Here is a 115,311-nt window from a genome sequence, read left to right on the forward strand (position 1 = left end):
TTCTTCGTGCAACCTCCTCTCTGGTGTAGGAACGCTCCGCTCGTTTTCAGTAAGGCGGCCTTTTCCGTCCCCGACGCGCCCATGGGCGGCGGCCCGGGGGCGGGGCTCCAGGGCGGGACGGCTTTCCCCGCGGCGCAGACAGGACCCGGAGCTCCAGGGGCGGGCGGGCTCCGCCTCCTTCCTTCCACCTCCTGAGGGCGTTGCCGCGCAGGGCGGGGCTAGGGGCGGGGCGGGACCCGCCTCCTCCACGCCCGCTCCCGACGGCACGGCAGGGCGGGGCCCGCGGGGCGGGGCCGGGGCGGGGCCGGGGCGCGGGGCGGGGCCTCAGGGAGCCGGGCCGCCCGCGCACTCTGCAGGAGCTGTAGCTGCGGCAGTCCGCTCCTTCGAGGTCTCCCCGCTTCCTCCGCAGAGACCCGGGCTCGGCCGCCATGTCCGCCGCGGACGAGGTTGACGGACTGGGCGTGGCCCGGCCGCACTATGGCTGTGAGTGCGGGGGCTCTGCGGCACTGGGGCTCCGGGGCCGGGCTCTCTGCCTCCGGGGAGCCGGTTTCCCGGGGGCTCGGGCCGGCGGGAGGGCGCGGCAGGGCGGCTGCGGGCCGCGCGGACCCGGAAGAGCCGGCCGGGCCGGGCCGGGCGGCGGGAGGGAGGGGCGGCGGGCGGCGAGGCGCCCAGCCGGGTGTCCGAGGCGGTGGCGAGGACGCAGGCGGCCTCCTCGCCTGGGCCGGGGCGCCACGACCCGAGGGCCGCACCCAGCGCCTCCTGCCTTCTGGAGCCGCCGAGATTTCGGGGGGGACGGTTTCGGCTGAGGTGGCAGGAGGCCGGGGCAGGGCGTGTCCCGGAGGCCCGGGCTCCGCTCGCGCTTCTCGGGGGCGGCGCTGCCCCGACTGCCTCCTGCGAGCTGGACCCGGGGTGCGGACCTCCCCGGCCCCAGGCCAGCGGAGAGGGGCGGCCCCGGGCGGGCCGCTTCACCTTCCTCGGGCTTAGTTCCCTCGTCAGAGTTTCAAAAATTAAAACAAGAAAAAAAAAAAAAGCAAACGTATGACTTCCTCATTTTTCTGAACTTCATTTTCTGTAGCTGTCCATGGGACGTCACTGAACTGCAGGTGGCCGAAGGAGAGTCCTTTGGAATCCTTAGATTTCGTTTTTAGTTTATATTCTGGGAATAATGGCCCTTTTTTAGGATTATTTCACTCGACAGTTATGTCTGCGGTGCTGTGTCGCTTTGTGAAATTAAAGATGAGTAAGACCAGGCCCTGCCTTCCAAGAACGTTTTAATCAGAGAGGGACAGGTGGACACCCTAATGGATAGTAAGGTGTAATAAAGATAAAAGGTGCTGAACCAGCCGGGCAAAAGCAGTAGGGTGGGTACGGAGGAGGGGCTTGGGTGAAAGCAGTGAGAACCCAGGTAGCCACATTTCAACAGCCTTGAAGGATGTAAAGCTGGACAGGGCAGGGTGGGGTCAGAGAGGAAACTTGAGGATCAAGAGCATGAATCAAGGTCTTGAAGGGTAGAAGGGCACAGTGGTGGGAGGAGGAGGGGCAGGGAGAGGGAGACGAGTTTCCAAAATAGTTGGGGCCAAATTGGGAAAGGCCTTGAGTGCCATCCCAAGAAATTTGGAGTTCATGCCATACCCTGGGTGCCCATGAAGGAGGCAGATTGAGACGGACTGCCTGGGTTTGAGTCCGGATCCAAGCGCTTATTAGCGGTGGAGCTAAGATCACCCAGCCTGTTTCCTCATCTGTAAAACGGGAGTGATAATCACAGCAGGATTGTTGTGGGCTTCAGTGAGAGGATGCATGTAAAATGCTTCGCACAATTACTGCCACTTAGTTCTCAATGACTGCTGGCTTTGGTTATTAATAAAAAAGGGAAAACAACATGATCAGCTCTGTATTTAGAGAGAGTCTGGCAGATAGAACAAATTTGGGCCAAAATCTCAACTCAGTATTTTTCAAGTTACAATAGAATTTATTGTTTATGTTGTAAATAATGTTTATATTATCGTACTTTTAAAAGGGGTAAGATGAATGTAGTTGAAACCCTATAGTTCCTGTTTTAGGAGAGTCATTCTAGTACATCTGGCTGTCCACAGGTCCACAGGTTACCCTGCCTTTCTAGGTGATTAACAGGAGTTTGATGCTCTGGCATTCTTTTGTCACTCAGAAAGGTTATGGATTCTTGTGTTTACATTCTTTCTTTCATGTTTTAGCTGTCCTGGATAATGAGAGACTCACTGCAGAGGAGATGGATGAGAGGAGACGTCAGAATGTGGCTTATGAGTACCTTTGTCATTTGGAAGAAGCAAAGAGGTAAAGATTGGCCGGCTGGAGAGAAGGGAGCTGTTAAGGTGTGAACACAGATAAAGATCTCTTTGAATGTGTTGTAGGTGTGGAGGTAGGAGGCCGGTAGTTTGAAGGAATAAGTATGGGTAGGGTATTTACTCATGGGAGCAAGTAGCCTTGATGGCAGTTTATTGTGAAACTCTCTGATGGGCACTTACGTATTCTGAAAAACGTCCAGATTTGTGTTGTTTATTTTTGTGCTTATGATGCATGTTTTGGGCAGTACCAGCTATAGGGGAGAAAGAGCAGTTTTGGTTTGCAAACTTTTTCTTTTTTTTTTAACATAGGCTCCATTCCCAACATGGGGCTCAAACTCAGCACCCTGAGATCAGAAGTCACATGCTTTATAACTGAACCAGCCAGATGCCCCAGAAATAGCATGTTTGAAGTTCTTGGCCTTAATGTTTCACTGGTTCTTCACTGTTTTTGATTTATATATGAATTGGATTCATTTTCTGCTCGGTAGTGCCCTGGGAATAGGCCCATCCATTTGGCAGCATTCAAAGTTTACCAAAGTCAGCATCCTCTGCATTCTTCGTGAAGTGAACGTCTAAGGGCAGTTTTCCTTTTTTCAGATGCTCCAAGACCTTGTGGTCTTATTCTTAGAGTGTGGATTTGCTATCAGGGGTTCATTTCTTTTCTTTTGTTGCTTGTGTTCCTTTACAAGGTCCCCGGGCAGATAGATGTAATTACAGATCGTGTTTCCTATATGTGAGCTTTGGTGGAAAAGGCCAGCACAGGATAATGAAACGTATTTGTGATCAAAGTCTAATGAAAGTCAGGGATGTTTCAAATGGTGCTAAAAAACAGGAGTATTGGGGCACCTGGGTGGCTCAGTTGGTTAAGCAACTGCCTTCGGCTCAGGTCATGATCTTGGAGTCCCGGGATCGAGTCCCGTATCAGGCTCCCCGCTCAGCAAGGAGTCTGCTTCTCCCTCTGACCCTCCCCCCTCTCGTGCTCTCTATCTCATTCTCTCTCTCTCAGATAAATAAATAAAATCTTTAAAAAAAAAAACAAAAAACAGGAGTATTTTTGTTTTAGTTTGGTTAATTCTGAAAATCTTAAAACACTATAGGAAAGTCCAGAGAACAGTACAACAAACATCCTGTATTCCTGAAGTTACAAGTGTTAGCCCTTTTCCTTTTCCTCTCAAAAGACAAAGTTGGGAGTCCCTTTTGTGCCCCTCCCTGGTCCCATTTTCCTTTTTCTGTCCCTGGTGTTACCTCTAACATGCTTTAGAAAGTTTTTTTTAAAAGATTTTATTTATTTATTTGACAGAGAGCTAGAGAGCACAAGTAGGGGAAGCAGCAGAAGGAGAGGGAGAAGGAGAAGCAGGCTCCCTACTGAGCACAAGCGGTGGGGAGGGGCAGAGGGAGAGGGAGTAGCAAACTCCCCGCTGAGCAGGGAGCCCGATGGAGGGCTTGATTCCAGGACCCTGGGATCATGACCTGAGCCAAAGGCAGACGCTTAACCACTGAGCCACTCAGCGCTCCTAACATGCTTTAGGTGTTTTGAATCCAGGCTTCTTTTTTGAGCTTTAAAACTTTTCCTTTAGACTGTGGGGAGGGGATTAGTGGTGATTTAGGTGGGGCGAATGATAATGACACTTTCTATAAACAGAAGGTTAGACAGCAGGAAGTGAATATGTAATTAGAAAAGGGGGATGTTTCTCATACAAAGTTTGTAAGGGCCCCGTGGGGGGAAAAATATTAGGTCCTCTGTTACTTAAAACCGTGGACTAGCTCTAGTTTTTGGAAGGTCAAAGAATCTGAAAGCTGCAGCTGGTATCTGAGAGACCATCTTGTGCTCTGTGAAGCCTTAGGTGTCTCTGTTGAGGTGACCTGGGAATGAGAGGGAAGAACCCCAACTCCCTTCTCCATCTGAAGCAGTTCTGCTTTTGTTTTAATCTTGGGTTTCCACAGTAAAATTCCCTTTTAACAGAGGGTGTCTTGGCTGCCATTCCCTTGCTACCACTAATGTGGTTCAACTACTCCTCTGCTTTAACTGTTTCATTTCAGAGGCACCTGGGTGGCTCAGTGGTTGAGCGGCTGCCTTAGGCTGGGGTCATGATCCCAGGGTCCTCAGATTGAGTCCTGTGTTGGGCTCCCTGCTCGGCGGGGAGTCTGCTGCTCCCCTGCTTGCCCTTCCCCTGCTTGTGCTTGCTCTCTCTCTCTCTTGCTCTCTCTGTGTCAAATAAAGTAATAAAATCTTTAACTAACTAAATAGATGTTTTATTTCAGCGAGGACACCAGAGCCTGAGTTTGCATTGGTCTTCTTGACTGAGCAATAGTTTTTTGTTTTAAATCAATTCAGGGGCGCCTGGTGGCTCAGTCAGTTAAGTGTCTGCCTTCCGCTCAGGTCATGATCCCAGAGTCCTGGGATTGAGCCTTGCCTCGGGCTCCCTGCTCAGCTGGGTGTCTGCTTCTCCCTCTCCCTCTGCCCCACCCCACCGCTCGTGCTATCTCTCAAAAAAAAAAAAAAAAAAATCAATTCATACTGTGGTTCTTAACCAAGTGTGTACGTTAGATCACCTGGAAAACTTAAAAATACAGATATTTGGGCCTTACCACAGAGATTCTGGTTCAGTAGATCTGGGCTGGAAGATCCAGACACCTGTATGTTTTAAATGCTTCTAGTGGTTCTGATGGGCTCCCATAGTTGAGAAGCAAGATTTAAAAGGCTTTTAGAACTCAGCCTCACACTGGGTTATGATAGCCTGATGAGAATGGTGCTTTCTGTCCGTCACATTTCCTTCTCCGAGTGCTGTAGTAGCAAGGTACATTTCCATCTACTCTGGGGTGCATTCTTTTCTGTCAGATGTTTTTCCCAGGATAGAAAAGTAGCCTATTTCCTTCAACATTCATGGTCACCTGGGGGATTTTTTAGTTGGACGATTTTGCAAACTTAGGAAGTGACCAAGGCAGTGAGGCATTTGTGATAGTCTTTATTTTTCATGCTTTGGGTTGTAAGGAAGGGTATAATAATGGCATATTTCCCTCTTGGCCTGGCGTTGTGGAAATGTGCCTGGCTTTTTTTATGGAGGCAATCACAGGATGTGGTGGTGGTGGTGGTTGTTTAAAGCTTTGATTAGAAAATCAACTTTGGAAGCGTGTATTTAGATTTTACTACCAGAGAGGGCTAGGAAGAAGCCTGGGGATGTCCTGCAGAGAAAAGAAGACTAGGATCCCTATTGGCCATCTGAAGTGGCAGCTGCCACCCCCAAAAAGTGTCTGAGGTAAACCACAGACAAATCACCTGCCCTTCCGTATTAGCTGGGCCTTCAGCTCCCGTTGGGTGCTGCTAGGGCCCCACTTTCCCCTCTAGCGAGAGCCCAGTTTGCCTTTTTGGATTGGCCCCCGTCCTGTTTCCCTCACAACCTCCACGCCTCCCAAGTTGGAGGAGCCCCAGGGTCTGGAATTTACACCCCTTCCAAGTCCAGGAAGAAAGATCAGAGAGAGCCAAGGGAAAAAAGTTTCCCCTCTTTAGTTCTGTTTATAATACTGATGCTCCTCCCACTAAAAGCTCCCCCTTCGAGTACAGTGGCTGCATTGTGTATCCTAGGGCACTCCGTTTTCTCCCGTACCTGAAATAGAGCTCTTTCGTGAGAAGAGAGGAGATTGTGTAGAGAGCATGAACATGAGTGCGTGGAGATAGTGAGTGTAAGGGTGTTTGTAGAGAAATGACAGTTTTGTGTGGGTGTGGGTTTGTGTTTCCCTGAAAGGTTAAGTGCGAAAATTTAGGAGTGGTTCCGTAAAAGTGTGCCCTGGGTGTGGTTGGAAAAAAGAGAATATAGAGATTCTGCTTTTTCCTGTTTTTTTGGAGAGTAGCTTTAATATTGAAATTAATAAAATAGCATAAAACATCATCTGAGGATTCAGGGCTTCTTGCTAAGGGCTGCAGAGCAGACGAAGGACTTTAAATGTGGGTTTATTTTTTATCTTTTTGCCTGTTCTGATTGTGCTTTACATTTGTTTTGGCTAAGGAGCAGTTGTATGGTAGAGGTGTGTAACATTTCACTTAGTCGAGAGAGGTGAAATTTAAATATATGAGGTACGGTAGGGGCTCGAGTCTTAGTTGGGAGGAAGTATTGAAAGGGAAAGGTCAGAATGTCCACGTGAGCAGGCCCAAGAAGAGAACACATCAGGGCGGGCAGAACAGGCAATGTGCAGGTGTGGAGAACGTCTGAGCGGAGCCAGGAGAAAATTCAGTTCGGTTAAAGGTCACAGTAAGAAGGGTAACCCCAGCAGTCTTTGACGATGAAGCATGTGTTCTTTCAGAGGCTTGCTGTCATGGGGCACCTTCCTCTTGCTGTGTCCATATCCCACCTGAAGGGGCAGGGTGTCCCTGCCCCCTTATAGGAGGGGCTCTGGCTGGTTGGAGACTGTCAGAGACGACATGGTGTTAACAAGAGCACAGCACTAGACAGAGACACTCCTTCTTCTGTAATTTGGGGGAATTGAGAAAGTATCTTGGAAAGAAATCTGTTCTTGAGAACAGATTCTCTTTTGTGCATATGTCTTTGTTGTTGGCATTGAACAGGATGGGCTCTTTAGATCTCTTCTCTTCCTGGGATCAGAATTCCAGTAACATCTGGATATATCCAGGCTGGCACACTGTGATCATGAAAACAAGTTAAAGACATTTAATTAGGCAAGAAAATAAAAAATGGATAGGTGAGGTGGCTCGGAAGAACAGCTTGCCCACTAGCTTCTAGAATTCTCAAATGGAGGAATATCACTTCATTTTTAGGAGGTTGACCCATGCTCTCCTTTTACAGATGAGAAAACTAATTTAATTGCCTCATGAGACCCTGTGTGAGTAAGGAGGCCACATAAATGTAGCTACTTAATGGCACGTTTGATTGCAAGCTGGGTGCATTCATGTATTCATAATTACTAAATTGAAGTATGGCGTAGTATTTAGTCTTAACTCTTTTTTAAAGATTTTATTTATTTGTTAGAGAGAGAGAGAGAGAAGTGGGCACAGAGCAGGGGGAGTGGCAGGCAGCAGGAGAGGGAGAAGCAGACTCCCGGCTGAGCAGGGAGTCCGATGATGCGGGGCTCGATCCCAGGACCCCGGGATCATGACCTGAACTGAAGGCAAACGCTTAACTGACTGACCCATCCATGCACCCCTATTCTTAACTCTTAAAATGATGACACAGATGGAAAACCTATGTTCTCTTTTCTGAAACTTACCTTGGTGCACCTGCCTTGGGTAGACTCACTGGTAAGAAGTTGGTTGCATTTAAAGTGTATTTGTTAAAGTTGTTCAAACTAAGAGTGCTTTTGCACACGGTAACAATGTTACAAATGGGAGGATTCGCTCCTAGTGTGGCCAGAAAAATGTTTTACTGCTGTTTACCCTGTAGTATAGCTGAGACACTTCGCAAAAGTTACAATTAAAAAATGTGGAGAGTAGGGACGTCTGGTGGCTCAGTCAGTTAAGCGTCTGCCTTTGGCTCAGGTCATGATCCCAGGGTCCTAGGATCGAGCCCCGCATTGGGCTCCCTGCTTGGTGGGGAGCCTGCTTCTCCCTCTGCCTGCTGCTCCCCCTGCTTGTGCGCGCTTTTTCTCTCTCACTCTGACAAATAAAATGTTTTTTAAAAAATGTGGAGAGTAATCTGTATAGATTGGGCAGTCAGCTGTCGTTAGTGCTGAGTACTGAGCAAAGTCCTATGACTATGGTCTCGTAATAAAAGTCTGAACAAGGGGCGCCTGGGTGGCTCCGTCGTTAAGCGTCTGCCTTCGGCTCAGGTCATGGTCCCAGGGTCCTGGGATCGAGCCCCGCATCGGGCTCCCTGCTCTGCGGGAAGTCTGCTTCTCCCTCTCCCATTCCCCCTGCTTATGTTCCCTCTCTGGCTGTGTCTCTCTGTCAAATAAATAAAATCTTTAAAAAAAAAAAAAAAGTCTGAACAAAATGTTTTTAAAATCTTGACCGTTGAGATACGTGAAGTGAAAAGAATGAGGCCTTCAGTTTTGGCAGGTGTGAGTTCTGATTCTGGTTTTGCAAGTTGTTTAACCTGAGGGAGTGAGCCTAAATTTGTACTTTGCAGAATGGAGATACCCTGCGTCTTACGGAGGGGCTGCGAGGGTTACGTGCCTGGCCTAGTGTCTGAGCTATGGTAGGCACTCAGTAGATGTATTGTTTATCCTGGTCCCTGGGGCAAAAGCAGATTTAATACGAAGATGATGAGGCATTAATAAACGTTTCTGGAGAATTATCTGGGCACTTTCAGGGTCCTAAAGGTTGGTAGCCCTAGTTTTTCACTTCATACTTAAGCTTTTGTTTGGAAGGAAACGCTGGAAATAGAGGATACCGCTAGGGAGTAGAGTGGGCGTGGAGGGTGTGAGAAGACTTTTCCTTTTTATTTCAGTACGCTTTGGTATATTTAAAACGCTTTTTACAATGATCATGGATTTTATAATAAAGAAAAAAGGAAGGGCTTAAGTAAAAGGAAGAACCATCTACATAATTTTTAGATAGTTGCATTCACAAAGTTAGATTTTTAAATTGCTATATTATTGTCTTAATTACTATTTTCAGTGGTTATATAACATCCATGATTTATTTAGGCTAATTCCAGTTTAAAATCGTATTGCTTTGATTGCTGGACAGTTTAAACATTTTCCCCATGTACTTGTTTATCAGTTTTATTATGCAAATTGTTGATGATGTTTGTCTGATAGGGTCATGAGCTGTCTTGTAATACGGATGTCACAGCCTTCTGTTGTATTTACTGCCAACATTTTCTCTTGATTTTTCCATTTGATTTGTTTTTTCACTCTACAGAAGTTTATTTTAATTTTTTTTGAAGATTTTATTTTTAGGTAATCTCTATGTGGAGCTCCAACCTACAACCCCTGGCTGACTGAGCCAGCCAGGCGCCCCTGTACAGAAGTTTTAAATTTTATGCAGTTTAGGTGTTAAATCTTTCTCTTTGTAATTTCTTCTATCAATTCAAAGCTTAGATAGTTTAATTTCTCTAAAACCTTGCTAAAATGTGAAGTTTTTTTTTTTTTTTTTAAAGATTTTACTTATTTATTTGACAGAGAGAGACACAGCAAGAGAGGGAACACAAGCAGGGGGAGTGGGAGAGGGAGGAGCAGGCTTCCCGCCGAGCAGGGAGCCCGATGTGGGGCTCAATCCCAGGACCCTGGGATCATGACCTGAGCCAAAGGCAGACGAAGGCAGACGCTTAACGACTGAGCCACCCAGGCGCCCCTAAAATGTGAATTTTATATTGTTGACTTTTCTTTGATTTAATGGTTTAATTTTTCTTAGAAATCTAGGTCTTTAAATCTCTTGGTGTTTCTAAATTACTCCGTCATTTAAAAGCAATCTTGGGGCGCCTGGGTGGCTTAAGCCTCTGCCTTTGGCTCAGGTCATGATCTCCTGGGATTGAGCCCCGCCCCCTCCTTGGGCTCCCTACTCAGCGGGGAGTCTGCTTCTCCCTCTCTCTCTGCCCCCTGCCCCCCACCTCATAAAAACAAAAAACAAAACAAAAACCCCACAATCTTTTTACTAGCTATTAGCAATTGATATCTACTTTGTCAAATATTAAATTATGTATAGTTCTGTTTCTAGACTCTATTCTTTTATGGCAAAATTAATTTTCCTTTTTGTTTTTTTTAAAGATTTTATTTATTTTGTGGGGAGTGGGGTAGAGGGAGAGAGAGAGAATCCCAAGCAGACTTCCCCCTGAGCACAGAGCCTGCCCTGGGGCTCAATCCCACTACCAGAGCGGAAACCAAAAGTCTGAGACTCAACCCACTGAACCACCTGGGTGCGCCTATATTTCTTTTTTCTTGAGAAAATGTGTAGGACTTCATTTTCTTGTACTTACTGAGAAACATCTAAATGAAGCTAACTTGATTTTAGCTCCGTGACAAGTAACTTGTTTTTTTTTGTTTTTTTTTTTTTCACAATTTTTCATGATTTGAAACTTGCAAAAAATTCTTGTTTCTCAAAGTTTCCTCGAGTTACGTATTAGAGTCGATGTTGGCTTAGTAATTTGCCTGTAATGTGGAGACTCTTGATTTACGTTATCTTTTTTTGTTTTAGCTCTAGGAAGTTGTTAAACCTTTAATAATTGGTTCTGATTTATTAGTTCTGTCTTAGGGTACCTGTTGGTAGGTTAGATCTATATAGTTTGTTTTATGGCTCTTCTTCATTTTGTCTGTTTATGTTAAATCAGCATTCTAGATAGGCGTCTCACATCTATGTTCTGATTTACTAATTTGATTTTCTAATGTCTTGATTTTTTTCCTGGTTCTGTTAATGATAGTTGCTTTGTCCTATTGCAGTTTTCATTTTGGACTGTTAACTCTTTTTCCCTCTCTGTTCTTGTTAATAGATGAAATGGTCTCTAATTAGTTCATGAAGAATATAGTGTGACACATACAGCATTCTTTTCACGGGGAAAAAAGGAGCTTGCAGCCAAGAGTTGGGTTAAATACTTTACCAGTTCCCCTTATTTTCAGTAAGTCTTGGAGTGGGTGTGACCACAGGAAACTAGTGTTAACTGGCCAGCTAAGTTTATGGATTGTCCACCAGTCAAGGTTGGGAAAGTCTAACTGGGCTAAGTGGGCCATTTGTTTGATCGAATTTGGCATATATTTCTTCTGGTCTTCAAGGTCAGAGTAACAATTGTGTTTATATATTTTAACGTTCCCAACGAAAAAATAGTAAAAATATATTTGAGGGCCTATGTTGGCATGTTCTAGGAATTTAATTTTCTGGCTTTGCATGGTGACCTGTCTCTGATTTCTGCATAATTTCTTCTGCTTCAAAGTTTAGCAATTTGGGGATCTGTTGGTGGTAGGACCTGTTTAGAACATTTTTAAGCCATGTGGTATTTGACGGACTCCTCGCTGTTTCCAATTGAGCTGCTAAATAAAACTCCTTCACAGGAAGTATTTGTGTAAGAAAGTGCTGGTAGGCAAAGTGAGACCATCCGGAAGTGATTCATCTGACTGGGCTGTTTGTTTAAAATTTGGGACTTGGTTGCGTAGAGACCATATCTTTGAGCAAACTGCGTGAAGTGCCACTTGAATGCAGAGGTTCTGTTCCCTACCTGATTGAATCAGGACTCTGCTGCTTGATTTTTCTTCTAGAGGAGCTCCTGGTATTCTGATTGATCCCTGTGCCTTGACAGTGTGTGAATCAAACATCTTAAACATATAATAAGCGAAAGATCTGGTTAATGTTTTACTTTGAAGAAAAAGTTTACTTGCTTAAGTTTGAATGTTGCTTTTAAAATTTTTTTCTTCTAATTCTGTCAGGAAGAATTACTTTGTTATTTTTTAATAAGGTATTTTATTACAGAAACCTCAATACTTCAGATACTTTTACAACAGCTAAAAGGAAACAAACTAAAACCCCAAAACCCCCAAACCCAACCCTGCAATTTGCAAGGACGTCATGCTAGAAGATCTTTTCTGTCTGCCCCAAGATCATTGTCCTCCTCTGCCTTGTCACTGTCATCCTAGGGACCGTTTATTGAGCACTTACCCACGAGGCACCGTGCTAAGCACTTTTATATATGCGTTGTCTGACCAGCTGTTCTTGAAGGCCCATGAGGTGCTTACTCTTCTCTACATTTAACAGAAAAGAAAGCAAAGTTCCGAGCATCTAGTAAGTGGTAGATCCGGATTTCAGGTCTGGCAAGTACTTACCAGGTCAGTCTGCCACTCAGTCCTCCTGCTTCTAAAAATACTGACAGCAACAGTCACTACCGGTAATGAAGCAGAATGATGATGAACTTGATAACAGCACGACTGCATATTTTTCTTTTCATTTTAAAGAGGAGAAAAAATGAATTAGTACCCCTTGTCTGCCGGTCTTGTACCTACCCGTGCAGTCCCGAGCCCCGCTCTGTGTGACACCATGATGGCTCTGTCAGCCTCTGTCCCATGGAAGGGGCAACAGTCAAGTCCACCATTTACGTCAGCTGGCTCCGGGAGATGTTAACCTCGGGGCTGTCTGACGGGCAGCTGCTCTCCGCGCCTGCCCGCTGCTTACTGCAGTCTCCGGCCTGCCACTCTGACTGTATCAGGACACTTCCCCGATGTGTCTCATGTCTTGTTTTGTTTTGATTTGTCTCATATCTTTGTGTCTAGTTGGAGTGTTGGACTCTTACACTCTTTTTATTCAGTGCAGAGCTAAAGATAGTGATGGGCATACAGAAGTAGCTGTTAAGTGTTTGTTGATTGGTAAAAGATTTATTCGTGCTTTGGAGAGAGAGAGTGAACACAGGGCCTCCTGGCTGGCTCAGTCAGTGGAGCGTGCAACTCTTGATCTCCGGGTTGTGGGTTTGAGCCCCATGTTGGGTATAGAGATGACTTAAAAAATAAAATCTAAAAAAAATAAATAGGATAAACATAAAATCTAAGTTAAGTGATTTTTATAGGTGTCTAGAAACATGATACTGGTCTGTGATAAATGTGTATGTTTAACTTTTCTGACCTAACTCCTGCTCACTAAGACTTTCCCTGGAAGTGGAAATGGATGCAGTAGGGATGATATAGTAAAATACGGGGACTCTGGGGAGGCCAGAGAGTTCCCAGTTGCTTTTCTTTTTCATAACCTGGTATCTGCTTTTGATTCAGCTCAGAAAGGCATTTCTTCTTCCTACTTGCTTATTTTTTAAATAATGACCTCATGCAGACAGGAGTGGCAAATTGGATTGGAAATTGCCTCGGATCGTTTGGCAAGAGCTGTATTTTTTGGTGTTGTGGGTGGAGGACAGTCCTGTCTAAAGGCCTCTATTTCTTCTTTACTCAGAATACCTTCCTGTTGACTCACTGGAAATCATAACGAAAAGCAGAAGGAACATTGGAGAGGCAGCTACCAGCCCAGGGCTTGGCTTCTGTTGGGGCAGAAGTTTGGTGACTGAGAGGATGCTGGCTTTAGGCAAAATTATGAGACTTTTTTAGTGGAAGGAAAATACTATTATTGTGATGGGTATTTCTCCATAAGGTAGAAAATAGCAACCTATTTCTAGGGATCATTAATCGGCCACATAAAAATCAAAATATTTTCCTGAATAGGATTAGTGTTCTTAAAAACTGAAGCAGAAGGAACCGAAGTATAAAAGGAGGGAATGAGGCAAAATTAGAAAAGGAAAAATTGAAAAGAAGGAGGAAAAACCTATGATCATAGTAGAAAAATGATATAAAAATAATTTAAATAGAAAAAGCCTCACAGTATAGCCAATTATTTCATTCGAATAACATATGCAGGGGTGTCTGGGTGGCTCAGTCGGTTGAGCGTCTGCCTTCAGCTCAGGTCATGGTCCCAGGGTCCTGGGATCGAGCCCCGCATCGGGCTCCCTGCTCCGCGGGGAGCCTGCTTCTCCCTCTCCCTCTTCCTGCTACTCCCCCTGCTTGTGGGTGCCCTCTCTCTCTCTCTCTCTGTCAAATAAAAACAAAAAACCCAAATAACATAGGCAGATCAGATGACCTTTAGAACAGCTAAAAGAAAACAAAATTTACTTACTACTTACAGGACTATTGTAACAAAATGTTTTTCTGCCTTGAAAACATACTGTTAGGTCATTAGTTTGGACAGTGTTTCTTTTTTTAAAGATTTTATTTATTTATTTGAGAGAGAGAGAATGAGAGAGAACACATGAGAGGGGATAGGGTCAGAGGGCAAAGCAGACTCCCTGCCGAGCAGGGAGCCTGATGCGGGACTTGATCCTGGGACTCCAGGATCATGACCTGAGCCGAAGGCAGTCGCCCAACCAACTGAGCCACCCAGGCGCCCTGGACAGTGTTTCTTAATCATTGATTGAATTGGTAGTGCTAAGCAATGGTTTGACTTTGAGGGTTTTCCTTTGAAAAAACTTGAGAATTCCCACAAAAATATTTTTTAGGCAGATTTTAGCTTTTTATTTTTATTTTTACTTTGTTTTTTTTTTTTAAGATTTTATTTATTTATTTGACAGAGAGAGAGAGACAGACGGAGCAGAAGCAGGGGGAGTGGGAGAGGGAGAAACAGGCCCCCCACTAAGCAGGGAGCCCGATGCGGGGCTCAATCCCAGGATCCTGGGATCATGACCTGAGCTGAAGACAGACATTTAACGACTGAGTCACCCAGGAGCCCCAGGTTTTAGTTTTTTAACTAAAACTTTTTTCTTAATCATTAAAAAAAAATAGATAATACATGAACCTGATACTTAGAGGCTATGCTAGGGTATACAGTGAAAAAAAAAAAGTCTGTGTCCCAGCCACCCAGTTTTTCCCCGGATGGAACCACTGTTTTGAATATGTGTACTTCAATATTCAGTACATAGAGATACCAGTTACTTTTATTTCCTTGTTTAGAAGTGATAGTGCACTATACATTCTGCTTTGCATCTTGTGGCTTATTCCACGAGAGTACATTAGAGTGCCTCATCTTTGTCTTCACAGTTGCACAGTTCTTCAGTGTATAGATTTAACCTACCAGTGCACATTTCCCCCCAGCTTTGCTATTATAAATAGTGTTGTAGTTAGCAACTTTGTATGTTTGCCGTCTTGCACTTGTGAGTATTCTTGTAGGATAAATTTCTAAAAGTGGAATTTCAGAGTCAAAGGGAATGTGTACATTTAGTTTTGATAAATATTGTCAACTTTCTCCGTGTGGGGGTTGTTCTATCCTCAGTAGAGGAGAGGGCTGCTTTACCCATAATTTTACCAACCTGGAGTATTAATAGTTTTATTGAATATTTGCGAATTTTGTAGGTGAAAATGGTATTTCATTGTAGTTTCATTTTCATATTATCTAACTTTGAGTGAAGCTGAGCATCTTTTTTTAAAATTATTATTATTATTATTTTTAGGTAGGCTCCACACCCACTGTGTTAAAACCGTGAGATAAAAGAGTCACGTGCTCTACCAACAGAGCCAGCCAGGCATCCCTGAGCATCTTTATATATGTTTAAAAACCATTTGTATTTCCTTTTCTGTCGGCTGTTTTAGTAAAATCCTTTGCTCATTTTTCTGTTGAGTCATTGGCTTTTCTTTTCTTTTTTTTTTAAAAGATTTTATTGAGAGTGCGAGAGAGTGAGCACAAGTGGGTTGAGGGGCAGAGGGAGAAGTAGACTCTCTGCTGAGCAGGGAGGCTATGTAGGCTCGATCCTGGGATTTAAGGATCATGACCTGAGCCGAAGGCAGATGCTTAACCGACTAAGCCACCCAGGTGCCCCGAGTTACTGGCTTTTCTTACTGATTTGTAAGAGCTCTTTATATATTGAGGGAATTGACTCTTTGGATGCCATATGTGTAGTAAGTAATCCAGTTTGCCCTTTAACTTTTGACTTTAAGGTTTTAAAAATAATTTAGACTTTTATTATTATTTTTAAAAATAATTTAGAATTTTAAAACATTTTTTATTTTATAAATGTTTTTTATTTTTAGCTTTTAGGCTTTATGTCATTTTTTAGAGTGCCCTTATTTATACTGATAATATACAATAACATTCCCCTGTGCTTGCTTCTAGTATTTTTACAATGTAAAGACTTTTAACATGTAACCCTTTGATTCATTTTGAATTTATTTTTGGTGTGAGGAGTGAGGTAGAGATCCTGCTTTATTTATTTATTTTTTCTAGATGATGTTTGGATAATAAATACTGATCATCAACTTGGCTCTCTCATGAAATATGCTCTGGGGTTTGCCATGCCTTCTAGTCTATGAATTGAGATCTTAACTTTTTTTTTTTTTTCTTCAGAACAAGGCAGGTTCAACTGTTGATTTCTGAAACATAAAAAGATCATTTTAGAGAAATTAGCTAGAATTTTCCAGAGTACTTTCAAGCAAGTTGTATTGTGCTGTTAAAAAAGATTAATAGTGTGTAATGAAGTTGGCATTGAGAAAACAGGTTTTAGATTAACAGCGTTGGCATACATACTGTGAAGAGATGAATCAACTTGCCAAACTACCATAATTTATTCTTTGTGTTAAAGGAGACTACAATTCAGAATTTGAAAACGGTGTGGCTGACTTTCTAGATCACTCTTTTTTGAGGTGTATTCTACTAATGAGTGCTGTGGCATTAAGAAAGAAAGGGTTTAGTGGTCAAATTTCAGAAATTATGGATTAAGCCAAGTTAAACAGATTATTTAACCTGTGGGTTAAATCTTTATCATGGACTGTAAGTTCTGACTCTCCAAGGGAGAAGATCGTGTAAGCAATACTTCTTAAACCTAGTTTACTATCAGACTCTTCTCGCAGACCATCTTTCTTAGGACTGGTGTTCCAGAGTTGTGCTTTTTTTTTGGTTTTGTTTTTTAATTTTTATTTATTTATTTTTTAAGATTTTTTTGTTTTTGTTTTTTTAAAGATTTTTTTTTTTTATTATTCATTTTAGAAAGAGGGAGAGAGGGAGAGTGTAAGTGGGGCAAGGGGCAGAGGGAGAGCAAGAATCTCAAGCAGATTCCCTGGCTGGATCTCACGATGCAGAGGTCATGACCTGAGCCCAAACCAAGAGTCCGATGCTTAACTGACTGAGCCACCCAGGGACCCCTGTTCCAGAATATATTGGTTTGGGAAATGCTGTTCTTTGCCAGAATAATGGATTTGAGGGACCATTTCAATTAAGAATTTGGGGCATGTTCATGGTCAGTTCTCAACTGTTTCACGTTTTACCTGTAGTTGCTATTCTTCGAGTTCTCATGTTCTTGGCTTAGCTTAAATTAAAGCCATTATTATAGGTATAATTGCTGAACTGTCATCAGTGATCTTTAAGGCATTAGGCAGAACAGAAGTGTGGTTTTTTTTGTATTTTGTTTTTTTAGGAATGTGGTTTTTAAAAGTGGAGGAGGGCAAATGTACTAATTATTAAAAAGGAAAAGGAGGTACCACAAATTCTAGTCTAGCAAATTAGTCTTGGGCAGAATTCCTAGCATAGTGTCAAATAGATGGCTTATGAGCACTTCGTGAGGAAAGAAGTGATGCTTAGGAGTCAACCAGGACTTCCCGAGACAAGCCCTTTCACATTAACATCATTTTCTCTTGGACAGGGTCACCAGGTTGGTGAATCAGAGAAACACAGTAATGTCTAGGTTTTAGCAAGGCATTTGCAAGTATGTCTCATGAAACCTTAGTGACAGGCTGGATAAATGTGGACTAGCTTGTAAGGTAGTTAAGATTTATAGCCATTTGAATAAACCATATTCAAAAAGAGCTGCTAGATGAGGAGTGACTGCTTAATGGATGTGGGCTTTCTAGTGGTGAAAATTTTCTGGAATTAAATAGTCATGGTGGTTGCACAACATTGTGAATATACTAAAAAAACATTGAATTGCATACTTTAAAATTCAACATAAATGGTGAATTTATGTTATATCAATTTTATCTCAAGAAAGGAGCTGTTAGGTTTTTAAATTCAAAGAAAGCTCTCTAGGGCGTGTTACAGGTAAAACATTTTTATTGGGACTTATCAGTGATGTGTATTGATTGAGTTTGACTTAATTGCTGGAGGGGTGGTTAATACACTGCATGAAAGTTCTGCTTTCAAAATACCTTGGATCTAATGATGAGATTTAATAGTGATAAAATGTGACATCCTACACTGGGGTGTAGTTGCAAATGGAGTGTCTAGGTACAGGATAGAGTAGTTGCATTTACGGGAATAGCATTAGTGGGAAAATTGAACAAAATGAAACAAATCTGTGTTGTTTATCAACTCATTAATAGAAATGTGGTATATGCAAAAGGAAAAGGTGGTTCCATTGTCCTCTGCATTGATTAGAGGCTACCTGAAGTTGGCCATAATTTAAGAGGGACCTTGACAATAGTCTAGAGCAGGGATGATAGATACTTGGTGGGATTCTTTCACACCCACAGCAGGCACGGCTGATAGACCAGAATCCTTTTCAACAAAGGACCTGAGGAGCCCCTCCCAATCAGTGGATGTTGGCCCACTGGTTGAGACATGGTTATTGCTCAAGGACTAGGGCATGTTGAATGAGCCTGACCACGATGATAAAAGGTCTATAAATTATGATGTATGATGAATCATTGAAATGACCAAGATTATTTAATATGGAGACAAGGTTTCCCTAGAAATGTAGAATCTCAGAAGTGCGATAGTCATCCAGTATAGGAATTCATTCAACTGTTAACATTTTGCCTACATTATTTTTTTTAAGATTTATTTATTTGAGAGAGAGAGAGTGTGCACATGTGTGCAGAGAGGAGGGGCAGAGGGAGAGGGAGAGAGTCTTTTTTTTTTTTTTTAATTTATTTATTCATGAGAGTCAGAGAGAGAGATAGAGGCAGCGGCAGAGGGAGAAGCAGGCTCCCCGCCCAGCAGGGAGCCCGATGCAGGACTCGATCCCAGCACCCTGGGATCGTGACCTGAGCCGAAGGCAGATGCTCAACCATCTGAGCCACCCAGGCGTCCCGAGGGAGAGAGTTTTAAGCAGACTGCACTGAGTGCAGAGCCTGAAGCAGAGCTCAGTCTCATGACCCTGAGATCACATGACCTGAGCCAAAACCAAGAGTTGGATGCTTAACTGATGGTGCTACCCAGGCACCCCAACATTTTACATACATCATTTAAAAAATCCCTGAAAAATGGAAGAGGGGTTCGATTTATCACGTGTGGTACCAGAGGAACAGAACCAGGCAATGGAAATCTGTTTAATATGAGGAACTTTTTTTAAAAAAGATTTTATTTATTTATTTGAGAGAGCGAGAACAAGCAGAGGGAGTGGCAGGGAGAGGGAGTAGTAGGGTCCCCACTGAGCCGGGAGCCCGATGCGGGGCTCTATCCCAGGACCCTGGGGTCATGACCCGAGCCCTAAGGCAGATGCTCAACCAACTGAGCCACCCAGGTGCCCCTAAACGACTTGATAACATTCTATTGCTCTCTCTCTCTTTTTTTTTTTTTTTTTTCTGACGGCTAAAACAGTGGGGAAAAGCACTTCGTATAAAATAAAACAGGTAGAAAGCATTTCTGGGTTCTGTTCAGGACCCTCTAATAGAACTGTAGAGAAGATGGTGAAAGCTTAACGCAATCCTGTCCTTAGGGGATTTACAGATTAATTGGACAGATAGGGCATCACCATTTCAGAAGTTACTCAGCATCAAAGGCTGAAAGGTTTAACTAATGTCACAAGACAATCTAAGGCTGCCAATGAAATGATGCAGTTAAATGTGTGAGAGTTTAGATGAGGGAAAGATTATTTTATGGCAGAGTTTTGCACAATAAGCTGAAATTAGAAGGGAGAGAAGGCAAAGCATAAATGTACATATTTTTGTGTTCCTTTAGAGTTGAGACTGTCTTTTTCTGCTTCTTGGTATCCAGGAGTACCCCTTCCACAGTGCTTTTCCACAAAGTAGATGCTCAGGAATATTCATTTGAATTGGTGCAAAGCTGTGTGGAGTGTGGGGGTTGGGGTGGTTAAGAGAATTTTAGTATTGTGGGGATAAGAGCTTAGGATAATTTGGTGTGCCTGGGTGGCTCAGTCATTAAGTGTCTGCCTTCGGCTCAGGTCATGGTCCCAGGGTCCTGGGATTGAGCCCCTCATCGGGCTCCCTGCTTGGCGGGAAGCCTGCTTCTCCTTTTCCCACTCCCCCTTCTTGTGTTCCCTCTCTCGCTGTGTTTCTCTGTCAAATAAATAAATAAAATCTTAAAAACAAAGAGCTTAGGATAATTTTATTATTATTATTATTATTATTATTATTATTATTATTATTATTTGGTTATGATTGAGACCTCAGTACTATAGTCCTCTGAAGCATGAGGAAAAGAACAGTTTGTGTCATTCAGCAGTTACTTATTGAGCACCATGCTTCAAAGATAAATCAGAAAAGGATCCCACCCTTATATACTTAAATAACTATATTAAGAGGTAAAGAGATATATTAAGAGGTAAAGTTTAGAGGAAGTTTGGAGGAAGGAGAGCTTATTTCTAAGGGTAGAGCATAGAAGAGTGCATGGAGGAGGTGACTTTTGAAAGTAACATTTGACTTGTCAGGTGGGTGAGGCCAATCAAAAATTTTACCAACTCTTTATTCTTAGTAGTCCTCTCCATCCCTAGCTTCCCATATTATGGCTTGATGACCTTTACTCTCTCTACAAACTCTCAATTTCTCTGACCCTAGGGGTGGCTGGATGGCTCAGTCGTTGAGTGTCTGCCTTCGACTCCGGTCATGATCCCAGGGTCCTGGGATCAAGCCCCGCATCAGGCTCCCTGCTCGGCGGGAAGTCTGCTTCTCCCTCTCCTGCTCCCCCTGCTTGTGTTCCCTCTCTTGCTGTCTCTCTCTCTCTGTCAAATAAATAAATCTTTAAAAAAAAAAGAAATTCTCTAACCCCAACAAATTTATCCCGTCTCATTTAGCATGCCAGCTTTACCATAGCAATGGAAGTATCTTTCTTCCTAAGACTCTCTCTTTTTTTTAAGATTTTATTTATTTGAGGAAGCGAGCAGAAGAGCATGAGCAGGGGGAGGGGCAGAGGCAGAGGGAGAAGCCGACTCCTCGCTGAGCAGAGAGCCTGATGCGGGACTTGATCCCAAGATCCTGGGATCATGACCTGATTTGAAGGCAGATGCTTAACTGACGAGCCACCAGGCGCCCCAAGACTCTATCTTCTATGTGTGGTTTGGATCCTGTCCCCTCTTGTCTTCTAGGGTCCTTATTCCAGTATTGTTTTCTTAACTATAACTTTTTTTCCTGCTGATTCTTTTTTCTGTGGTACATAAACATCCTCATCCATTCAAGATCTACTCCCTTACTACTAGGCCCTACTCTGATTATTGTCCCATCTTTTTTTTCCTTCAGGAAAAACTTGTCTGTATTCTCTGTGTCCACTTCTTTATCTTAACTCCTGTGGGTGTGATTTGTGTGCCCTCCTTTCCCCCACTGAAATTTCTCTTGCTTGAGTCACTGATGACCTAATTGTTACGTCTGTTGGAAAATTTTCAGTACTTTTTTTTTTTTATGAGAGACACACACACACACACACGAGGGGCGGATGGGGAGGGAGAGAAAGCATTGTAAGCTGGCCCCAGTGAGAAGGCCAAAGCAGTCTCCTGACCCTGAGATCATGGACCTGAGCTGAAATCAAGAGTCAGATGCTTAACCGACTGAGCCATCCAGGGGCCCTAGTATGTATCTTTCTTAATCTCGGTGGCATATGACACTCTAGTCTGTTCACTTCATGAAATTTTCTTCCTTTTAACTGGGTAGTTTTTATACTTTTTTAAAAAATTGTATTTATTTGTCAGAGAGAGAGAAAGAGCACAAGCAGGGGGAGCGGCAGGCAGAGGGAGAAGCAGACTCCTCGTGGAGCAGGGAGCCCGATGCGGGCCTCAATCCCAGGACCCTGGGATCGTGACCTGAGCCGAAGGCAAGACGCTTCACCAGCTGAGCCACCCAGGCGTCCCAGCTTTTTATACTTTTTGAATTTTGACCTTTGTATATATATTGCCGATCTAAGAAAGTAAATTCAGGTAGCACCTCCTCGAGGGAGCACCTACCCTTACTCCAGGTCTGAGTTAGATGCTCGTCTCTTGTGTTTCCACCCCTCCTCACCACCGTATCTTTTTAAATAGCTTTTCACAATATATTATAAATTCCTTATACTTTTCTCTTCCCTAATACACTGTGAGCCTCAGAGGGCAAGGAGTTTGTCCTTAATGAGTATGACAGTTAACCCCTCCACCTGATCTATTCTCACTAAATACTAGATCTGAAAATTAAATTTTTGACCTATGACTTGTTCTATAGGCTCTCCTTGTTCCTGGGGCTCTAGCAGCTGCAGCAGTAGGCTGTGAAGAGTTAGACTTGCTTTTGCAAAGAAATATGTACCTGTCTTCTGCCTTGTAGAGGACTCTCACCTGTTTCTTTTCTCACATGCTGCTCACAGCCAGCAGTAACTGGGCTGCAGCTGCTGAGATTTAATATCACCTAAGTTTAACTCAGTTTGAGGATTTTTTTTTTTCTTCATTTAAGGTTAAAAGGTCTTTCACGCTTTGTGATAGATGGTAAAGTAGAGATGGAGGGCTTGATGGATCAAGCGTCGTAATGTTTCCCTAGGCTCTGCATCGGAAGACTCTGGGAGTGAGCAATTAATCCTTTTAGCCCAAGGACTTAAAAAAAAAACAAAAAACAAAACTTCGTTGAAGTAATAATTTACATGCCATAAAGTTCTCCTATTTTTTAATGTACAACTTAATGATTTTTAGTAAATTTACCAAAATAGTACAATTGTCACCATAGTGTAGTTTCCATCACCCCAGTAAGAACGGGGACTCTTGAAATATGATAACCATTAGACATTTAATTTTGACACATAGACTTGACACAACTTATCCAGTTCAGCAAAGAGTAAAATTATTTGCTCAGAGATGGGTCTGTGTTAGGTATCAAGAAACACAGAGGTAAAATAAGTTACTTAAGAAGAAGAACAAAGTTTCCCTTCTGTTTCTCACTCATTCTTTTTCTTTTTATTTTTTTAAAGATTTTATTTATTTATTTGACAGAGGAAGACACAGCGAGAGAGGGAACACAAATGAGAGAGGGAACACAAACGGGGAGTGGGAGAGGGAGAAGCAGACTCCCTGCCGAACAGGGAGCCCGATGCGGGACTCGATCCCGGGACTCCAGGATCCTGACCTGAGCCGAAGGCAGTCGCTTAACCAACTGAGCCACCCAGGCGCCCCTCTCACTCATTCTTATAGCTGTTCAGATTGGCTTAATTTATACTCAAGTTTCTTTTTTTTTTTAATTTTATTTATTTATTTGACAGAGACACAGCGAGAGAGGGAACACAAGCAGGGCGAGTGGGAGAGGGAGAAGCAGGCTTCCTGCTGAGCAGGGAGCCCGATGTGGGGCTCGAACCCAGGACCCTGGGATCATGACCTGAGCCGAAGGCAGCCGCTTAACGACTGAGCCACCCAGGTGCCCCAAGTTTCTTTTAAAGCAGATACTATCAAGGTTTCTCATGTGCTTGCATGGCTTGGAAAACAAGCCTTTATCATTTCTTGCCTGGATTACTGCTGTCACTTCCCAAGATCTTCCTCGCCCCTGTACCGATCCCTCCTCCTCATCCATACTGCTTGGAGTGATCTCTCAAGTTATATCCGATCATTTCATCTCCCCCCCCCTTTTTTAAAGTAGGCTCCATGCCCAGTGTGGAGCCCAGTGCAGGGCTTGAACTCACAACCTTGAGCTCAAGACCTGAGCTGAGCTCGAGTCAGACGCTCAACTGACTGAGCCACCCAGCTGCCCCTGATCATTTCATTCCTATTTGAAATCCTTCAGAGGGTCTGTACATTCTCTTCCCTTGGCCTGACATGTTTGCCCCCTGAACATCCCCCCGACCCCCCTCACCCCACACAGAGTCCTTCAAGACCTAAAAGCCATTTTCTCTGAGAAACTATCCCTAATTCCCTTCCTTCTTTAGGTGGTGAGTTCTTTATTGAATACTCTGCATTCATTTCTCTCTTTTTTTTTTAACCAACTGGATTGAAATTACTAGGCTATTTCCAGTGCCTGGATGGTGCTTAGATGTGTTAGTGTCTTAGTAGAATCCTAATTGCCAGGAAAGACTGCCCAGCTTGCGAGGTTTTCGGCAGCGAGTAACCCTGGCATGTGGGGGCATTTGCTGTGCAAGCTGGGTGTGGTAACCGGAGGAGCAGCTCCTGGAGGAACCGAATCTCGATGGTTTGGAGTAGTCAGTTCCGGCATTGGTATGTTCCCCTCTGTATTGCACTGAGCTGGGAAACCACTGAAGTCACGTGCTCGGCAGAACTCGTTCAACTCGTTTCCTCCTCACAGATCCCTAATTCACATTCCCACCCTGATTCTTTTCTCCCAATGCATGCTCGAGGTCTGGGCTTGTTTCAGCGCTTACCGTGCTAAGAGTTCTCTGAATACTGATTTCTTTGTCTTGCTGTCTAGTGGAATGGGTAGGGCCAAGCGTATAGTCCCTTTGACAAATGCTATTGGTAAGACAAGGTAGGCAGGTATTAGACAGGCTCCTGGGTGTCAGGCTCTACAAGGAGGTTTATTCCTGGGATCCAGCTCTTTGATGCACGTACTCCTGTATATGTAACGCGGGTACACAGTGCCCATTATTTAGAGCCTGTTGGTGTATGTTTGCATACAGTATCTCATTTGATCCTCCTAACAGTCTTACTGTGTTTGAGGACAGGAAACTGAAGTTCAGAGAGGTTAGTTAGATAAGTTGTCATTCTTATTTCCTTCCCTCATTACTCAGGGAAGAAGTGGGTCTGTTCCTTTCCATAGCTAGTGCCCCCTGTGTTCTTTAGAATGTTGCCTTCTTCCTTGGCTCTTTATTTCTTGTCTCTTCAGTCCCCTCAGCACTTGTTGCTTTCTTGCAGCCTGCAATTAAGTGCCTCTTCCTGAGTCATAAAAAGAGAGAGGTGCCGGGGCGCCTGGGTGGCTCAGTCGTTGAGCGTCTGCCTTCGGCTCAGGTCGTGATCCCAGGGTCCTGGGATCGAGCCCCGCATTGGGCTCCCTGCTCGGCCAGGAGCCTGCTTCTCCCTCTCCCACTCCCCCTGCTTGTGTTCCCTCTCTAGCTGTCTCTCTCTCTCTCTGTCAAATAAATAAAATAAAATCTTTAAAAAAAAAAAAAAAGAGAGGTGCCTTCCCAGGACATGCCACCACCTCACACCAACCCTTACTCCATTCCTCCAATTTCTCTTCCCTTCTTAAACTTCCTGAAAAGGAAGTCTACTTTGGCTGTTTCTAGTTCCCCACTTCTACTTGCTTTTCTAGTTGTATCCCTCCCCCTGCTCACCACTCCACTAAGATCCCCCTTATGGGGGGGTCACAGATGGCCTTCCATGTTTGCTGCATCCTTTTCCCTTTGCCATCCACCTCTCTGCAGCATCGAAGTTGGTGACCTCTCCCAGCTTCCTGAAAAGTTTTCCTTCCTTGCTTGCCATCATGTGATTCTCTCATGGCTCTCATTTTACCATAGTCGTCACTATTCTTTGTAATACGCAGCACTTAAGTGTTGGTGTTCTCTGAGGCACAGTCTTGACCATTTTTTAAAGTTATTTATTTATTTTTATAAGTCACCTCTGCACACAGTGTGGGGCTCGAACTCATGACCCCGAGATCAAGAGTCACATGCCCCTCCGGCTGAGCCGGCCAGGCGCCCCTTGGCTGTATTTTATTTTGCTCTACCGTCTGTTTCTCTGGTGAGCTCACCCACCCCCATGGTGCCACTTTTCACACCTGGGTCTCCAGCCGGGTCTGTCTCCTGAGTTTTCCAGACTTGTGTTTCCACTGCCTACAGGGGGTCACCACCTGATGTCCCGTTTGTGTTTCAAGCTGAACACGGTTCCGGCATGAATTTGTCCTTCTGGCCTGCTTCTGCTGGTGGCCCCCGCCTCGTTGACTGGCATCCTCTTTCATTTAGTCATCCGGGCCACAAGTCACCACATCATCTTTTAAAATAAAGCAACATTTTGCCTTTTATAGAAGTTTCTGAAAGTTTACTAAACATGGTACATGTTGCCAGATTTTCTTCTGGAACAGTGTGAGAACGTGGGGTTTCCCCACGTATTGGACAATAGTAAGTTGCTCTTGTTCCTTTTTATCTTTGCCAGTCTGGTAGTCAAATAATGGTGTTATTGTTACTTTAATTTGCATTTCTTTGATTAGTAGTGAGATTAAGAGTTTTTCCTATAAATATGGCCCTTTACTTCTTTTGTGAGTTGCCTGTTTATGTTTCTAGATTTTTCTAGGGAAATACCTGTCATTTTTTTTTATTTCAAGCATTTAAAATGTATGTATACATATAAAGATTAGGAGATTATTAATTTCTTGTTATGTGTTGCAAATTTTCCCTCTAGTTTATCTTTTCTCTAAAGTATTTTAATTGTCCTGTGGAAGTATAACTGCTTTTTATGTAGCCAATTTATTTCCTTTTTTTTTTTTTTTTTTTTTTTTTGTAGAGCCCAGCACAGGGCCACGGGGCTTAAACTCAGGACCCTGAGCTGAGATCCCCAGTCCGTCCCTTAACTGACTTGGCCACCCAGGCGCCCCTCCCTCTTTCTTTATATCTGCTGCCATAATTTTGTTTGAAGAGGCTTTTCCCATTTCAGGATTTTACAACCATTCATCTGTATTTTTTCCTCCTTTTATCTTACTCTTCAAAATCTCTAATCCATTTTTTTAAATTTAAATTAAAAAATATTTTTAAAGATTTTTATTTATTTGAGATAGAGCGAGAGTGAGAGAGAACACAAGCAGGGGGAGCGGCAGGCAGAGGGAGAAGCAGGCTCCCCGCTGAGCAGGGAGCCCGATGCAGGGCTCAATCCCAGGACCCTGGGATCATGACCTGAGCTGAAGGCAGACGCTCAACCAACTGAGCCACCCAGGCGCCCCCCAATTTTTTTTTAAGTAAACTCTTCCCCCAACGTGGGGCTTGAACACACGACTCTGAGATCAAGAGTTGCGTGCTCCACTGACCGAGCCAGCCAGGCTCCCCTCTGATCCATTTGATGTTCAATGTCAGTAGCAAGATGTGAAGTCAGGAGCTAACTTTGCCCCCCGCCCCCCCCCCCCCTTTTTTCCAGTTGTCTGTAAAGCCTTGTCTCTCCCCCTTCTAGCCCTTAATGCCAGCTGTCTAACCAACTGTCAAGTAGGGTCAGTTTTTCCCTTGTAATTACTCATCAGTTTTCTTTCTCTTCCCACCATTGCCCTAGTCAAAGACCTTACTGGATTCCTCTGACCAACCCACTCTTCTGTTCAAAAACTTTGGTGGTTCCCACTGCCTGAGAATTAAAATTCTAATGCTCCAGATACATCTCTACCTACTCTCTACTGCAGTGACTCATCATCCCCCAAATACACCATTTGTTGTCATGCCTTTTTTTTTTTTTTAAGTAATTTCTACACCCAGCAGGGGGCTTGAACTTTCAACCCTGAGATCAAGAGTCATATTCTCTACCAACTGAGCCAGCCAGGCGCTCCTGTTTTTGTGCGTTTTTGCCCTTCATTTATGCTTTATCTCAAATCTCTCCTTTTCCCATTTTTTCACCTCTTCAAATACAGTTTATCTTATAAAGCCTAGTTCACATATCATCCCCTGTTGTAGCTAGTTGTTTAAGCATCTCTGTTCCCAGGGGGTGATCTCCCTGAAGGTGGGAACAGGCATTTAGCACATTTCATGCTGCTGATAACTGTTGCATGGTGTAGTCCATTAGAAATGTGTCCTGGGGCACCCGGGTGGCTCAGTCGGTTAAGTGGCAGACAAGATCTTGATCTGGGCTCAGGTCATGATCTCAGGGTCCTAGGATCCAGCCCTGCATTGGGCTCTGAGCTCACCCGGGAGTCTGCTTGATTCTCTCTCTCCCTCTCGCTCTGCCCCCACCACGCTCTTTCTCTGTCTCTAAAATAAAGAAATCTTCAGGGCACCTGGGTGGCTCAGTCAGTTAAGCATCTGCATTTGGCTCAGGTCATGATTCCAGGGTCCTGGGATTGAGCCCCCTGTTACGCTCTCTGCTCAGTGGAGAGCCTACTTCTCCCTCTCCCTCTGCCTGCCACTCCCCCTGCTTGTGCTCTCTCTGTCAAATAAATAAATAAAATCTTAAAAAATAATAATAAAATAAACAAATCTTAAAAAAAAAAAAGAGAGAGAGAGAAATGTGTCCTCAATGGATGTGTAGCTGTCAGAGTGGATAGGTTCAACTTTTTTGAAAGTTGATTTAAGGGGCGCATGGGTGGCTCAGTCATTGAGCGTCTGCCTTCGGCTCAGGTCATGATCCCAGGGTCCTGGGATCGAGCCCCACATTGGGATCCCTGCTCTGCGGGAAGCCTGCTTCTGCCTCTCCCACTCCCCCTGCTTGTGTTCCCTCTCTCTGTGTCTCTGTCAAATACATAAATAAAATCTTAAAAAAAAAAAGTTGATTTAAGGGGCGTGTGGGTGGCTCAGTCGGTTAATTATCTGCCTTCCACTCAGGTCATGATCCTGGGGTCCTGAAATTAAGCCCCAGGTCTCCTGGAATTAAGCCCTGGGTCAGGCTCCCTGCTCAGTGGGGAACCTGCTTCTCCCTCTCCTCCCCACTTACGCTCTCTCGCTATCTCTCTCTAAATAAATAAAATCTTTAAAAAAAAGAGAGTTGATTTGAAATATGTGTAAAACAAAGCTCCATAGAAACAGGCTAAATGTGAGAGGTAGATAAGAATTATTTATAAGAATTGTGATGTAGTTATATTAAAAACAGACTTTTATATAAGCACTCCTTTTCCACGCTAATTGTGTCAATGTCACCAGTGCTCAGTGTGTTTCTCTCTTGCTGCTTTATACAGGAAAGTCTGTTGGTGAGGTTGTGTACTGTGGTGCAGGCTGCTTCAGGAAGCACAGCTTCAGAACTTGAGGTTTTGTTAGTGTTCAGAGGTGGTAGCTATTACGGTTATTGAAGGAGGCAGTAGATTATAACAATAGAGTTTGGGTTTTAGAATCACACCAACTTGGGTTCAAGTGTGAGCTCAGCCACTTATCCGCTGGGTAATCTTGGATGGGTCACTTTTGGGAGCCCATGGTTTCCTTATCCCTAAAATAAAAAACAATAATACCACTTAATGAGGTTTTTGCAAGGATGAAGTGAGATAGTGCATTCAAAGTATTTAGCTTTATATCAGCCAGGTGGTGTTAGATTCTTTTTTCATGTTATTTATGTTGAAAACGAGCCATTTTTATTTTATTTTTTTAAGAGGGAGAGAGAGATGGGGGAGGGGCAGAGGGAGAAGCAGACTCCTTGCTGAGCAGGGAACCCGACCACGTGGGGCTCCATCCCAGGACCCTGGGATCATGACCTGAGTCTAAGTCAGATGCTTAACCAACTGAGCCACCCAGGCACCCTAGGTTTATTTACTTTTTAATTTTAGCTTTATTGTGGTATAATTAACATATAAAATTGTAGGGTATTTAAAGTGTACAAAAAAATAAAGTGTACGTTGTGGTAATTTGTTATATGTATACATTATGAAAGGTTTAGGTTTTGTTTTGTTTTTGTGAGAACATTCAAGTTCTTACTCTCTTGGCAAATTTCAGTTACACAAACATGGTGATCAACAACAGTCACCATGTTTTACATTAGAGCCTCAGACCTTATCCTCTTTTTTTTTTTTTAAGACTTTATTTATTTATTTGACAGATAGAGCCAGGGAGCACAAGCAGGGGGAGTGGCAGAGGGAGAAGAAGAAGGAGGCTCCCCGCTGAGCGGGGAACCAGATGTGGGACTCGATCCCAGGACCCTAGGATCATGACCTGAGCTGAAGGCAGACGCTTAACCATCTGAGCCACCCAGGCGCCCCAGACCTTATCCTCTTACAGCTGAAAATTTGTACCCTTTTGCCAACCTCTCCCTATTTCCTTTACCCCTTACCCCATGGCAACTACTTTTCGACTGTTTCTATGAGGTTTTTTTTTTTTAGATTTTATATATAAGCAGTTATATATACGCATTATACCCAGTATAATGCCCACGGGTTCATCTCTGTTGTCACAAATGGCAAGATTTCCTTCTTTCTCATGGCTGAATGATAGGCCAGTGTGTGTGCATTTGTGTGTGTGTGTGTCACATCTTCTGTATCCATTCATCTGTGGATGGGCACTTCTCTTGTTTCCTTGTCTTGACTATTGTGAATAATGCTGCAGTGAACATGGGAGTGCAGATCTCTCTTTGACAGCCTGCTTTCATTTCCTTCGACTGTACACCCAGAATTGGGATTGTTGGATCATATGCAGTCCTATTTTTAATTTTTTAAGGAGCCTCCACATTTCTCCTTCCTGGCTGCACCAGTTTACACTCCCACCAGTAGTTACACGGGTTCTCTTTTCTCCACATCTTTCCCAACCCTTGTTGTCTCTTGCCCTTTTGATGGCTGTTCTAATAAGTGTGAGGTGATGTCTCATTGAGGTTTTGATTTGCATTTCCCTGACGCTTAGCACCTTTTGTGTGTCTTCTTTGGAAAAATGTCTATTCAGTTCCTCTGCCCATTTGTAAATTGGATTGTTTGGTTTTGTTGCTGTTGAGTTGTATGAATTCTTTATATATTTTGGATATTAACCTTTTATCAGATACGTGATTTGCAGATACTTTCTTCCATTTCACAGGTTGCCTTTTCCTTTTGTTGATGCTTTCCTTTGCCCATGCAGAAGCTTTTTAGTTTGGTATAGTCCCACTTCTGTTTATTTTTGCTTTTGATGCCTTTGCTTTTGTTATCAAATCCAAAAATATCATTGCCAAAACTGATGTTAAGGAGCTTACTTCCAATATTTTCTTCCAGGAGTGTCTGGTTTCAGGTCTTACTTCGAGTGTAATCCATTTTGAATTGATTTTTGTGAATGGTGTAATGTAGGGATCTGTGCATAGATTTATTTAAAAATGTATTTATAAAGCAAGGGGCACCTGGCTGGCTCATTTGGTAGAGCATGTGACTTGATCTCGGGGTTGTAAGTTTCAGGCCCACATTGGTTGTAAAGCTTACCTAGAAATAAAATCTTTAAAAAAATGTATTTATAAAGCTAAATTAAATGCTTACGTTTTATAAGGAAGCTTTGTGTCTGAGTTGAAAATCAGTGTGGACTTAAAGTTAAACTAAAATACTTAAAACCCTCTTTTGTGGACAGAATGTGGAGAGATACTAGACTTTTTCCTGTATGGGATATCTCACACTTTGCCCTGTTTATTCCGCCCTGTGGGGCTCAGCCCTGTTAGGTTTTTGGAGTGACGTGGTAAGAGCAACAGTGGTCTAGTGAAGAGGATTCTTAACTGGGAATCAGGGTCTTGTTATTCTGCCTTTGCCACTAACTAGTAGTTGACCTTGGATAGATAGACCTTATACTTGTAAAATGAGGGAGTTGTACAAGTAGGTATAGCCTTTGGGTAAGCTTTTGAACAATAAAAAAAGTTTCTTTAATGTTTAATTTTTTTATTTGGAGTTAGACTTCTAAGGTCCTTTCCTTAGGAATTAATTCTAAAGACATGCACAGAGATGTTCCTTGCGGTGTTGTTTAATAGTTGAAACTATTTGGACGTGACCTGAGTCCAACATAGGTGACCAGTTAAGCGCTTGGTAGGATTTTTGTGTAACTTAGTCTTCAGAAATTATATAATAACATGGAAAATATTCATAAAATATTGAGAAGTATCTAATAATTTTCTCTAATGTATACATATTATTATTAAAAAACAAAACCCAAAACAAAGAGATTTGCCCTAGAAGTGCTTTAAGTTCCTGGCTATCATCTTGTGATTCTATGGTTTAGTGTCAGAGGGGGAAATCTCAGATGGGCTGTGGAGGACAGAAAGGAGGGTTTGTTGTATCTTCTTGGGATTATAGTAGAATCTAGACTTCTGCTAATATTAAAAAATTAGAGTAACATAGCACCCTACTTAGTACTCTTAATTTTTCGAAGCAATTTGGTCCTGATTTTACTTACTTTATTTTTTTTTAACTTATTCTTATAAACGAACCAGGTGATACTCTGTTGTGAGACAGAGGTCACCACCCTGTGTGTGGTAATTTGGGGGCAGTTTTGGGTTTGGGGCCGCTGAAAGACACTTCTGTATTTTGCCTCTTTATTCTAGCTCTCCCTTACCCCTTTTCAGCAGATCACAGTTGGCTCTTCTTCTTCTGGCCTGACATTTCTGTGATGTGCAAGGTATCCTGTTCCACTGTACAAAACTTCTAAGTCTAGCTGTTAATCAGGACTGTTTCACAGCAGTTTGCCTAGAGAAGGCGCAGATAAAGGCTTGTGGGAGATGTCACCCTGTGGCCCTCCCTTTTACTTTGATTTTCATGTAATGATCTCAGAGGAGAACCGAAATGCGTTTGGTAACTAGCTCTGACTCAAGGCAAAAGCATGCACTGTGCTGTTTATCCATAGTCTTCCCTATATGTTTACCTTGTTTTGAGGAGAAAATAAAATAATTTTTTCCTCATTACATGGTAAAGGGCTGTTTTTGGCTTAGACTGCAGTTGCTCTAGGTTTGTTTCTGTTAATGAGAACACAAGTTAGACTGTCCCCTGAGAGCTGGGGTTTTCAGCAGCTGTTTGCCATATCCTTTTTAGCAATAAAATATTGGAGGGCTGATTATAGAAGATGTATCCTTGGACTACAACTGTTTTCCATACCAATGACCTACATTCTTTTCCACATTGCCCTTCTGGTCTTTGGGCTCTTGCAGAGGTTTGGATTTTGTAGCTCTTACCAGTTGGTTTCTAATTTAACTACTATGGCAACTCTTCTGGAAAACTCATTTGTTGTCCCCCCGCCCTGCCGTGATCATTTAAGTTCTATGACCTGGAAGAAAAGCCAGAGGTAAAAACTTGTATCATCGGGTATAGGGAACAATCAGAAAATTCTCTGGCCCATGCATACACCCAGCCAGTATTTATTTAAATACATACTATGACTATTTATAGAACTTGAGAGACACAGGGAAATTGTTCCTTTTCCTTATACTATGTTGTAAAAATTCTGAGCAGTAATCTCAGTTTGGGAAGTTAGAATTAATACAAGAAAATCTATTCTGAATTATAAAAGTAACAATTTCTAGAAATATCATAAATCTAAGGTCTGCTGTATATCCTTCAAGCAATTTATTAATACAAGAATTACATAAAAATGCATACGGGGCGCCTGGGTGGCTCATTCAGTTAAGCATCTGCTTTCAGCTCAGGTCATGATCCTGGGGTCCAGGGATTGAGCCCCACATCAGGCTCTCTGCTCAGCGGGGAGTCTGCTCCGCCGCGCGCCGCCCCCCCCCCCGCTCTTGCTCTCTCTCAAATTAAAAAGCAAAGTCTAAAAAAAAAAAATCGCCTTAAATGATTTTTAGTTACCTACATTTCTATTGGTAGAAAATATATGCAGATGTGTGTTGTTTATCTTGGGCCTCTGTTCTGGGGGAAAATACAGTTTTCTTTTCCCCCTTTACAGCCTCCTCCCCCATCTCTGAAAAACACCCATTCATTCTTACTGCTTCCATTGGCATTTCCTTCCCTATTTTAGCTGAGATAATTGACTATTCATGTAATCCCCGAACAGCCTTAAAATCTGAACCTAGAAATTCTCTGTGGATTCTGAAACTGGAAGAGAAAATACATTTAGATTTTTGAACAGTTGAAGTGCTGGCTTCAGCTACACATGGCTTTCCTTAGGGGGTTCTGTGCAGGAGTGACTTAGGGTTAGGGCCTGAGGTTTCTGGGCAGGTGGGGTGGGGAGCCAGCTGGTTCTGCTGCTGCAGGGGAGGAAAGCAGGGTAGAGAAGAAGGTGGCCTTGATGCTCGGGAATTTTCCTAAGTTCCCCACTTCTGAGATCTGACTGGGTCAGGACAAGGATGTGTGTGAAATTGGATCTTAAAAGAGCGTCGCTTATGTGGAACTTAAACTCCTGCAAGGAGAATAGAAATGAGGCTCAAAATCTCTTAAGGAGGGGATCTGACCTTCCCTCTCTCCTCCTGTCCTCTCCGCTTTTGTGCAGGTGGATGGAAGCATGCCTCGGGGAAGACCTGCCTCCCACCACAGAGCTGGAGGAGGGGCTGAGGAATGGGGTCTACCTCGCCAAACTGGGAAACTTCTTCTCGCCTAAAGTGGTGTCCTTGAAGAAAATTTACGATCGAGAGCAGACCAGATACAAGGTGAGGCCTTCCCTGCTTGGGGCTTAAATTTCCATAAACTTAAAAGAGAAAGTTAGTGGACTTTATCCCGTACCAGAGTTATTGAGAAATATGTATGAGTGTGTTTGTTCATCAAAATGAAACACCTGGCAGAGTGGAGAAGGTATAGTAGTAAAAGGTGGTGTCTGTATTTCTGATACAATTCCTGTGATGGTGTATGTCTAGAAATCTTCATGGTCCTTGATGATTTTGTTTTATTTCTTAGAAGGTAGAGGAAGTAACTAGGGGGAAATTACAAGTTTAATTTTAACCAAGCACTGAGATCCGTTGGCAAATTGAAAGCAATAGCAATGCAACTTTAGGGGAAGAAAAGGTCCCTCTGTGATATTAAAATTCGAGGTAAATTGGGAAAGCAATCCAATTTCAGGAAATTGAGGTAAGTGAGAGGCTTTGATTCTTGTGGCCCAGGGCCCTGAAAAAGAAAAATGAAGTTGGGATGTTGACAAGGACCAAAATCTGTTGTGGGGGAGCTTTCCTATGAGCAGCTATTTGGAAAAGGATGAGCGTAAAAGATAGTGGAAGCTTGTAAAACCAAGAGTAGATGTGAGCGGGTTGACTGTAGGAGTTGGGCCAGAACTTGGAATGAGCTAAGGATAAAGACAGAATCAAAAGAGGTTTTTATGTTTTATGTTTATATTCAAAGGACAACCAGGAAGATGTAGGTCCTCAACCAAAATGAACATCCCAAAGAGAAACTTTCTTTTCTTTCTTTTTAAATTTTTTTTTTTAAAGATTTTATTTATTTATTTGACAGAGAGAGACCCAGCGAGAGAGGGAACACAAGCAGGGGGAGTGGGAGCGGGAGAAGCAGGCCTCCCGCTGAGCAGGGAGCCCAATGCGGGGCTCGATCCCAGGACCCTGGGATCATGACCTGAGCCGAAGGCAGATGCTTAACGACTGAGCCACCCAGGCGCCCCGTGTCAGTTTGTATTTTCTACATGCCAGATACCACCCTGAGTGCTTTACGTACATCTTCCCATTTCATCTTTACAACACACAGGTAGAGTAGGTGTTAGAGAGGACGAAGCTCAAAGAGGTGAAGCAACTTGCTCAGTGTCACCAGTAGATGGCCAAGCCAGGGATTGAATCCAGGATAATTGAATTCCAAAGATCGTGTTCTGTAGAGCATATTATACAGGAAGATTCTCCAGATGGTTCTCAAGTGAAGGGAGCTGAGATGTGGATTTGGCTTTTTAGAATTGGAAGATGAACATAATGCTATAGACCTTCAATTTAAGGGGACCTTGCAAAGTCTTGTAAGGAAACTTGTGCAAAGAGAGTCTTTATTTGGTATGCGCTGCAGTATTGCCGACAGCGCCTAATTGTCTCTTACTTGTTCTAGGCAACCGGCCTGCACTTCAGACATACTGATAACGTGATTCAGTGGTTGAATGCCATGGATGAGATTGGATTGCCTAAGGTAACCTACGTGGTCCTCAGAGTTCCGGCTTAGATTCGGCTATTAGTTCTCATTCTGCCTGTAGAATTATTCTCAATTGAATCTTTGATGATTTTCTTTCTTTTTTTTTTTTTAAGTACTAAAGGATCTCTTTCTTCTGTTTGTTTTAGGGAATAGTTTTGTTCTTTCTCTTTTTCCCTGCTTCACCTCACCCTAGAGAAATTCCCTATGATGTCATTGACTTTTACTACATCAAATGGTAGACTTACATTAAAAATCACATGCCGTGAAACCCACCTTTTTAAAGTATACAAGTCAGTGTTTTTATTTTATTTATTCACAAAGTTGTTACATTAAAATTTGACTTTAGGAAATATTTTAAAAGTGTCATTTTCCAGCTGCAGAATACTCCTATCTGTAAGAGAGCATGATGGGCTATTGTTTTATGTTTCAAATTGTAGACGCAATATGATGGCAATTACTTCTCATATCTTGTTTTGGTGACAGCTGTATTCTCTGTTTTTTAAAATGTCTTTCTTGAGGTGCAATTGGTATGCAGAACCTGCATGAGTATTTGGAGTGAGTGTGTATCCTCCAGTGTTCTGCTCAGGAGTTTATTTTATTCGGTGCCACTCTTAGTGAAATTGCCATCTCCAGTCTCCGCAACCGCCCCCCCCCGGTCCTATCCTGAACCCTCAAGGCCTTCCTATATTGTCACCTCCTAGAGGCATGGACATCTTGTTTGTTTTCCATATCCTTTGACTTGAGAATTCTACGTGTAGGAATTTATCCCACCCCCCATATCAGACAAGCCCGAAAATTTCAGCATTGCTTCGAATAGAAGAAATTGATGGCAACCACATGTCCCTTCAGTGGGGGCATTAACTGTGCTGCAGCCAGGCGGACACTCGTAAGCCATTAGAAAGGGGGACACGAATCTTTATTGACAAATGCAGTTGTCTGGGAGGGGTGAGGTGGGGGGAAAACCCAAACAGGCTAAGGTTATAAGAGTTTGTGCTCTGGCGAAGGTGAGATCGCTATTTGTACGTGAAAGTGAGTATTCTTGGGAAAAGTCTGTAAGGAGATAGTAGTTTTCATTTCTGTGTGATGGGATTAAGGGGCAGTTTTTATTTTCTTTATAACTTCCCGTAGAGTCTGAATTTTTGTAACCAAAGAAAGATTGAAAAAAGTGAGTTGGGGAGGATCAGAAAATGGCTAGAATCACTGGGAGGTGAACATTTGGTATTTAGCATAAGTGCCGAGCTCAGTTTTGCAGATCTGTGTTTTGAATTGAGTTAAATCCAGAGCCAAGTCTTTGCAGAAGACTAGCCTTTGTCCTCTTTTTTTCAGAGCAAAGTGCTGAAGCTCTCTTCCTCACACTGGTAGGTTTGAGAATTAGGCCCACACATGTCAGGAAATGCAGTGTGTCAAGTTCTTACAGCTACTTGGCCTTTCTGTGCACCTGTATCTTCTTGTACCTGTTCCTTACGTATGCCTGATGGGCAATGATGATTTAACCTCTTTAAAATGGTACGAAGAGCTTTGTTAATATGTGCTATTACTAGTAGTATTGTTACTTCAAAATGCTTTTTTAATGATTTAATTTTACTACTTTTCTTGTTTACTAATGATAGTATATTGTCCTGGACCACAACTGCAACAAACATAGACTTCCCTAAAGGCTTTCAGGGACAATAGGGCTATCATGGTTATCAGCCTTGAAATGTCTACCCTACATGATTTAGGTCCAGAAGACTTGAGTAATGTGGACTAAAGATACTTAGCCTAAAAATTGTTGCCCATAATATAACGTAGGATATGTAATTGACCATACATATATAGTGTTCACAGGGATGTCTTCCCTAATATTTTAATATGGTACATATAGGCTAATTATAGAAACTTAATGTTGTAAGTTTTTGGTTCTTCTCCCTTTTGTCTTTTTATTATAATCGGTCCTGTTGGCCACCTCTTCCAGGAAATATTTTGTGATTTTTGACTTTGACTTTTTTTTTTTAAGATTTTATTTTATTTATTTATTTATTTTAAAATAAGATTTTTTATTTTTATTTTTTTTAAGATTTTATTTATTTATTTGACAGAGAGAGACACAGCGAGAGAGGGAACACAAGCAGGGGTAGTGGGAGGGGGAGAAGCAGGCTTCCCGCAGAGCAGGGAGCCCGATGCGGGGCTCGATCCCAGGACCCTGGGACCATGACCTGAGCCGAAGGCAGACACTTAACGGCTGAGCCACCCAGGCGCCCCTAAGATTTTATTTATTTATTTTTTTAAAAGATTTTATTTATTCATTTATTTGAGAGAGTGAGAGGGGGAGAGAGCACATGAGAAGGGGGGAAGGTCAGAGGGAGAAGCAGACTCCCCGCCGAGCAGGGAGCCTGATGTGGGACTCGATCCCGGGACTCCAGGATCATGACCTGAGCCGAAGGCAGTCGCTTAACCAACTGAGCCACCCAGGCACCCCTAAGATTTTGTTTTTAAGTAATCTCTACACCCAGTGTGAGTCTCGAACTCACAACCCAAAGATCAAGAGTCACATGCTGTCCCGACTGAGCCAGCCACACACCCCTTGACTTTCATTTTTAAATCGTTTTCAGTCTGCTCAACTACTCCTCCATCTTCCTCGTGTGTTCTACCTCCCATAATCCTAGTGGTGGGGGTTCCTTAAGATGCAGTCCTTATTTAACTACATTCTTATTCTCATGGTTTCAGTTATTTTGAAGACTGCTATAAGATAAACACATTGTCTTCGCATGGCTGCTGGACTGTTCTTGGATAGTTTTCTATTAGCTAGAATTCCTCCCATCTGAAAGTAAACCTTCCTTTTCCCCCAGGTGAACCTCCCTTCCTCTATACTAAATGGTAGCCTGTCCTCATTTCCCCAGTCACCCCGTCTCAGAATCTTGAGGTTACCTTGAACTCCTAAATGGCAGTTATGCTCTAAGCCTTCCTCATGTATTTGAAATGTTTCTTTTATCTATTGAAAGAGGTTATCAGCCTATCTCCTTAGTTTCAATTTCTCCACAATTCAATGTACCCTGTGTCCTGTCTCCAGTCAGATCTTCCTGAGCTCTGTTTTTATCCTTGGCTCCAGAGCTAGGACTTCTCTGGGCCCTGCATATCAAGTTCAAACTTGTCTGACTTTCAAGGTCCTCATAATCTGATTGCATCCTACCCTACCCAACCATATTTTTCTTTTACTTTCTAAAATGTATTCTGTACTGTTTTCGGGAAGGGTGGCTCAATGCGACTGTGATCTTTACCTTTCAGGAGATGATGGCATTTCCGTCTTGGAAAGTGAGCATGCAGAGTTTGAAAAATTATCAAAAAAGACGATTCTGGTACATTCCATCTCTCGAGGGCGGCGGTTCGGGCTCTAACAGGCACACGGTGCTACAGGACTCTTCCTACTGCCTTTCACTGCTCATCCAGATTCTTCTGACAGCCTCAAAGTTCAGTCTTTCACTTCCCCAGACCACTATCACCTTATCTCCCCCTAAATTATAGAATGAATTGTGTGGTGCCACATCACCATGAAGACAGATCTTGAAATTCAAGATTATACCCAGTCTAAATCTACTATGCTCCTATTCAACCTCATTCATTAATTCATTAAATGTAGAACCCCTTCCGTGATCTTGGCTCTGGGCTTGGCATTGAAGATATGGCAGTGAACTGCATAGACCTGGCCCCTGCCTTCATGTAGCATGTAGTCAAACAGATAATACACAAGTAATTGATTATTTGTGGCAAGTGCTACCCAGGAGAACCGCCGGTCTTCCACATTCCCACACATGTCCTCTATTTCATCTACTTCATCTGTGTATCTTTTCTCTTCTCCCAAGCATGTAACACATTTCTTTAAAAGATTTTATTTTTAAGTAATCTCTGTATCCAGTGTGGGGCTCAGACTCATAACCTGGAGATCAAGTTGCACACTCTGTCAACTGAGCCAGCCAGGTGTCCCTGCATAAAACACATTTTAGTATTTTGTAGCTTTTTTTCAATGTCTAAATGTAGTAGTTCACACAACCCAAAGCATCTAAGTAAATGTTCATTGTTGAGTTATTTCTGAGTCTAGTCATGGTAGACAGTAACTGGGCAGATGGCAGTCCTTCACAGCTTCCTACATTTGCCATTGATTTAAACTGCACGAGAGCTGGGTGTCATCCGCCCATGTCTGAGTGCAGTAAGCAAATCACTTTCACATACCTGCTTTTCCAATTTGTGCTTTTTATTCTGTTTTATAGCATTTTATTCCTTGCATTACTTAGGATGAATTGTCTGTTCCCCCTAATGAAGTTACTTGCTGAATGCCAATAATGTTTTCTAATTGTTTTATTTGTATAATTAGTGATTGGTGAATGATCCAGTGGATGGATACCTTACTCTGCTTCTTTTATTCCTCCTCAGATTTTTTACCCAGAAACTACAGATATCTATGATCGAAAGAACATGCCAAGATGCATCTACTGTATCCATGCACTCAGGTAATCAGATTTTCTTGGTAAAATAAACAGTGTACGTAGACACACAGAACAGATTGCTAAATTGCCAGAGGTGGGGACTTAGGGGTGGGCGAAATGGGTAAAGAGGGTCAAAAATTACAGACTTCCAGCTATAAAATAACTAAGTCCTGGGGGTGTAACGTACTGCATGGGGATTTTAGTTAATAATGGTGTGGTGTAGGCTTGAAAGTTGCTAAGAGAGTAGATATTAAAAGTTCCCAGTATGGGGTGCCTGGGTGGCTCAGTCGGTTCAGCATCCAATTCTTGGTTTCAGCTCAGGTCGTGATCTCAGGATCCTGGGATCAAGCCCTGAATCAAGCTCCCCACTCGGGGGAGTCTGCTTCCTCTCTCTCTCTCTCCCTCTGTTCCTTCCCCCACCCCACCCGAGCACACTCTCTCTCTCTCTCTCTCTCAATTAAATATATCTTTAAAAAAAATTTCTCAGCACAGGGCGCCTGGGTGGCTCAGTTGGTTAAGCGACTGCCTTCGGCTCAGGTCATGATCCTGGAGTCCCGGGATCGAGTCCCGCATCGGGCTCCCTGCTCAGCGGGGAGTCTGCTTCTCCCTCTGACCGTCCCCCATCTCATGCTCTCTCTCTCTCTCATTCTCTCTCTCAAATAAATAAATAAATAAAATCTTTAAAAAAAAAAAAATTTCTCAGCACAAGAAAAAAATCCGTAACTCTGTGTGGTGATGGATGTTAGACGTTATTGAGGTGACCATTTTGCAATATATACATATATTAAATCATTATGTTGTACACCTGAAACTAATATAATGTTATATGTCAATTTTATCTCAATTTAAAAAAAAAGGCAGTTTAGGAATATCCTCGAAATTGAATGCATAGCCTTTTGTCCATGGTATAACAAAAAAGTTCTTGCATTAGCTTCAGGATTTCCGAATAGAATAGGATACTGTTGTCTTAACAAAATGGTGAGAAGCAGCTGTGTTTTTCTAGGGAGTAGGGAGAAGGGATTTATTTATCCCCGTAATAGCAGATAATTTGGCTCTGAAAACATAGTATAGTCTTTCATTGTTGATCTAGTATTTCTGTGAACTGTGCATTTCAGCTGGGATGTAGTTTCTTCCTTTTTAATTAAAATCTCTTAACAATTACAAGAAAGTATGTACATTTCAAAACTTTCACTGTTTACTGTTTTGTCACAAGCCAGTAGCTGAATTACAGAATACACTCACCATGTCTTAATACTTTAGTAGTATAATTAAATTTTATCAACATCTTCAAATAATGCCTTCAACTATCAAATGGTTGATTTTTAATTTATTTCGTTTTCTAGGTCCTCACCAAGCCAGTTTGTTAAGTAATGTTTATGCCAAACAAATATGATAAATAAGAATGAAACAAAGTATAGTTTTTTCATAATTTCTTAGTAAATTTTGAAGATGACTTAATTTCAAGCCCTTGGCTCCTAGAATCAGCAAAGTACTGTATTGGAAGGAAGAGGCGATCTGTGTGGAGGGAGGGTGGGGTTCAGTAGATACGATAGCACCATACCAGAGTGGTACAAATTTACCTGATGTCCATAGGGCTAAACGAGAAGGTGGTAGAAGTGAGCAGGACATGCTGATGGGGTTTCTTTGCCGGGCTGCCCATTTTATAAGGCATCCTGTATGTATGCTTAATAAATGTTAATTATATATATGAATATATTTATCATATTGACCTGTGAAAACCCTTGTTGTCTCCAGTTCGATAGAAAATGTGCCAGACCCTTGGATCCCTGGAACCCGTGTGAAACCCACAAAAGAAAAAATGTAGCTGAGGACTAGTGCATAGCCACACTCGTCTGCCTTTGGTTCATTCTTGCCTGAATGCCCTTTTACTCCCTAGTTTAACCCACATTCTGCTCCAGCTGCTACTGTGGAACGCCATGTTCTTGGACGCCTTCTTTTACTTTTTCTCCCTGAGACAGAATTAGCTCTTTCCCATCTCTGTGCTCTTCTAGTAGTTGCACATACCTCTTACTTCAAGTATAGGGTTTTTGCATCCTCCTTGGGTTATTTGTTCTTGTTGCTTGCTTTCTGTGGATTCCTTGGAGGAAGACCGATTTCTGTTATTTGTGTCTCTAGTGCTTAGACGCCTCGCTGTAGTAGGTAGTCAATAAATGTGTCAAAATCATACATTGTAACAAATCTTCCTTCTCCTTCTCTAGCTCAGGGGATATTTTCTGCCCTATAAATGAAAAAAGGAAATGGTGCTTTCTTTTATCAGAGGACTCTTCATGTTTGTCTCAGCGTATCCAGTCAAGTTTTAATTCAGTTCCCACCTTCTTGTTGAGGTTTTGTGATTTCCAGTGACTCCCGCTCATTCCTTTGTCTAAACTCCTGTGTTTCTTTGTTTCTTAGTTCTATTGTTTCTTTCATATGTTTACTGTCTTTCTCTCTATTACATCATTAGCCTCTTAGGGACAGAGGTCATGCCTTACATTTCTTTTCCTTCCCTCCAAGGTATATGGCATAAGGTTGGACAAACAAGAGTAACATAAGAATTTTTCAAAAATACTTAGCAGTGGGTGGTATCTAGGGGAATGTTCAGACTGTAGCAATTTCAAATGTATGTGTCTTAGCCAAAATCAGATTACTTCTGAGTATTGTGATGGGCTCAGTGTTAACAGTGAGGTTTGTCTGTATTGATAACCTTGTGAAGGTTGTACCTACCATGGATATCTGCACTGGGCCAGCAAGGGGCCGGGCCGGTGGAACTCCTCTCTGGGCGATCCGCAGCCATGGCTCTCTGCAGCGGCACCTGGCTCCCAGGCCCCCAAAGCCTCTGAACTGGAGATAAAGAATTAACCGTGCCTTTCTCAGAATCGGAAAGGGAGGAAGTCTGCTGTTGTTACTCATTTCTCTTCACTGTGCAGTGTGTTCTGGTTGGTCATTTATGATTTCTTTCCTCCCCGGAGTGTTTTTCCTGAAGCGTCGGCAGCCGTTGATATGTAGGCAGTTTGTACGTGCTTGGAGCCTCGTCTTCACCGTATAGGACAGGACAACAGTGCTCCAGGCAGGCGCCCACTTCACTGTGTGCGGTGGGCCCCGTCTCCCATCTGGATTTGCAGCGACAGAAAAACCTCATCTCCCTGTTTTCTACCTTCCTTCCTTCCTTCCATTCCACCCTCAGATAAGACCCCAGTTCTTTCTTTCTTTTTTTGATTAATTATTTTATTTATGCGAGAGAGAGAGACAGAGCACAAGCAGGGATATTGCAGAGGCAGAGGGAGAAGCAGACTCCCCGCTGAGCAGAGAGCCCGATGCGGGGCTCGATCTCAGGACCCTGGGATCATGACCTGAGCCGAAGGCGGATGCTTAACCGACTGAGCCACCCGGGCATCCCAAGACCCCAATTCTTTATTATTATTTCATATATATTTGTATACTTTATTTCCATTTCCTCTGAGGTTTTATCTTTTTAAGAACTGATTTTGGGGTTAAATTGGCCCATAATCCTATATCTTAAATTCAAAAGAAATGTAAAAGCTGAAAATTATATTTGTTTGGTTCCAACTCATTTGTTGGCAAAATCTGATCAGAATTAATTGAAGTTATTTAGAATAATAGTCTGCTTACTGTGATTATGTGTATGTTTCTCTGCAGAAAAGTAATGTATTTATTTAGAGGCACTGCCTCAAGGCTTGCTGGCGTGTTTTATAATCCTGTATATACTTAAGTAAACAGACATGATATAATACTGTGTATACTATAACACCTTTCTAATATCTGAGAAATCCTAAATTCATATCTGGCCCAAAGAATTTAGATCAGGGATTGTGGACTGTATTAGATTCTGTTTCCTAAGCAACTGCTATGTTTGTGTTTACGAGCCTTTATTAACAGTCTTTGAGATCAGCATAGTGACTTCTTCCAGGTTACTCTGCAGGCAGCAAAGATAATAGGAATCCACAGCCACCTTTTCCCCATTGCTACTTTTCCCCATACAGCTCTGGTGGGAAAAAAGAAAAGAAGAATGAACCTGAGCTCAATCACAGGCTGACTGTTGTAGGCACCTATCAGTTTTATTTGTAAGTGTAGGGAGAACAGGAGCAAAGAATGGACAGGGGTGTTTACTGGTAGGATTGAAAGTTTCAACTTTGAGGTTGAGTACTGTCTCAGTTCTGGGCCACAGGGTCTGAGTGGCCATTGTGGTTATATTCATAACTCCAGCAGCTCCTTAAAATAGTCCCAATAATTGAGATAAAAGAAAGATGGTGCCTGGGTCTTAGCTTCTCCTCTACTTTATTCATATCAGCCAGGGATATCATAAAAACTTTATTTTACCATCAGAAGATCTTAAAAACGAACTCACTCTTCTTGGGCTTGTAAAAGTGACATTCTTGAAATTTCGTAAAGCGTGGCAGCCACTTTGCTCTTTCCAAGTAGAAATAAAAGAGGGTTCCTGAAGAAAAGTATTCTTACTAATTTGGAATGCAGGTGGGACATATTATGTGGGTGAAATAATATATATAATAGGGACATATGACAGGTATAGAATGTTATTGGCTATTTTGCTTTGGAAATTTTGTTGAATAGATTTAAAATCTTTTGAGAGAGAAACTTTATATAGTTCCATTTTGAGCATTTAACTCTAAAAAACACTTAATCATATACAGATGATTCATACTTGTACTTACCTGAGAAAATAATTAGCTACTCTGAATGTATAAATTCGAATGTATTTTCAGAATACTTGACGTTTTTTAGATTATACATTTGTGTTTATACAATTTAAGTTCTGATCAGTTCTGTGAATGCAGTATACATGATCCATATTTGTGTTTAGATCAAACTGAGGTTTATAGATTATTTGCAAAAACTGTAGGTCACTCTGTTGAGTTACTGTGATTTCTTTCTTAGGCGTTTTTTTATTTATTCCCTTATTGCTAGGCCGTCAGTGTCTTGCTCGTGTCCATCCCTGTCAAGTACATGTCTTTTTTTTTTTTTTAAGATTTTATTTATTTATTAGAGAGAGAGACAGCGAGAGAGGAAACACAATTAGGGGGAGTGGGAGAGGGAGGAGCAGGCTTCCCGCCAAGCAGGGAGCCCGATGGCAGGGCTACCCTGGGACCATGACCTGAGCCGAAGGCAGACGCTTAATGACTGAGCCACCCAAGGCGCCCCTGTTAAATACACTTCTCATTTGTTGGTTATGATCTGCTAGGTCCTTAGAATCCAGTTAAGCGAATTCACGCTTACAGATATTTACTTATCCATCTGTCCATCTGTGAAATGTTAATATTTATTAATATATGCCAAGTTCCGGGTAGACATTGGTGAACAAGACTTTTATTCCTGCCTTCATGAGATTTAAAGTCAAATAGATTTCTTTTTTTATTTAAACAGTAAAGATACATAATGTTTGTTTAAAATTCATAAATTACCTGAACTATTTCCGTCACTAATATGAATTCAGTTTAAAGAAGACTTTTTATTTGAATCATTTTCATGACAGTGTTATAAATATCTTGTTAGTTAAAACTTATTGATCACAGGAAGGTGGACAGAAGTGAAGATTTCTCCAGTTAGATTAATTATATTCACATGTATGTTAACATCTAATTACACACTGGATTTGTACCAGAACTGGGACTCGAACTTGTGTCTTCTGATTCCCAGTCCAGTGCTTTTTGCATTGCATTATGTGACTTTTTAGGACAATATTATGTAAAACTAAGAAAAGGTTCTGAGATAAAGTACGGTAACTGCAAAGGGGGGAAATATGGTAGCATGCAGGGATATGTTCAGAATGTTTGTTCTTTATGCTGACTTTCCCCGTTAATCTAAGAGTAGCAGCTAGGTGCAGCTGGGAGGCCTAACTCTTTTTGCATATCGTGTCTTCTAGTTTGTACCTGTTCAAACTGGGCCTGGCTCCTCAGATTCAAGACCTATATGGAAAGGTTGACTTCACAGGTAAGGAGTTACAAACTTGGCAGGAAATGCTTGATTTATGTGGAAATAGCCTGGAGAGTCAACAATACCAATCTTAAAGACATAGGGCTTTAAAAACACTCTGGCAACAGAGATCAAAGAAGTATAAGTAACTTGCTTCTCCTATGTGCATTGAGAAGACCACTAAACTTGGAATTTCAAACTTTGTTCTCTCATTTTAGCAAGTACCTACGGTGGTCAAAGCTAGGGTGACAATTGAGTAATTAAAAAATTTAGCTTTTTTACCTTATTCTGTGTGTATTTGCTATTGTCAGATGCTTGAAGAGATGGGAGCTTGGGGAGAAAAAGAACAGTAGTAATATTGGTTAGGGGTAATATAGATTCAAATATTTTGAACTGGTCATTATTTTGTAGGCTTGGGAATTTTAAATTTAATAAAACTTTTATCTGTGACGTTTTTCCTTCTGGGGAAGTTGTTCACCAGACCTGGGGCAAAGGGCCAAACTTTACATGTTGTTTTATCATTTGGCTTCCTGCCTTGGAAGCAAAATAGTTTAATAGCGGCTAGTGACTTGGCGTGTAAAGACATCTGGCTGGCTTGTGGGTCACTTGTTGCTGAGCTCCCTTCAAAGCTGCTCCATTTGGAAGTTCATTGTAGAAAATGCCAGAAGGAGCAGTTTTGAGAAACTCTTTTCTGTAGGGCTGTTTCTCATGTTATACTGAGTTTTGATGCTCTTGATAATAGTAATAATAGTTAATGTCTACTGAGTGTATGCTTTGTGCCAGGTGCTATGCTCAGTGCTTTCCGTATATCATCTCATTAAATCCTCATAATCCTAGGAGGTAGCCACCACTTTATCCCGTTTTGTAGTTGGGGAATCTGTTTCCTTCTCTGAGTTCTGGAAAGGTGCTTAACTTGCTCACCTGGGTCTCCATCTTTTCCTGTAGAAGAGGAAATCAACAACATGAAGATTGAACTGGAGAAGTACGGGATCCAGATGCCCGCCTTCAGCAAGATCGGGGGCATCCTGGCTAACGAACTCTCAGTGGATGAAGCCGCATGTAAGCAGAGAGAAATTTTGTGGGTTCACATGGGATTGTTGCCACTGATCAGTAGTGGATACTATGATGGTCCTGGACGTTAGGAATTTTGTTAGCAAGCTTAGGTCGGTAGAGGTAGTTTAACACTGCTGCGGGCTTCTGTGCTATTGTTATTTGGAAGTAAGTGAGTGATTTCGATGAAAATAAAAGCATTGAGAAAGTGAGTTCTACATTTCAGTGCCTCTTTGGATTTCTTTTTTTTTTTTTTTTTAATGGTACTTACATGATGAATAAGGGTGAACATTTCCATAATATCTGCTCTTTGCAAGGCTCTTTAACGAATATTTCCCTGTGAGATTCCAAACTCAGCATCCCAGACATGGGATCACAGGGAGAGCTTTGGCCTTTGCGCATCCAGGAAGAGACTAGGTTTACAGGATTCAGGAAGCCATTCCTCCAACCCCAGTCATCTTTTCTCTATCAAAACGAGCCTTTTCCTGCAGTAGGGGGTTATGATGTTGTTCTGGATATGTCATGTACATCCCTTACTCTGTATAACCCCAGTGTTCTATGTTTTGAATTTTTTTTTTTTCTTTTTAGTGCATGCTGCTGTTATTGCCATTAATGAGGCTGTTGACCATAGAATTCCAGCTGACACATTTGTGGCTCTGAGAAACCCGAATGCCATGCTTGTAAATCTCGAAGAGCCCTTGGCTTCCACATACCAGGATGTGCTTTATCAGGCCAAGCAGGAGAAAATGACCAACGCTAAAAACAGGGTAAAAATGGAACATTTCTTCTTTCTAATTGATTTATATTCTTTCATTGTTTGATAGGACTCCATTTTTTAAAATCCATTTTCTTGAAGTATAATTTACACACAGTAAAATTTACTCATTTTACATGTATGGTTTGATAGGTTTTGACAAACGTGTGTGGTTACAAAACCATCATCCCCCAAGTCCCAGGTCCTTCTTCATAGTCGGCCTCTACTGCCCTCCACTCCCCACCCTTGGCCCCAGGCAACTTCCAGTCTGAACAGATCCCTATATTTACCTTTTTAAGAATTACATATAAATAAAATGGATTTACACAGTATGCAGTCTTTGGTATTAGATTCCATTTTGACTTTTACTTTATTCTTGAATTTTGTGCACAGCAATGAGAAGTTCTGAGATCTGGACCTTGGGGGTGCCCGTTCTGCTCAGGTCTGAGGCAAGGATGCAGGCTCCCGAGCGAGCAGGGCAGGGTTCGCCCGTGCTTCCGCTTGTGCCCAACTCTGGAAGCACTCTTGGGCTTGTCATTAACAAGTGGATCTGCTTTTGTGTTTTTAGTGAAGAGTTGTGTAGCACCCTTCCTCTTTGTTCTCTCATGGTTGTGGGAGGAGTATAAGTGTTTCTGAGGTCTTCCTAGAGACCTGAACTGATTTATTACACTTTTTATTCATCTTCAGACAGAAAACTCTGAGAGAGAAAGGGATGTTTATGAGGAGCTGCTCACTCAAGCTGAAATTCAAGGCAATATAAACAAAGTCAATAGTAAGTATGTCCCTTAGTTGGGTACCTGCGGGGATGTTACAGAATAATGGGAGTGTTGATCTATTTTTATTTTTATTTTTTGAAGACTTTACTCATTTATTTGTCAGAGAGCACAACCAGGGGGAGTGGCAGGCAGAGGGAAAAGCAGGCTTCCCACTGACCAAGGAACCCAATGCAGTACTTGATCTCAGGACCCTGTGATCATGACCTGAGCTGAAGGCAGACGCTTAACTGACTGAGATACCCAGGTGCCCCTAAGTTTGTTTTAGACATTAGTGGATTTGTTTAGGAACTATTGCTTACTACTGTTTTTTTGTGTTCATATATCTTCTGTTTCAGCTGCTGTCATCCTCAGGCAGGCCCTCCCTCTATTTGCTCATCTGCTGTAGCTTCTGGGCTCATTGTTGGCTAACTTCACTGTTTTACCCTGTATTAAAACACTTTAAAAAAATCTAAATAGGGATTTTATTTTTCCTTATTTATTTTTTTTTAAGTAGGCTCCATGCTCAGCCTGGGGCCCAACACGGGGCTTGAACTCATGACCCTGAGATCAAGACCTAAGCTGATATCAACAGTCAGATGCTTAACCGGCTGAGCCACCCAGGTGCCCCCACTACTATTGATATTTTTATGCATATCTTTAAAAACATATTTAAACAAAAATGAGATTATACCATTCTACTGAGTCTTGTATGTATGTGTTATATACTTTGAGGAATTAAATGTCTCGAAAGTGTCATTTTCATTTTGTCACTCTTCCGCTAAAGAACCTGCCTGCATTGGTTCTTCATCACTTGCCGGACAAAACGCAGACCCCTAGCCTAGGGGAGTTTTTTATGCATACAACTCTCTATACAAACTCATTTGCCTAATTGTCTCCCATATTCACTCTGTTCCTTTCATGACTCAGGAAAGAGTCCCTCTCTGGAGTGGCTCAGACCAGGAACTTGGTCTCTTGGCTTCTTACTAATAGCTTTGTGGCATGGGACCCCTGTGGCCCAGACTTGTTCTGCAGATGGTGAGGTAATGCATGTAAATTGCCTGGTATTTAGTGAGTACTCAGTAAACATTAGCATTATCATAGCTTTTGCTAATCGTGTATTCTCAGTATAATGCCCTCATCCCTTATCTCTTACCTGACCCAAATTACACAGTCATTCACGGTCCAGCTCAATTCTCACCTGCGCCCATTCCAGCTCTCCCATGGCATTTATAAACCAACTACCTAATTTTCTACGCAATTACATATTGTCTTCTATTGCTTGCCTATGTTTCTGACATCTCTATAAACTCCTTCTAGTACAGATTACTTAGGAGTTCTGCTTCTTTTGAAATCCCTGTAATTCCTAGTGTAATGGTTAGACCCACCAAAAGAACTAAAAAGCTTATTTGATATCAACCAGGTTTGACCTTGTTTTGCTCAAGATAATAATTACAATAGTAATAGTAATCCTTGTCCTCTCTGTTCATTGGGAGGTACTAATTCTCCCTTGAACCAATACTTGGAATAACTAGAGAGACTTTATAAGATTTTACGAACTCCGTATGATCAGGGGCTCTAAATCCTGACCAGGAGTCTTTGTATTCTGTTCCATTCTGGTTCATTTAAGATAATGGTTTTCTGAACGGAGTAATAGTTCCATTCACGTATGGGTGATGTGTTGTGCTGTATCTGTATGAATATTTAAGCCAGCAATATTTGTCTCTGTGAGAAGGAAGTCCGGCATGTTTCCTGCTGCGCACACTGCATAAAACACTCTTTGTTTTAATAAGGTGTTTTTTTCCTACTATGTTGTTTAGGATTTTTTTTTTTAATTAATTTTTTTTTTTTTAAGATTTTATTTATGTGACAGAGAGAGATAGCGAGAGCAGGAACACAAGCAGGGGGAGTGGGAGAGGGAGAAGCAGGCTTCCTGCCGAGCAGGGAGCCCGATGTGGGACTCGATCACGGAACCCCGGGATCATGACCTGAGCCGAAGGCAGACGCTTAACGACTGAGCCACCCAGGCGCCCAAGGATTTTATAACCGTCGTAGCTTTACCTGGCTAAGTCTGTGAGAGTCAGTTATAAAACTGTGGGGGAAGAGACATAGCTGTATGTTTTTAAAGTGTTCCATTCAGGGGCGCCTGGGTAGCTCAGTGGGTTAAACATCCAACTAGGTCTCAGGTCATGATCTCAGGGCCGTGAGATTGAGCCCTGTGTTGTGCTTGAGATTCTTTCTCTTCCTCTCCTTCTGCCCTTCCCTCTCCACTCCTCTCTCTCTAAAATAAATAAATGCTTCTTTTAAAAAAATTCCCTCAAGTAGCTTTCAACGTGGTAGCGAAGATAGACATGCAAATGAGTAATTTCAGGGCAACTTGCTTAGAACAATGTATCAAAGATGTATGAGGTACAGTCATAGAAAAAGACAGGAATAATGTCTTTCCTTGGAGGTTTGTATAAGAACCTTCACTGGATGGGGTGCCTGGGTGGCTCAGTCGTTGAGTGTCTGCCTTCAGCTCAGGTCATTGTCCCAGGGTCTTGGGATCAAGCCCCACATCGGGCTCCCTCCTTGGCGGGAAGCCTGCTTCTCCTTCCCCTACTCCCCCTGCTTGTGTTCCCTCTCTGTCAAATAAATAAATAAAATCTTTTAAAAAAAGGAAGGGGTGCCTGGGTGGCTCAGTCGTTAAGCATCTGCCTTCGGCTCAGGTCATGATCCCAGGGTCCTGGGATTGAGCCCCACATCAGGCTCCCTGCTCAGCAGGAAGCCTGCTTCTCCCTCTCTCACTCCCCCTGCTTGTGTTCCTTCTCTCACTGTGTCTCTCTCTATCAAATAAATAAAATCTTAAATAAAAACAAAAAACCTTCACTGGATAGATAAGGTGAGGATAAGGCAGGATTCCCCAGAGAGTGACAGTCTTTTCCTATTCGTAGAGCCAAGTCTGAAGCAATAGAAAGTTGTGTACTAGGAAGATAAGGGAACTTTAGGTCCCGGGAATTATCTTAACATAATTGCAGATAAGATTCTTTCCCTGAGGGTATGAGAACCAGAATTGAAGCCCCTGCCCCGGGAGAAAGCTGCAGGCCCAATAGCTAAAAATGAGAGTAAGTGTTTATTTACTTTTTTTGTAGAACACAGAAAACTAGTTAAAGCTTAGTGGAAGGAAGTATTTAAATAATGTTCTAAGCTTTATCATCTTTATAGTGTGAATGTCATGTTTATTTAAATATTTCCCTATTTATGTAGTAAGTATGCTTCTAGTAAAACCATAATCGACTAGATGCTTTTGTAGATAGATAATCTGAGATTCTACCTCGCATACCTAGAAAAAGCCTGGTTGTTTACCTGTATTGTTTCTTTTCCGTCCCCACTCCTGTAAAAGCTCCACCGAGACAGAGAGCATTTGTTTTGTTCACAGCTGTTATTTGCTGCACAAAGCTGGTGCTCAGTAAATGCTGTTGAGGGAATGGATGATTAGTTGGCTAATGGTCACATGGACCGACTCAAGGAGCCTTCGCCTTGGTGTGGTGATGAGTTAGCTGAACTGCAGGTGTAATCATTGGAGAGGAGTGAATAGTCTCTCAGGAGTCTACAGTGAGACTACAAATCCAGAGATTTAAAACTTTCCTTTTAACACTTTATATTTCTTTTTCTTTACTAACATTAAAACATTTAAAATTTTTAAGTGCTGCTATGCCCCAAATATTTTTATTTTTAGTATGTTATTATTGATTTGTTTTGCTACTTTGGTGATAAAATCAGATCCCTTGGGTGGAGCATGGAGGGAGAACTCTGTTTTCTCTTATAAAAATAGGGAAACTGAAAATAATACAGTAATGATGACTTGCCAGTGGCTATTATTTTTGAAGTCAGAAAATACCTTATTCTGACTGCCAACCTAATACCTTATTTATTTTGCAATATACAAAGTGCTTTCATGTATGTGATTTCGTTTGATCTTAACAACACTGTGAGGAACGTGTCTTTATTGTTTTCAGATGAAGGAACATCTAGGTTTTCACTGCCAGATGTTAAAAGACCTTGTATGACCTCAGGTTCTATGACTAGAAGTAGAGTGTATTGAGAGGGTGTAGGTAGCCCCTACCATTCCCCGCGGTCAGACCACCCTTGCTAACTGGGCCCTCACTGTCCTGGTGGAATGTGTTCAGGAGGTAGCAGGGTAATGAAGGGATTCAGACTGATGATATTAAGAAGGAATGAAGGCTCTTTAGTCTGGGGTGGACTGTCAGAGGGAAAGAGGGACTGGATGTTTTCAAGCGTCAACACTAGGGTGAAAGCTTTCACGATTTTGTTTTTGTTTTGTTTTGTTTTTTTAAGCAGAATTGCTCAAAGATGTAGTAAATTGCTGTGGGAGGAACCTCCTCCTGTTCGGTAGTTTCATCTAGACAATAACTTGGCGTTTAGAGGGCACTTAGACATGCATTGGTTTGGATTGGCGCCTCTTATATTGCTACCCCATATTGGTGCCAAGGTGTCTACATCTGGAAGCTTTTTAGTAGGCCTGAGCCATGATCTAGGAATCTGTTAACTGATGAACAGCCCGGCTGGGGGCCCCTGGACTTGAGGACTTTAAGGTTCTCCTCCAATCCCAAGATCTTGTGCTTCCATGATATTCCAGAATAAAGGCCATCTGATCTATATTTCCCTCATCTGAAATTGAGTTTGGTTTTGGGGAAGGAAAAGTATTCTAGGCTGTGATGCTCACAAAGTGTTTTCATAAGCTGTGGCCTTTTCCTCTCCTCAGCCTCTTCTGCCTTAGCAAATGTGGACCTGGCTTTGGAGCAGGGCGTGGCACCGGCCTTGGTCAAGGCCCTGCAGTCTCCAGCTCTGGGCCTTCGAGGGCTGCAGCAACAGAACGGGGACTGGTACCTCAAGCAGCTCCAGAGTGATAGGCAGCAGAAGAGACAGGTAAAAGTATGGTGGGCTGAACCCAGGGGCGTTCCCATATATCCATGAGAATCTTGTGCTGTCCTTTAAAGATTCTTATGGGGCCTTTTTTCCCTGTAGTTAGACTATAACCTATAGCTTTTAGTAGGACTTTTTTTTCCTGCATGTAAATGTAGGTTTTTAAGATATCCTCAGGTAAGAAACACGGTGTCTTTAGTTCCCTTTCACTTTTCCAGTTGTAAACCCTCTTAAACAAGTAGGACCTGCCCTCCGAACCTAACCACCCCTTCACTTAAAGCATCCTTCTTAATTCCCCAACTCAAAGCCATGGGGGGAAACCTGAATCTCTTTCACATTCTTACTTCAGGACTTTCTACTTAAAAGAAAGCAAACATCAACTAGTTTCCTCTGGCCAGCACTGGGAAAGCACGTAACGTGCAGTAAGAGTAGACTGTGGAATTGTACTTAGCGGGGTTTGTAGGACAAATATGAGTGGCTTGCTTTTTTGTCTGAATGAGGACAAACAAGTGTACATTTTTTCAGATTCCCAGCATATATCGGCCAAAGTAAGCAGCATTAATGTGCTAATGAGTCTGTGAATGTCTTATGTCAATATTTTGATGCTTCTCACAAACTGTCTTTTTTTATCTGCTGGTATCTGGAAAGTCACTCTACCCCGTATTTGGCAGGGGCTTTGGCTCTCACTAGGACTGCCGCTTTCTCTGCACATAGCCTGACGCTGTCATTTAGGCCCAGGGTTCTTCGTCCCTGTGACTACTGTTGAGATACCACTGTAAGGCCTGGAGGCACAGGCATGAGAATCTTCACATAAATGTTCTTTGCTTTTCTTAGGGTGGTCAGGCTGATCCCCTACAGAAGGAAGAGCTCCAGTCTGGTGTGGATGCTGCAAACGGTGCTGCCCAACAGTATCAGAGAAGTAAGAGTCCTCTCCCTGAGATCCTGAGGAGGGCTTAGGTCCACTGGGGCGTCTGAGGTCAGATCCCGTCACTCCTCACCCCCACCCCCAAGCCTGCTAGCCATAATCGAGTACCAGGGGCCTTTGGCAGGAGGGCTCCTCTGGTTTTCAGAGTAGAACTGGAGTCCACGTGGGCTCGCTTTGGCTTGGAAGCACTTGAGCGTTGGAGGCGGTGAGACTTAGGGGCTTGCTGGGTGAGATCTGGATGGTGGAAGAGAGAGAAGGATGTTGCCAACATGGGCCGAGAGGAAAAGGAAATGTGAGCAAGCAAAAGGAAGTGTGAGCAGAGATACAGATGATGAAGGATGTATTGAAGCAATAGTGATGAGAATAAAATTTCTGTAGATATTTGGGGCCGAGTTGTATAAGATAAAGGCTTAGAAAGATTGTGGAAACCTTTGAATGGCCGCTTAAGAAGCTGGTCCTTGATTCGCCGGACTGCACGGGATGGAAGAGATGTTTTAGAAGGAGAGTCGCAGAATGAATTGGAGTGGAAAACAGCTTTATTGGGATATAGTTGGCATAGCCAACAGTTCACCTTCATACAAAGTGGGGGGCTGTTCTCTAAAGATGAAAGCTCCACTTCAAACATCCTGGCTGATAGTTTATCCGCAGAATGTAACTTTCTCCTGTGAAAACCGCCTCTCCTTCCCCTGGGGGCGTCCTAAGCCAGCTGCGTTTCTGGCCCGTTTTCTATGCAGGATTGGCAGCCGTGGCAGCAATCAACGCTGCCATCCAGAAGGGTGTTGCTGAGAAGACTGTTCTGGAGCTCATGAATCCTGAGGCCCAGCTGCCCCAGGTGTATCCGTTTGCGGCCGATCTTTATCAGAAAGAGCTGGTTACCCTGCAGCAACAGAGTCCTGAGGTAAGTCAGCCCAACCTGTCCTGTTTGTGAGCAGAACAGAGTAGAAGTGAACTTCATACCCACTTCTCAGTGTGGTTGGCAGGGCTTTTTTTTTTTTTTTTTTAACCAGAAACTTAGACTGCTTATGGCTTACTTGAGCTTCTGAGTTCTGTCAGCATCCAAGAATGTCTGTCCTCACCCCGCCCTCCCCCGTCTCTGTGCAGCACAGCCTCACCCATCCTGAGCTCTCTGTGGCAGTAGAGATGCTGTCATCGGTGGCCCTAATCAACAGGGCGCTGGAGTCGGGGGACATGAACACAGTGTGGAAACAGCTGAGCAGTTCGGTGACAGGCCTTACCAATATCGAAGAAGAAAACTGTCAGAGGTGGGTGCGCAGAGCGGTAGATGGGATCCGTTTTTGGGTGTCAGCTCTCCTGTTGTCAGGCGTTGTGACTTTAGTGTGCAATCCGTTTTTTCTTTTCTTTTTTTTCCTATTTTGATTCACTTTATTCTTTATTATGCTGGAGAATTTATAGTAAATTATGTATATCATGGCATTCCACTCCTGAATATGTAAGTATGCTTACCTAAAACAATGAAGATGTTTATTATAGAGCCAAATAGTACTATCTTATACCCTGATGAAATAAAGAATTCTTCTTTAATAGCTGCTGAACCTAGTCCATTTTCATACTTCTTCACTTGTTCCAAAACTGTCCTTTTCACTTGGTTTCTTCACACCAGGATCCAGTGCAGGACTATGTGTTACATCTGACTGTTGTACCACTCAGGTATCTTTTAATCTAGCATTGTTCCTTTCTTCATGAAACTGACTTGTTAAAGAGATGGGACCAGTTGTCCTATAAAATGTTGCACCTTCTGGTTCTGGTTGCTTCCTGATATTTGGCTTATTTCTGTAAATTGGAAATTAGGTCTAAAGGCTTTCAAGATCGAGTCAGCGTTTTTGGTTTGTGTATTTAATATTTTCTCTTAACTAGAGGCATATAAAATCTGCTTATGTCACCATTAGAGATACTAAGATTGATCCTTGAATCAGGGAGACAGCTTATCCCCCTTACGTATATTTATGTTTTTCCCTTAGCATAATCTCTTTTTGCACCTTTGCACCTCAAAATGTCCAATTCCCCATTAATAATCACCTAATATTTTTAACCCCAGTTGATAATCCTTGTCTAAATCAATACTTTATCAGTAAGAGTTACTTAATGATGATATCTGTGTTTTGTTTTGTTAAGCCCCTACGTGCGGCTTGAACTCACAACCCCAAGATCAAGAGTTGGCATGCTGTACTAACTGAGCCAGCCCGGCGCCCCTAAGGATGATATCTTGATTTATCCTTCCTTCTACATTTGTTAGCTGGTCTATGGCCTTGTTTTCTTGTCTTTAGAGGAACTGCTTAAGATACTGCCTCTGATTCTTAGCTGGTGATACCTGGAATTTAGAACATGTAACAGACTGTTAAGAATAAGTGATATTCTGGGGGTGCCTAGCTGGCTCAATCAGAGGAGCGTGCAACTCTTGACCTTGGGGTTGTGAGTTTGAGCCCCGCATTGTGTGTAGAGATTACTTAAACACAAACAAAAAAATTTAAAAGAAAAAGAATAAGTGATATCCTTACATTTTCACATTTTGTTGACGGTAACTCCTCAGTCTCAGAGTTGTTCTCTAGCGTATGTGAAGCTATGCGAGTACCTTAGCTGTCTTTGTTCTTTGGATACTTTGTCTCCAGTCTTCCCATTCCTGTCATCCCTGATAATCCTGAAAGTCCCTTTTCTTACATTGCACTTTTTGTCTTTTTTGTTGGGGGAATGGGGCAGGTATCTCGATGAGCTGATGAAACTGAAAACTCAGGCACATGCAGAAAATAATGCATTTATTACATGGAATGACATCCAAGCCTGTGTGGACCATGTGAATCTGGTGGTGCAGGAGGAACATGAGAGTGAGTAATCTGCGTAACCATCCCCTCAAATAATGGAACTATTAAAGATGTGTGTGATCCCATGAACTGGTTCTAAACACTAGAAAGATTTTTTGGAAATTGTGTGTGTGTGTGTGTGTGTGTGTGTATCACAAAAAACTAAGGTTGAGTATTTTCAAAACATCAGGCAACTGGTACAATTAGGTGTGTATGTAATAAGAACTAAAAGTTTCCAGGAGGTGACTTAAACATGATCTGGTGTTGTTGTTGTTGTTGTTGTTTTTAAAGATTTTATTTATTTATTTGACAGAGAGAGACACAGCGAGAAAGGGAACACAAGCAGGGGGAGCGGGAGAGGGAGAAGCAGGCTTCCCGCTGAGCAGGGAGCCTGATGCGGGGCTCGATCCCAGGACCGTGGGACCATGACATGAGCCGAAGGCAGAGGCCTAACAACTCAGCCACCCAGGCGCCCCTGAATGTTATCTGTTATTTTTAAATGTTTTATAACAAGTAGTTCTGACACTAACCACTCCGAGTTACGTCATCTTGCATGGGTGTAGGGTTCAGGCTTCCATAAGACTCCTCTCATTTCAGATACCAGCCACAAGCTATGAGGAGTTCCCAGGTCACTACACTTCTGAGAAACTGGCTATAGACTCAGAGCTTCCCTCAACAGCCCCCTCAGATTCAATAATTTGCTAGAGGGACTTAGCAGAACTTAGTGCTGTATTTATGATTATAGTTTTACTGGAAAGGATACAAATCAGGACTGGCCAAAACAGGAGACCTATAGGGTGATCCCAAATATAGTAGGGTCCCAAATGCCAAGCTTATGTGTCCTCAGGATGTGTATCACAATCAGGGACGCTCTCCTGAACTTTGGGTAGCCAGAGGTTTTCAAGGATGATTGTGAAGGGTTGACTAGTGGCCATGTAATTAAACTCCGTTTCCAGTACACCTCCCCTCCCTGGAGATAGGTAGGCTGGGCTGATATCACAATATCATGGGGCTCAAAGCCCCGGTATTCTGATCATGTGGTTGGTCTTTCCAGCATGACCAGCCCCCATCCTGAGATTATCCAGGGGCCCACCTTGTTAGTATAAACTCAGGTCCTAGAAGCCTGAATAACAGAGATAATCCAATCATTTAGGAAATTCTAATGGAGGTTAGTAGTTCCTTCCCAGGAACTGGGGTCAAAGGTCAGCCAAGTTTTTATTATACCACAGAATCTTTACAAAAGTAGCACAGCTGCCTGAGATACTTGAGGAGTGAATATTTCTAGTTTTAATTTGTATTTCCTGTGAGAAATATTCCATTGATTTGGTGAGAAGAGCCTTGCCTTAGGGTGGGGAGCCCTGGGGTCGCATCTGCCTCCACTTGTTCACAGTGAAATTTCGAGGAAGAAATCTGAGCCTCATCTTTTCTTAAAGATGTGGAATCAGGTGACTTTTTACCATCCCTTGAACTCTAACATTTTGTGAATCAGAAATGGTTTTGATCACACATTGGAATGTACTTGAAAGCTATACTATAAAAGCCAGTTTCGGGGCACCTGGGTGGCTCAGTCGTTAAGCGTCTGCCTTCGGCTCAGGTCATGATCCCAGGGTCCTGGGATCGAGCCCACCATCGGGCTCCCTGCTCAGCGGTGAGTCTGCTTCTCCCTCTCCCACTCCCCCTGCTTGTGTTCCCTCTCTTGCTGTCTCTCTGTCAAATAAATAAATAAAATCTTTAAAAAAAAAAAAAAGCGAGTTTTATCAAAATTCTCTTTACTTTCACATTAGAGCAATTAAAAACAGAGACTTGAGGTTTCAATGGGAGTATGGATACCAGGGAGTTTATTTTAAATGAAACAAACCTAAAATTTTAAAGAATTTAAATGCTGCTTAATATTATAGGTGGCAAATTATAATTTGAATCATGATAATGCTTGGATGGATTTCTGATTACTTAGCATGTTTAAAACTTGATTTGTTTATATAATTTCTTAATTTCAAAAATTAACCTTTGTCCTTTCATATTTAGGGATTTTAGCCATTGGTTTAATTAATGAAGCTCTGGATGAAGGTGATGCTCAAAAGACTCTGCAGGCCCTGCAGATTCCTGCGGCCAAACTTGAGGGAGTCCTTACAGAGGTGGCCCAGCATTACCAAGACACACTGATCAGAGCAAAGAGAGAGAAAGCCCAGGTGAGTGGCAGTGAAATTGTTCCTTTCTGTTCAGAGAACTTCATCCCTTCTGGAACCAAGAGAGAGGTAGGGATGTTTCCTGGACACCTTTAGATTCAAAGCACTGGAGGGACATGAGATGTGACAGTACACATTTGGATTTTTTTTTGTGGTCCTCTGTTTTTATTGTTGTAGACACTTCTCTCTCACTCTCTCTTTTTTTTTTTTTCAATAGAGGGAAGGGGTGGAGAGGGACAGAGGGGGAGAGAGAGAATCTTAAGCAGGCTCCATGCTCAGCACGGAGCCTGACGTGGGGCTCGGATCTCATGACCCTGAGATCATGACCTGAGCCGAAATCAAGAGTCAGACTCAACCAACTGAGCCAACCAGCTGAGCCATCCAGGTGACCCCCGTCTTGTATCTCTTTAAGTAAATTCTGTGTTGAAGTATAAGATCCAAAAAATGTATAAGTTATGTAAGTATACAGTTGTATAAATTTTCAAGAGTGAGCATACCTGTGTAATTGGTAGTCAGATTATGAAAAGCTTAACAGAACTGTCTGATGCATCCCATTCTGCCCTCATCCATCCCCCACTCCCCCACCTGCTGGTAATCAATCCTGGTTTTTAACACCATGGTTGATTTTTTGGCCTGTTTTTGAATTGTATTTGAATGGTATATAAGTACATACATTATGTACTCTTTTGTATCTGGCTTCTTCTGCCTAACATAATGTTAGTGAAATTCATCTGTGCAGTTGTAAGAAGCAATAGTTTATTCTTGTTGTTGTGTACTATTCCACTCTGTGGTTATAGATTGTTATTGGAAATTTTGGATTGTTTCCCACTTTTTGGCTATTGCAAGTAATGCTTCTTTGAATATTTTAGTACATGTTTCTTGGTAAATATATGGTAAATTCTACTACATTTAGAAGTAGAATTTATGGGCCATAGGGAATGCACATGTGTTAAGCTTTAGTAGATAATGACATGTTTTTATAACAACTTTATTGAGATATAATTCACGTAGCATAGATCTCAGCATTTCAAAGTGTACAAGTCAGTGGTGTTTTGTCTTCATAGAATTGTGCAATCAATTTTAGAACATTTTTATCACCCCAGAAGGAAACCTGGCTCCCATTAGTTAGTCACTTCTCATTTTCTCTCATTCTCTCCTGCTCAAGGCAACCAGCAGTCTACTTCTGTCTATGGATTTGCCTATTCTGGACATTTCATGTACATGGAATCATACAACACGTGGTCCTTTGTGACTGGCTTCTTTCACTTAGCTTGGTTTATCCAAGTTGTAGCGTGTATTAGTAGTACATATTTATTTCTTTTTACTGTCAAATTATATTCCATTGTGTGGCTGTAGCATATTTTAGCTGTTCAGCAGTTGATGGACATGGGTTGTTTCTGTCTTAATGGCAATTAGGAGCAATGCTACAATGAACATAGAGATTTTCATAGGTGATTGTAACACAAACATATCTTTTAAAAAGTTTGTCTTACCTCAGCTAGTTCATTGAGGAAATGGACAAGATTTATACCTCTTTTTATCATGTTGCTGAGTAGGAAGTTGCTTTGTATATAGTAGGCCCCCAGATATTAGTTGCATGATTAAGGCATAATTACTTCTGTTTTTCTAATTGTGATCTCCTTTTAGGTTCTTCCTAACTAATAATTCGTTGTTGGGAGGACGACACCTTTCTTTTCTGACTTAGAGGATCCCTACAATGAGGTTCTGGTAGCAAGCAGAAGAAATAAAAGAAATTCTTTTTTTTTTTTTTTTTTTTTTAAGTAATCTCTACACCCAATGTGGGGCTTGAACTCACAACCCTGAAATCAAGAGTTGCTCTACTGACAGGGCCAGCCAGGTGCCCCTGTAATAGAAATTCTTAATTTAAGGGGTCAGATTCTTTCTAGGAAGCCAAAGGTAGAAAAACAGACCAGGGCTTCTGTGTTTTTGGAGCTTTTATACACTCACACCTATGCAGGCTCTTTAAGTTTGGGTTGGGATAGAGGAGTTGTGCATAATGCTGTCATGTTGATAGGTCCCCTTTGATTCCATTGTCAGGAGAGTAGTTGGCATTACCATGTCCTAATCCTGTAAGTATAGCAAGTACTAGGTTTCATTTTTTTTTTTTTTTTAAGATTTTATTTATTTATTTGAGAGAGAGGAAATGAGAGAGAGAGAACACATGAGAGGGGATAGGGTCAGAGGACGAAGCAGACTCCCTGCCAAGCAGGGAGCCCGCCCGATGCGGGACTCAATCCAGGGACTCCAGGATCATGACCTGAGCTGAAGGCAGTCCCTTAACCAACTGAGCCACCCAGGCGCCCACTAGGTTTCATTTAAGAGGCACGTGATTGTGCCGCATGTCAGTGATCTGAAACAACTCCCATTGTGCGGTCAGGAAACTGAGAAAAAGGGATCAGTTGGCTGTAGGAAGTTGTAAATGGAGTTCCCTGTCTTTGATATTAACTTTGGATCCTTTGGATCAGAGCCTCCCAAACTTGGCTGATTGTTAAAACACTTGAAAAGTCATTTTTAAAATACAGATTCCTAAGCTTTACCTCTGTTCGTGCTGATTTCGAATCTCTAACTTGGGGCCTGGCTGCAGTGGTTTTGGGAAGGCCAGTGGTGGTGGCCTTTGTTTTTGCTACCATTTAAGTCCAGAAGGAATCTTATATCTGACAGACAGAGGAGTGGGCTTTGGGAGAATAAGCTAGCTCTGGTTCCCTAAAAAAGGAAACCTCTAAAAAGAAAGAGTCGTTGAAGGATATAACTTGTACCTCTCTCACTCGTCCTGTAAGCCTGACTGCTCCTTTTGTTTGGGTCATGACAGTTCATTAGAGGATGTGACTAGAGTTTGAAGCATTTCCTTTTGCTGGGGAATAACTTTCAGAGTTCATCAAAGGAGGAGAAAGGGGGTGGGGGGCGGGTTAGAGGAAAATTTGCTTAACACTGCCAGGCCCTGCTGCGTGTAGACTGCATATTTGGTAGAATTGGCTTTTTTTAGGCCTCAGCTTAGCAGTTCCTCTGAGCCATTTTGGGAGTGGTTTTAAAAATAATCATCTGAGTTCTAAATTTAGCAAGCAAAAGAGCTTAATTTAAATTTGGTCTGTAGTTTTCTTTTCTTGTGATATCTTTGTGTCTGGTTTTGGTATCAGGGTAATACTGGCCTCGTAGAATGAACTGGGAAGCATTACTTCCTCTTCTAGGTTTTAGAAGAGTTTCTGAAAGACTGGTGTCAATTCTTTAAACATTTGGTAGAATTCACCAGTGAAGTCATATGGGCTTGTATTTTTGTTTTGTTTTGCTTTGTTTTTGTAGAATGTGTTTTGATTACTAATTCCATGTCTGTGTTTGTTGTAGGTTTATTCAGATTTTCTTAAGCGTTCTGTATTCTTCCTTCCCTTTCTCATTGCCTTCTCGGAATTCCATTATGCGTATATCGGTATTATTAATGGCGTCCACAGGTTTTTGAGGCTCGGTTCCTTTTTCCTCATTCTTTTTTCTTACTGTTCCTCAGACTGGATATTGTTCCTTAGACTGTCTAACTTAAATCGACCTATCTTCCAAATTCTCTGATTCTTTCTTTTGCATGCTGAAATCTGCTGAGTCCCTCTAGTGAATTTTTCATTTCAGTTATTGTACTTTTCAGCTCCAGAATTTCATTTGGTTCTTTTTTTTTTTCTTTTAAGACAAGAGAGAGGGCGCACAAGCAGGGGGAGAGGGAAAGAGAAGCAGACCTCCCCACTGAGCAGGGAGCCCTATGCGGGGCTCAATCCCAGGACCCTGGGATCATGACCTGAGCCGAAGGCAGACGCTTAACAACTGAGCCACCCAGGCGCCCCTCCTTTGGTTCTTTTTTGTAAAACAATTTCTTTCTCTTTATTGATATTCTCTGGTGAGACATCGTTCTTTCTTTTTTTTTAAAAGATTTTATTTATTTGACAGACACAGCGAAAGAGGGAGCACAAGCAGGGGGAGTGGGAGAGGGAGAAGCAGGCTTCCCGAGGAGCAGGGAGCCCGATGCGGGGCTCGATCCCAGGACCCTGGGATCACTACCTGAGCTGAAGACAGCCAGTTAACGACTGAGCCACCCAGGCGCCTGAGACATTGTTCTTATACTTTAAGTTCTTTAGAGATGGTTTTCTTTAATTCTTTGAACATATTTAAAATAGCTGATTTAAGCCTTTGTTTCCTTTTTTTCCTGTTTGAACCATGCTTTCCTGTTTCTTTTTTTTCTTTCCTACTTTGGTAGTTTCATAGAATTTTCTTTTTTCTTCCTTTTTAAGATTTTAATTCCAGTATAATTAACATACAGTGTTTTATTAGTTTCAGGTATACAAGATAGTGATTCAACAGTTCTGTACATTATTCAGTCCTCGTCGTGATAAGTGATAAGATAGTTTCTCTTTCTGCTGCTTCATTATTTATTTATTTTTTCTTTTTTTTAAAGATTTTATTCATTTATTTGAGAGAGAGAGAGAGCGAGAGCACATGAGAGGGGGGAGGGTCAGAGGGAGAAGCAGGCTCCCTGCCGAGCAGGGAGCCCGACGCGGGACCCGATCCCGGGACTCCGGGATCATGACCTGAGCCGAAGGCAGTCGCTTAACCAACTGAGCCACCCAGGCGCCCCTCTGCTGCTTCATTATTAACGTTTAGAAATGCAACAAATTTCTATATGTTGATCTTATATCCTACAATGTTACTGAATTCATTTATCAGTTCTAGTGGTGTTTTGGTGGAGTCTTTAGGGTTTTCTATATATAATATCGTGTCATCTGCAAACAGTGAAAATTTTACTTCTTCCTTACCAATTTGGATACCTTTTATTTCTTGTCTGATTGTTGTGGCTAGGACTCCCAGTACTATGTTAAATAACAGTGGTGAGAATGGACATCCTTTGTCTTGTTCCTGACCTTAGGTGAAAAATTCTCAGTTGGTGTGGGTTCTTTATATATGGCCTTTATTATGTTGAGGTATGTTCCCTCTAAACCTACTTTGTTGAGGGTTTTTATCATGAATGGATGTTGCACTTTGTCAAATCATGCTTTCTTATTTCTTTGTATGTCTTGTAACTTTTTGTTGAAAACTGGACATTTTAATAATTGGGCAACTCTGGAAATCAGAGTCTACTCCATCCTCAGAGTTTACTGTTGTCTTTGTTACTATTGTTTGTTTAGTGATTTTCAATTCTGTTAAGTCATGTGTGGCCACTGAAGTCTCTGCTTGATTAGCTAGAGGTCAGCTAATGATTAGGCAGAATATTTTTATTTATTTTTTAAAAGATCTTATTTATTCATTTACTTATTTATTTGAGAGAGAGAGAATGGAGGGGGGCAGAGGGAGAGGGACAAGTAGACTCTATGCTGAGTGTGGAGCCCAACACGGGGCTCCATCCCATGACCCTAAGATCATGACCTGAGCATAAACCAGGAGTTGGACCTTTAAGGGACTGAGCCGCCCAGATGCCCCTAGGCAGAGTGTTTTTAAATGCCTAGAACCAGTAAAGCTCCCAGCCTTTGCTGAGGGCCAGTGTGTGCATGTTGGGACACACCTTCAACGCTCAGCCAGGCAGTTTACAATTCTGCCTGAGACCTAGCTTCATGCTTGCGCAGAACCTCAAGGCCAAGCCCTTACAGCCTTACCGGATCTCTTATGAGCATGTGCACAGATTGCACATGCATTATGGCCTTCTGGATTTCCATCTCAGGAACATGTCAGAGACTTTCAAAGCTCTCTGGATGTCTCATTCTCAAACATTTCTTTTTAAGCTTTTTGGTTAGCTTATTGTTTGCCTAAATTATTATGCACTGCTCTAGACATCTGTGATATTAAACAAGTGCCTTTTATTGTTTTTGATAAATGCCCCTGGAGAAAATGCTGTTTGCACTGGGCAAGCTCTAAGTCAGTTCAGATGAAGATAGCCTTGCTGTGGCTTTCTAGGGATCTAAATCTAACAGGTTGGCTCATGACAGTTCTCTGGGAATAGATGGGGCTCTGAAGGAGGAGGGGTGTGTGTGTGTGTGTCTCTGTGTGGTGGTGGTGGTGGTGGGAGACAGATGGGAGTGGAGCCAGTTAAAGTGCCACAAAGCTCACAGTTGTTGAATTGTCCCAATTCAATGTTTTTTCTTTTTTTTATTAACATATAATGTATTACTTGTTTCAGGGGTGCAGGTCTGTGAGCACAATTCACAGTGCTCACCATAGTACATACCCTCCCCAGTGTCCATCACCCAGCCACCCCATCCCTCCCACCCCCCACCACTCCAGCAACGCTGTTTGTTTCCTGAGATTAAGAGTCTCTTATGGTTTGTCTCCCTTCTGGTTTGTCTTGGTTCGTTTTTCCCTCCCTTCCTCTATCTTCCTCTGTCCTATTTCTCAAATTCCTCATATCAGTGAGATCATATGATACTTGTCTTTCTCTGATTGACTTATTTTGCTTAGCATAATACGCTCTAGTTCCATCCACGTCGTTGCAAATGGCAAGATTTCATTTTTTGATGGCTGCATAATATTCCTCTGTGTGTGTGTGTGTGTGTGTACATCTATATATCTCATATATATATATCATATATGTATTTTTTCTTTATCCATTCATCTGTTGATGGATATCTAGGGTCTTTCCATAGTTTGGCTATTGTGGACATTGCGGCTATAAACATTGGGGTGCACGTACCCCTTCAGATCCCTACATTTGTATCTTTGGGGTAAATACCCAGTAGTGCAATTGCTGGATCGTATGGTAGCTCTATTTTCAACTTTTTGAGGAACCTCCATACTGTTTTCCAGAGTGGCTGCACCAGCTTGCATTCCCACCAACAGTGTAAGAGGGTTCCCCTTTCTCTGCATCCTCACCAACATCCGTCGTTTCCTGACTTGTTAATTTTAGCCATTCTGGCTGGTGTGAGGTGGTGTCTCATTGAGGTTTTGATTTGTAATTCCCTGATGCCGAGTGATGTTGAGCACTTTTTCATGTGTTTGTTGGCCATTTCGATGTCTTCTTTGCAGAAATGTCTGTTCATGTCTTCTGCCCATTTCTCGATTGGATTATTTGTTCTTTGGGTGTTGAGTCTGATGAGTTCTTTATAGATTTTGGATACTAGCCCTTTATCTGATATGTCATTTGCAAATATCTTCTCCCATTCTGTTGGTTGTCTTTTGGTTTTGTTGACTGTTTCCTTTGCTGTGCAAAAGCTTTTTATCTTGATGAGATCCCAATAGTTCATTTTTGCCCTCAGTATTTTTTCTTGAATAAACTCTGATTGCTGCAAGCCAAAATTTTTGATGTTTTGAAAAAGTTGACGATTTTTACCAGGGTTTTGTTTCTTTTATGTAGGAGAGGATTTTCGGATGTCCTTACTCTGCTATTTTCACTGATGGTCACTTCTCTCTCCATTTAAATTTAGTGTTTTTGGAATACTTGCTAAAAGTAGATTACTGGGGTAGTAATACCTGAATGCCAAGACATGGATATCAGGGATTCTCAAGGAACCCATTTTATAATTACAGATACGAATGACTTGTAACTCTCTGTTCTGCTCCCCCACCCTATAGTATGTGTGTACACAGACAGACATGCATGCAGCTAGAAATCAGCTGGTATGCACCAGTGCGGCTGTCCCCGTGGTTGGGATGTTGAAAGACTCTGTTTGGTACACGGCTACTGTGCAGTAACGAAAGGGTTAATGTACCTAACCCAGCGGGCCCTACGATTCTGCTGTATTCTGATTGTTCAGGGCTTGTGTTGCATAGTTGGTGCGTATGTTGTATAGATTCAGATTCATGTGTGTGTGTGTGTTTACATGTGTATACAGCATGTATGTCATGGTTCATATAATGTGGCACGGTTTGCATGTGTGACGGCCGATGAAAATACTATATTACATATATGTACACATAATATACTGCAACCTAGATTTTATCATCACACATGCACACCGTGCTACATATAATGGGAGAGATTTCTAAGGAAGTTTTAAGGGGTAAGAAGTGCCCTTTAGAGGTGTGTGAGTGTGTGCCTTACACACACACACACACACGGTAGCCATTCTTTTGCCCCTTGTCCCTTTACTTTTTCCATATTTTGTGGCTTCTGCACCTCTTTTACCTGCATCATTGCCCACTTTTTGATTCTTATTTCTGGTTTCTATCTCTTTACCTCTTCTGAAATGGAGCCAGTGTGCTAAGCCTTAGCATTGTTAGGGGGCAGTATTTCAGCATATTTTATGTAGCATTTTCACATTAAAATCTTTTTTATCTCCGTAATCTCCACAACATCTAGCCCAGAGTTTTAACCTCCTGCTGAATGATTTGTGTTAATCTTAGGTAGGTGATCTCTTTAGAGCGTGCAGGAGGACCTGGGGCTTTTGTCATCTTATTTGATCTGATTTGAGCTGAGAGAACCTGTTCTTTCCTTACACTGGGATGAGGTGATATATGTCGTCTCTCTTTCCTCGTATTGCTGTATCATTTTTCCCTGACAACAGCCGAGATCCCCATCTGTTCTCTTTCTTTTGCCTTCCATACTGTAGCTCTGTCACTTGTTTCTTAGGGGAGTATGCATGGATATGCATTAATTGTTTTGCTTTAGTCTGCCTGGGGCAGAGAAGGCACAACTCTGAATGGTCAGAATTCTTGATGAGTTATGCCCTCCTCTGAATGCAAGGAACGTTGTGCCAAACCTCCCAGCTCTGCGTACAGCAGATTCTGCTCAGAGGTATCTGATGTGTGATTAACTTAAAAGCGAACCCAAAAGAGCCTGGTTCTGTAGAAATACTTAACGTTTTAATGTGAGAGGATTTTAGGCTACCTCTGTTGGAGACTGCACCTCCAGCCCTCTAGCGTAGGATTTCTCTGTTTATGTTGTCACAAACCTGTAGCTGACTCATCCTCTTGTGTCACATTGAAACTATTGCTTAGCATTTACAGTATTTATTCGTTTGATTTTAGGGAGATTCTGTGTGGCCATTTTCTGTTTTCAGTAATGGAAAGGGACTGGTGGTAGGAGTTTATGAACTTCTGCAGCTCTTTGGTGATTTGTTCTTGCATTCTATTTGTCTGCGTACTCTTTTCCTTTCCCAACTGTCAGTTTCTTAAAACTGGGACGGTGCCTCTTAGGATTCTAAGCCCAGCTCTTACCTTAATTTCTTTAAATGATCTTTCTTTGTAAAACTCTGCATTTGAAAGGAGTAAATCACTGCTTTCAATGTCAGTGGCCTGCCGTTGGCCTTATCCTGTCACCAGTGTGCTTTATAAATTGCAGGAATTGGGGACAGCTTTGCTCTGCCGAGGGAAACATTGTGTCTCCCTCCACAATAATGTGGGGGGGAAAGTGAAGTCTTCTCTGAGCTTTGGCGACTTCGGCTGGTGGGCCTCCTGAGGGCAGGGAAAAGGCCCATTTTGCCTCGAAGCCCAGACCCTGCTTCATCCAGCATCAGAGTTGTAGTGCCTGCCCCCAGGTGTCTGATTGTCAGATTGTATTTACACCAAACAGTCAGAATGGATTTTTGATCTGCCATTTACCCCGATGGCTATTAGCTCAAGCCTGAGAAGCAGTTAATTTTGTTGGATCTGCCAGGATCGTCTCAGACATGACTCTGTCAGCCTGGCCACTTGAAAACCTGAGGTGTCTCACCTCTTATGGAGAAGGCTGCCATCTTAATCTCCTGAGCCGGTGCTTCCTATACTGACTTTTGGAAACATGAGCAAACAGACAGCCCTGTTGGAGACAGTTGAAAGCTAAGTTGGTATTAGAGGTTTGCACTTCTGACTCAGGCTGAGCCTAGGTAGACGGCAGAATATCAGCTCTGCTGCCTGCCCCTCACAGCACAGAGTCCCTGGGGCTAATCCCAAAGCCACGTGCCCAAATCAGAGCGTGGTAGCCAGATCCGTGGAAACTGGAAGATACTAGAGAAGGATACTTCTGGCAAACAGTTCTACTTAAAATGCCCTTCAGAGCAAACAATTGCCAATAAGCTACTTGAAAAAAAATTGGGGGCACCTTCGTGGTTCAGTTAGTTAAGCACCCCACTCTTGATTTCGGCTTAGGTCATGATCTCCGGGTTGTGAGATCGAGCCCCATGTCGGGCTTCGTGCTAAGTGAGGAACCTGCTTTAGATTCTTTCTCTCCCCCTCCTTCTGCCCCTTCCACCCACCCAGCTCATGTGCTCTCTCTCTCTTAAAAAAAAAAAAAAAAAAAAGAGTCTAAGGTGTCTTTAGAAAGAGGGAAGTAAGCCAACACTACTATTTCATTTGTGTCCCCGGTATTCAATTCAGACTGCACTATGGACCTGTGAGGCTTTTGTTGGCCATGCTGAGGAAACTAATCACTGTTTATTATGTTTCGGTGTGAAAATGTGTTTTTAAGTTTCCAACAACTGATTTAACATTCAAGTTTTAGAATATAAACTGGGGTTATGTTTAGATTGCCTGTTACGGCTTCTGGCTTTTCCTGTGATAAAGTCTGATGCTCTTAAAAACAACAGTCATAGAGAATCTCAATATTTTGGCAAAGGGGGCTTTCTGAAAAATACCACATGTTCATATTCATAGCATGGCCCTCGTCACACTAATAAAGTCCCTAGGCCCTTGCCAGTTTGGTCCTTCTGCCACTTCTAGCTGCTCTTGACCTCCTGAACCACTTGCTTCAGCTTCATGTCCCCATCACCTGCACCTGAGGCAGGTCTCTTGTAATCTTTTACCAGGTTTTTGATGCCCAGCCTCTCCCAGTTGACTATTTGATGTGTCTTGTGTGTTTGAAACTTCTACATCTGATTGAGTCTCAGAAGCCCCCTTGATCTCTTGTACCCTAATTCCATAACTCTGATATTGTTTTTGCTTTTTCATGGTGCGTAGGAAACCCAGGACGAATCAGCTGTGTTGTGGTTGGATGAAATTCAAGGTGGAATCTGGCAGTCCAACAAAGACACCCAAGAAGCACAGAGGTGTACGTGTCGGTGGTTTATTTCTGTTTCTGTGGCGGGTGGGGGTGGCGCCGGGCTCCCTACCTCAGTATTCAGCTTGATAGAGAGATGGGGTGTGGGCAGGGGGCAGTTTGCCAGTAGGCGAACAGTTGGTGAAGTAGTGTGTGGCTTTAGACACTTTCTAAACTATTCTGGTGACAATTCTCTTCCGGGATAGTTGCCCTAGGAATCTATGCCATTAATGAGGCAGTGGAGAGTGGTGATGTTGGTAAGACCCTGAGTGCCCTTCGTTCCCCTGATGTCGGCTTGTATGGAGTCATCCCTGAATGTGGTGAGACTTACCAGAGTGACCTTGCTGAGGCCAAGAAGAAGAAACTGGCAGCAGGTGAGTTATGGGGACGTAAATATGTGCCTTGAAAGGAAAAGCTTGCATCTGGGAGGGGTCAGCTGTAGGGAAATACACTTTAGTGTAGAGGCACAGTATTTAGGCTTATTTTAAAGCCCCTAAGGAGATAATATCCCTATTTAAAAAAAAATTTTTTTTGGGCGCCTGGGTGGCTCAGATGGTTAAGCGTCTGCCTTCGGCTCAGGTCATGATCCCAGGGTCCTGGGATCGAGTTCCGCATCGGGCTCCCTGCTAGGCGGAGAGCCTGCTTCTCCCTCTGCCTCTCTCTGACTCTCATGAATAAATAAATAAAACATTAAAAAAAAAAATTTTTTTTTTTTTAATTCTTACCTCCCCACCCGCCTTAAGGGCAGCTGTGTTAAAAAGGTCAATTTTCTAAAAAGGCAAAAAGCATCCAAGTATTTGACAATTTATCTTTCATAGGGCGTCATTAGTTCTGATTGCGTAAGTCTATATAAAAGTAGTTTATCTGCAGAAAGAGAGGAATAAAGATAAGATTTTTCATCCCATTGCATGGCCTTTTTTTTTTTTTTATTAACTGGAGAGGCCGAATAGTTGCAAATCTTTTTATCAGAATAGTTTTCTGACACACAAGGTCTTAGATACTGGCTTTGAAAGGAACAAAGTTAGTCAAGGTCAGTTCCACAGTTGGACTTCATATTTTCTTTTTATAACGTAGAAATGAGTGAGCTAAATGAGACATAACGAAGCCATGATTTTATTTTATTTTATTTTTTTGAAGCCATGATTTTAGAGGGACTTAGGATTCCCCTTTACTCTTATGGATGCAAGGAACAGGTTTTTGGAATGGTTCTATTTAGACTGTTAACCCTGGCCAGAATAATCCTGCAGTGTTAGATATGTGAGTGTGGGAAGTGTGGCTCTGAGTTTCTTTTATCTTTCCTTTATTTTCTGTCAGTAGATAATAACAGCAAGTGGGTGAAGCACTGGGTGAAAGGTGGATACCATTACTACCACAACCTGGAGACCCAGGAAGGAAGATGGGAGGAACCCCCAGACTTCGTGCAGAATTCAATGCAGCTTTCTCGGGAGGAGATCCAGGTAGGTCGCATTTCCTCACAAAGAGAAGAAGCTGAGAGAACGTGTTCGAGAGCCAATATTAGTGAGAAGGACAGGGCCTGTGGTTAGAAGACCTAGACTAAAATTAAGGCTATATAACGAACTATGTGGACTGGTTTTATCCCTAGTGGTTGGGGGAATGACTATGGGCCTAGATTAAACTATAGAATGAAGTCAGGTAAATTGTGTGCTCATTAAAGAAAACTTGGATGATCAGAAAAAAAGAAAAATGAAAAGTTTCTTTAACTCCTTGTTAAATGCAGTGACTGTTAATCTCTCTGATTTGCCTTTCCAGTCTTTTCTGACTGTTCCACAAACTCCAAACCATGCTGTTTTAGAATATAACCTGCACTTTCAAATTAGCTCAGCATTTTTTTATGGCTGCTTTTAAAGTGCTTTTTCCCCATCCTCTGTGTGTTTGCTTATGCTGTTGGTTCTTACTGTTTGCTCATTCATTCAGCAGTTACTCACACCTCCTTGAGTGTAGCAGGCTCTCATCTAAGCAATGGGGGCGTGGTCGTGGACAACACAAGTCCCCACTGTCATGAGAGGTCCCTTCCCCGACATCTGCATCTCTCAGACTTCTACCCATCTCAAGCGTCACCTCCTTGATGATTTTTTTTTTATTTATTTAAGTCATCTCTGCACCCCATGTGGGGCTCGAACTCACGACCCTGAGATCAAGAGGTGCACGCTCTTCCCACTGAGCCAGCCAGGCTCCTTGATGAATCTTTTTGTTTGTTTTTTTAAAGATTTTGTTTATTTATTTATTTGTTTGAGAGAAAGAGTGAGAGAGACAGAGATCACAAGCGGGGGGGGGGGTGGGTGGGTAGGGCAGAGGGAGAGGGAGAAACAGACTCCCCACGGAGCAGGGACTCGGTTCCAGGACCCCCAGATCACGACCCGAGCCGAAGGCAGACGCCCAACTGACTGAGCCACCCAGGCGCCCCCCTCGATGAATCTTTTTAAAATTCTCTTTCCTCCCCCCTCCAACTTCGTTTGAAGCCCTGCCCAAAAACTCCATAGTAATTCAGAATTTAACCAACTTGGATTTGAATTTCAGTCACGTCTGTACTTGTCTCATGCCCACTCCTGGTTTTTAAAATGCGCCAATAAGTTTGCGGGGCTTGTGTGAAGTACCCGCGTATCTTGTCCTTCATGGGCTGTTGAGCACTTTTAACATCACTTGGTGCTGAGCTCACGTGCATTAAACTGGAGTTGTCTAATGAACATTAAAAGGGAGGAAAAGGTATCGAGGGAAGATGTTCAGTGAGCTCCTGTAGGCCATAGTTAGAAATGTTATTTTTCTTTTATTCTACCTCATTTATTTTTTTAAAGTAATCTTTACCCCCACGGTGGGGCTCCCAACTCACGACCCCAAGATCAAGAGTCAGGTGCTCTGTGGGGCGCCCTGAGACACGTTACTAATAGGCACAGAGATTCCTAGAGAGAGAGGACAGTACAGGCCATCTGCTTCCATTGAGCAGCATTTCCCAGCTCCTGGGAAGAACTGCAGTGCCCACGTGTGTAAAAAGTGAGACAGTCCCTTCATTCAGAACATCTGGCAGAGGGATGAGTTTCTGTCTTGGGCTTGAAGTTCTCCTCTTCCCGGCCGGTGTTTCATCTTCTCTGCTAATGATTTCACCGTGAGGAAATTAAACGAAAGCCCTTGAACTCTGTGAGTGTTGGTGTGTGTGCTGTGGATGAGAGTGGTTAACGGGTGTCCTCCAATGTGACCGGATGCTTTTTCAGAGCTCCATCTCTGGGGTGACGGCTGCGTACAACCGAGAACAGCTCTGGCTAGCCAACGAAGGCTTGATCACCAGGCTGCAGGCTTGCTGCCGCGGATACTTGGTTCGACAGGAGTTCCGATCCAGGATGAACTTCCTGAAGAAACAGATCCCTGCCATCACCTGCATTCAGGTATCTCAGAGCCGGTTGTGCAGACAGCAGGGGGCGCTTCCGGAGCAGGGCAAGAGGCAGGCAGCTCTTAGGACCGAAGGAGAGTGGTTTTTGCCCTCTGACTTCTGGTCTCTCCCTTTTTTTGACAAGTACTTCCTCTTTCTTACTGCTGTAATCAGAATAGTCAGAGTGTGCTGGATGGTTTTCGTGATGAGTTGTCTGGCCCAGAGGCAGTTCTTCGGTACCTTGTTGTCTTCTAACACTGTTCCTTTGTGTTAGATTTGAATCTTGAGGGAAACAACTTTGGTTTCACTACAGTGACAGGGTAGCATGGTGTCACAGGAGGAATTCCAGGTGAGGAACCAAGGCCCCACCCCTGCCAGGCCGTGGTGAGCCCCTCCAAGTTTGCTTCCTCATCTGTAAATGGGGATACTTATACTTACCTTCCTCACCTGATTTGTTGTAAGGAGCCAGTAAGAGAACCTGTGTGGGGCCCCTGAAAGGCATGAAGTGCTGTGCTAACTAACCCTAGGGAAGTGGGAGGTAGCCCTGTGCTCTCCTGGTGGAGGGACAGCCCACGCCCTCATTCCCCTGTCACCGCTGGCTGTGGTCCTTTGGAAAGCTTCATTGTGAATTGCACTTGGGTAATTGATGAAGATGAGATTTTTTTAACTCCCTCCGATCCTTGGGAAGTAATATGTCCACTGTAATGTTTGATGGTTTCAGTCACAATGGAGGGGATACAAGCAGAAGAAGGCGTATCAAGATCGCTTAGCTTACCTGCGCGCCCACAAAGATGAAGTTGTAAAGGTATGGTAGTCCGACGGCGTTTCTCAGCATGGGACGTGAGTGTGCTCTGTGTTGAGAAGGACTGTTCTAATTTCCAGGATCCCTTCCCCACAGATTCAGTCTCTGGCAAGGATGCACCAGGCTAGAAAGCGCTATAGAGATCGCCTGCAGTATTTCCGAGACCACGTAAGCACCCTTGGGTATAAGGACCAGTAGAATTAGTTTTGCTGTATTTTTGGTGAACAAATGAACAAAGGAATTTCTTCTTTGTTCCTTAGATAAATGACATTATCAAAATCCAGGCTTTTATTCGGGCAAACAAAGCTCGTGATGACTACAAGACTCTCAGTGAGTAACTGTGCTCGGCAGACAAGAGTTGAGGCAGTGGTTGAGAGCCATCAGGTTCTGGGTATTCTCCACGGATCTCTTTTCTGGTCCTGAAGGCAAGGCTTGGGGGCTAGGGTGCTGCTTGTGATGTAAGTCCCTTTGCTAACCCGTGGCTCTATGTCTTGTTGCTTGCCGTCTTAACCTTTGTCATAACGTAGCAGTAGCATGACCGAGAAGACTGCACTTGCTGGTTGTCTTTGCACATCTCAAAAATAAATATCTTATGTGTGTCTAAGAGTTATTTTTTCAAGACAGTGCTGACATTTCCCCAAGACTTAGAACTTCTTCTGGTAATTCCATTACATGTCTGACACATACTTTCTTTCTGTCAGTCAATGCTGAGGATCCTCCAATGATTGTGGTCCGAAAATTTGTCCACCTTCTTGACCAAAGTGACCAAGATTTTCAGGAGGAGCTTGATCTTATGAAGATGCGGGAAGAGGTCATTACCCTCATTCGTTCTAACCAGCAGCTGGAGAATGACCTCAATCTCATGGATATCAAAATTGGACTGCTCGTGAAAAATAAAATCACACTGCAGGTATGGTCCAGCGCCAGCAGAGGCCTTGGGGCCCTTTGTCCTGCTTGGTACCCCCTGCCTCACCCGTTCCGACTTGCAGGTGGGGTGGAGGCTGGCTTTCTTCTCAGCGAATGCCATGCATTCTTTTTTTTTTTTTTTTTAAGATTTTATTTATTTATTTGAGACAGAGAGAATGAGAGACAGAGAGCATGAGAGGGAGGAGGGTCAGAGGGAGAAGCAGACTCCCCGCTGAGCAGGGAGCCCGATGCGGGACTCGATCCCGGGACTCCAGGATCATGACCTGAGCCGAAGGCAGTCGCTTAACCAGCTGAGCCACCCAGGCGCCCCAATGCCATGCATTCTTTAAAAATTACATAAGAAATGAGATAATTCAGTAGCAAAATTTTACATAGAAAAAAGATATAAAAATCATCCCATAATTTATGCCACCCCCCACGGTCATTTTGTATCCTCCATTTTCGCTTACTGTTAGAGGATAAGATGCTTCACACGTGATCACTAGTCATAAATACTCTCTTTAATGGCAGCACCTATCCGACATTTAGGTTGTTTTTCAAGTTTTTATTACAAATAACATTGTAGTTAACGTCTTAGTGAATACGTAGCTTTTATGGTAGTTAAGACTGTTTTTAATCTAGATTCCTAGAAGATGGTTTCCCATGTCTGTGGACATTTTTATGGTGCAGGTTCTTTTTTTTTTTTTTTTTTTTAAGATTTTATTCATTTAAGAGAGAGAGCACAAGCAGGGGGAGAGGCAGAGGGAGAAGCAGGCTCCCCGCTGAGCAGGGAGAACAGACATAGGGCTCCATCCTAGGACCCCGGGATCATGACCTGAGCCAGGGGCTGACGCTTAACCATCTGAGCCACCCAGGTGCCCTAGTGCAAGTTCTTAATAGGGAGGTGGAAGTAGGAGATTTGATTGGTGTCCTGAAAACAGGATATGGTGTAATGATTCTAAAATAGTTAATGGGATCTGCCAGCGCAGAGACTTTCATACAAGTTTTTTTGGTGCTCTAAGACCTTTCCCACAGTGCCCAGTTTCATCTTTCAAAGCTTTTTGATTTATGTGTATGCTTTCATTTCCAGGATGTGGTTTCCCACAGTAAAAAACTTACCAAAAAAAATAAGGAGCAGTTGTCTGATATGATGATGCTAAATAAGCAGAAGGGAGGTCTCAAGGCTTTGAGCAAGGAGAAGAGAGAGAAGCTGGAGGCCTATCAACACCTGTTTTATTTATTGCAGGTGAGTGGCTCCTGGAGTTGGTCTTATAAGATTTAGCTTATTTATTTTCCCATAAGGAAACCTTAGCCAACATACGTCTCTACGAGAGTATTTCTGGCTTCCACTGAGTGGTGAGCAAAGGGCTGTCTTATTTTTCTTTATTACTTCTGTCTGCACATTCCAAATCTTCAAGTTCAAAAGAATGTGAATATTTGTGCCAGCCTTTATATTATCTAGAAATGACGTATCCCTTGGTTTTATTTCAGACGAACCCCACCTATCTGGCGAAGCTGATTTTTCAGATGCCCCAGAACAAGTCCACCAAGTTCATGGACTCTGTAATTTTCACCCTGTACAACTACGCGTCCAACCAGCGAGAGGAGTACCTGCTCCTACGGCTCTTTAAGACCGCACTCCAGGAGGAGATCAAGTATGAACAGACTGCTGCCGGGCATGGGACCCTGTCCCACTGTCCTACGCACGGTTTGAGATTCAGGCCTGCCCGTGCCTCTCCTTGACCTCCATGAACCCTGTGCTCTCTGTGAAACCCTTACTCGAGAGCAGCTTCTCGTTTTTAAGTCACAAATGTAAAGTGTTGCTGCTTCGAGGAGGTGGTAGAGTAAGAGATTTGCCAAAGTGATTTTAGGAGGATTCTGTATTGAGATAGGACTTTTAAGAACTGCTCCAAACGTGAAGATGCCACATTTTTATCCAATAAAGGACCGTTCAGGTCGCTGTGACTGAGTTTGCAAACGGCACGCGGGTCCTGGGCTCAGGTCGGTGTCAGGGCATGTTTCTAGAGAAAGAGCACATACCTCCTTCCTTCCAGCTGTTTCTCTTTCCAGGGGATGGGGTCTGTCTTTAAATAGATACTCCATCTTTACATCGATAGAGTTCATGATTAGTTTAAATTGAATTTGTATCTGATGTTTTACAGGTCAAAAGTAGATCAGATTCAAGAGATCGTGACAGGAAATCCTACAGTCATTAAGATGGTTGTGAGTTTCAACCGAGGTGCCCGGGGCCAGAACGCCCTGAGACAAATCCTGGCCCCTGTCGTGAAGGAGATTATGGACGACAAGTCTCTCAACATCAAAACTGACCCTGTGGATATATACAAATCTTGGGTTAATCAGATGGAGTCTCAGACAGGAGAGGCAAGGTAGGGCAACCACAATGCCTTTTCCTTTGGTATTTTTGTAATTGTCTTTTTAAAGCATTTAACCTTTGATTATAAAGTAATAGTTCAAATAGTTTCTTCTTAGAAACTTCTTCTTTACATTGTTGACCTGGTAATTTATCCACGCACTTAGCAAATATTTATTGAGTGCTTACTCTGTGCCAGGCACTGTGTTAGGTATACAAAACAGACAAGCTCTCTGCCCTCTTCGTAGTTTTTTGCATGGGAGAGACAGGTACCTAAAAATGAAATGACAAATTGAGAGTTTTATGAGGTTCTGCCTTGGGAACTATAATGGGGAGTACAAGAGGGAGCTCACTTAGGTAGGGTGGTTAGGGAAAGCCTCTCTGAGAAGGTGAAATGTCACATAACTGAGGCTTAAAGGTTAAGATGGGGCCAGTCTTGCTGAGAGCTGGGTGCAGGGTATTCATGTCTGAACGTTCTGAGGTGGGAGGAGCTCGGGGGTCCAGAACCTAAAGGGTCACTGGCATCACTGGAGATGGAGTTGGACGGGAAAACTTAGGTGCATGAGAGCACTGTGTTTCGTAGAGGAGGAGGAAACGGTGTGGAGCGGCCCTGGCACCCTGGGGGCGGGTTGGACTAACATAACGGGATTTCTCGGCTAGGGCGGCAGTTTAACCACCAGCATGGACACATCGAAAGAAAGGTGTGTCAGGAGAATGTGTGTAATGCTGGGAAATTACAGTTCAAAGAGCCAGCATGTGTCTGGTTTTATCCAGCTTGAGTGAGGACGGAGAGGGTGAGCAGCTTGGTGCAGGGTGGTTCTTCCTGGTGGTTGTGGAGCAGGGTGAGGTCGTGCGTGAAGTTCTCTGGAGCTGAGGAGGGGTGGCTCTCCCTACCATCGCTACTCACAGTGTGCTCTGTGGACCAGTAACTGAAAATCCTGGGTCTCTCAGCACACTGTGGAGTTCAGCTGGTGTTTTTCATAGCCACAGTTGCCTAGGGAAGGAAGCAGCGTCTTGACTACCTCCTGGCTCAGGCTCCTTCCCGTCCCGGATGGGCTTGTAGACTGGCACCACCTCGCACTTTGAACAGTGCTGCCCGGCGTCGTGCTCTCCAGGTGCCTGGCCCCCGGGCAAAGGGGAAGGTGCCCTCTGCATAGAGAGCAGCCGCTCTGCGCACGCTCAGAAAGGCCTTATCCGCTGTGGGGATCATTTGGCACCTGATCTGTTTCTCAGTAACATGTACGTCTGTCACCAGGAGGCAGGTCACTGCTGGATGTGGTGAAAAGTCCATTTTTGTTGTGCCCTGTACGCCTGAGGCTCAGATCCTGGAATGCGGTTGGCGCGTGCCGTGCTGGACTGGGCACCAGGGCTTCCCTACGTGACGGGGCTCTGGCTCCAGGGTATTGGGAGATCTCGTGGTCCATGAGTCAGTCTGTTTTAGAACAAAGTTCCGGTAGGCATTCCAGGTTGTTGGGGTTTTTTTCCCTGTGAGGAAACTGATGTCTTACTTTGTTTTTCATAAAATGGAAATGGATTTCAACACATTTTTGCCAGTGATAACTGGGAGGTGTAACAATGCAGTGGGAGCCGATCCTGCCTGCAGGCATCACGGATAATTGAGCTTCAGCCACCAGACACACAGACCGGGACCTGGTCCCCTCTTGGGAACCTGTGCCTCTAAAATCTGAGAAATTTAACAGTCTGGTCTATGACTTCACTCATTGTGCTGAGCACTTTCATTCCTTTGCTCATTACTATTTTTTTATCAAATATCCTTTACACATAAAGTTACACATTTTATTGATATAAAAGGTATAGAGCACATAACTTACAAGTAATAAAATATGATATTCTTATAAATGCCATATAACCAGTTGTTTCAAACAGAACGCTTTTATTGATTTTTGCTGAATTCTCGTGTTGGTACTCTGCTTAGTTGTAATTCAGACACAGTATGACAAATGGAGTTGTGTTCCTATCTGCTTGTCTGCTATTGCGCCTATGACAAATTACCGCAAACTTGGTGGCTTAACCCAACAGAAATTAACTCTCTCCTAGTTGTGGAGACCAGAAACCCAAAGTGAGTATCCGTGGGCTGCAAGCAGGGTGTCGGCAGGGCCAGGCTCCCCCTGGAGGCTCTAGTGGGAATCCGTTCCTTCCCTTTGCAGTTTCCGGTGGCTGTTGGCATCCTTGACTTGTGGCCAGATCACTGTAGTCTGTCTCTGTCGTCACATTGCCCCCTCTTCTGTGTGTGTCAAATCTCCCCTGCCTCTGTCTCATTAGGACACTTAGGATTGGATTTAGACCACCCGGATAATCCAGGATAATCATTACTACTATTTGACGTCATTGACGGTACCGGAGCCTTGACCCCTGTATTTCGTTTTTGTCTTTCAGCCCCTCCTGTCCTTCCCAATTAAGCCTAGCATGTCTACTATTTTCCTGCCAGTTTCTTCAGACTCTCCCTGAGGGATCTTATCAGCTCCTCGGGCTTCAGTTCCTGTATGTTAACTGTCACTTCCCTCACCAATACCCAGAGGGTCACCACGTCCCACTGATTGTGTCCCCTTAGCATCTCAGATCTGTCCCCTTGGTCCCCACTGCTGCATCCTTTTTCGTGCCCTCATTATTTCTTAATCAGGCTGTGGCACTAACCCATCTCTTTCATCTGTGACTGTCCATCTTTAATGCATTCTTCATGGGGGGGCCAGAGAAATCTTCCTCAGATTCAGGTCTCTTGTCTTCTAGTGGCTCTCCCTGCCTTCCAGGAAAGTCCAGACCTCTCAGTGTTACGTATGGGACCCTCCACAACCTGGTCCCTCTTTACTTGACCATCTCATTTCTCCTTCTCTTCCATTGCTCTGCATTTGAGCTTCCTTCCTGGAGGACAGTGTTTCTCCCTTTTCCTGAGTTCAGGTGTCACTTCCTCACCGAAGTTTTCCTCCATTCCTTTCATCTTGAGTGGCAGCCCCCGGCTCTGTGGCACTTGGCCAGCTTCTTATTTATATAGCACAATATGTTTACCAGTATCTGTGTGTCTCTCCCACCAGACTGTTAGAGACTCAGGAAGCTATCGTGTCTTATGTATCTTTTATCCCAAGGGCCTGTCACAGTGCCTGGCACATAGTTCTAGGCACCCAGTTCACAGCTGAAAACACTGAGCTCAGATTCCGGCCCCACTGTTTACCAGCTCTGTGATCACAAGCAGCTTACCTGATCTCTCTGGGTCTTTCTGTTTCTGAAAGGCACAGTCCTGCCTTGGGCTGTTCTGGCTGTTACCTAACACAGTTGGGGATGATTTTTGCTTTCCCAGCAAACTGCCCTATGATGTGACCCCTGAGCAGGCTCTGGCTCATGAAGAGGTCAAGACACGGCTAGACAACTCCATCAGGAACATGCGGGCCGTGACAGACAAGTTCCTCTCAGCCATCATCAGCTCCGTGGACAAAATCCCGTGAGTGCCGAGTCGTGACCCCAGACAGAGCCCAGTATGACTGCCCGTCTGCCCACCCCCCCACCCCCACCCGGCGGCTCTCATTGAGTTTTGTCCATCCCACAGTTACGGGATGCGCTTCATTGCCAAAGTGCTGAAGGACTCGTTACACGAGAAGTTCCCCGATGCCGGTGAGGATGAGCTGCTGAAGGTAAGAATCTGGACGTTGGCACATCCTTGTTACACATCCTTGTCCTCCAGCAGCCGTTTGAGAAGAATATTAGAAGACAAGGCCCGACAGCAAGTGGGCAAGCATAGATTCTGGCAGTGAGCTCTTGAAAGTGATTGTAAATAGTAAATGGTACCTCTCTTGGTCCCTCTGTAGCTCCTTTATTGTTTCGCACACAGACGTCCAACAAGTAGAGGAGGTGGATTTTCCTGTCTTGAGATAAATTTCTCCAGTCCTGTCTTTTCGCTGAAGAATTGCTCCCTCTGCTGGTGGCCGGGTGAATGGCAGCAAGCACCATGCTTTCTGCTAAGGCTGTTGCTGATAAATCTCTTTTCTCACTCGGCTGTGCTCCTTCCTTTTTTTTTTTTTCTTTTTTCCTTAATCTGAACGCTTTTTTCTTCTCTCTCCTAGTTCTGTGCTTTCCTACAATGAGGCCTCGATTCTAGACTTTCTATTCAGGTGAATTAAGTTTTTTTTTTTTTGGAATGAAACTCCAGGGGAAATGCTGTGACTGTCCTTGAATTCTTCTGTGGAGGAGATGTGTGTTGAGTGACTTTAATTTCAGACGCATGAACTTGTCCACCGTTGAAGTCTGCAGCATGAGGATGGTGGGGCTTGGACAGATTACACTATGCTAATTAGGTCATGTGGGCGACAGCAGCCTTATTTGCTGCCATGATCTGTGAACAAAGAATGCCCTAAAACACTCAGCGACAGACTTTAAGTCTATCATTGTTACCTTCTGAACCCGCTTTTTCATTGTAGTGCTATTCCGTTCTGTTCTCATTTTCTTCTCTGTATCCAACCGAGGATGTTCGGTTGTTTTTTAGTTTCAGACCTTGAGAGAAAGTGCGTGCGTGTGTGTGTGTGTGTGTGTGTGTGTGTGAGCATAGTGTTTATTTTTCCTCACAGGACTGCATTTTCTGGTTTTCTTTGCTAGCAAAGTCTTTTGTGGCTTATTTGGTGGATTGGTTTTTAATACCCGTCCTTCTTTTCCATCTGTTCCCAGATTTTTGGTAACTTGCTTTACTATCGGTACATGAATCCAGCCATTGTTGCTCCTGATGCCTTTGACATCATTGACCTGTCGGCAGGAGGCCAGCTCACCACGGACCAACGCCGAAACCTTGGCTCCATTGCAAAGATGCTCCAGCATGCCGCTTCCAATAAGATGTTCCTGGGAGATAATGCTCACCTGGGCATCATTAATGAGTATCTCTCCCAGTCCTACCAGAAATTCAGGTAGGGGAAAAGGATAAGGTACTTGCGGGGGTGTTTCTATATCTCTTGAGTGTCGGGACAAGATTAAATACCACACTTAGCTTTCCCTGGACCCTGCCATGCTGTAGGATACGAGTTTGATGTGCTCATAGCCCCTGGAGGTGATGAAGAGGATTTTGAGCTGTTACAATGTATTCCAACGGAATAGACGGCACTTAACATAAAAGCAATGAACCCGCATTAGGCACGTGTGTTAATTTGTAATCAGAGAACAATCGGAGAGTGCTTTCAACATTTGTAAATTAAACATCCGGTTGTGAGTTCAGGACACTGTCTTAGAGATAAAGTTGGTTTGCCTAATGACTCCGGTGTTTGCAAACGGTTTTAAATTACGGGTGAGCAGTTCTTGTGGGTGGAATTAAAACTGGGTGGAGGGAGAAGTTATTAGAACCACCGCCCTAAGGCCATGAAGCGCAGCAAACATGTACAGCTTCTCTAGAATCCTGGGCCTTGACGGTCTCCTCTTTGAACTCATTGCTCCAGAGGTTTGTGGGATGTCCTCTCGTCAGTTCCTCACATATGTGTCACCCGGGGATCTGGCTCTCGTGTTTATTTTCAGACGGTTTTTCCAAACTGCTTGTGATGTCCCAGAGCTTCAGGATAAGTTTAATGTGGATGAATATTCTGATTTAGTGACCCTTACCAAACCAGTGATCTACATTTCCATTGGTGAAATCATCAACACCCACACTGTAAGTATTTTTTCTTTAATTACTTAATGTCGTTGCTCTATCTTTAATTGCCTTCCCTGGGTGCTGCATACCATCTCTGGAAAGCCAGATACCTCGCCTTCCTTTGATCTTGCTGACATCACATCTGCCTTATTTCTCTTTGCGTATTAACAAGATCTGCTAAGTGTCTCAAAGTGATCCCAGGCCCTCTGCATCAGAGTCACCTGGGCTTATGGTCACAAATGAAGTTCCTGGACGCTACCACAGGCTTGTTGAAACAGGTCGCCACGGGTGGGCTCCAGAATCACCATTGTGAGCATTGATCTATTTATCCTGGCCCTCGGTGTTATTTTTCTAACAACTAAAATACCCAGTTTTTCCTCTGTGGCCCTTAGAGTGATTTCCCTTGGGTGCTCCTTTTTTCCCCAACATTTTTATAATTCGTTCCTTTCTCCTTTGGGGGTAAATAAAACAGGAAAGGAGGAAATGTATAAAAAGTAAAGCCTTGGGTGGCTCAGTCAGTTAAGCATCTGCCTTTGGCTCAGGTCATGATCCCAGGGTTCTGGGATCGAGTCCCGCATCGGGCTCCCTGCTCAGCGGGGAGCCTGCTTCTCCCTCTGCCCCTCCCCCTGCTTGTGCGCTCGCGTTCTCTCTCTCTGACAAATAAATAAAATCTTAAAAAAAAAAAAGAAAAGGTAAAGGACATTTCAAGTATTATCCTCTCTGAGGGCTTTCCTTGGGGGTAAGAGTGTCTTAAAGGCTCTGCTTCAGTGCCCCTACGATGAGCACAACACGTGTCCAGTGCATTTTTCTCTGAACTAAGAGATGCCGTAAACAGCACACATTAAGTATGAGTATGCATGTGAGTTATTTGAACTTGGAGGGTACATTATGACTTTAGATATTGCAGTCTGTGGGGTTTGTTGTTCTTGCCCATGTAGGGTCCACTTAAATCCCTTCATCCTTGAGCTTGAGTGAGTACCGGTATTTCTTCTCCATGCATTATCCCGTAAGTCATTCAACAGAGGCCAGCCTGATGCTTTATGAGTTACATTGTTAACTTGGGTTAGTTTGGTGGGGATTGGCTTGTTCAGTTCTTTGAATGCAGGAGCTTTGTTATCCGATCCCTTCTGTGCTGTTCGGCCTTGTTGGTGGGGCTGAGGGCTGATGGGCTGCGTGTTGTTCATGGACTTGACTCCTGAGTATTCGATGCAGCTCCTGTTGGATCATCAGGACGCCATTGCTCCAGAGCACAACGATCCCATCCATGAGCTGCTGGACGACCTGGGCGAGGTGCCCACCATCGAGTCCCTGATAGGTAAAGTTCTGACTTAACTGCCCAGAAGGTGACAGGGAAGGTGCTGGAGGAAGGCTGTCACTGCCACCTCGTCCATCTCTGCCCCCCTCCAGCTCTGAGTGTGCGTGACGGAAGAAAGCAGATGTGGTCCACCCCTGTCTGTGAGGAACTGAGGTCCAGTGGAAGAGAGGCTTTTAAATGTGGATATTATACACACAATCCTATAATTAAATTAGAAGTCCTATAAAGGAAATGAACAGAATATCTTAGGAGAGACTTGTCATATTACAATTACTGAAATGACTTGTTAACGTTTACGAAATTATTTTTTTATAGATCCTTTGCTTTGATCATTTGGCGTTTAGTTTCTTTTATTTCTCAGCAAGAGGGTGTTCTTGCCACAGCATACATGTTGGCCTTGTATTAACGTGTCCTCTCCAGTATCTCCTCTCCGTTACACTGACCTCTGTACCCTCCCCCGCCAACTGTAGGAGAGGGCGCTGGCAATTTAAATGACCCCAATAAGGAGGCGCTGGCGAAGACAGAAGTGTCTCTCACGCTGACCAACAAGTTTGATGTGCCTGGGGATGAGGATGCGGAAATGGACGCTCGGACTATCCTGCTGAAGTGAGTATTGGAAGTGGGGAGAAGGAGGTAAATACAGCGCCGTGATGCCTGGGCCTTGGCGGACACGTCCACTTGTTCATAGCCGAAACCATCGCCTTGGCCTTTTAAGCCTGTCATGATCCTGGCACCTTATCTATTATACTCTGCCCAGGACTTAGCTGCCCCATTTGCCACTAAGAGGCAAAGGCTGAAGTAGAATTTACACCTGAGAAATCCTCAGCCTGGTACCCACGCAGCTGTCGCATAAATAAGCCTGGGGCCTTGGTGCCTCGTGTTCGCAGCTGCCCAGCGGGGCCTCTGTGAGGCATGTGCTGTTGCTGCTTAGCCCCATTCGAGGGAAGGTGGAAGACCTGGTGACGTTGAACTCTTCCCGTCTCCTTGCAGTACGAAACGTTTAATTGTGGATGTCATCCGGTTCCAGCCAGGCGAGACCTTGACTGAAATCCTAGAAACCCCAGCCACCAGCGAACAGGTAAAACTTAACAGGGGGCACAGGGGCTCCCGTGATTGGTGCGTGCCAGGGTTGAGGGGGTGGGACCCAGTTGCCAGGAGGTGCTTCCCTGCGGGTGGACCAGAACACAGTGGTCCGATCCATGAGCTGTTGGATGACCTGGGCGAGGGGTTGGTTAGGGCCTGCTGGGAAAGTTGTTGGCTCCTACCTCAAGAGGCAGATGCTCTTAGGGCCGAAGGCTCATGGCACATCATGTGCGGTCTGTGTGTGTGTGTTAATTAACTGAGGCAGAATCAGCAAGTCTGTCTAGGAATCAAATTGAATATTATTATATCACTAGAACTTTGTTAAGTGCCTTGGTAGATAGAAAAAAGCACAGAATGTAGCTCCTAAAGTCAATGAACTCATGATCTGGTTGGAGAAATGTGGCATATAGACCTGAAATAATTAGAAAACCATTAAAAATTGGCTTTGATGTTGGCTATAAAAATTCCCGAAGTTCAGGAAAGAGGCCAGCGAGGAGGGAAGCATCAGGAAGAAGCAGGACTTGAGCCACACTTAGGAGGCGTGGATGGGATCTGGGTGTGCACGTAGACGAGAGGCGTCTTGGGCAGGAGAGTCCACGCAGACAGCGTCACCAAGGAGGGAGGGGCCTGATGCGATCGGACTGACATTTCTAGAATGAAGACGAGGGTGAGGGTGAGGAGTGAGGAGTGAGACAGGAGAACAAATAAGTAGAACCCATGTTTAGCCCTGGACAGATACAGAGTAAAGAGCTTTTGTAACCTTGGGACCGTTTAATGCTGATCAGTTAGGCAGTGCTCTCAGAGCAGTCCGTAGTAGAGCAATCAGGGTGTGGGATGAAGTCCTGGCCCCCCGTTGGTTGGGGGTGGGGGTCTCGGCAGTGGGAAGGGATGGATGAGGAACTTCCTGTCTAAGACCCCTGTTTTGCATTTGTGAAATGCAAAAAGTAGGTCATTTGTTTCAAATGTTGAGCCTAGGAATCCTTTTTGTTAGATGAGAGTTTACTCAGAAGCACAGCTATAAAGAAGGAAAAATGGGAGCTGTTCTGGGAGCACCAAGAAGGGGCCCTCGTGGCCCCACCCTCTGGGACTCTGGGTGCCTGTGGGAATCCCTTACAACCGCACCGAGGACTCTTTGAAAACCACTGTTTTTTTTTGTTTTAAGATTTATTTATTTATTTATTTGACACAGATTGAGAGAGAGACAGCGAGAAAGGGAACACAAGTAGGGGGAGTGGGAGAGGGAGAAGCAGGCTTTCCGCTGAGCAGGGAGCCTGATGCAGGGCTTGATCCCAGGACCCTGGTATCATGACCTGAGCCGAAGGCAGATGCTTAACGACTGAGCCACCCAGGTGCCCCGAAAACCACTGTTTGAATTCTCAGCTATGATTGATTATTGACTAGATGTGTGGGAGGGGCAAGAAAAGGATCAAAACCGACAACTGCACCTGGTTTAATGGGCGGAGGTGTGAAGCAGGGAAGGCGGAACCAGTCTTTAATGAGAACCTACTGTTAGTTTGGTACTTTCCCCTGTGTTCTTTCATTTCCTCCTCCCACTGTCCCTGTGAGGTGAGTCTTTTCATCCTCATGTTACAGTCGAGGAGTCTAAGACCTTAGAGGTCACAAAACTGGCCCAAGATCGTCCGCGTGTAGAGGCAGAACCAGTCTTGGATCAAGCTCTCTCTGACTCCAGGGTTTATTTTCTTCACGTTGTGTGATGCAGAGTGGTCTTGACATCAGGAGGAAAGGGCAGTCTGGGGGAGAGGATTGCTCAGTTTGGGAGGAATTACAAGCCATTCCAAATGTGAGCATCCTGGTACAAACAGTTCACAATGTGGTACCAGAGCCTTAGCCACAGAGATGTGGCTGTCAGCATAGAGGTGATCACTGAAGTATTGAGAATGAACAGAGAGAAACTGCCATGGGTCCCTTGTAGGTACCAGAGCCATGCCTAGAGCAAGGAGAAAATGCAGCGACTACGAGCAAGGTGACAACAAAGAAAAGGCACTGGATTTGGGATGGGGGGTGGCAATTGGCCACGAGAGTGGAGTTGCAGAAGCCAGATTATAAGGAGCTAAAGAAGGAAGAAAGCAGTGTGGGTCATGTCAGGCAGGGACATAACAGGCAAACGTTGGGTGTTGACTGGGAAAGAAGTATCAAGGGAAGGACTTTGCCTTCTCTAGGTACTGGCATTTGCAGCATGCTTGAAAGCAAAGGGAGGCCTTCAGTGTGATCCAGCCTGGCCAACGTGGCAAAAGGCATTAGCAAGAAGGGACTGAGCACTGGCCTTGGTTGGTTATAACATTCACCAGTGGACGAAGCTGTGTTTAAAGGAAAATTAAATGGCTCTTGTGTCTTAAAATGTGATAGGAAAGAAACGAGGGATTTTGTAGCTACTCTAGCCCAATCTAACTGTATGTGTGAATCCAGGAGAGAAGTCCTACGAGGCCATGTGACTTCATTGATGTAATCTTTTCTAGATGAAGAGATCGGTGTGTGCTCCGTGCAGTTTCTCTGTCAGTTGTCGAGAGGGCGGGTTTGTTCCCTCTGTTTCCAGAATGGAGTTTCAGAGCTGTATAAATTCAGGTGTAGATATGCTCTACAGACTCAGGTTTTGGATTAGTGTGGTGAACTTGCCAGCAATTTCTTTCTCTTCTCTGTGTCTGTAGGAAGCAGAACATCAGAGGGCCATGCAGAGGCGTGCTATTCGTGATGCCAAAACTCCTGACAAGGTGAAAAAGTCAAAATTTGTAAAGGAAGACAGTAACCTCACTCTTCAGGAGAAGAAGGATAAGATCCAGTCGGGCTTGAAGAAGTTAACGGAGCTTGGGACAGTGGACCCAAAGAACAGATACCAGGAGCTGATCAACGACATTGCCAAGGTACCGTGTGGGGGGGACAGGGATGCCCTGGCCGTGCGTAAACTTGTCCCAGCGCTTGTGAAGTGACCATAGCTGTTGAGATGACAGCGTGCCTTCAGTGTGCAGGCAAATGAGGGTCCTCTTCTCTGAGGAATTGTTTCTGACTTCTCCAGCACGAGGACCTCGCCTGCCCTTGGACGACTTATTCCATGGCCTAAATCAGTAGGAAGAAGCCCCTAATTAGAGCTTCCTATGCCTCGATTTGTCTTTGGCCTTAAATAATTCTTCGAGATCTTTTTAATGACTACTCTGACATATAAATTCACATCCAGTTGGTCATGAAATCCTTGATTTATGTGAATCCTCATGAGTAAGGGGCTCTGGTGTGGGCCCAGAGTTAGGTGTTCACTGTTGGCCCAGTAAGGCAGTACCGTGCACATCAGGGAGCTTGGTAATTGATATGGTAAAATGATCTTTTCTTCCCTCTCCTGACAGCGTATTGAAGAGGTTAAACCAGCTTTGCAAGTAAATTCTAAGAACGTGGAAGTCTGTAAAAGTAACACATTTCCCTACCTCTAGAAAATACAGACGGGGAAAAAGATGGATGAGATCTGAATTTCTTTGCCGATTTTTTAACATAAATTGCTGTCTGTTGGGGCACCTGGGTGGCTCAGTCGGTTAAGCAGCTGCCTTCGGCTCAGCTCGTGATCTCGGGGGTCCTGGGACCAAGCAGCGGGGAATCTGCTTCTCCCTCTGCCCACCCCGGCTTCTGTGCACTCTCTCTCTCTCATAAATAAATAACATCTTTAAAAAAAAAAAATTGCTACCTGCTAAGAAAGTGTAGTCATGCAAGCAGTTAAGCACTGCTGGGCTCTAGCAAGGATGATTTGAGAAGCACGTGATACCTACCATCATTTTCCTAATTTTAATAATTGTGTCTTAGGACATTCGGAATCAGCGGAGATACCGACAGAGGAGGAAGGCTGAGCTGGTGAAATTGCAGCAAACGTACGCCGCTCTGAACTCGAAGGCCACTTTCTACGGAGAGCAGGTGGATTACTACAAAAGCTATATCAAAACCTGCTTGGATAACTTGGCCAGCAAGGGCAAGTGAGTTGTTTTTTTTTTTTTTTTTAAGAATCAATGTCAGGGGAAAAAGAAGTAGAGGCAACTGAAGTGACCTTGGAAGTTTTTACTTAAAACATGCTGGGTCTATTTATTGCTTTAATTCTTTGTTTTGTTCTAAGTGTTTGCATGATTTCCTAGTTCCATTTGTTGTTGTATGGTGTAAATAAATAATGTAGGGGGGACTTCAAGGATGCTTATTTATTTCTAAGCATCCCTTGTTCTAAAATATCTTCTTGGCCCTAGAAATGAAAGAATCACGGAAGGAGGGGCACCTGGGTGGCTCAGTCGTTAAACGTCTGCCTTGGGCTCAGGTCATGATCCCGGGGTCCTGGGATCGAGCCCCGCATCGGGCTCCCTGCTCAGTGGGAAGCCTGCTTCTCCCTCTCCCACTCCCCCTGCTTGTGTTCCCTCTCTCGCTGTCTCTCTCTGTCAAATAAATAAATAAAATCTAAAAAAAAAAAAAAAAATCACGGAAGGAGGCTAGTTAGTGCTCCCCAAACCTGGGTGTGCCTCAGAATCACTTAAAGAATATGATAGACATTTCGATCCCCTGGTCTCTCTCTACACCTCCTGGGGACAGGATCCCAGACCTCAGCTTTTCCCCGCGGGCACCAGTGACAACCAGCAACACACCCATTTTATAGGGAGGGAAACTGAGGACCCAGAGGGATGGGGTGGTGGGTGCAAGTTCTACTTACACTACTAACTAGGGTTAATTTATTTTGTACTTCTCAGTTTTCAGTTTAAGAATTTTCCAACTTCAGAAAGGTTGAGAGAATAGAACAGTAAACACCCATAAACCCTTCACCTAGATTCACCTGTTTTTGACATTTTGCCACATGAGCTCCCCTTCTCTGGCTTCCTTACTCTTCGCCTGCACTCCGGCTCTCTCCTTCCCTCCCTGGAAGACTGAGGTGAGGTGGGGCTGATGTGCAGGCATACAAATCAGGCCCACACAACCCAGCTTGCAGAGCGGCTCATGTGACCTTTTGACCTTTCCGCATCGTTGTTTGAGCACTTCCTGACTTGTGTTCCTGGTTGAACTTGTACAGTTCCCCAGGCTTGGAATTAGCTATTTCTCCAAGCATTCCTTGCGCCTTCTAATGAAGAATGGTGTTTAGAAGCCACACTCTAGGCACGAGATGTGCTCATTGCCATGGGGTCGTCGTTGCTTCTAGGCGTTCTAAGCAAACAGAGCGGGGTCCTCTTCTTTTTGTGATGGCTCTGTGGTATCCCACTGCACGCAGACATACAGCACCTGATGTAATTCGGTCTCTCATGATGGACATTTGTGTTGTTTCCTCCCATTTACTTGAACAACGCTGTACCAAAGAACCTCTTATACATAGGTTATTTTGCAAATGTGGGCATATTTTTGAAGATAAAGTCCTGGACGTGGAATGACTATATCGGAGATTTTGCACAGTTGTGATTTCTACAGATCTTGGGGTTCCCTTCCGTAGCGCCTCCTTCCTTTGACATCTGTACCAGCATTCCCGCCCCTTGAGGCCCTTCCGTGGGAGCCCCACATCCCTGGCTCTCAGAGATCCCTCGTCTCCCTTGTTTACTTTCGAAAATCACTTCTTACCTTGATTATCCCAAAGCCTCCTGAGGTCTGTTTCTTTCTCCTTGTTCCCATTCCTCTGTATTTACTACACTGGTTTAAAATCTTCTAAACATTACTTATTCTGAGATATATTTATTTTCACCCTGCCAAGCCAAGGGGCTTACAGGGACTCCCTTGGGGTTCAGTACAGTTCCTTCAGGCTGGTGTTAGAAGCCTTCACACCTAACTTGTAGGTGCTGGGTGTTGGGAGGGGAGGGACCTAGGCAGATGACATAGACTGTCAAATTCATGGTGGGTTTGCAAATACAATTAAAGGCAAAAGCAGTTTAGTAATGCTTCCCCTGTTGTGCAGAGAGATTGCTCAGGCTAATCCTAACACTTATTTGCCATTTTAGAATCAGTATGTCACTTAGGCTTGTGTCTGGGAAGTCCGTTTTCTGACCTCATATCCTCGAACTACCAACAGACCTTGTAGTACACGGTTACAGATAGAAAGTGATATGGTGTGATTTTTTACAGGGTCTCCAAGAAGCCTAGGGAAATGAAAGGAAAGAAAAGCAAAAAGATTTCTCTGAAATACACGGCAGCAAGACTGCATGAAAAAGGAGTCCTTCTGGAGATTGAGGACCTACAAGTGAACCAGTGAGTATTTACTTTTTTACTTTGTCTTATACATTGACTTGATTTCTGCATTTATCACCTCTTTATCTTACTGCCTTTATTTGTGCTATGTGGATGGTCGTTTTCATATTTTCTTTGTACTTATATATCTGTTTAGGTGCAGCAGGCCTAATAGTCAGGATTGTTTTGTCTGTCATAGAAGGGATTTCTTCTCCTTTGTTGTGGAATATTTGCCCCAGACTGTGTTTCCACCTGCTTGTGTGGGCCCCATCTTAATCTTTTTTTTTTTTTTTTTAAGATTTTTTTATTTACTTATTTGACAGAGAAAGACACAGTGAGAGAGGGAACACAAGCAGGGGGGAGTGGGAGAGGGAGAAGCAGGCTTCCTGCTGAGTGAGGAGCCTGATGTGGGGCTCGATCCCAGGACCCTGGGATCATGACCTGAGCTGAAGGTAGATGCTTAACAACTGAGCCACCCAGGTGCCCCGGCCCCATCTTAATCTTTCCTCTTTAAAGGAGGACACCATTTCTTATTCTCCTACGTCTAAACCAAGAATAAATAAGAATAACAAGAAGAAGAGTTTACTTTATTCCCCTTGAGGCTGGGAATCAGGGACTTACCCTCATTCTCTTTCCTGGGAAGTGCCAGCTTGCTCTCTGCATGGTTCCCGAATCTGGCCTGGCTGTCATTAGCAGGCATTATTACGTGCCTACTCAGTGGGCCCTGTGACCTTATGCAGCTGAGCTTGCTGATTTTGTGTCTGTTAAAACAACAAGTTTGTTTTTTAAGATTTTATTTATTTGTCAGAGAGCACAGGCAGGGGGGAGCATCAGGCAGAGGGAGAAGCAGGCTCTCCGCTGTGCAGGGAGCCCAGTGTGGCACTCGATCCTAGGACCCTGGGATCATGACCTGAGCCAAAGGCAGACACTTAACTGAGCCACCCAGGCATCCTGTTACTTGGTTTCAAAGCCTCTAGCAGCAAATTGAAAAGAAGAAAGACAGGCAAAAAAATGGACAACATTTGAACAGTAGAAAATAATGACAAAAAAGGAAGAGATAATAAATATGAGACAGACTCAAAAAGTGCATAAAGTGTTCAGCACAAAAAAACTCAAAAGGACCAAGGTCCCCAACTGAAAAATGACCAAAGAAAATACAGATAATAAGCCATGATTCACACACACACACACTCAACCAGATTCATAAGAAATGCAGAGTTTTAAAACGAGATACTGTTTTTTAACTATTGAATTTAAAAACCTGGAAAATTATTGTTATTTTTAATTACTATTTTTTAAAGTTACATATAATGTATTATTTGTTTCAGGGGTACAGGTTTGTGATTCATCAGTCTTAACACAATTCACAGCGCTCACCATAGCACATACCCTCCCCAGTGTCCATCACCCAGCCACCCCCATCCCTCCACCCTCTCCCCTCCAGCAACCCTCAGTTTGTTTCCTAAGATAAAGGCAGTTTGTCTGCCTTTCTCATTTCATCTTGTTTCACATTTTCCTTTCTTCCCCTATGATCCTCTGCCTTGTTTCTCAAATTCCACATACCAGTGAGATCATATAATTGTCTTTCTCTGAGTGACTTATTTTGCTTAGCATAGTACCCTCTAGTTCCATCCATGTCGTTGTAAATGGCAAGATTTTGGGGTTTTGATGGCTGCGTAATATTCCAGTGTGTGTGTGTGTGTGTGTGTGTGTACGTACGTACCCACACACCACATCATCTTTCTCCATTCATCTGTCGACGGACATCTGGACTCTCTGCATAGTTTGGATATTGTGGACATTGCTGCTATAAACATTGGGTGCAGGTGCCCCTTAGGATCACTACATTTGTATCTTTGGGGTTAAATAACCAATAAAAACATGGAAAACTATTTTATTATGCAGTGATGGCAAGGAAGTAGTGAGATAAGTAAGCACTTTGGCATACATTTCTGACATTACTGCAAAATAGTTCAGTGAGATACATAAGGGTTGAACTTTTTTAGCTGCTATGTAAAACAGTATGGCAATTCCTCAAAAATTTGAAAACTCATATGCTCCAGCAATCCCACTTTGGGGCATATATTCCAAAGAACTGAAAGCAGGACCCCAAAGAGGTATTTACACTTCCCCATTCATAGCTGCATTACTCATAAGAGCCAAGAGGTGGGAGCAACCCAAATGTCCGCGGATGGATGTGGAAACACAACGCGCTACATATACACACAGTGGAATATTATTCAGCCTTAAGAAGGAAAGACATCGGTCCCAGGCCATGACATGGATGAACCGTGGGGACATCGTACTAAGTGAAATAAGCCAAGTGGCGAAAAGACACGTGCCTTGTGACTCCACTTACAGGAGGTGCCTAGAGGAGTCTAACACCTAAAAACGGGGAGTAGAATGGTGGTTGCAGGGCTGGGGGAGGGGGACGGGGGAGCTGTCGTTTAACAGGTACAGTTTCAGTTTGGTAGGATGAAAAGGCTCTGGACTGTCTGTCGCACAACAGCATGAATATACTTAACACTACCAAACCTCACACTCAAAAATAGTTAAGGTAAATTTTATGTCTTGTGGTTTTTATAATGAAAAACATTTTAATACTCTGACCAAAAATTCCATTTTTAGGCATCTATCAAAAAAAAAAATCAGAGGTAAAACCAAAGATTTACATATAAACGTGTACCACACGTGTAATAACGTTAAAAGTAAAATCAGCGTAAGTGTTGTACAGTAGGTGAATGGTTAAACTTTAACTACAACATGGAATATTGTGTGGCCGTTAAAAAGGATGTGTTCAAAGAATGACAAATTCTCAAAATGTTACTAGAGAGAAGTTGGGATACAGGACTGTATTTACAATTTATGCTAAAAAAATAGAGAAGTAAGTGGGTGGTTAGATAATCTTTATGTGAACAGAGGCACAGAACATACACTGTTTAAATGGTTATCTTTGGCTTGTGAAATTATAGGTGCCTTTTCTTTTTCTCATGCTTTACCAAGTTCCAAAGTTCAGTAATGAATCTATGTTATTTTAGGATCAGAAAAATTAAAGCAGGGGGGCGCCTGCTGCTCCCTCTGCCTGATACTCTGCCTGCTTGTGCTCCCTCCCTCCCTCCCCCCCTCCCTCTCTTTCCCTTCCCCCCAACAAATAAATAAATAAATAAAATCTTTAAAAAGAAAATAAGAAACCAGATAACAAAGCAAACTGGTTAAAATAAAACTATCACAGGAAGTACCTTTAAGGAAAGACCTGTGAGGACCTCCTGCTGAGTAGGATGCACATGTTCTAGTTCATGGATTTTGTGACCTCTCCCGTAACTTCTCCATGGCCTCTTCTGCATCATTCGTGGTTCTCAGCTCAGTTCCTAGTAGATAAGTTTGCTCCACAGTTGAGTTCTAGAAATTTGGGCCGATGTACTTTGATCACCCAGGGAACAACACCTTCCGTTGCCATAAAATTTCCGGGCTTGTAACACGTTGAGAATGAGCGATACCTGAAATGTTTTCGGTAAATAGCAATGTATCTTTGGTGGTACTTAGTATACTGCCTTTATAGCTCTGGCAGCTCCTCTCGTGGCTCTTCTTGTTCTTACCCCTTTTTGTTTCCTTCCGCACTTGTTGCAGTCCTCCACCACGCATGCATTCACTCACACAGCTTTCCTCCCTCTGCTTCCCGTCCAGTTTCCTCTTGATACGCTTTTATTGTTAGATTTCAGCAGTGGCCACAGGGAAGCCCAAGAGAATTCCTGTAACGTCAGAGGCTGTCATGGCCTTCCTCAGTGTTCCCTCTTCCCGTGGTATGCAAGGGCTGCAGGGGGGGTTGCCCGCCTCTCCCCAAATCTCCAAGCGTGTGGTACTTAGAGTAGCAGCCCCACGTTGCTTCACCTGTAGAAGTACTTTGGACCTTTATTTTTTACCCCTTTTCACTCTTGAAGATTGGTTTTTAAAAATTTTACTTATTAGAGAGCGCGTGCACGCACGCATGAGCAGGAGGAGGGGCAGAGAAAGAAGCAGACTCACCGCTGAGCAGGGAACCCAATGAGGGACTCGATCCCAGGACCTTGAGATCATGACCTGAGTTGAAGACAGACGTTTAACTGACTGAGCCACCCAGGCACCCCTTGAAGAAATCTCCTTTCTGCATTTCATAAAATATTTTTATACGAGAATGTAAAAATCACACCCTTACGATGTTATGTTTCAACAGGTTTAAGAATGTTATCTTTGAAATCAGTCCAACAGAAGAAGTTGGAGACTTTGAAGTGAAAGCCAAGTTCATGGGCGTTCAAATGGAGACGTTTATGTTGCATTATCAGGTGGGTATGCACTACACAGAACCGAAAGCTCTGTATGTGCAGTGGTTGTTCTCAATGAGGTAGGAGAGCAGGTAGAAAGGAAATCTGTTTGGAGACAGCTGTCCCATACCCAGCAGTGAGCTGGGCCCCACACGGGCGGGAAAGGAGCAAGGGCCCCTGTGCGTCTGCCTTTGTCTGCTCTCCCTGGAGAGCTGTGGCAGATCGGTACGATTCTCCAAGCTTTTATCTGAAGCTTCTACTTCGTGTTGCCACTAAATTGAACTGGTACCTTGACCTTGAACAAACTCTTAACTATTGATAGTAGAAAATTGTTAGCTTATTCAGTAGCTTGAAATCTTTTCTCTCATTTTGATTTGATCTAGGGGCTTAAAGGTGTATTTCTGACAAGGCGTGTGTAAATTGCATCTTTGTAAACTGAATCCCATTTTAAATTCAGCTAGAACTCTGCAGTGAATCATTTTATAACATAATTTTAGCTAATTTTTATTCCAAAATATCTCTAGTTTTTACATATTAGAAAAGCACCAGGATACTGCAAGGCCTCCTGGGCCCTGTCCAGGCTCTCGCACTTCATGTGTGTCCTCATCAGCTCCATCCCCTTCGCACTGCTGTCCTCTGTTGGTCTGGGCAGGGGCCATCTCTGCACGTGCTGACCCCCCGTCCCTGTCCTTTCTTCCTCTAAACGTGTTACCACTCTGACCAGCACTCCCCACCTCCCCGCCCCAAACTGTGCATTCCATAAGGACCGTGGTGTGTCTTCGTTTCCTTCTCAGTGATGAGTAGATCCTCAAATGTGTTAGCTGAACAAAAGTGAAGTGATTCCGTGATGCATGTGCTCAGGGGCTTCCGCGAAGGAAGATGCTGTTGGCCTTCAGGCTCACCAGAGTTGTACAGGCCAACCAGCCTGCCTCGGGTACCGTGTTCGTCCATGCACAGGTGCATTAAATAGGGAGTGAGCGGGCGCCTGGGTGGCTCAGTTGGTTAAGCGACTGCCTTCGGCTCAGGTCATGATCCTGGAGTCCCAGGATCGAGTCCCACATAGGGCTCCCTGCTCAGCGGGGAGTCTGCTTCTCCCTCTGACCCTCACCCTTCTCCTTCTCTCTCTCTCTGTCATTCTCTCTCTCTCAAAAATAAATTAAAAAAAAATTAAATAGGGAGTGAGGATCAGGTATGAGGTGTTATGTTGGCCCAGGTGACACACCAGGGCCTTCGTTCTCATGGAGCCGCTAGGATTTTTCCAGAAGATGAACTGGTTGAACTTCGGGGTTCTTTCAAGTGCTTTGACTCTTGCTTTCTCAACACGTCTCTTCTGAAGTTCACGGGTGAGACTTCCTAAATGTGCTCTGGACCGTGGAGGGCAGTGGGAGAAGCGGGGGCTTTACACTCTGATCCAGATCCACTCCGTCCCACACGGTGCTGTTGGGCAAGTCCCTGAACGTCTCCAAGCTTCGTCTTTAAACTTGAGATAATCAGACCTCTAGGACTTTGATCAGGACTTAAAAAGACACTATCTGATGTGCTTACCCAATATCGAGCACATAGTAGGCACCTAATAAACATTTTGTCCTTTTGCCCCTTGCCTTCAGAATATAAAAGCTTTTTCACGTGGAATAGAAAGTAAGACTCTAGTCGATACCCTTGCGACAACATTGGTGGCCGTGTCCTGGTTTTAGTGACTAGTATATTTATCACAGATTGAAATGCCTTCACCTTCTCCAGGTGACCTGTCACTTAGACAAACCAGAGACACGTTATTGTCACTTCTGAAATAGGAAGTATGTGTGATGACTGAACATGCTGCTTTTTCTTTCCCTGTTTTGTGTATTTTGATATGAACCACATGACTTCTTAACTCCAAATGGACCAGAAAATTCAGTTGAGCAGCGTGCCCTGTTCCTCGAGCTCTCAGGGGTTGTGCAGGGGACAGCACTCCTTTCTCACTCCACTTCATGTCTGTCATTCCTCATTCCTTCTGGGTCCCTCCCTACCTTGTGTCTTGTCTTATGCCACAGACTTGTTTGACGGTCAAAATGTTTTTTTGAACAGGACCTACTGCAGCTACAGTATGAAGGTGTTGCGGTCATGAAATTATTTAATAGAGCTAAAGTAAATGTCAACCTTCTGATCTTCCTCCTCAACAAAAAGTTCTACGGGAAGTAATTGATCCGTTGCCACCAGCCCAGAAGGATGAAGGAAAGAAGCTCCTCACGGTTTCCTTTCTCGGGTCCTTCTTTCCTCATTGGAAGCAAAGACATGGCCCACAACAAAGCCTCAACCTGATACACTCCCAGCGCCACACTTTTCACCCCTCCCGCTCTGATGGGACTTCTGTTGCCCTTTCTTCATAGTGAAATTGTATTTCAGGCTTAGTCTGATCCTCTTGTTCCTTCATTTTCTTCCGTCACTTAGGCAAGAGCGGAAGCTCCACTAAACTCTCTCTCCGTTGTTAAGGTCTGAGAGGCCTCATGACTCTCTTGTAAGCTTTGGTGTTTGTGTGAATTAGCAACAGGGATGGTGGGACTTGAATTCTTGCTGTTTGGAAGCAGGCGCTCTCAGCACTAGTAACAGACACGCACGGAAGGCACACAAACATCTCCAGTCTCTAGGTTTTCATTTAAAGGTGAAGTACCTTTACATTTCCATCCCATTGGTCAAATGGAAGGATCCAGGGGCTTCTTGCTTCTCTTCCATTCTGTTGTCCTTTATGCGCAGGAGCTAACGGAAATCACTGTCTGTGCTCAAAGGAAACCTTTCTAGCAAAGGGGGAGACACGGCTTTTAAATGTCACCATTAAATGGGAACCGGGCTGTCGGTGTAGCTCTCTGATCGGCGGGCAGGAGAGTCCCACCGGGAATACCCAGCTGCCGAGGGAGGTTCACCGCGGTCTGCCGTGCCTGCGTGTTTGCGCTGCTGGAGGGAGGGGGCTCCATCCGGGAAGGCGGTCCTGTCTGCTCTCCCTGTGGCGAAGGGACCGGCCAGCCCTAGCATAGAGTGTAATTGTCTTCAAAACTGTTTTATGTCTCAAGAGTGCCTTATGAAAGTGTAGATTTACTTCTTGAAATGTGGGTGATAGGACTTTTTTTTAAGATTTATATAATGCTTTAAAAGCCTTTAGAATATGGTAAGAAAATGGTTTTTAAAAATTGGCTTATCTGTATATCTGAACTCTTAGAACTTTCTTACATAGCTACAACACTAGGATTTATCTGCAGGGTTGCAGGGAGATAATCCTGCCTTAAATAGACTGAAACAAAAACAAACAAAACCAGCCAACCAACATTAACTTGGTATTAAGATCTCTTTTTCCCACTTCTTTCTCTTCCCTTGCTGCCCACGCCATGCCTTTATTTTATGAGCTCCCATTTTTCTGGGTTTAGTCAGAAACAATTCAATTCTAAACATTGAATTTAGGAAGCTTTGTTATTACATAAAAAGTCATATACTTAAAAACACACACACACACACACACACACACAACAAAACTGTTTATCCAGGAAAATATGTTGGAAATCATGCTACTGAGCCTCCATTTTCTCTGATGTTTTGGTTCAGTATTCTTTTATCATAAAACATAAAGTTTAACAAAATAAACTTACATTTAAAAATTTATTGATGTATATTGAAAGCCAATAAACTGTTCGTTAATAACAAATCATGTGATGTGTCCCTATTACAAATGTAAGCATTGGAGATGTGTTTTTCCTGAGAGACCGTTTACTCGGTAAGGTCCACCATCGTGCAAATGTGAGTTGTCTTGAGTCTTCACACCCTCCACCCGGGACGAGGTGAGGTGTGGCTCGCCACCAGGCTGACCTGGTTTTTTACTGTATTTTGCAAGATCACTTTTTAGTGAATATTTTCCTCCGATCCAAAGCAGATGCTAAGACAAGTAGCATCACCACAAAAACTGAGACCTACCAAAGTGTCAACCCCTTCTCCTTAAGAGCCTAGCCATCCCCGATGCCCATCGGACCCCCATGGCCGCATCCATGGCAGACCCTGAGCAAAGTTTACAACTCCTTGAATAAAATACGGTGTTTCAGTTATTCGTGAGGATTGTAGTGCCCTTGATAAACTCCTAACGCAAAATAGTGCAACATGCACTTCAAAATGTCCTGTAGAATTATGGTTCAAAGAGCATGGAGAAGGCCCAGACCAACTCGTGTCCCGGCGTTGGAACCACGGAGCTCTTCCTCCTGCTGTTCATTGGCGGTAGCCTTCTCCATCTCATCCCTCCTCCTCTGACCTTCTCTTCCACCGGCTCCAGGACATTTATCATGAATTTACTTCCAACCGTTTGGACTGCCCATGAGGTTGCCGCACACAATTGCCTTTGTATCTCTAGGAAATAAAAAGGTCATTTGTTCATGTTTGTGTTTATTTTTCTCAGTTTCATTGTTAGCAGTTCCTGTTCAACAGCGTTGGCTAGAGCGAGCTTTAATGATTGCAAACTACAACAGAAAACAACTCCCTCTCCAGTCTTCCTGAAGGAGCAAACCCACGTCCCCTACCAGCTCACGGAATTCTGGCAAAGCCAGGTTTCGCACGGGAGTGCGTTTAGCCTTGTTTTTTTTGACGTGTCCTCTGCTTCACGTAGCCTCAGCAGAAAAAGAAGTCGGGGCTGCGGAGAGCACGCGGAATGCGGCGTCTGGTTGGCTGATGGCGGGGAGTTGGGCACCGCTGCGGCCTCGGGTCCCAACGGGGCTGCCCCGCACCAGGTCGTCTCCGCTCCACCCAGGTCACCAGAAAGGGACTAGTGGAAGTTGCATATGGAAAAAGTAAACAGCAAAAGGGGGGGGGGGGGGGATTGGCTTCCTTTTGAGTAAGGCCCCGAGGCACAGCCTCACTCAGAAGTACAAATATGTATATAATCCTGTTGTGTTTATAAACTGTGGCCAGACTCTATTGGAAAATTAGGGACTGGGAAATAAGAGGAAAAACAGAATACCTCGAAAGTAAACAGCAGTGGAAGACGGGAGACGGCGGTCCGTGCGAGTGGAAGAGTGGTGGGCGCTGTGCTGGGAGCGCGGGACCCCCCCCCAGCCCCGCTTTTCTCCTCCAGAAGTTGGGGGCTGCTCTCTGCGGCCGCGTCACTGAGACAACTCGGGCTCTACGTCGTCCTGCAAAGAAATCAAGGGAGGCAGAAAGGTGCTTATCAGGACCTAACGGTGTTAAATAAGGAAACCAGCACCAGGGCAAACGGGAGGAAGGGGCGCGGGAGCCCCAGTGGCCCCCCTCCCCGTGCCCCACAGCCGCGCCCCTCCCGCCTTTATGCCGGTGCAAACCCACGGGGAAGTGGGGCACCTGGACCCCTGCACGGATTCTAAATCTGACATCTAAACTTCCTAACCTTTAAATCACGAAGTGTGAAGCTGCCCACATACTGCGAATTTCAAGATAAAAATTACCTCGCTTTTAAAGGTATGCAGCAGAACCCGCTGTGCATCTTTCTTTACACTCAGTGCTCACCACAGTAAGTGCCGTCACCCCCTGTCACCAAGCGTTAACTACAGTTTTACTAATCCCTATGCTGTATTTTCCCTTTTTTTTGAAGATTTTATTTTTAAGTCGTCTCTACACCCAACACGGGGCTCGAACTCACAACCCCAAGATCAAGAGTCGCAGCTCCTCTGACTGAGCCAGCCAGGCGCCCCTGTATGTTGTGCTTTCCATCTCCATGACTTACTTATTGGAAGTTTATACCTCTTAATCCCCTTTATTTCATCCACCCACCCCCAACCATCAATTTGTTCCCTGTAAGTAAGAGTTTGATTTTTTTCTTGCTTCATTCGTTTCGGGTTTTTTTTTAGATCCCACATGAGTGAAATCATCCGGTATATGTCTTTCTCTGACTTACTTCTCTTAGCATAATACCCTGTAGGTCCATCCATGTCGTCTCAAATGGCAAGCTCTCTTCCTTTTTTACGACTAATATTCCATTGTGTGTATAGCCCACATCTTTTATCTGTTCATCCATCGATGGGCACTTGGGCTGCTTCCAGATCTTGGCTATTGTAAACAATGCTGCTATAGGAGGTGCGTATGTCTTTTCAAATTAGCATTTTCGTTTTGTTTGGGTCAATACCCAGTAGAATTACTGGATCATAGGGTAGTTCTATTTTTAAATTTTTTGAGGAACCTCCACACTGTTTTCCACAATGGCTGCACCAATTTACATTCCCACCAACAGTGCACGAGGGTTCCTCTTTCTCCACATCCTTGCCAACACTTGCTCTTTCTTGTCTTTTTGATTCTAGCCATACTGACAGATGTAAGGTGATATCTCATTTTGATTTGCACTTCCCTGATGAATAGTGATGATGAGACCTTTTCAAGTGTCTTTTAGTCATTTGTATGTCTTCTTTGGAAAAATATTCAGGTCCTCTGCTCATTTTTTTAAAAGATTTTATTTGAGAGAGGAGGGAGAAGCAGACTCCCTGCTGAGCAGGGAGCCCAACAAGGGGCTCGATCCCAGGACTCTGAGATCATGACCTGACGCTTAACCAACTGAGCCACCCAGGTGCTCCTCTGCTCATTTTTTAACCAGATAATTTTTGCTCTAAGTTCTTAATGTATTTTGGATATTAATTCCTTATCAGATAATATCATTTGCAAATATCTTCTCTCATTCAGTAGGTTGCCTTGTCATTTTCTTGATGGTTTACTTCCCCGTACAAAAGCTTTTATTTTGGTATAGTCCCAATAGTTGGTTTTTGTTTTCCCAACCTATCCAGGAAAATGTTGCTAAGGCCAATGTCAAAGAGATGACTGCCTATGTTTTCTTCTATGAGTCTTACGGTTTCATGTCTCACATTTAGGTCTTTAACCCATTTTGAGTTTATTTTTGTATATGGCATAGGAAAGTGGTCCAGTTTCATTCTTTTGCATGTGGCTGTCCAGTTTTCCTAGTACCATGTATTGAAGAGGCTGTCTTTTCTCCATTGTATATTCTTTTCTCCTTTGTTGTAGGTTAATTGACCATATAAGTGCGCGTTTATTTCTGGGTTCTCTATTTTCCATTGATCTATGTGTCTATTTTTGTTCCCTCTCCATTTTTAAAGGTACACAAACAGCTCTTTATCAGTTCGAACCCTTACATCTTTTTCCTCTTTAAGCTCACGTTTCCATTCCACTTCCCTCAGAATTTTATCCTAATGTGATATTTAAAGCATAAGTCTTTTTATGATTCTGTCATGATTATCTCACAAAAATAAAAATTTGTTTTATTTCCTTTGACCATAAGGCTGTGAATGCAATCCAGAAAAATACTTTGTGTCATTACAGTTCTCATTAATGCGTGTTTGATCAAAGTGCCATATTGTCTGGACAGTTGTTTAAGTAAGATATTTGAAATGCGTTTCTTAATGGGATAAATGAAGAGTTTTTAAATGAAGGTTTAAGGAACTTATGGATAAACATTACTACTTGCTAGAATGAGTTAGGGCTCATGGCCAGTTCTCTTCTATTTTTCATTTTTATAAATGTAAGCTCTGCGAACCTTTGCTATCAAATTAGCACATGGCAATGGAAGGTGTTTCGTTATAATGATGTCATCCATTTTGGGGAACTCCTTAGTTTATCCAAAGAATCTCAGTGATTTATGGTAATTAGAACATGATTAAGTCTTGCAATTTTGTTAAAAGCAAAAAAAAAATTACCTGAATTTATTATTCAGTTATGAAATTATCCACTTCCTCCAGATTTTGGAAGTAGACAAGGGGCTTCTCAAAGACTTATTAAATAACTGAATTAAACTCATAACGTTTTGACTTAGAGACGACTTATTTAACCCAATATGCTAAAGATGCTTGGGGAAAATGGAAATATTTTAATACGCCTTCAGCACTACAACTTTTAAACTTTTTTATTAGGAAAAATATAAATAGAAGGAATAGTATAATGAACTCCCATGTGGCCTCAATTTTTTTTTTTAAAGATTTTATTTATTTATTTGAGACAGAATGAGAGAGAGAGAGAGCACATGAGAGGGGGGAGGGTCAGAGGGAGAAGCAGGCTCCCCGCCGAGCAGGGAGCCCGATGCGGGACTCGATCCCGGGACTCCAGGATCATGACCTGAGCCGAAGGCAGTTGCTTAACCAACTGAGCCACCCAGGCGCCCGTGGCCTCAATTATTATCCACACATAGTCAAACTGTTCTCCTCCCTAATGCCACCCCAAGCCCCCTTAGGTTATTTTGACAAATCCCAGCTATAGTACCATTTCAACCGTAAGTACTTGAGGATGTGTCTCTAGCATAGTGTTTCTAATTGGGGGGCAACTGTGTTCCCAGGAGACATTTGGCAATATTTGGAGATTTTGTTGTTGTTGTTGTCCCAGCTAAGGGAGTACTGCAGCCATTTAGTGGGTAGATGGCAGGGATCCTGATTAACATCCTACAATGTGCAGGACAATCTCCCTCAACAAGGGATTATCCAGTCCAGAATGTCAGTAGTACTGGGGTGAGAAATCCCACTCTGGGGCGCCTGAGTGGCTCAGTCGTTAAGCGTCTGCCTTCAGCTCAGGTCATGATCCCAGGGTCCTGGGATCGAGCCCCGCATCCGGCTCCCTGCTCCGCGGGAAGCCTGCTCTCCCTCTCCCACTCCCACTGCTTGTGTTCCTGCTCTCGCTCTCTGTCTCTGTCAAATAAATAAATAAAATCTTTAAAAAAAAAAAAAAAAAAGAAAGAAATCCCACTCTTTACATAGAAGGACTTAAGAAAAAAATCCCCAAACCATTATCACACTTAAACAATCATTTTAAAATACCAGACATGCAGTCGATGTTTGCATTTCTGCAGTCTCTTGCAATTGCTCAAATAGTTCATATGTTTGAATCAGGTGTCAAACAAGGTACACATGTCACATTTGGTTGACAGGTCTTTTAAATCCTTTAACTATAAATTCTCTTTTTTAATCTTGCAGTTTTATGATGTTGATCCTGTAGAATTTCTACATTCTGGATTTCTTTCTTTCTTTCTTTCTTTCTTTCTTTCTTTCTTTCTTTCTTTCTTTCTTTCTTTCTTTCTTTCTTTCTTTCTTTCTTTTTTAAGGTTTTATTCATTTATTTGACAGATAGCAAGAGAGCACAAGCAGGGGGAGCAGGAGGCAGAGGGAGAGAGAGAAGCAGGCTCTCCGCTGAGCAGGGAGCCAGATACGGGACTCAATCCCAGGACCCTGGGATCATGACCTGAGCTGAAGGCAGACACTTAATGACTGAGCCACCTAGACTCCCCCTGACCATCAGTTCTAATGAGCTAGTACTAAACCTCCGATCTTATCCCAGGAATAATTGGGAGTAACTGATGGATTTTAAGAAGAACAAGAAGTATTCAGATGTGGGCTTTAGACAGGTGAAGGGAGAATGGGGACGAGGAGGGAAGACTCAGGACAGCGTGTGCTAAGGATCTTTTGTGCGTCCCGCTGGACCCACTCTCCACCCTCACTTTCCTCTGTGCCCAGAGCTGCTGGCCACATGCACCGCGTCATTGTCTCCCTCCAGGCTGTGGTTGCATTTGGCCAGTGGTGGGCATCACAAGGAGATTGGAGGTCTGGGGGAAGGCAGGGTTAGGATTTCTTCTTCCAGGTTGCTGCATTACCTGCCTCTGCCTACCAAAGGCCAGAGCTCGGGTCAGGCGGCTCTGGCCCAGCACCCTGGGCGCCTGGTGGCTCAGACAGTTAAGCATCTGCCTTTGGCTCAGGTCCTGATCTCAGGGTCCTGGGCTGGAGTCCCGCGTCGGGCTCCCCTGCTCAGTGGGGAGTCTGCTTCTCCCTCTACCCCTCCCTGCTGCTTGTGATCGCTCTCTCTCACACTCTCCCTCTCTCTCAAATAAATAAATAAATAAAATATTTTTTAAAAAATTGAACAAGTGTTCCTGATTGAAGGATGCTAAGAAACATGACACCTGAATATAGTGAGCAATCTCAGATTTTCTTTTGCCATAAAGAATGTTACTGGGACCGTTGGTAAACATTTTAATAACGTCTGTAGATTAGATAACAGTACTATATCTGTCAATTTCCTGATTTTGATAATTACACTGTGATTATGTAAGAGAATATCCTTGATTTTATAAAATAAGCACTGAAGTATCTAGGGGGAAAGGGGCACCATATCAACTTACTCTCAAATGATTTAGAAAAATATATATAGGGGCGCCTGGGTGGCTCAGTCGGTTTAAGCATCTGACTCTTGATTTCATCTCAGGTAGTGATCTCAGGTCACGATCGCAGGGTTGTGGGATCCAGTCCCGCATTGGGCTCCATTCTCATTAGGGAGTCAGCTTGAGATTCTCTCTTTCCCTCTCCCTCTGCTCTCCCCCCCCAAAACAAACAAATCTTAAAAAAAAAAAAAAAGAAAAAATATATAGAGAGAGATAAAGAAATGATAAAGCAAGTGAAGTAAAATATTTGAGGGATCTGAGTAAAGAGTATATGAGAATTCTTTTTTTTAATTAAAAAAAATTTTTTTAGGGGCCCCTGGGTGGCTCAGTTGGTTAAGTGACTGCCTTCGGCTCAGGTCGTGATCCCAGGGTCCTGGGATCGAGCCCCATGTCGAGCTCCCTGCTCAGCAGGGGGTCTGCTTCTCCCTCTGATCCTCCCCCCTCTCATGTGCTTTCTCTCTCATTCTCTCTCTCAAATAAATAAATAAAATCTTTAAAAAAAAATTTTTTTTTAGAGAGGGAGAGAGAGGGTGAGGAGAGGGGCAGAGGGAGAGAGAGCATCTTAGGCAGGCTCCATGCCCAGTGTGGAGACCAACGTAGGGCTTGATATCACAACCCTGAGATCATGACCTTAGCTGAAATCAAGAGTCAGTTGCTTAATGGACTGAACCACCCAGACGCCCCTCTTTATTTTTTTTTAGATTTTATTATTTTTTTTTAAAGATTTTATTTATTTTGAGAGAGAGCACAAGTGGGGTAAGGAGCAGAGGGAGAAGCAGACTCGAGTGGGGTGAGGGGCAGAGAGATGGGAAGAAGCAGACTCTCCACTGAGCAGGGAGCCCTATTTGGCGCTCGATCCGGGCGCTCCGGGATCATGACCTGAGCTGAAGGGAGACACTTAACCAACTGAGCCACCCAGGCGCCCCCTAGGTTTTAAGTAATCTCTATACCCAACGTGGGGCTTGAACTCACAACCCTGAGTTCAAGGGTCACAGGCTCCACTGACTGAGAAAGCCGGGCACACACACCAAGAATTCTTTAAATTATTGCAACTTTTCTAAAAGTCTAAAATTATGTAAAATAAAAAAGTTTTAAAGAAATGAGGATCCTTGGGACGCCTGGGTGGCTCAGTTGGTTGGGCGTCTGCCTTCGGCTCAGGTCATGATCCCAGGGTCCTGGGATCGAGTCCTGCATCGGGCTCCCTGCTCCGCGGGGAGCCTACTTCTCCCGCTGCCTCTGTCTCTCTCTCTGTCTCTCATGAATAAATAAATAAAATCTTTAAAAAAAAAAAAAAAGAAATGAGGATCCTTATGTGCATCAGGAATGATTTTGGCTGCAAGAAATGAAAACTGACTTCTAGTGACTTAAACAAATTTATTTCACATAAATCTAGAGGAACACTAAGTATTGGTTTAGCTATTCAACAATGGCAATATTGTTTTTTTATCTTTCTGAATACTGAGTTTGTTTTTATGCCTTCTCTTTCCATGGTGGCAAATGGCCCCAGAGGTCCAGGCATCATCTCTGTATTCAAAGTATATGGAAGGAAGAGGCTAGCTGCAGCTAAATGTGTCCCTTGTTAAGCTTCCCATAAGGCTTGCCCTTACATCTCAATAACCGAACTGGCCATGTTGCCAACCCAATGGATGAGGGAGGCCAGGAAGTGGCATCTGCCTCTCTGGTCTCTGCAACAGAAGATTGGAGGGAGTGTTTGCCAAGCTAAGAGGTTGAATACTTTTAATTTGAAAACTACGAACTGGGGACGCCTGGGTGGCTCTCAGTTAAGTGTCTGTCTTCAGCTCAGGTCATGATCTCAGGGTCCTGGGATCGAGCCCCGTGTCAGGCTCCCTGCTCAGCGGGGAGTCTGCTTCTCCCTCTTCTGCTGCTTCCCCTGCTTGTGGCCCTCTCTCTCAAATAAATAAATAAAATCTTAAAAAAATACAAGAAAAAGACTACAGACTATTAATTCTTTGACCCATCCTATGATTCCATTCTTTTCTCTTTTTTTTTTTTAAGATTTTATTTATTTGAGAGAGAGTGAACAAGAGAGAGAGCACACAAGCAGGGGGAGTGGGAGTGGGAGAGGGAAAAGCAGGCTCCCCACTGAGCAGGGAGCCCAAAGTGGGCTCAATCCCAGGACCCTGAGATCATGACTTGAGCTGAAGGCAGACGCTTAACCAACTGAGCCACCCAAGAGCCCCCTATGATTTCATTCTTAATGGCAGGATTTCTTAAGGTTTGGCCCCCAAACCCCCTGTAACAGAATCATCTGTTATAAAGGCAGAATCCTGGGCTACAATCCCGTCTGCAAAAATCATAATCTCTGGGGATGGGATCCAGGAATATAAATTTTAAACAAACACCTGGATTCCAACAAAGTTGTAGACAAAGGTAAATGGAAAACAGTAAAACACTTAGAAATACTGGATAAGACATGACAAAAACTGTAACGCATACTTGAACTCACAAGAAAAGAAAATCCTCAAGTGACTAAAAATCAAATAGTAAGCATGTGCTTATCTATTCCAGTAATCTAGGAGCTTCAAGTTTTTGGGTTTTTTTAATTAACTAAACTCCATACTTTATTCACATTTCCTCGGTTTTTACCTATTATCTTTTTTCTGTTCCAGGATTCCACATGACATTTAGTCATCATGTCCCCTTAGGCTCCTCTTGGCTGTGATGGTTGGAGTTTCAGTTCTTAAGTCCCAGAGAGTTAGACCAGGAACCCAAGCCAGGACCTCAGGTGTATTGGGAGAAGCCATCTTCTCTGGGACCTGAGCATTCTTGGACATGGTGGCTGGTTATGCCGCAAACGCAAATCTCTGATCATTCTTTCCTGGGCCATTTCTCAGGCTTGTGCGTGTGGCTAGCAGCTTTGAGAGATGAGGTAATGCCTTCTTCTGGCACAAAGAACGGGCTCATTCTTCCCCTGTGACAGAACCCACTGCCTATGTAGGCATCCACGTGGGCCCTTCTGCATCACCCCTGTGGGACTTGGAGGGTAAAGGGAATTGACACAAAAATGATGCTCATGCTGCTTGCTGGGTGGTGTCTTTGACCCAGGAATCTCTTGCCTCCTGCCAGAATCCACGAAACAGTACAGATTAATGCATTTGCCTGTAAGGTAAAATTTCAGCTGGAAATAGTGAATGCTACCCAGTGGTAAAGTTAACAAAGAAGCTTGGCTATCTCTGGCTGGGCTCTGGGGGGAAAAAAACAACCCTTGAGAAACCAAAAATTTGGCCCTACAGGGGTTTAGGGTCTGCATTTACAATATCCATGTAATAAAAACCCTCATGTCTAGTCATTGATTTTTCTGTAGCTCATTGAACAAAGCATAAATACATCTGAGTCGTATTCCCACTACCCAGGATTCCCACGATACCCACAGGACCAAAAAGAAAAAAAAAAAAAATCAAGCCCCCTTAAAGATGAAAGCATAGTTAAAAACTTTAGGAAACAATCCACCATAAGCCAGAGCCAGCAGATGCAACGAATAGGATCAGAGCTCCCCACACTTGGGCTAATAAAACAACATGCTGAAAGAGAATGTAAAATTGTATAAAGGCATAAAAGAAGGAAAAAAAACGTAAGAACAGGACTCTGAATAAAGATCAGGCTAGATTCGAAAAGCTTAGATGGAAAAACATAGTCCTTTTTAAAGATTTTATTTATTTATTTGAGAAAGAGTGAGCAAGAGAGCACAAGCAGAGGAAGAGGGAGAAGCAGATTCCCTGCTGAGCAGGGATCCTGACGTGGAGCTCCATCCCAGGACCCTGGGATCATGACCTGAACCAAAGGCAGCCACTCAACCGACTGAGCCATCCAGGTGCCCCTAGGAAAACATAGTTCTTAAAGAAGATAAAACTCAATGGGCAGGTTAAACAGCCAATTAGATAGAACTGAAGAGAAAAGCTAATAAAGTGGAAGATGGATCTGAGGAAAGCACCCAGAATGTAGCACAAAACTAGAGTGGAAAAATATGAAAGGGAGATAAAAAGAAACAAAAAATAGAATGACTACGTTTGATATGCATCTAACTGAACTTCTAGAGGGAAAGAATAGAGAATATGGAGAAGAAGCAATAGTTGAAGAGATTTTAGCAAATTTTCTAGAACATTTGAAAGGTGTGTAGTGGAGTCTTCCAGTTGTTCTCCAGTATATGTTCTCCCCTCATCTAATGCAATGGTCCTCAAAGTGAGGTCCCAGAGCAGGCAGCCTCGGCATCACCTGACAACTTGTTAGATATGCAGATTCTCAGCCCCATCCAAGACCTCCTGAATCATACGCTCAGAAGTGGGGCTCAGGAATCTGTTTTAATAAGCTCTCCAGTGATTCTGATCAACACTAAAGTTTGAGAACCACTGGTCTATCATAATGGAATACTGATTTGTTTTTATTTATTTATTTATTTATTTAAGATTTTATTTATTTATTTGACAGAGAGACAGCGAGAACAGGAACACAAGCCGGGGAAATGGGAGAGGGAGAAGCAGGCTTCCTGCTGAGTGGGGAGCCCGATGCAGGGCTCCATCCCAGGACCCTGGGATCATGACCTGAGCCGAAGGCAGATGCTTCACCGACTGAGCCACCCAGGCACCCCAGAAACCTGATTTTTAAAAATGTATTTATCTATTTAAGAGAGAGAGCACAAGAGAGTGTGAGTGGGTGGGGGAAGGGGAGAGGGAGAGAGAGAAAATCTTTTTTTTTTTAATTATTTGTTTATTTGTCAGAGAGAGAGCAGGAGCAGGGGGAGTGGCAGAGGGAGAAGCAGGTTCCCCGCTGAGCAAGGAGCCCTGACGCTGGACTTGATCCCAGGGTTCTGGAATCATGACCTGAGCCGAAGGCAGACGCTTTACCGACTGAGCCACCCAGGTGTCCCGGGAGAGAGAATCTTAAGCAGGCTCCACACCCAGTGGCATGGAGCCCAACCCAGGGCTCGATCTCATGACCCTGAGATCATGACCTGGGCCCAAATCAAGAGTCAGATGTCTAACTGCTCCTTGTACACACTTCCAACCAATATTTGTATTTTCAGCCCTCTCCCTCCCCTCCTCTGCTGCCTCTGGTCCACTTTCTGAAGTTCTTTGATGTAAATTATCTTGCTTCTTATTAGCTTGTCCCTTTCCCCTGGTTCTCAGGCACTTTTTTTTCGGCTTCCTTTGTTCTGCTTTGGCACTTACCATTGGTCCATGTGTGGTGGGCCATAGCTAGGCCTTCCAGCAGAAAGCCCCTTACCTGGACAAAAGTGAAAAGTTAAGGCACAGGCAAGGGGAGGTTGCAGAAGTTGGACACACCAAGAATTTCAAGACCCTGAACCTGAGCGCAGACTCAGGACCCCCATGACCCAAGCTGTTTCCAGGTGCTAACACGGATGCTTCAGCAGAGGTGGAATTAAAACCTGGGAGCTTTATTTTGAAGCTCCTCGGGCCTGTTGACCATAGTCGTCACCTCCCCGAGCATCCCCGTATGAAGACCAGAAGGAAAAAACTGGGAATTCACACTCACTAATATGGCTCCTTTGTCTGAGTCAGGCGTTGGCAAACTCCTTTTTGTAAAGGGCCAGAGAGCCAATAATTTGAGTTTTGCAGGCCATCGGGTTTTATCTCCTTGTCGCTATTCACCTTTGCCTCTGTAGCAGGAAAGTAGCCATAATCAACACATAAATAAATGGATATGGCAGCTCTCCAATAAAACTTCATTTACAAAAACAGTGGGACAGATTTGGCCCATTGACTGTAGATAACTGACCCCTGGTCTAAGTTATTTTCAGAACTTTTCATGTTCGATAAAGATTGTAAGAGAGGGCGCCTGGGTGGCTCAGTCGTTGGGCATCTGCCTTCGGCTCGGGTCATGATCCCGGGGTCCTGGGATCGAGCCCCGCATCAGGCTCCCTGCTCTGCGGGGAGCCTGCTTCTCCCTCTCCCACTCCCCCAGCTTGTGTTCCTGCTCTCGCTATGTCTCTCTCTGTCAAATAAATAAATAAAATCTTTAAAAAAAAAAAAAAAAGATTGTAAGAGAATTGCTCAGTATTTGTGGGAATCAGTTGTTTGAAAACGCAGAATTTTGAAGACTTTAAAAAAAATCTTCCGGCTTCTTTGGTTGCTGGCGCTGTTAGCTTAATTACTGTTCCTTCATAGATAATCTTTCTCTTCTCCTTGGTTACTTTACAGTTTTGTTCCACTATGTTGAGTTGTGGATTTTGTTTTATTTATCTTGTTTAGAACTCAATATAGTTCTCTCTGAAGATGTGTATCGGTTAGGATTAGATTTAACTATAACAGAAAAACCTCCCAAAAAGGGACCTGAAACAGGATGAAAGTTTATTTCTCTCTCATGTAAAAGTTAAGGTATTATTGGGGCACCTGGCTGGTTCAGTGTGTAGAGCATGAGACTCCTGATCTCAGGGTAGTGAGGTCAAGCCCCACATTGGGCGTAGAGCTCACTTAAAAAAAAAAAGAAGTCAAGGTATTTATCTTGGTGCTCTGCCATTCAAAACCTCAACTTCATGGTGTAAGATATTGGCATCTACATTCTAAGCAGCAAGATAGAGGAAGGTGAGAATAAGGAAAAAGGCATATGTACTGTGTCTCTCTTACAAGGAAGGTTCTCAGAGGCTGCTACATTAACTTCTTTTTTTTAAAGACACATTTATTCAGCGTCATGATCAGACTATTACATTTAGGAATCAACAGCATGGGTGCAAAAAAAAAAAAAACTACATTAAAACCCTTTGTTGGAATGCTTTACACTTCCCACAGAACAGAAACTAAAATAACCTGTTATACAATTAGTCACAAATACAGTCCTCGAGTTTTTTGCCCATACACATGAGTATTGTCTAAAACATGTCTTCTCTGTAGCAGCTTACATTAACTTCTTTTTATATCCATCCCATTGAACAGAACTTACATGGCCACACCAAAATATAAGAAAGTCACATGCCCAACTAAAAATCAGGATTCTACGGGACCCCTGGCTGGCTCAGTCGGTTAAGTGTCCAACTCTTGATCTCAGCTCAGGTCTTGATCTCAGGGTCATGAGTTCAAGCCATGTGTTGGGCTCCACGCTGGGTGCGAATGCGAAGCCTACTTAAAAAAATAAAAAAGCCGCACACATGCACACATAGCTTACAGTCAGTTGTTTAAAACTAAATGGTGTTTGTTCTTTCTTACGTTTTCTTGATATTAATAGTAATACATACTTGTTTTTTAAAACACATATCATTTAGAAATGTGTAAAGCAGAAGATAAAAGTTTCCCAGTAGTCCCTACATCCCCAAAGGCAACTATTGTTAACCATATCTTGATATGTTTACACAAATTTTTCTATTTAAGTATAAAAGGTCCTGGTTTGATTCCTGTAACAAAGGCCAAAATAACAGGGCTTTAAACAAAATCGATGCTTATCTCTCATTCATGTAATGATCTAGAAGCAGTCCAGAGCTAATACTGTGGTCCCACAGTGCTGGGATCCTAGGTCCCTTTGCTACCATTGTCCTGTCATTCTCAACACATAGTTTTTTGTTTGTTTGTTTTTTTAATGTTTTATTTATTCATTTGAGACACAGAGATACAGAGAGAGAGAGAGAGCATGAGCAGGGAGAGAGGCAGAGGGAGAGGGAGAAGTAGGCTCCCCGCTGAGCAGGGAGCCTGATGCGGGGCTCGATCCCAGGACCCTGGGATCATGACCCGAGCCGAAGGCAGGCGCTTAACCATCTGAGCCACCCGGGCGCCCCTTAACACATAGTTTTTTGTTTGGTTGGTTTTTTTTTAAAGATTTTATTTATTTGAGAGAGCAAGAATGAGAGCGAGCACATAAGAGGGGGGAGGGTCAGAGGGAGAAGCAGACTCCCCGCTGAGCAGGGAGCCTGACGCGGGACTCAATCCAGGGACTCCAGGATCATGACCCGAGCGGAAGGCAGTCGCCCAACCAACTGAGCCACCCAGGCTCCCCTCAACACATAGTTTTCATCTCATGGCCTAAGATAGCAGCTGCTCCTGATCTAGTTACACATCCATATTCCAGCCAGCAAGCAGGAGAGAAGAGGAAACAGACAACTCCCCTTTTTCATGCAACTGCCGGAGAAAGTTGCCTATACTACTTCTGCTCACACCCTATAGAGTGGAACATAATCACATGACCATACCTATTTGCAAGGGAGAGTGGGAAATGAAGTCTTTAGCTGGCTTTAGCTGGGCAGTGATGTACCCAGCTAAAACTCCGGGTTTCCTTTAATAAAGGAAGGAGGAGAGAATGAGTATGGGGTCACAGCTAGCAATCTCTACTACAGAATATTTAAATATATATATTTAAAAACATTTTTATTTCCAGAAAAAAGGAATCTATACATATTTATCATCTCTGCCTTAATTATGATTTTAGAGTCAAGGATCACCAGAGATTTGGGGAAAGCCTCTAGATGGAGGTCACAATGAACCAAAAAAAATGAACTCAGACAAAACAGAGGCAGACAATGTAAGGAGTAGAAGAAAATGTAAAAACAGAAATAACCTGTAATTAATAGCTCATCCATGCAATGAGTACAGGATGCTATTAAAAAAGAAATATTCAGGGGCACCTGGGTGGCTTAGTCATTAAGCGTCTGCCTTCGGCTCAGGTCATGATCCCGGGGTTCTGGAATCGAGCCCCGCATCGGGCTCCCTGCTCAGCAGGGAGCCTGCTTCTCCCTCTCCCACTCCCCCTGCTTGTGTTCCCTCTCTTGCTGTCTTTCTCTCTGTCAAATAAATAAATAAAATCTTTAAAAAAAATAAATAAAAAAGAAGTATTCAGGGGCACCTGGGTGGCTCATTTGTTAAGTGTCTGCCTTCGGCTCAGGTCATGATCCCAGGGTCCTGGGATTGAGTCGCAGGTCGGGCTCCCTGCTCAACAGGGAGTCTTCTTCTCCCTCCCCCTCTGCCCCTCCACCCACCCCCAATCATTCTCTCTCTCTCTTCTCTCAAATAAATATAAAATCTTTAAAAAAAAAAAAAAAAGGAACAT

At 43.5% G+C, this 115,311-nt stretch overlaps 1 protein-coding gene and 1 long non-coding RNA gene across 4 annotated transcripts; one reads left to right on the top strand and one right to left on the bottom strand.

The window, feature by feature from the left end:
- Positions 1-342: 342 nt before the first annotated feature.
- IQGAP1 (IQ motif containing GTPase activating protein 1) lies at positions 343-100,514 on the top strand. 2 transcript variants are annotated; one of them, XM_045899360.3, is made up of 38 exons: positions 343-483; positions 2,211-2,310; positions 33,811-33,967; positions 35,349-35,426; positions 39,837-39,913; positions 45,789-45,856; positions 46,784-46,897; positions 47,477-47,655; positions 48,330-48,414; positions 53,160-53,323; positions 54,155-54,239; positions 54,980-55,143; positions 55,347-55,507; positions 56,961-57,085; positions 59,087-59,250; positions 70,099-70,189; positions 70,384-70,551; positions 71,492-71,634; positions 73,405-73,575; positions 74,281-74,364; positions 74,458-74,529; positions 74,622-74,691; positions 75,063-75,271; positions 76,358-76,513; positions 76,759-76,922; positions 77,430-77,654; positions 80,952-81,092; positions 81,198-81,282; positions 82,310-82,542; positions 83,141-83,273; positions 84,468-84,570; positions 85,041-85,176; positions 85,561-85,648; positions 88,320-88,532; positions 89,455-89,621; positions 91,726-91,848; positions 96,038-96,146; positions 98,193-100,514. In XM_045899360.3, the coding sequence occupies exons 1-38, from the start codon at positions 429-431 to the stop codon at positions 98,304-98,306; spliced, it is 4,974 nt and encodes a 1,657-aa protein (XP_045755316.1). In that variant the 5' UTR covers positions 343-428; the 3' UTR covers positions 98,307-100,514. The 2 variants fall into 2 exon arrangements, with proteins under 2 accessions (XP_045755316.1, XP_045755317.1); XM_045899361.3 differs by having other exon boundaries at positions 71,495-71,634.
- On the bottom strand, positions 99,739-109,170 carry LOC135361523 (uncharacterized). Of its 2 annotated transcripts, none has more exons than XR_010404824.1 (3): positions 108,913-109,170; positions 101,095-101,266; positions 99,739-100,487 (listed from the first exon to the last, which is right to left on the bottom strand). It is a non-coding gene; the product is annotated as an uncharacterized LOC135361523 (long non-coding RNA). The 2 variants fall into 2 exon arrangements; XR_010404825.1 differs by lacking the exon at positions 108,913-109,170 and adding an exon at positions 106,267-106,407.
- Between the last annotated feature and the right edge of the window lie 6,141 nt (positions 109,171-115,311).

The sequence above is a fragment of the Mirounga angustirostris genome, unplaced genomic scaffold (assembly GCF_029215605.1).
Source record: "Mirounga angustirostris isolate CCGP_5_RB_7025 unplaced genomic scaffold, mMirAng1.0.hap1 SCAF_9, whole genome shotgun sequence".
Lineage (NCBI taxonomy): Eukaryota > Metazoa > Chordata > Mammalia > Carnivora > Phocidae > Mirounga > Mirounga angustirostris.

Bases quoted from the DNA above. Each gene is read 5' to 3' on its own strand.
- IQGAP1 (XM_045899360.3), top strand. From the start codon at position 429: ATGTCCGCCGCGGACGAGGTTGACGGACTGGGCGTGGCCCGGCCGCAC. The intron at 70,552-71,491 runs GTGAGTTATGGG...ATTTTCTGTCAG, and splicing joins GAAGAAGAAACTGGCAGCAG to TAGATAATAACAGCAAGTGG. The intron at 77,655-80,951 runs GTAGGGCAACCA...TTGCTTTCCCAG, and splicing joins TCTCAGACAGGAGAGGCAAG to CAAACTGCCCTATGATGTGA.